This window comes from Hemitrygon akajei, chromosome 4, assembly GCF_048418815.1.
Source record: "Hemitrygon akajei chromosome 4, sHemAka1.3, whole genome shotgun sequence".
NCBI lineage: Eukaryota > Metazoa > Chordata > Chondrichthyes > Myliobatiformes > Dasyatidae > Hemitrygon > Hemitrygon akajei.
Window position 1 is genome coordinate 171,940,981 of NC_133127.1, and position 144,179 is coordinate 172,085,159.

The following is a 144,179-nucleotide window of genomic DNA, read 5'->3' on the forward strand; positions in this document are numbered from 1 at the left end:
CCATGTCAAGTAACAATGAGTCCTAAAGAGTTCCAAGTAATTTCTTTCTGGTTAAGTTGATTGTCAGGATATCATTGAATTGTCATCCTCTTTTAACAATAGTAATGTCAGAATCAGGATCAGGTTTATTATCACCGACATGTGACGTGAAATTTGTTAACTTAGCAGCAGCAGTTCAATGCAATACATAATCTAGAATAATAATAATAATAAATAAATAAGTACATCAATTACAGTATATGTACATTGAATAGATTTTAAATAGTGCAAAAAAACAGAAATAATATATATTTAGAAAGTGAGGTATTGTTCATGGGGTTCAATGTCCATTTAGGAATCAGATGGCAGAGGGGAAGAAGCAGTTCCTGAATCGCTGAGTGTGTGCCTTCAGGCTTCTTTACCTCCTACCTGATGGTAACAGTGAGAAAAGGGCATGCCCTGGGTGCAGGAGGTCCTTAATAGTGGACGCTGCCTTTCTGAGACACTGCTTTTTGAAGATGTCCTGGGTACTTTGTAGGCTTGTACCCAAATGGAGCTGACTAGATTTACAACCCTCTGCAGCTTCCCTTGGTCCTGTGCAGCAGCCCCTCCACACCAGACAGTGATGCAGCCTGTCAGAATGCTCTCCACGGTACATCTATAGAAGTCTTTGAGTGTATTTGTTGATATGCCAAATCTCTTCAAACCCCAATGAAGTATAGTCGCTGTAATGTCACTTTCCTGGTACTTAAACATCCCTATTCTTTATCCTTTTGCTTTTGCTTCTGGCAGGCAGCAGAACTCCAAGCATCACACTGTGGTAGATTAAACACTTCCCTTCTTCAGACACTGCATCCAGAATGTGATGTCTAATTTCCACAATTTTCCAACCTAGGAGACCCAAAGCTAAATCCGTCTTTCACTCTTACTGCTGGTCTGTTAAAACGACGGGCATTTGTATCACACTGTAATCGGTCAGAATGTTTGGCATCTATGGATGCAGCCAGCAGGGACACGGACAAACAACAGAGAAGCCTGAATAATGCCACTTGAAGCTTTGTGTGACATTCATTTGAATAATAACAACTGTTCCAGGTGCAATGACAATCCGATCATCTCAAGCCCCCACTCCCACCCACCGCCTGTGCAATGCAAGTGAGAGCTAACCAAATTTCTCCCCTTTTATCTTCTGCACAATGACGGGGACAGAGGAACAATGGGGGCACTACAGATGAAAATCAGTTCAGGAACCATCAAAAACTTCATGTTCTCAGTTACTCTCTGCTGTTTTGGTTATGGTTTCACTGCACCCTGGTGTATGTGAGAATAAATTAAACCGAACCTGGTATGTGGGTTGCTGGTTATCTTCCAGTATGCTTCTTAGTATGAGGTTTTTACTAACGTTGACAGATTACCATGTGATCTGGATGCTGCATGTGGGTAAAACTGGATTAAGCTACAATACTTTTAATTAGAAAAAAATGCTGGAGCTGTTGTAAGGATAAGAGGGTCAATGCTTTATTCCTCTGGAATATTAAGGTTCGTTTAGATAGGCACATACATGTGACGGAAAAGGGAAGTCATGGACATTGTGTAGGCAGAAGAGATTAGTTCAGCTGGCTACTTGATGACTAATTTCATTGGTTTGCCACAACATTGTGGGTTTAAGAGCCGTTTCCTGTGCTGTACTGTTCTATGTTCTATGTTTTGTGAACTGTTTGGGCCTGATCAGCTTGGCTAGTAAACTCTGCTATTTAAGCAATGTTAAATTGCGTCATTAAACACCAATGCTGCCCACTGTCTTTTATGGTTGTTTGTAAAATGGGAACAGTGTTTGACTGATAATGACTAATTAATCGATTGCCCAGACAACCAGAGCCTTTAACAAAAAGCACAGCTGTCTCAAGGACAGCAGAAGTAGGCACGATAAGCTGCGGAGCAGTTTTATTGGCTTTGCAGACAGAGTATCTCCTAACATGTTGCTGGGTTACACTGAGATAATCTCACCTAGGCACCAATTTAGGATGCTAAAATTAGATCTATTATCCCAAAGCAATGAGGGAAGAAACATGTCAAAATCCGTGAATAATATCATTGTCTGGTCATCCCTCTCCCAGCTCCCCACACTGGGGAAATTGGGTGGTATGCTAGCGCAGTGTGCAATTTTATTTGAACATTCTTTTGCAATCTACCTTTACAATTTCCACAGTTGAATTATGTTGCTTTACTTAGTATCTTTACTGCCATGGGTGACCCTACTAAGAGCTAAGCTCCAGACAGCATCACTCTTGGGATCTCGGAAAATCACAAGCTTCTCCTCTGTGACAAGGTAATGATACTCAAAGAATTTCATTATCCTCAGGGAGGTTCCAGACAAAGAGCAATCCAACCAGGACCTTAATGGTGAAGCTGGTGGAAGATGATTGCACATCACAACAGCAGTGAACGCAGAGGAAGGCCCCAGCAGTGAAGCATCCCAGTTGTCTTGCACGCCAGGCCACTGGACACTGACCCCGATCTGTCAAGGACCATGCATTGGCCTCCCCACATTAAACAAAGTCATGCAAGGTGTTCTCCATTAAGGGAATGATCCCTTGGGGGAACATCATACTCGACTCAAATGATCGGACTACTACTAATAATCACCTGGCAAAAGCCACTTGGTAAGATGGACTGCCCTCACTCAGGTTCTCTGGTCCAGCATCTAATCCACCCATCAACAATACGTTTCATTTATGTATATGGCTTTTAGTGTAGCATTTGAATGAAATCAAACAACAGTCGATCTAGAGCCATCATCCACATGATGAAATATTGAGGCTAATGACTAGAATCTTTGTGTAAGAGGTCATTTGAAAGACTGGGACTGAAAGATTTAGAAAAGCAACTGCAAATTCTTGGTCTTTGGCAATGAAAGGGGCAGCTGCCAGTGATGGACCGATTAAAGTTAGGGAGTTCTGCAATGTTGAGTTAGAGCAGACTGTACACGTAGCCGTATTTTCTGACTATACAGAAGATGGCCATTCGGCCTATCAAATCTATGCTGTCTCCCATTGTCTCACTAATTTTTCTTCTAACATTAATTCCCGTCAACACCCTGCAGATTCTACCACTTAACCCCACTCTGGGCATAATTTAGAGTGGCCATTTAACCAACTAATCTACATACCTTTAGGTGTGGGAGGGAACAAGGATGCCCAGAGAAAACCCAGGCATTCACTGAAAAAATAAGCGATACATGTGACAACAAAATTTTGCTCCCAGGTGAGCTCAATGCCTGTAATGCTAGCTTTCACTGACAAAACATGGAAGTACCTTCTCAAGCACCCACAGCCCCAGACAACACTGTGATTTCGGTCTCTCAGAACGAGGTGAGAGCATCTTTCAGGAGGGTGAACCCACGGAAAGCATCAGCCCAGACAGAGTACCTGGCTGAACACTGAAGACCTGTGTCCATTAACTGGCTGGAGTGCTCACTGATACCTTCAACTTCTTGCTTTGGCTGTCTGAGGTACCCACCTGCTTCAAGCAGGCTTCAAATTTTACCTCTTCTCAAAAAGAACATAGTAACCTGCTTCGATGATTATTGTCCAGTGGCACTTACATCCACTGTGACGAAGTGCTTTGAGAGGTTGCTGATGGAACTTAGCAACTCCTTCCTGAGGAGTGACTTCGATCTGCTCCTATTTGTCTTCTGCCACAAAAGGTCAACAGCAGATACCATTTCAGTGGCTCTTCATCCAACCCTGGAACATCTGACCAGAGAAGATGCAGAATGCCAGAATGCTCTTCATTGACCGCAGCTCTGCATTCAAAACTATCATCCCTTTAAAACTAATCAATAAGCTTCAACAGCCAGACCTCAAAACCTCCATGTGCAACTGGATCCTTGAATTTTTCACTTACAGACCCCAGTCAGTTTGGATTGACAACAACATCTCCTCCACAAGCTCCATCAGCACAGGTGCACCACAAGGCTGTGTGCTTAGGCCCCTGCTCTACTGGCTTTACATCTATGACTGAGGCTAAGCACAGCTCCAATGCCATATTTAAGTTTGCCGATGACACTCCTGTTGTTGGCCGAATCGAAGGTGGTGATGAATCAGCAAATAGGAAGCAGATTGAAAATCTGGCTGAGTGATACCACAACAACAACCTCTTACTCAATTTCATCAAGATTCACTACAAGCGTTCAGAAAGAAACTAGGCAGTTTTTTTTTGCAGAAGTATCTAAATTTCAAGGAATTATTGATTTGCGTTCCCAGGTCCCTCTGTTCTACCGCACTTCTCAATGCCCTCCCACTCACAGTGTAAGTCCTACCCAGGTTTGTCCTCCTCAAGTGCAGCTCCTCAAACTTAGCTGCGTTAAAATTCCATCTACCATTTTAGCCCATTTTTCCAGCTGGTCCAGATCATGCTGCAATCTTTGATACCCTTCCTTACTGTCCACTATGCCCCCAATCGCGGTGACATCAGCAAAGCTGTTGATCCAATTATAAGACCATAGACCAAAAGACCATAAGGTATAGGAGCATAATTAGGCCATTTGGCCCATCAAGTCTTCTCCAGCATTTCATCATGGCCAATCTGTTTTCTCTTTGAGCTCTAATCTCATGTCTTTTCCCCTTATCCCTTCATGCCCTGACTAATCAAGAATCTATCAACATCTGCCTTAAATATACCCACAGCTGCATGTTGCAATGAATTCCACAGATTCACCAACCATTCTCTGGCTAAAGGAATTCCTCTTCACTTCTGTTCTAAAATGACGGCCCTCTACTCTGAGGCTGTATCCTCTGGTCTTGGACTGCCCCACCAGAGAAAACATCCTCTTCACATCCACTTGTCGAGGTCCTTCAACATTCAATAGGTTTCAATTAGGTCACCCCTCTTTCTTCTAAATTCCAGTGTGCACAGGCTCAGAGCCATCAGATGTTCTTCAAATGACAAGCCTTTCAATCCCAGAATCATTTTGTAGATCTTCTTTGAACTCTCTCCAATGTCAGCATATCCTTTCTGAAACAGGGGGACCAAAATGCTCACAGTCCAAGCGAGGCCTCACCAGTGCTTTATATCACATCCTTGCTTTTATATTCTAGTCCTTTTGAAATGAATTGAATTGAATTGATTTTATTACTTACATATACACAAGGAGTAAAAATCTTTACATTACGTCTCTAAGTGTGCAATATGCAATTTATAGTAATTTATAATAAACAGTATGTACAACAAGATAGTCAATATAACACAGAAATACAGAAATGAATGCTATCATTACATTTGCCTTCCTCACCACTGACTCAACCCTCAAATTGACCTTTAGGGAATATTGCACAATAACTCACTTTTGCACTTCAGATGTTTCAATTTTCTGTCCACTTAGAAAATAGTCAACACTTTTTATTTCTTCCACCAAAGTGCATGACCATACACTTCCCGGCACTGTATTCCATCTGCTACTTCTTTGCCCATTCTCCTAATCCGTAAAGCCCTTCTGTAGCCTCTATTTCCTCAAAACTACCTGCCCCTTCACCTATCTTCATATCATCCACAAGCCCTGCCACAAGGCCATCAATTCCACCATCCACAACATTTACATATAAAGTAAAAAGAAGCGGTCCCAACACAGACTCCTGTAGATCACCACTACTCACCGGAAGCCAACCAGAAAAGGTTTCCTTTATTCCCACTCTTTGCCTCCCACCAATCAGCCACTGCTTTATCCATGATAGAATCTTTCCTGTAATACCATAGGCTTTTAACTTGTTAAGCAGCCTCATGTGTGGCACCTTGTCAAAGGCCTTCTGAAAATCCAAGTACACAACAACAACAACTGATTCTGCTTTGTCTATCCTGCTTATTATATCTTCAAAGCATTCCAACAGATTTGTCAGGACAAGATTTTCCCTTGAGGAAACCACACTGTCTACAGCCTATTTTATCATGTGCTTCCAAGTACCTCAAAATCACATCCTTGACCATCGACTCCAACATCTTCACACCCACTGAGGTCAGACTAAATAGCCTATGATTTCCTTTCTTCTGCCTCTCTCCTTTCCTGAAGACTGGAGTGACATTTATTATCCAAATTCTCTCTTCTCTTGTTTCTTTACTGCTCCCTTTATTTAAATAACATTCTCATTTCATAAGAATCACAGAATCATGGAGTGATACAGCAAGAAATAGGCCCTTCGACTCACTGTATCCCTGCTGATCATCAGTTGTTAATTTACCAGAGTTTCTTTTTACATCAGTGGTTTGTAAAGGATAACTTTACTTATTGCGTAAGAATTGCATATCCAAATTTCGATTTCTTGTCATAAAATTTAAAACTTGTGTCTTCTTGCTGCCTTCTAACCAATGACCAAAGCACACTTCTCTAAATTATTAGAAACATTCTGATATCCGTGTGGGTCTCTTTTCGGCCTCTCTGCTTACGTGACAATTCTCTAGTTGATGGTATGATTCAAATTCAATCTGCCAGTGGCCTAAGTGCTACACCTGCCCATTCACCTCCTCCCTCACCTCCATTCAGGGCTGCAAACAGGTGAGGCAACACTTCACCTGTGAATCTGTCAGGGTTGCCTATTGTGTCCAGTGCCCTCCTCTGCACTGGTGAGACTCGTCGTATTGTAAATTGTGGGATTGCTTCATTGAGCACCTCCCCTTTAGCTGCCAAAAGTGGAACTTCCCAGTGGCTAAACATTTTAATTCCGATTTATATTCGCGTTCCAACAAGTCAGTTGTTAGCCTCCTTTTGTGCCAAGATGAGCCATCCTCAGGGTGGAAGAGCAACACCTTGTATTCCATCCCGGTAGCTTCCAACCTGATGGCATGAATATCAATTTCTCCTTCTGGTAAAAAGTTCTTTTCCCTTCCAGAACTGCTAAAACGAAATACCTACAGCATAGCCTTAAAGATCTTAACCAGAGTGTTACATCAGTGAAAGAGATTTTACAACAGCTGGGATAGCTTTAACACCCAGTGACCAGAGATGTGCTGGAAATGCGGGAAGAAGCTAGTTCAAGATGGCGGCACGATGCAGCTTGCAGCGGCCTCTCTGGAGCTGATATATTATTTGTTAAGCAGGGGTGCCGTGTACAATCCTAATCTAATGAAAAATGGACGTGGGAAAATGGACATGGGAGAACGGAGCAAGAAGGAACATCTGGAAATCTCCAGGAAGGCCCTCTTCATTGCTGCTGCTGCTGTGAGGTCCGGGTCTCTGCTGAGAAGAACAGGCCCCCAGTCCTCGGGGTCGCGTTACCGGCGGCCATTGGTGGGGAAGTCTTAATACGCTCGGCAGAGGATGGTGCTCGGAGAAGCTGTGCCGGAGGGGATGGTCGGAGGCTCGGAGGTTCGATGGACTCGGAGTCCGCTGTGGTCAGGTCGCTTTCAGTGTGTGCTGCGTCTGCGAGGCTGAGTCGGGCTGCACCGTGGAAGTCCATAGCGGGGGTATTCCCTTCTGCCACCGGTGTGGCATACAAGTCTATCGGGACCTTGAGGACTTGTGGAAACTGTGTGGTGGTTTCTTTCAAACTTATAGTCTTTTAACATTTTTGGACTATTTTTTACCATGCCCATGGTTTGTTTTTTTAAATCAAATTATGGTATTGTTTGCACTGTTGTAATTATATGTTGTAACTATGTGGTTTTGTGCAGGTCTTGTAGCTTTAGTTTTGGTCTTGTTTTGTCTGGTGGGTTTGGAGCTCCTTTCCGGGCTGGGGAACACGCTAAGATGGTAGCGCGATATTAATACGTAGCAGCCTCTCCGGACTCTGGATTGGGGATTGCCAAACGTTATGTGGATTTTCTGGTGTAGTCTATTTTGTCATGTGCTTTGTTGATATCATTCTGGAGGAACATTTTCTCATTTTTTAACTGCATTGCATTTGTAGTTTTTAAATGACAATAAACTGAATCTGAATCTGAAACAACAGTGCCAAACATGACAGAGTTCAACATAAGAACAAAGTTCACAATCCCAAGTAAATTTATTATCAAAGTATATATATGTCACCATAACCACCCCGAGGTTCATTTTCTTGCAGGCATTCACAGTTGAAGGAAGAAATGCAATAGAATCAATGAAAAACTATACGCAAACAAAAACAAAAGCTGACAAACAATGAGTGTGCAAAAGAAGACAAACTGTACAAATACAAAAAAAAATTCATAGTAAGTAAATAATAAATATAAAGATGAATTGTAGAGTCCTTGAAAATGGGTTTGTAGGTTGTGGAATCAAGTCAGTGTTGAGGTGAGTACAGTTAGCCACTGTGGTTGTGGCTCTTGAAGGGTAATGACTGTTCCTGAACCTGGGGGAGCATGAGACCTATAAGTCTGTTGAACATCCTGCCTGATGGCAGTAATGAGAAGGGAGCATGGCAAATCTAAGCAAAGTTAAGAATATCTAGGACGACATCAAGCCCATTGGGACTGGCATTCAGTTTTCCACACCAGCAAACCTGGAAAATAGAAACACTATTGTAAAGCATTGTCTATGTCTAACTTCCTGTAGAGTTGAGTGGGGAACAGGACGACATACGCATTAGAACACTTCAATCAGAAATAATCAGCTTGCCTAAAAACTGAGCAAACTCAGCACGTTATTATTATTTACACTCAGATTTAAGGGTCACGAGTGTATAAAGTGATGGAAAGTTTGTTTACTATTTCATTAGCAAACGCATTCCACATGAATGACTAGATAAGTTTATTTATTAGTGTCGTGCCAAACATTGGAAAGAGTTTTCAAATAGATTTTTGAGAATTATATCTGAATTATGTGCATAAAATCAATCACAATCATTTACGACGGTGGGGTCACCTAGAATTACTGATGGGGGATTTAACCTATCAGGTCTCCTCCAGCTGGCAACAGTGTTGTCATTACACGCACCCTTTTATTGATGTTAACATCAGTAAATTAGGACAAAACAGTTATTTTTATCCATGCAAATATGTACATTATGATGTTACTTTGATTTAAATATGTATTTTAATATTAACTTGTTCACCTTTTCCCCCTAATTAAACTTTAGTTTGGGACGAAAGATATCTTGTTTTGAACTTTCTTCCAGAATCAAATGTACTGCTCAGAAGGTAAATGCACTTACCTGTTACCTGTTTTCATGGAGAGCGTTCTGACTGGCTTGCATCACCATCTGGTGAGGGAGGCGTTACGTAAAACAAGATCAAAATAAGTTAAAGAAACTTGTAAAATTAGTCAACTCCATCATGGGTGCTAGTCTCTGCAGCATCCAAGACATCTTCGAGGAGTTGTGCCTTAGGAAGGTGGCATCCATTATTAAGGACCCTCCACCACCCAGGACATGCCCACTTCACACTGTTACCATCTGGAAGGAGGTACAGAAGCCTGAAGGGACACACTCAGCAATTCAGGAACAGCTTCTCCCCCTCTGCCATCCAATTTCTAAATGGACATTGAACCTATGAACACTACCTCATTACTTTTTAATTTCTGTTTTTTTGCACTAATTGTTTTAACATACCGGTAACTATTTAATAGACATATAATAGTCTTAATGTAACTCTGTTTTTTTATCTTTCTGCATTTATCATGCATTTCATTGTACAGCTGCTGTTACGTAACAGATTTCACGACAGATGCCGATGATATTAAATCTGATTCTGATCTTAGGAGGCCCCAGATTCAATTCCTTATTAACCCAAGCTGTCTGATCCCTGGATGGTTTGCTCAAGAATATGTCAGTATCAGGGGAAGGAGAGTGGTTGGTCTTTATTACTGATCCCAGAGAGCATTAGAATAACTTGAATATAACATATGGAAGAGTGCTGAGACAAGAGCTTTGGAATTCAGCAGCAAATTTTAGTTTTCAACAAGTTAATGCTGCCTGCTCTTCATAATAATGTAAAACAAAAGATTAGATTCCCCTCATCTTCAGTTTGGAGATGCTGGCTGAACTGCAAGTTGAAAGTACAGCAAAATTTGGTATGAGGAGCACACATATGGAAATCAACCCATGCAAGTTTCCATTCACTAACTGGTTTCTTTGCATATTTCTCCCCTTTATTCGAATCCTGGAGGCCTACAGGAATGTACACTCAGTGGCCACTTTAATAGGTACACCTGTATACCTGCTTACTAATACGAATGTTTAATCAGCCAATCATGTGGCAGCAACTCAATGCATAAAAGCACACAGTCACGGTCAAGAGGTTCAGTTGCTGTTCAGCCCAAACATCAGAATGGGGAAGAAATGTGATCTAAGTGACTTTGACCATGGAATGATTGTTGGTGCCAGTCAGGGAGGTGTGTGTAACTCAGAAACTGCTGATCTTCTGGGATTTTCATACACAACAGTCTCTAGAGTTTACAAAGACAAAAAAAAAAATCCAGTGAGCGTCAGTTCTGTGGGTAAAAACACCTTCTTAATGAGAGAGGTCATCGCAGAATGGCCAGACTGGTTCAAGCTGAGAGGAGGTGACAGTAACTCAAGTAACCGTGTAGTGCAACAGTGATGTGGAGGGAGCATCTCTGAACCTTGAAGTGGATGGGCTACAGCAGCAGCAGACCACAAGCATGCACACATGGCACTTTTAAGTGTGGCAGCTCTTTGAGGTTCGGAAGGATTCCACAGAATACTGGGTGTGGGTGTGTGCAAGTGAAGTAAATGTCAAACGGGAAAAAAAGCACTTGCATTTATATGATGTGTTTTACAACCTCAGCATGTCTCAAAGTGTTTTACAACCAATGAAGAGCCGTTTCAATTGCAGTCACAGTTGTAAGGTTGTAAAATGAAAATTGACCTAGAAACACATGAAAACTACAGAGAATGTTTTTAGAAGCAGTCTGTAGGCACTTCAACAATCTAAATCTCCTGCTTCCCCAAAGGTGCACAGATCCAACTCTACAAGGCAATTCCCTCTTGTATTAATTGTGGTTATTACAACTGGTGGGTGAAGTTACAGCGCATATCCTCTGTGTTCAGTTCACTGATGTTGCTGGTTGACGAGAGGAAACCCCCTGCTTTTAATGTCACATTATAAATGTAATTGTTCTATGGTACACTATGATGGCTTGTGGGTCATTGACAACATTACAGCAAATCACTGGAAAGACTGTGGTTTTCAAGATTAAACTTTCAGATTGCAATAATCCACCAAACAATAACCATTTAATGAATTTTGGCGTTTCTGCAAAACACCATGTAAATGGTTTATTAATAGACTGTGAGACCATACAATATAGGAGTGGAATTAGACCATTTGGGTCATTGGGTCTGCTCCACCATTCAATCCTGGCTGATCCATTTTTCTCCCTCCTCAGCCCTACTCCCCGGCCTTCACCCTGTAACATTTGTGCTGTGGCCAATTAAGTACCTATGAATTGCTGCCTTAAATACACCCAACGCCCGGTCTCTGCAGCTGCCTGTGGTAACAAGTTCTACAAATTCACCCGCCTCTGGCTAAAGAAATTTCTCTGCATCTCTATTTTAAATGGATCTCCCTCTATCCTGAGGCTGTGCCCTCTTGTTCTAGACTCCCCCATCATGGGAAACATCCTTTCTAAATCTACCCTGTCTCGGCCTTTCAGCATTCGAAAGGATTCAATGAGATTCCCCCCTCATCCTTCTGAATTCCAGCGAGTACAGACCCAGAGCCAATAAACTTTCCTCATATGATAACCCTTTCATTCCTGGAATCATCTTTGTGAACCTCTTCTGAACTGTCTCCAATGCCAGCACATCTTTTCTTAGATAAGGAGCCCAAAAGTGTTCACAATATTATTGTTATGTGTACTGAGGTACTGTGGAAAAACTTTGTTTTGCATGCTCTATATACCTAGCGAATGGTGAAAAGCCTTGGTAGAGCGGATGTGGAGAGGATGTTTCCTATGATGGGAGAGTCCAAGATCATGGATACAGCCTCAGAATAGAGGGGTGTCCTTTTAGAATGGAGAAGAGGAGGAATTTCATTAGCCTCAGAGTGGTGAATCTGCGGAATTCATATATTTAAGGCAGAGGTTGATAGATTATAGATTGGTCAGGGCAAGAAGGGATACAAAGGGAAGGCAGGAGATTGGGGCTCAGAGGAAAATTGGATCAGCCATAATGAAATGGCAGAACAGACTCGATGGGCAAAATGGCCTAATTCTGCTCCTATGTCTTATGGTCTTAAATATACAGACCTTTTCATTACAACAATGCATTGAGGAACTATATTGGAAAAACAATAACAAATGGAAGAAAATGGCTCAATGGAAGAAGCCAGAGAGTGGTAGTGGAAGATTGCCACTCTGAGTGGAGGCCTGTGACTAGTGGTGTGCCACAGGGATCAGTGCTGGGTCCATTGTTATTTGTCATCTATATCAATGATCTGGATGATAATGTGGCAAATTGGATCAGCAAATTTGCTGATGATACAAAGATTGGAGGTGTAGTGGACAGTGTGGAAGGTTTTCAAAGCTTGCAGAAGGATTTGGACCAGTTGGAGGAATGGGCAGAAAAAGGGCAGATGGAGTTTAATGTGGACAAGTGTGAAGTATTGCACTTCGGAAGGTCAAACCAAGGTAGAGCATACAAGGTAAATGGTAGGACACTGAGGAGTGCAGTAGAACAGAGGGATCTGGGAGTACAGATACATAATTCCCTAAAAGTGGCGTCACAAGTAGATAGGGTTGTAAAGAGAGCTTTTGGTACATTGGCCTTTATAAATCAAAGTATTGAGTATAAGAGTTGGAATGTAATGGTGAGGTTGTATAAGACATTGGTGAGACCGAATTTGGAGTATTGTGTGCAGTTTTGGTCACCTAATTACAGGAAGGATATTAATAAGTTTGAAAGAGTGCATGAAGGTTTACAAGGATGTTGCCGGGACTTGGGAAACTGAGTTACAGAGAAAGGTTGAATAGGTTAGTACTTTATTCCCTGGAGCATAGGAGAATGAGGAGTGATTTGATAGAGGTGTATAAAATTATGATGGGTATAGATAAAGTGAATGCAAGCAGACTTTTTCCACTGAGGCCAAGGGAGAAAAAAAACAGAGGTCATGGGTTAAAGGTGAAGGGAAAAATTTTAAAGGGAACATTGGCGGGGGGCTTCTTCACGCAGAGAGTGTGGAATGAGCTGCCAGATGAAGTGGTGAATGCGGGTTCACTTTTGACATTTAAGAAAAACTTGGACAGGTATATGGATGAGAGGGGTTTGGAGGGATATGGCCCAGGTGCAGGTCCATGGGACTAGGCAGAAAAATGGTTCGGCACATCCAAGAAGGGGCAAAAGGCCTGTTTCTGTGCTGTAATGTTCTGTGGTTCAATGGTTCTAAAATGCAGAAAAAAGTGTTACAGTTATGGAGAAAGTGCACTGCAGGAAGTCAATTAGGTGCAAGGCTATAACAAGGTACATTGTGAGATCAAGTGTTCATTTTATCCTACTTGATTACTGTTGAGTTGTTTTATAACGTCAGAATAGAAGCAATCCTTGCGTCTGTTGGTACGTGCCTTCAGGCTATTCTATCTTCTGCCTGATGGAAGGTGGGAGAAAAGAGAATATCTGATGTGGATGAGACCTTTAATTATTCTGGCTGCTTTTCTGAGACAGCGAGAAGTGTAGAGAGAGTCCGTGGAGCGGAGGCAGGGTTCCATGATCTGCTGAGCTATGTCGTCAACCCTGTGCAGTTCCTTACGTTCCCAAGCAGAGTTATTTCCACACTGATCTGCGATGTATCTAGACAGGATGTTTTCCATGGTGCATCTGTAAAAATTGGTGAGCATCAAAAGAGGATATGCCAGTTATTCAGTTGATTAATCCACAGCTATCATTGCCTGGTGGCAGGGGCTTAATCTGAAAAATTCAATCTACAGTTTCCGTGCTGAAATTCTGCACTTCAACTGTGACACGGGTGTAGTTATTGTGAAAGCAATCATCGACTGATGAGACTGCTTGAAGCTTGTTAGCTGTTACCTATTATTTACCTATGTCATATTGGAAAATTGTTTTCTTTAGACTATGTTGCAGCTCCTACAGTTCCATACAATGAAAGAGGGTAGTTCCAAACTTGCTTTTTTTTTATTAAGTGCAATTGTGAACAATAGCCAGATCAAAAATGCTGATCAAGTCAACTAGTTCCCAAAGAGAACTCTGACAGGCCAATCAGATGGTTCACTGCTGCTCAGCAATAGAACATTAAAAAAATCATATGTACAATTAAGAAACATTAAAAAATAGTAGAAATACTGGAGTCAGGATGATCATGATGAAGTCTGCTGGAGGGAGACATTTATACACATGCTGTCCTCCATAATTCAGAGAGATTGAAGGATAAGGTTACAGGGTGACAAAATGTGACAGGAGCACTTGGAACTAAAAACTAATCCCTACCGGGAGAAAACAGCACCTGATCTTTCCGCACTGTTCTCCAGCATTTTAAGGACTAAGTTTAGCCGGATCATAACTCACAAGTGCTCTTGAAAGTCAGGTATTAACCCTACCTGCCGACAGCCAAGCATTGCCATCCTGATCTGCTTCATGATAGCTTATGAAGAAGCATGTGACTTCCCTCCCAGAGACGATAGGTGTTTGTGCACTCGACTCTTGAAGGCTTGGACCCCATCGTCGCGGATGTTTCCAACCACAGCATCTGATAGGCTGTTCCAAATTCCGATAGCACAGTGAAGGAAGCTTCTATCCAGTGCGTAGGTTCTCGCATCAGGCACAGAAACAGCATGAGCAGGCATGGATAAACTTGTGTGGTGCGCCGTCTCTCGTAAGATGAATGCAGCATGGTGCGAAGGTCTGCAGGGCTGTGGCTGGTGTGCATTTTGTATAGCACAGTAGCTGCAGCAACCTTTCTTCCCAGCAGTGTCTCCAGCTTGGACTATTGCTTTGCAGATTGACTGTTCACTGGAGTCACTATTTTACGTGGCTGCCTGGGGTTTAAAAATGAGGGATGAGATTTCCATGCATAATTTCTAGAAAAAGTACATGAGTGCTGTAGAGGTGATGACTCCATTATGAACAGCCAGGTTAGAGTGAAGTTATGAAGTGCATGAGTATGGGCATCAGGATTAGATTAGCTTTATCTGTCACGTGCACAGTACTTTGAAACATTAAAGCATACGTGTCATTTGTGTCAGATTAGATCAGTGAGGATTGTCCTGGGAAGCCTGGACGTGTTAGCACACCACAGCTCCCTGAGGTGAACCGTACATCTTTGGAACATGGGGAGAACTCGGAGCACCAGGAGACAACCAATGCGGTCACGGGGCAAACTTACAAGCTCCTTTCTGACAGCAGTGGGAGTCAAACCCTGATTGGTGATCACTGGTATTGAAATAGTGCTGGTTCCCCTCTTCTCTTCTTCTCAATTGACTATCACCTTCCCCTGGTGCCCTTCCTCCTATCCTTTCTCCCATTGTCCACTCTCCTCTCCTATCAGGTTCCTTCTTCTTCAGCCGTTTACCTTTCCCACCTATCACCTTCCAGTTTACCACTTTACTTACCAACCCCCACCCCCCTTTCCCTGTGTTCTCCAACCCATCAGGCTTCACCTTTCACCTTCCAGCTTGTACTCTTTCCCCTTCCCCCCACCTTCTTACTCTGGATCTTCCTCCCCCTTCCATCCTAGTCCCAATGAAGGGGCTGGGCTTGAAACGTCAGGTATTCCTTTTCATAGATTCTGCCTGACCTGCTGAATTCCTCCAGCATTCCAGCATTTTGTATGTGTTAAACTGGCAGCTACGCAGCTGTGACACCCTACTGATTTAGTTGAATAGATTGTTGACATAACAGGGCAAGAAATTATTTGAAAGCTTTGCTGCCTTGCTTCTATCACTCCATGGGTGTGTATAGGTGTCCTGTGCACATACCTGCATAGTTCAGAACAGCTTCCTAGCCGTAGACTGGAATCACAGCCGTTTTGCTGAGAAGGTGCAATACTAAACAAACCCAAAATAAATCGCAGCTAAAGAAGGGGATGAAATTGTTACGCCAGAGTGCAGTGCCAGACTGGAGGTTGCTTATAACTATACTCAACTTACATTTAATTCATTTGAGGGTGGTGACGTTTTGCCTCCAGTCCCACCATTGATGCTGTTTGTGACTGTTACCAGTGTTATTACTGTCTCCATTCTGGTGAGAATCACATTCAACTCCCCGCCTACAGAGTACATTTGATGTTCGAGAGGCCCCGGCACACATATTGGAACTCGAATATTAACCTTCCTGGGTTTATGCTCCACCAGCTGCTAATCTTATGCCCATAATTCATTGTGCAGCTGGCCATCCAGCTTTAGTACATTACCACCGTCCTATGCAATCTTTACAGCTAATACCCTACATTTTTTTACACTGATCACTGTTATGCTAATAAATATTGCAATTAATTTGTGCAGAGAGATTCCACATATAGGAATGATATTTTAATAAGTGTTCAGAAAGGTGAGACTGCCAAGGGAATTACCCCTATACCATTCTTAGAATAATACCACTAATTTTAACCCACTCACTCCAGACGTTCTCTCTTCTCACCCTGCCATCGGGTAGCAGGTACAAATAGTCTGGAAGCAGGTACCGCCAGGCTAAAGGACAGCCTCTGTCCCATTGTTATAAGGCTATTGAATGGCTCCCTAGTACAATAATACAGACGTTTGACCTCACAATCTATCTTGCTATGACCTTGCACATTACACATTCCGATGGAGACATAACGTAAAGATTGTTACTCCTCATGTATGTGAAGGATGTAAGAAATAAAGTCAACTCGATTCAGTTCTTCTACCTTGTTATCTAACGCCACTGCATTTTCTCTGTAACTGTAACAATTTATTCTGCATTCGGTTATTGTTTTACCCCATCCTGCCTCAGGGCACCATTGTGATGAATTGATCTGTAAGGATGGTATGCAAGACAAAATTTTCACTGTACCTCAGTACCTGCTGTTCACTCTGCTGACCCACGACTGTGCTGCAACACACAGCTCGAACCACATCATCAAGTTCGCAGATGACACGACCGTGGTGGGCCTCATCAGCAAGAATGACAAGTCAGCTTACAGAGAGGAGGTGCAGCGGCTAACGGACTGGTGCAGAGCCAACAACCTGTCCCTGAATGTGAACAAAACAAAAGAGATGGTTGTTGACTTCAGGAGGGCACGGAGCGACCACTCCCCGCTGAATATCGACGGCTCCTCAGTAGACATCGTAAAGAGCACCAAATTTCTTGGTGTTCACCTGATGGAGAATCTCACCTGGTCACTCAACACCAGCTCCATAGCAAAGAAAGCCCAGCAGCGTCTCTACTTTCTGCGAAGGCTGAGGAAAGTCCATCTCCCACCAACCCCCATCCTCATCACATTCTACAGCGGTTGTATTGAGAGCATCATGAGCAGCTGCATCACTGCCTGGTTTGGAAATTGCACCATCTCGGATCGCAAGACCCTGCAGCGGATAGTGAGGTCAGCTGAGAAGATCATTGGGGTCTCTCTTCGCGCCATCATGGACATTTACACTACACGCTGCATCCGCAAAGCAAACAGCATTTTGAAGGACTCCACACACCCCTCATACAATCTCTTCTCCCTCCTGCCGTCTGGGAAAAGGCTCCGAAGCATTCGGACTCTCACGACCAGACTATGTAACAGTTTCTTCCCCCAAGCTATCAGACTCCTCAATACCCAGAACCTGGACTGACACCTTGCCCTACTGTCCTGTTTATTATTTATTGTAATGCCTGCACTGTTTTTATGCACTTTATGCAGTCCAGTGTAGGTCTGTAGTCTAGTGTAGCTTTCTCTGTGTTGTTTTTTTTATTACGTAGTTCAGTCTAGTTTTTTGTACTGTGTCATGTAACACCATGGTCCTGAAAAACGTTGTCTCATTTTTACTATGTACTGTACCAGCAGTTATGGTCAAAATGATAATAAAAGTTGACTTGATTTGACTTGACATGAGGCAACAATGAACCAATTTACCCCTAAGTAAACAAATTATTAGGGCCTTTGTAAAATAACATTTAAAAATAATGCTTCAGACAGTGCAGCACTATGTTTGTCTCAACTAAGATAATCTCAAATTCTGGCAACGGCGCCAAGCCTTCTGACACATAGAAGACTGTGGTCTATTGGAAATACCAAAGGTATGGGTCATCTGACTACAGCCACTCTACCTGGAACAATTACCATTCAAGTATTGGGCTCCTAAACCAATGAGGATAGCTTCACTCACCGCAGCTCTGAACTCATTCCACAACCTACTGATTCCGCTTTCAAGGACTCCACAACTCATGTTCTCAGTATTATTTATTCCTTACTTGCACCATTTGTCTTCTTTTGCACCTTGGTTGTTTGTCAGCTTTGTGTATACTTTTCCATAAATCCATTTTATTTATTTCTCTGTAAATGCCCGCAACAAAATAAATCTCAATGTAGTATATAGTAGCATATATGGACGTTGATAATAAATTTCACTTTGACTTTACTTTGATTTTGACTTTTTTGTCTTGCAAGGAAAAAAAAATCCAAGTTGGGCAATGGCTGTGAAAGTGATAGTATGCGGAAAAAATAGGTCATAGTTGGCAGGTCAAAGAGCAGGATTTGAAGCCTTTCGGCAAGAGAAGGCTGCAGAGGCATTTCGGAGTGCGGATGGGAAAGGATTTGTCGATCCGTTCAAATTTCAAATTTGTGCTTGATTTTGAACAAAAGTGCCTAATTTGCAAACCACGTTACAAAAGATTCCTTGGTGCTGATTTTAGCCTGCGGCAGCATTTGGACAGATACTCACTTGCCTAAATGTCATTCCGATTATGTAATGGCTGCTGATCATCTGTTTATATGGTGGAGTAGATGCCTAGAGTGAAGTAACTCCATGTGGGAGTGTATGCATTAGCTGGCTCCAGTGTCAGCGAAGGATCTATGCAGGCCAGTCATGTAAAAGCTGCCTTGCTAACTTGAACAGACAGGTTGAACTTGGAGAGCATACAAACAGCTGCCGCTGCCTTAACTCCAGAAATAGAAATGAGCTGGAGTGAGTTAGACACTACTTTCAGTGTGTCTCCCAGCTGCCTTACACAGATGCGTGCCTTCTGAGTTAGCTCGTTCATCCAGCCTAATATTTTCCTATGATCTTTCAAGAAGGACACAAGTTGTCTGCAAAGACTTCATTTTACAGTTTTATCTTGCATTCAGTGGGAGTGGTTCTAGTTATTAATTGATAATTCCTTTTATGGAGGTCTTTGCCCAAGTACCAAGACAAGCAAAACATCAGTGTGTGAGTGGTTAAATCACCTGTAGTATAAGCAGAATATCACCGGGGAACAATGAGGATAGTCAGTGTTTTTCTCTTGCCACATTGTCTGAAAATAAATCAGTTTTTTCCCGTTGGCAGCGAATATTGTAAAGTTATACAGGGGTAGTATTTGGAGCTGAAATATGCAGTGTGAGCGCAGCTGTTGTTTCCTGATAACAGGGTCAGAGGGCACAAACACGAGAAAGTCTGCAGATGCTGGATATCCGAAGCGACACACTGGAGGAACTCAGCAGGCCAGGCGGCGTCAATGGAAATGAATACACAGTCGACTTTTCGGGCCAAAACCCTTCATCGGGACTGGACAGAGGGCAGTCACTGGAGATTGAACGGTCTGAGACACTGCTCTAAGGGCGGTTGGGAAGGCGACCCAACTGAGGAGAACAAACATGAAGCATTTTGACAGGGTAGTCAAGATGTTTTTACTTGCACCTGAATGTAACTAAAATACAAATGAAAAACACTTACTAATAAATCCAACATATGAATTCAAAAGACATCTGATTCGCCTGCACTCCAGATTCCTCCAGTTTTGACAACGGAGATGGCGATAGCTTGGAGTTCGATTAAGTGATCTGGTGCTCTGCAGTCCATGAAGAGGACCGTGGGCATGGGCTGCCTCATGGAGAAGACCAGAGATGGGGTGCGGGGCCATGATTGACTCCATTTCAAAGTGTAATCTCTATTTCTCATCTCATCCAGCATGCACATCTAATCCGTTCCATTAAAATCTTCAATGTCCAGAGCCAGTTCATTATAAATCCTCTACTTCCTCTTCTCCACCACCTGGATATTCACAAAGGAAATCTGTAAGTCAGGCTGCACCTATGAAGGAGAATGAACAGTTGACAATTTAGGCCAAGACCCTTCATCAGGGTCTTACTGAGTTTCTCCAACATTTTGTGCATGTTGCTCTATATTTACAACATCTGCAAAGTCTCTTGTGTTTATGAACCAGGTGTCGTGGCATGTTTTGTTTGAAAGGAGACTCCATAGTCACCTTCTACCACCAGCTTCTACTTTGACACGAGGCAACTTTACCAGGGCAATCAATAGCACTAAGTGAAAGATGTTGCTATGGTGACCCATGAGCCTGCTTTTTAAGGGAGTTGTGGACTATTCATTGTTCCATAGCAACAAAATATCTGCTGGAAGAACTCAGTGGCACAAAGAGCATCTGTGGGAGGAAATTAATTGACAACATTTTGGGTTGAAACCCTGCATTAGGAATCATTATGGATGGCTTCAACGCGAAACATTGACAATGTTGACTGCTTATAGCTGCAGGTTCCAGCATCTTCAGTCTCTTGTGTCTCCATTGTTTCAGACTCTCAGATTCCTACCACACCACAACGATGACGGCATCAGTGACATTTTGTGTTCTTGTCCTGAAATGGATAACGTCATCAAATTTTCTTTCCACTTCCATTCTCCTTTCGCATTCCCATGCCACACCTCCACCCTTCTTCAACTTATCTAATGCCGTTTTTGATTCACCAATGTCCACTAGAAACCCATTGACTCCAACAGACATCTGCCCTCTCTTCCTTGTGCCTGGCTTCCTGTAAGGACCACATTCTCTCAGTGAACCCAGCATACGAGGTCACTCTGCCATGAAACAAATACAATAAATCTATGTCCCCTCTATCCCTGCTCCTGTGAGTGGGATCTTTTGAAAATTTAGTGAATAATGTGGATAAGGAAGAAGATCAGACATAATTTTACTAGTCAAAAAGCTCCAAGAGTTCAGTAGCCTAGCCTTGTGAATGTACCTTACGTTTTTAAAACACTTAATTTATGTTTTTGCTTAAGCAGGTAGCTAATTTAGAGTTTCTTTTTCATTTGGCTGTAGCAAAGCGTTGTCAAATGGTATGCATAGCCTTAAATATTCTAAGATAATGAAAATCATGAAGTTTCAAATATATGGGCTGTGATTTTCCCTTAAATTGGTGCTAAGAATATTCAGAGTGCAGGAATGATGTAAACTTGATTTTCAACAAGAGAAAAAATGTGTAACTTTCCTTTTCAAATTAGAAGGTAATTACGTGACAGAGTGCTGTAATCAGTTTTAATTCAGCTTCTTTTTGCCATGTTCTGGTGCATTGAAAAAAACAGTAGAGGTGCCACCGTGAAAAATTAGCAACACACGCAAAATGCTGGAGGAACTCAGTGGGCCAGGCAGCATCCATGGAAAAGAGCACAGTCGACTTTTCGGGCCGAAACCCTTCAGCGGGACTGGAGGAAAGAAAGATACTTTCTTCATTCCATTACTTCTTTCCCCCAGCCCTCTGTCCGAAAGTCATTGACTTCTCAATTGGACCTCTGGCATCCTCTGTTACCATGTCCAATTGATCGCTCCTCAGGCAACCACAGCAGAGAAATATTATGGGAAGCGTAGGAGTGAGCTGCTGAGATAGCAAAGAGATGCATGCAGGGTGTGTGATATTGCAATTGAACCACAAAACCTCAAGGGAAAATGTTCTTTCTGAGCACGCTTCCAACAGTGACCCAGCTGAACAAAAAGAGAAATCAGAACGTTGCATTAATGTAGCCTCTATGCGGCCCTCAATACACTTCGTGCCCAATAGAGTATGCTTGATGTGTGTTCACTATCATATATAATATAAACACTCAGAGTCCACATTATTAGGCAGACCTGCTCGTTAATGCAAATATCTAATCATGTGCCAGCAACTCAGTGCAGAAAAGCACGCAGACATGGCCAGGAGGCTCAGTTGTTGTTCAGATCATTCATCAGAATGGGGAAGAAATGTGATCCAAGTGACTTTGACCATGGAATGATTGTTGATGCCAGGTGGGGTGGTTTGAGTATCTCCGAAACGGCATATCTCCGGGGATTTTCCGCACAAAACAGTTCCTGAAATTTACTGAGAATGGTGCAAGGATCAAAAAGCATCCAGTGAGCAGTAGTTTTGTGGCCATAAATGCTTTGTTAATGACAGAGGTCAGAGGAGAATGGCCAGACTGGTTCAAGCTGAGGGGATGGTGACAGTAACTCTAATCTATTATTTATTTACTTAGCCGTAAAACACAGAGTAGGCCTTCCAGCTCTTTGAGTCAGGCTGCCCCAACAAACCTGATTAACCAAAAGCTAATCACAGAACAATTTACAACAACCAATTAGCCTACCCGTACATCTTTGGACGCGGAAGAAAACTGGAGGACCTGGAGAAAAACCCATGCATTCCACAGGGAGGACGTACAGACACTCCTTCCAGAACCGGGCTGGAACTGAATTCCAAACTGCAGAATGCCCTGAGCTGTAATTGTGTTGCACTAACTGTTACGCTACCATGGCGCCATGCATTACAACAGCGGTGTTTAGAAGAGTGCCTCTGAATGCATAACATGGCGAACCTTGAAGTGGATGGGCTACAACAGCAGAAGAGCATGAACATACAGAAATACACTCAGTGGCCACTTTATTTGGTACTGATTAAAGCAGCCATTGAGTGTATTTTACATAGTGTCGTCTTGATTCAGGGTATTGACTCAAAATTCCTTTCATTTGACAAATATCATTTGACCCACCGGGTTCCTCCAGCAGGTTGCTTGTTGCTCTAGGAAGCAAAGCAGGTGGTTTGAGTTAACAAATTCCTTCAATCAGCGAAGTGTTAGTGTGCAGAAAATGATGTTGATTGAGGAATAAATGCTTTCTCAAACACCAAGAATAAATAAACAAGCTTTTCTTCAAAAAAGCACTATACAGTCCACTGAATGAGCAGAGAGCCTTGACTTGACACATCTTCTGAAAGACTGAGCCTCCCGAAGTGCGGTATTCCCTTCGAGATGCACTGGGGTGTCAGCCTTGGCTTTTATTTGAAGTGAAACAAACCAGCACCTTCTGCCTCAGACATTAGAAATCTACCCACTCAGCTACAGCTGGCAGAGGATAGAAATAAATGATTAACCTATGCAGTGTAAGTTTGTTTTAAATCTGATACATAAAATTAAAATATGATGAAGTAGTTCCGCTCTGTCATCACCCATACACTCCTCTCACTGGCTCTCCATTCCTCATATCTGTCCCCTCCACATACCTCCCTCAGTTCCATGGTCCACCTTCCACTCCTGTCATGTTCCATCTTCTTCAGCCGTCTGTCACCATCACCCATCACCTCCAAGCGTTTGGTGCTATTCCCACTTCCACTCCCCAATCTGCCTCTTATCCTTCCCCAGCCATGGCCTGCTAACTCTCCCTCCACCATTATTTTCATACTGGCTATCTCCGCTCTATCCTTCGTCCCAGACGGAGGGTCTTGACCCGAAGTATCGACTGCCCATATTCCTCTCCACAGATGCCTCCTAACCCACGGTGTTCCTCCAGGATATTGTGCGTTGCTCTCGATTCCAGCACCTGCAGTCCCCTTTGTCTCCAGCTGGAAATGCTGCTGCATTCAAACCTGATCTATGGTGCTGTCTGTGTGGAGTTTGCATGCTCTACCTGTGGGTTTCCTCTTGCTGCTCCAGCTTCCACACCCATTTCAAAAGACATGTAGGCTGCTGTGTTAATTGCCCGTTCTATATTACCCCTACTGTGTGGGTTAGTGGTTGAATCTAGGATGAGTTGGTGAGGGGAGGGGGAGGAAGGAGGGTTGATGGGAAAGACCATAAGACATTGGAGCAAAATGATGTCATTTGGCCCATCAACTGGCTCTGGAAATTCTATCGATTTATTATCTCTCTCAACTCCAGTCTCTTGCCTTTTCCTCTTAACATTTGACACCCTTTCAAATCAAGAACCTATCAACCTCTACTTTAAATATACCCAATGATTTGGCCTTCACAGCTGTCTGTGGCAATGCATTCCACAGTTTCACTACCTGCTGGCTAAATAAATTCCTCCTCATCTCTGTTCAGAATGGATGTCCCTCTATTCTGAGGCTGTGCCTTCTGGCCCTAGACTCCCCCACTATAGGAAAAATCCTCCCTACATCCACTCTGTCTAGGCTTTTCAATATCTGATAGGTTTCAATGAGATCCCTCCTCGTTGTTCTACACTCCAGCAGGTACAGACCCAGATCTAACAATTGCTCCCCTCATTTCATTCCTGGGATTATTCTCAGGAACCTCCGCTAGACCCACCTTGATGCCAGCACACCCCTTTTCAGATAAGGCCTCAAGGCACATCCTTTCTTAGATTCAAGATTCAAAGCTCATTTATTATCAAAGAATGTATAAATTATACATTTTGAGATTTGTCTGCTTATAGGCAGGCGCAAAGCAAGAAAACTGAAAAAAACAATAAAAAAAACCCCCAAAAACCGCTGTGCAGCCGAAGAGAGGAAAAAAGCCACAAGTCGTGAAAACCAGTAGAAGCAAACCAACCGCGTTCTGAACCAGAATGAGTCCCCAGATCCACTCCCAAGCCTCGGCCCAGTTCGTCACACCAGTGGGACAAAAATGCACAGCAGCCAGATGAGTTCACAGCCTTGGCAGCATGGAGAGAGGAATGAACAGTGGTGGGAGAGCAAGGAAAATCAGCCTGACACTCTCAATACTCAGGCTTCCAGTCTATCTGAGCCAGCATTTAAGTTGTCCAAGCACTGGGTAATGCCTTGCTCTAGGACCCAGACCCCGGCGCCACAATACACTTGCGCCGCCCACCTGAAGCCATTCTTGATCTCACCAAATCGGCTCGGTGCTTGGAGCGATCCAACCTAACGCCCAGGTTAGGTGGTCGGGCATTGAAACTCTTCCGCATCGACTCCTCTCCATATCCCTCATTCTGTCTCCAACAGCAATAACAACGCCGACTGCAACCCTGGCTCGAACAAGTTTGGCCTTGCAATGCCCCAGCACGGCTTCGTGAAATGGATGCCCCAAACCAGCCTCGCATCCTCCTGCAGCGATAGTTCACCACAATTTTCTTCAGAAAAGGTGTTATAAATAATGCGTTTGGTCGAATTTCTTGCCATTCAAACTACTGGTGAGCTGTTGCATGCCTTCAGTAGCACCATCTTAAACCAGAAGATAAGGGAAGTTGGAGAAAATAAAGTTAAATTGTGTATGATTAGCACACAAAGTTGATATGGGGCTGGCAAGCCAAAGGGCCTGTTTCCATGACACGTATCTCATTTACTTTATAAAAGATAGATAAGGGGAGCGAGAAATTAGCGACTGATAATCAGCCAGACTTAATTTTCTTATTATTAACCTTAATGAAAAGTACTTTCAGGAGGTATACACATTAGCAGCTGTACTAACCTCACCACCCATTCCACACCCCTCCCAATTCCACCCTTTTTTTTTAGCCACAGATTAAAACAAACATTTTCTTCTGCAGATGATCAATATTTTACCAGGCAGCATTTGCACACAAATCCTTTCAGCTGGAGTGAAATTAATTCAGTAACAAATAATAAATTCTGTTTTGCACAGCAAACAGATGGGCTCATTATTACCCAGGTCAACTGAAAACTGATCCTATCAATTTGCTTTATCTAACCTATTTACAGAGAAGCAGGGGAGAGAATCTGTAATGTGTGTAGTCAAACAGAACAGCGTGTATTAATCTTGATGATTATTTCTGATACTTTTTAATGAGATGTAATATTGTTTCTGGATATTATTCGACCAGGGTTTAAAGCTCAATGTAAAGATATATTAGCATAAGCATTAATAAATAAAAATAAATATTATACTGTAGGAGGTTTGAGCACAGGAGTCCCCAGTGGCTTGATGGTGAAGTGCACTGTGCTTCAGTATCCATCCCACAAGCCCTCTTCTCATTGCTACCAGCAGGGAGGAGGTACAGGAACCTGAAGACACACACTTAATGTTTTACAAACAGCGTCTTCCCCTCCACCATCAGATTTTTGAGCAGACAATGAACCAACCCATGAACGCTACCTCATTGCTTTTTGTTCTGTTTTTGCACTACTTATTTAATTTAATTACATATATATCAGATTCAGATTCAGTTTATTGTCATTTATAAACCACAATATACAATGCAGTTAAAAAATGAGACAACGTTCTCCAGAATGATATCACGAAAAAGCACAAAACAGACCACACAAGAAAAACCACATAACATTTGGTAATCTCCAATCCAGAGTCCGGAGAGGCTGCTGCGTATCGATATAGCGCTACCGTCTTAACACGTTCCCCGGAAAGGAACTACAAACCCATCAGACAAAACTAAAGCTACAAGACCTACACAAAACCACATACTTACATATGTAGTTAACATATAGTTTCAACAGTACAGATAATACCATAATTGATAAAAGACTAACTGACAAAGACCACATAGTTTCAACAGTGCAAAGCAATACCGTAATCTGATAAAGAGCAGTCCATGGCACGGTTTAAAAGAAAGTCTCAAAGTCCCGATAGCCCATCATCTCACGCAGACGGTAGAAGGAAGAAAAACTCTTCCTGCCATGAACCTCCAGCGCCGCAGCTTGCCGATACAGCACTTTGGGAGCCCCGACCACAGCCAACTCCGAGTTATTTATTATAATTTATAGTATTTAAAAAGTATTGCACTACACTGCTGCCGCAAAATAACAAATTTCACAACATATGCCAGCGATATTAAATGATTCTGATTAGAATAGTGAATTGGTAAGTTTGGTAGAAAATTGGTTTGGTCATAGAAGGTGAGCAGTCGTGGTGGAGGGGTGTTCATCACCAGCATACCCTCGCTACTTATCACCAAACTTCAAAATCTGAGCCTCCATACCTCCCTCTGCAATTGAATCCTTAATTTCTTTACTGGGAGACAAAAGTCACTGCAGATTGGTAATAACATCTCCTCCTTACAGACTACCAACGCAGCCACAGCTCAAGGATGTGTGCTCAGCCTGCCGCTCTATTCTCTCTACACTCGTGACTGCGTGGCTAAGCACAGCTCAGTCGTCTTCTATACATTTGCCGATGTTGTTGGTAGAATCTTGGAAGGTGTTGAGGGAGCACATAAATGAGATTGATTGGCTGGTTGAGTGGTGACACAACAACAATTTCAGCAGAACCAAGGAACTGATTGTGAACTTCAGGAAGACGAAGTCAGGAGATCACTCACCAGTTCTCATTGAGAGAGAAGCAAGAAAGGGTAAGCAGCTTCAAGTTCCTGGAGTCAATATATCAGAGGATCTACCCTGGCTCCAGCACATTGATACAACAGCAAAGAAGGCACGCTAGTAGCTCTACATCAGCAGAATAACATTTTGGCATGTGCTAGATGGGCTGAAGGGCCTGGTGTTGTGCTGTAGTGCTTTACAACTCTGGGACAAATTCATTAGGAGTTTGATGAGATACTGTACAGTAAATCACCAAAGGCTCTTACAAATTTCTCTAGATATACAGTAGAGAACATTCTGACTGGTTCCATCACTGCCTGGTATGGAGGCTCCAAAGCAAAGGATTGCAAGTGTCTGCAGAGGGCTGAAGACTTGACCAATTTCACCACAGGCACAACCCTCCCTGCCATCAAGACCATCTTCAAGAGTTGGTGACTCAAACCGTTGGCCTCCATTACAAAGGATCCTCACAATGCAGAACATGCTCTCTTTGCAGTAATGTCCTCAGGGAGGTGGAACAAGAGCCTGAAGATCTGAACTCAGTGATTCAGAAACAGCTTCTTCATCTCCACCATCAGATTTCGGAATGGTCCATGAATCTATGTGTCATCGTTCCTTGTTTGCACTATTCATTTGCTATCGTAATTTTATGTCACTGCGCTGTGCAGCTGCAACACAACAAAACATTTCATGTCAAGTGAGTGACAATACATCTGACTCTGATTCCAGTAAATGTGAAGACAACCCAAAATTTACCGGAACTCCGGATGGTGAGGAAGATTGTCAAAGGACAACAGCAGAACAACAGCTGAGTTGGACAAGATACATCAGGGGGGTGTTAAAAAGAGCTACTTTTTGACCAGGATGGTGATTGAGATTTTAAAGGGAGAGCTTTGCAGCAGATTCTCTGAGTTGAAGATCGACCAATCAGCAAGCGGCAGTGCATAAAAAGAGCTAATTTTCAGTCAGGTCCACGTTCGAGATTTAAAAAGCAGCATTTCGCAGCAGTTTCTCTGAGTTGAGATGCAACCAATCAGCAAGAGGGATTCATTAGAAAGGGGCAATAAAATAGCTCAATTGCAAGTGGAGCAGCCATTGGTTTTGAGTGTGCCAGTGTTTAGAGTAGCTCTGGCTAATCAGGCTTAGGTGAGATCAAGCTTGGGTGAGGTAAATGATCTTATAAGGTACTCTCTGTCTGTTCTTATTTGTTCACTCAATTCAGAAGAATGAGGGGTGACTTAATTGAAACCCATTGAATGCTGAAAGGTCTTAATAGAATGGATGTGGAGAGGATATTTTCTATGGTGGGAGAGTCTAAGACCAGAGGACACAGCCTCAGAATAGGGGGTATCCTTTTAGAACAAAGATGCGGAGGAATTTCTTTAGCCAGAGAATGGTGAATCCATGGAAATTGTTGCTACAGGCAGCTGTGGAGACCAAGTCATATGTCTATTTAAGGTAGAGGTTGATAGATTCTTTATTGGTCAGGGTATGAAGGGACATGGGGGGGAAGACAGGAGATTGGGGCTGAGAGGGAAAATGGATTTCACCATGATGAAATGCTGGAGCAGACTCGATGTGCCAAATGATCTAATTCTGCTCCTATATCTTGTGGTCTACTGGTCCCATGGAAATAGATTGGATGGAAATTTGTGTTTAATCTAGACAAGTGACATCAAATCCATGATGAAAGTTTCCAATAAATGGTAGGCTCTTCAGAGCATTGATATACAAAGAGATCTACAAGTCCATAGCTCCATGAAAGTAGCAATGCAAATGGATAGGTGGTAGAGAAGGCATACAGCATACTTCTCTTCATCAGCCAGGACGCTGAGTTTAAAAGTTGGAGAGTCACATTGCAGCTGTATAAAACTTTGGTCAGGCCACATTTGGAGTATTGAGTGCAGTTTTGGTCACTGCATTACAGAAAGGATGTGGAGGCTTTGGAGAGGGTACAGAAGAGTTTCACCAGGATGTGTCCTGGATTGGAGAGGATCTTCATGTGTACCCCTGCAGCAGTGGTGGTGAAGGATAAACTACAGATGACAGATATAACACAAGGCCTGACTTGTATATTCCTGACACTGTATGGGAGAGGCACTGTATAATTGTGCAAACAGGTTGCAGGGGTTGATCGGAGAGGCTGTACACTCATTTTGGGGGACTTTGGGATTCATGTTATATGATGGTTACACTTTTTTTGCTGTTTGTTATCGGGGCGACTGATGTGGTCTGTGGCACCTCAGTAAAGAATGCTTTGCCCTGCAGCTGGTGATATGATGCTGAACTGAACTAAACTGAATACTACTGGACTCCCGATCTGATGTTTGATATACTATATATCCTCCGCTTGCTTTTTGCAGTTTGAGCAATTTGTTCCTTCTTTTGGCGTTGGGTGTTTGATGTTTTCTTGAACGGGTTCCATCGTGTTTCTTTGTTTTGTGGCAGCCTGCAGGAGCTTAAATCTCAGATGTATTCCATATACATACTTTAATATTAAATGTACTTTGAGTCATATACACACACATCTTGCAATAAAAACTGACATTCAACCTGCCTTGCTAACTGCTGACTGAATGGCATGCTAACTTTCATTCAGCTGTGTATAAGACCATCCAGGTCCTTCTGAACACCAACATTACTGGAGTAGGCCATTCAGTCCTTCATACGTTTTCTGTCATTGAATGACCATTACAATCCATTTAGTATTTAGTGAAGGAGTATAGGATTGCCAGTGATCTTCAGGTCAGGGTGGTGGTGGAGGATAAACTACAGATAGAAAATGTAACACGCACAAAATACTGGAGGAACCGAGCAGGCCAGGCTGTATCTACGGCGAGGAATAAGATATTGATGTTTCAGACCGGGACCTTTCATCAAGACTGGAAATGAAGGGGTAAGAAGGCAGAGAAAGAAGGTGGAGGGAGGGGAAGGAGTACAAGCAGGAAGTTGATAGGTGAAGCCAGGTGAGTGGGAAGGTGGGTGCATGTGGGGGGGGGGGGTGAAGTGAGAGGTAGGGAGTTGATAGGTGGTAAAGGTAAATGGCTGAAGAAGAAGGAATCTGATAGGAGAGGACAGAGAAGGGGGTAGGGCACCAGAGAGAGGTGATACACAGGTGAGAAGAGGAACTAAGAAAGGAGACAGAATGGGGAATTCAAAAGAAGGAAAAAGGAGAAACGTTGTCAGGTTGGGTAGATATTGTACTTTTCAAAGATGAGGGAGAGGCCCTTGAATCATTGACTCTGGAAGATATGCTCAGATTTGATCTTTGCCCTCTCCATTCCCTGGCATTTCTTCAAATTGTATTTTTTTCTGCCTCCAGCTGTCAGGCTCCACAGATTTTACAGAGCAAAAGTGAGAAGGAGCCAGAAATAGTTTTGCAGATGGAGTGGATTGACGGCAACAGCTGTGTTACCTGGAGTTCAATTGGTTCTGTTGTGTTGGGACTTCAGTGATAGGAAGGCGTTATCTGAGACTGAATGATGGAAATCTGTATTGCTTTAGTAAAGAGTTCCAGTAACAAGAACTACAGCAGCAACATGAACATCGCAAAGTGCTTCAACTAAAAGAGCACTGAGAAGGAGATGAGGGATTAGTTCGGGCAACTGAACACATGGTCAAAGAGCTAGGTTTTAATGTAAGGGCGTCGCTTACGTAGGGAAGCCTATACCTGAGGCAGCTGAAGGCTCGGATGGTATTTTTGGTATGTACATGCCTGCTGTCATTTCTCCAGTGGGTAAATTTTGATTGTGTACCACAGAGGAGAAACAGAACACCATCACGTACTTAATTTAGACCTTTTCAGTGCAGTTGTGAGTTTTGTTTAAATTTAGCAGTTGCTGGTCAGGCTTCCTGGGAAGTCAGAGGGACGGCCCAGCTGCCAACCTCACGACACTCACTGGAGGTTATCGGGTGCAGGTATGCCCCCACTAGTCTCCCACAAGCAACCCTTCTACTCTGTCCTCATCATAGCAGTGGTAGTGCGAATATTTGAGTCAAGTATGATATTCTCCAAAGGGGTTGTCTACTTCTGGGTCTTCAGGGAGCTGTAGAGGCCCATCCCAGATCCACATATTCTTAGGGGCTTCCAGAATGCCACAATCCTGCCCTCTGTGCCACTTGCTGATCGCCACAGTAATTAATCCAGGTTGTTAGGGAGGGTTCCCTTAATGGAGAACTGTTCTGGTCACCTCACTACAGGAAGGACGTGGAAACCATAGAAAGGACGCAGAGGAGACTTACAAGGATGTTGCCTAGATTGGGGAGCATGCCTTATGAGAATCAGTTGTGTGAACTTGGCCTTTTCTCCTTGGAGTGACGGAAGATGAGAGGTGACTTGATAGAGGTGGAAAGATGATGAGAGGCATTTATCATGTGGATAGCCAGAGGCTTTTACCCAGGACTGAAATGGTTCACACAAGGGGCCATAGTTTTAAGGTGCTTGGAAGTAGGTACAGATGGGATGTCAGGGGTAAGTTTTTCACACAGAGAGTGCTGAGTGCGTAGAACGCACTGCTGGCGACGGTGGTGGAGACAGATACAATCGGGTCTTTTAAGAGACTCTTCGATAGCTACGTGGAGTTTAGAGAAATAGAGGGCTATGCGCTAGGGAAATTCTAGGTAGTTTCTTGAGTAGGTTACATGGTTAACACAACATTGTGGGCCGAAGGGCCTGCAATGTGCTGTAAAAGTCTATGTTCCATGTTCTGTGCGTGACTTTGTTTAACGCGGGGAAGCTGATGCACGGGTAGCCACCACAAGATCCTTGACAGATCGGGTTCAGGGTCCAGTGGCGTGAAACTGAGGATCCTGTTGTGATGAGTCACCATCTTCCGCCAGCCCCAATACTGAGGTGCTGGCTGGATGGCTCTTTGACTGGAAACTCCCACCTGACCTTACTGCTGTCGGACACCCTACCAGCAGCTAAGCACCAAACGGCTGACCCAAGACACTATCAGTCTCAGGATCTCGGGAGCTCGTACATCTCTCCACCACGACGAGGAGGTGGAGACGGTGAGAATGCTTCCCCTCACTCACCCACTGGCAGTACTCTCCAGCCAAAGGTGTCAGAGAGGCCTCTGTCCACTCCCATTACCATCCTGCTCGACCTCCTCATCTGGCAGGTGAACACACCAATCGGCCTAGCTGCCGATTCAAGTCGGACATACGAGTGGTATCACGGTCCCGTTTTAAAGCTGTCAACAGTGCCACCGGCCTACGTCCACTGCCCTGCTGCGTCCGCCATTCTCGCTCCTGCCGCGGATCGGCTGCTGGAACAACCAGGCGAGAGATGAGTCTGTCCAAAGTGATTGAACTTCCCCACTCTTTGGGCCGTCTGATCTTTAACACAGTGTCCAGCTGTTGTAAGTGATTTGCCACTGTACCCCGAGGCGGCGAGGGGCTGAAATAGGGATCAGCCGGATCTCTGACCTCACCAGTTTTCTCTCTCACAAATCTCTTGTGACTGGACAAATTTCAAATCACTTGCAGGAGTGCAAATGTCAAGCGCCTGAAATTCGAAAATCGTCCTGGCAACTCGCATAATCTGCTTTCAAGGTAATGTTCCGAATGCAGCCTTTCAATCCTACAATGATTTCCCCCTCCTAATGGTCAGAGCTCATTACCATAACTTCTGTTGCAGTGCCGACCAGCTGCAAACCTGCTGGCGGGTGGGATCACAAGATTACAGGCATCGTGTACAGCCCCACACCCCTAGGCACTGTTCTCAGCAGCCACTTACCATGGGGGTGGGGTCGGGGATGAAAGTGGTCAGGGGAAGTGGCGAGGTTTCCTGTACAGCAGCATGTTCTTGCGTCTCCAGTATACGTTACAATGTCAAGTACTTGTATTTCACTCTTTTGCCTCCTAGTCCACAAAATATTCTAAATGTAAGAGAGAGAAGGGGAGGGGGAAGAAATTACCGGAATTTAGAGTAAATTCCAGGTCGAAGGATACCCAGACTGAAAACGGGGTGTTGCTCTTCCAAGATGAGAGTGGCCTCTGGAATGGAGTTAAAATGGTTGGCCACTGGGAAATCTTGCTTGGATTTTGAATATTTCAAAATATGATCGACTGGCAAACTCTAAGGCACTCCATAATTTACAGTGACTTGGGAGCACTTTCACCTGCATTTGAAGAGAACGGTTCATTGTATCACCATTGAATCATACCGCCTGGCAAAGGCTATTTGGCCCATCTTGCCCATGCTGACCGACAGGAAGCATCTCACCTTCCAATACTTGGCCTGCTGCCTTCTGACCCTGGGTGATTTAATAGACACTTTTTAAATGCTTCCACCACCCTGTCTGGCAGTCCATTCCAGGGAAAAGAGGTCCCCCTCAAATCCCCTCTAAATCTCTTTCCCCTTACCCTCCTTGATGGTGTTCTTGAAAGTGAGTGTATAGGTTGTCACCTCAACCTTGAACTGATTCCACAATCTCGTATCACTTTCAGGAACTCAGTGTTATATATTTACTTTTTCAAATCATTTGCATGATTTGCCTTCTTTTGCACATAGTTTGTTGGTCTTTGTTGTCTATAGCTTTTCATATATTCTGTTGTATTTCTTTACTGTAAATGCTTGCAAGAAAATGGATCCCAAGGTAGTGTATGATATATATAAATTGATTCTGAGCTTTGAACTATAAATCTATTTCCTCTAGCTTTATTCACCTCTGATAAGGGTTCAAAGATTCAAAATACATTTATTATGAAAAAATGTATAAGTTTTACAAATTACAGGCAGCCGCAAAGCAAGAAATCCGAAAGAACAGAATTCAAGAGAAAAAATAAAAAATAAAAGACCAATGCCCACTGCACGAGAGAAAGGGGGAAAAAACCGAATCACGTAAACAATTGAAGCGAACAACATTCTGAACCAAATAAAGTCTTTGGACCCGAGGCCCAAATCCTCGCTTATCAGTTTATCGTATTAGTGGGTATGGAGCACAGCAGCTGGGGTGGTCTTTATTGCCTCAGCGTCAAGGAGACAGGCGTGACCATCGCAGAGAGCGAGCGATATCAGCTCTCACCTTGGATCCCGACACTTTGTGTTTTCTGTCTGTCTGGGCCAGCGTTTAATTGACCAAACAATGAATCAATGAAAGGCTCTGACGCCCTGTATACAGGAGTGAACATCGTGGAGAGCAAGTGAAGTCTGGGCCGGCATTTAAATTGTCTAATCAGCAGATCATACCTTGCACTAGGACCCGGCTGCTGCGAAGGGCACAGAGCCTACACCTTGCCGCCCAGTGACTCGCTACGGGCCCAGATTTCGCCGCCCAACCCAAAGCCACTCTCAAGCTCTTCAAATCAGCTTGGTGCCCAGAGCGATCCAACCTTGCACCTGGGCCAGTTGTACAGGTATCGAATCTCCTTTGCCCCAACATTCCCTCTTGGGGCCCAGAGTGATCCAACCTTGCATCCGGGCCAGTTGTATGGAAGTCGAAATTCCTCTGCCCTGGCTTTGACCTCCAAATGGCTCACTCCACCTGCATCGATTCTGCAACACGACATCTTGGCAGTTCCCTTGAACTCACCTCATTATTGCCCCCCCCCCCAACTGTCTGCAGCAATAATTTAACACAATTTACCTCAGAAAAGATGTTTTTAGTAATTTCCTAACCTTTTAACTCCAATGAGCTGTTGCATGTGTTTGGTAGCACCATCTTAACTGGAACCAGAAGACAGTTTCCTATCTACCTTATCTGCAGCCCTCATGCGGTGCTACACGCAGCGCTGAAATAACGACACGTAGTCGATGAGCTGCAGTTGCAAAAGAGATTTATTCAAACTTCGCGGCCTCGCTTTAAAGCCTTCCTGATCCCGGCCTCCCCGGGCGGGAATGCTGTAGGGGGCACGTATTCACAGTCCCGTCCCGCACGCGGGCTTGTCCCCTTGCTGGTGAAGCAGACTTGGCACCCTCTTTGGAACCGGCCTCTATGCCGGGCGCGCGCCACTTTGTGAGCCGGTTCGAGTGCGCTAGGAAGTGGGTCGCCACATAACCCCCCCCCCCCCCAGAACCGGTGATACACCCCCCCAATGTCCACAGTCTGGGTCGGACTCTGTTTGGGAGGTCTGCCTCTGCACCACGGTGCCGGAATCTCGACCGGCTGCGCCACATCCACATGGGCTGGTTTGAGTCGGTCCACCGTGAAAACCTCCTCTTTCCCCCAAATGTCCAGTACAAATATGGAATTGGGCTTCTGCTTGTTGGAACCATAGCTGAGATCGCAGCGTCCAGAAGCTTGGCAGTTTTAACGAAACTGCATGAACAGATGCGGCGTCATTCATCTTCGGCCCAAATATCGTTTGGGCCATCGGGGTCACCAATTGTAGTGGTGCTACACGCAGCGCTGAAATAACGACACGTAGTCGATGAGCTGCAGTTGCAAAAGAGATTTATTCAAACTTCGCGGCCTCGCTTTAAAGCCTTCCTGATCCCGGCCTCCCCGGGCTGGAATACTGTAGGGGGCACGTATTCACAGTCCCGTCCCGTGCGCGGGCTTTTCCCCTTGCTGGTGAAGCAGACTTGGCGCCCTCTTTGGAACCGGCCTCTATGCCGGCACACGCCACTTTGTGAGCCGGTTCGAGTGCGCTGGGAAGTGGGTCGCCACAGTTACACGTATATACCTCAGTCATGCCCCCTCTTAATCTCTTCCACTCCATGGAAAACAGGATCTCCAGTCACTGCTTATAACTGATAGCTTCTTTCCAGGCAACATCCTGGCGAATCTCTTCTGCACTCCCTTCCAGTGCTATCACATCTTTCCTTTAATGTGCTGACCAGAACGGTATGCATTTGAGGTATGACCAGTGTTTTACAACGTTAAAGTATAACATCCCAGATGTCTGACTGATCTAAGAGAAGGCTCTGAGAAAGTCGGCAAAGCTGGGGGATGGGGGCATGACGTTGGAAACTTCTGTATACTTCCTCTAAAAGCTGCTTATTGAACAACAGTGACAGAATATTGGGAACATTCTCTTGACAATCTCCTCAGGCAGAGTGGTGCATATTGATTACAAGGACAGGGAGAAAGAACAGATCAATTAAGATATTAAAATTAGCAGCAGACGTAAGCCACACATCAGAAATCTATGGAATAGCTGGCAATAAAAAATCAATTTGAAAGGGCCTCGCAAGCCAGCAACGGTAGGTACAGCTTGAAGGTCAAAGACAGCACTTATGCTTGCATTAGCCTTGTCAGTGCAAAGGCCTGGTAACGTCACTCAGAATCTCATGTAAATTAACATGCCAGAAATAAAAGCCTGGGAATTAGATTAGAGAAGATCCATCTGTGGTTGTTTTTATGAGTAAATAATGCATAACATATAATTTTGAGCATGTTTTGCAGGGTTTACACACGTTTCCTGCCGAAATTCTAGCTGTCTAGAAATTGTACTAGGCATTCCATGCTATGATTCAATATAATTGCCCTGGAGTAATTTGCACATGTAATAACATCATTCATACTCACAGCTTATATTAGTTACCTAAGAACAGAAAAAGGACAACATGTTTATTATGGGGCCAGGTCCTATCAATGCACAGTACTGTAAAGGTGCTTCATGTTGAAGGCAGTGAAGTGTATACATTTGGAGTTGATCTCCAGCATGCTACTTGTCTGTGCTGAAACTCATCCCCTGTGACTCTTACCTCTTTAAGACTTGCTCAAGGCTTTAGTTAATTGATGACTTCAATTTACAGGCCCAAGGCTCCTGATCACAGGGACCTGGGACTCTCTTCACTACTGCGGGGAACCGTTGAAGTGGTTTCTGCTCAAAAGGTCACCCCATGGGACCCATGCACTGTAACTCCACCCCTTTCGCATCCTTGATTTCCCTGAGACTGCTCTGCTCTCCACCCCAGATTCTAACCTGATCTCTATGGCACTTTAAGATACCATGGGGAGATCTCTTCAATAGCACAAACTCATCCCCAGTGTGAATGAAAGCCATTGTTGCTGCCTGCCCAGCTAAAACAGTGTGTTTGTGTAAAAGATAGTAAACAGATTTGAATCACTCATAAATGGAAAAAGCACAATAACAATTTTATAAAGCAAGAATGTCCCAATTTTAGTGCTGACGAAGGGTCCCGGCCCAAAACGTCAACAGTGCTTCCTCCTATAGATGCTGCCTGGCCTGCTGCGTTCCACCACCATTTTGTGTATGTCCCAATTTTGCTTTTGTTCGGGCCACTTATGAGTGGTGTTGAGGTAAAATATAGAACCCATTCTGCACTGCAAATTTTAAATTCAAACTACATTTATTATCAAAGTATGTGTATATTATATACAACCTTGAGATTCATCTCCTAAAAGGCAGCCACAAAACAGAAACCCAAAAGAACCCATAGAAAGAAAGAAGACTGTTGAACACTCAATGTGCAGAGAGAAAAAACAAATCATACAAACAACAAGCACAAGCAAATAGCGCTCTGTACTGAAGTCCACAAAGAGAGTCCCTCAGTTCAGCATAGATCAGCACAGAGCCAAGTCATGGGGCAGCAATCTGAACCAGCCCGTTCCTCACCTTGGGCCCTGATACCCTGACCTTTTCAATCTGGCCCAGCGCCTAAATCAACATCCACACATTGGGTTCAGTTGCCTTAACGCACTTGGGGCCAGGACTCCACTGCCTCAATCCGGCCTGTACCCGACCTTTCTGATTCGGCCCCGTGCTTAAACCTCTGTCCAAACATAGGTTCAGTTGTCTCAATCTGCTCTGGTACTTGGAACCCACTGCTTCGATTTGGCTTGTAACCCAACTTTTCCAAATTGGCCCTGTGTTTAAGTCTCTGTCCAAACATTGGGTTCAGTCACTTTGGTATGCTCTGGTGCCTGGACTCAGGCTATAAACAGATCTTTCCAATTTGGCACGGGGCTTAAATTGATCAGACCTCAGTTCTCCCGTGCTCTCGGCAACAAACCCACCATCTCACCTCGCCTCGGTTCTGCCACATCAAATTGCTTTCAAGTCCAAAGGGATGTTACAGAATATTACTTGCGACGATTGTTTGCCAGCAAAGTGTTTAGTTGTTTTCCTTGTTTCATTAGCAACCAGCAGAAGTCGCTGAAGTTCACCAGTGCCACCATCTTAAATGGGATTATGGATAAAATCCAATTTCTAGGCCAATGGTTCCTGAATACATTTTGTGATATAATATTTCTTTGTTCATGGCTTAATGAGTAAACACACAACACAGAAGTTTAGCGATACGTTGGTCAGGGCTGTTGGGTGCATGCTTTAATAGTTTTGAATTATTTGTACTCAGTAAACGTCAAGATCCAATAATGGTTAACTAACCTAGGCAAAGCGAGAAGGTTGAATTCTGGTGTGTTAATACGCTCATTCTGCATGATTTCAGTTGGATTTTATCACGATTGTTTTAAACTTTCTAATGATCCCCCACATTGAAATCGACAAAGTGGAAGTTCTACACTAAAGGCTGGTAAAAGACAAACCATTCTCCTTGAAATATTTTGCACACTCCTTAGTTGAGTTCACTGTCTTTTTACCCCACTGAGTTATTTATTTTACTAAGAGCTTTTATGAATTAACAGTATCTGACAGTGTTCGCACAATCCAGTAATAGCTAATGACAAGAGATCGATGGCATCAGGCTTTTGGTTTATCACAATAAACGTCACCACAACAGCAATCATTAGGCACCATGTCAATGTCATTTTAGCGAACATGCAGATCCAGACATCACATGGCTTTGTGATAAGGTGAGAGACAATTCCTTTCCTTTCTGGTTAAGCATAAAGAGCCAAATATTACCAAGGCCACGTGTAATCTGTATTTTGAGCTTCTGCCTGACTTACATTACTAATCATGTTGTTGTGGGTTTCTCATTATCCTTACCCACAGTAAAATAAATATGCTACATAAAGATATTAGTTGAGCAAGACATTGTCATTAGATGACTTCTTTTACACAAGGTTCTCAGCTATTGAAAGATCATTAAAATAGTACTTTTTCATTAAGGTCTCCTGGTGCCAAAATGAAACCTTTATCACTGTTATCCTCAGTTCTGCACATACACCTTTCCTATTTTAGAATAATTGCTGCAGTCAGCATATTAATGTCTCCTTGGAATTATAAATACCCAGTGACCTAATTTAAATAATGCTGAGAAAACTCGAACTGGATTGTCTAAACTTGTCTTTGTTCTCTCAATGCTGACAAAACCTAGCAAGGCTAAGTTACTGGAAGGCTTGCAGTCTGCCAAGATCAAACTAATGTCTAGTTCCAGGGTTGGGCCACATTATGTGACACAATCTGGCTCAGGTCTAGAGGAATGTACAGCCATTAAAGAGAGCTGTCTCTGTGTATTTTAGAGACAGAGAGCTCCCGATGGATTTGTGGTTGGATACACTCTTTGGTGCAGTCCTGAACCAGAAAGAGCAGAAGGCTGCTGGTGATCCAACAGGAAGGAAGCAATGACCTCTGCAGCAGTGAACTGAACACAAATAAAATACAGGCACCCGCAGATTTGCAGTCCAGCATATTATGGAGTTCCAGAGAAAAGAAAACTGAATAGATTAAAGTGTCATAAAATTTAATGTCCCATTGCTACCACTGATGTGCTGCAGAAAAGTATGGAATACATATTGGTGCAAAACAGCTCATCTCAAAAAAAGGAGATGAAAGAATCAGGAAATAATTGTCTTGATGCAGACATTTCTGCCTTTAAGACTGGGTGCATTGGAAAACCTGAATGCACTCTCCGGGGAATTTAGATGGGAAAGTCATGTAAACTATAATCCTGAGCAGATCTCTGTCCATTTAACTTAGTTGATGTTAAATCATGTTTCCCGCACATTCCTCAATGTATTGCAGCCTCGAATCTAATTATGGCATTTGTTGCAAAAATGACAGTCTTACCCATTGCTATTTCACTTTTCTCTATTTTAGTAGGGTTTTAAAGGAAATTAATGCATGAGGTGAGTGTATTGCTGAAGGGTGGTACAATGACACAGCAGCAAGTGTAATGCTTTACTGTGCCAGTGATGGGGGTTCAATTCCTGCTGCTGTGTGTAAGGAGTTTGTACCTTCTCCCCACGACCACATGGGTTTCCCCCAGGTGCTCCAGTTCCCTCCCACGTTCCACGGACACGCGGGTTAGAAAGGATTAGCAAGTTGTGGGCGTGCTACGTTGGCATCAGAAGCCTGGCAGCACATGCAGGCAGCCACCAGCATACATTCCGACTGTGATGCTCATTGATGCAAGTGACGCATTTCATTGCACGGTTGAATGTCTTGATGAACAAGCAACAAATAAAAGCTAATCTTTCATCTTTAATCTTATTACTCATCCCTAATCCTCCTTGACAAGCAGGGACCAACTGCCTTCCAGAACCCCATACACCCTTTCTGTTGAAGGCACCACCCACAACGTTTTTTGGGAACTGAGTCCAGGATTTGGATCTGACAACCACAAATAAAACATCTTTATTTGAGGCGGTACAGGACTGGACTTGCTAGGGTTAGTGTTCCATTGGTTTTCTTGTTGGGACAACTTGGGAGGTTGATTTTGGTGTAGCCCTGGTGAGTAACTGCAATGCATTCTGTAGGTGGAACACACCTCATCCATGGTGTACGGTAGGAGGATCCCATTCAGGATCAACTGCCTTCCAGAACCCCTACACCCTTTCTGTTGAAGGCACCACCCACAACGTTTTTTGGGAACTGAGTCCAGGATTTGGATCTGACAACCACAAATAAAACATCTTCATTTGAGGCGGTACAGGACTGGACTTGCTAGGGTTAGTGTTCCATTGGTTTTCTTGTTGGGACAACTTGGGAGGTTGATTTTGGTGTAGCCTTGGTGAGTAACTGCAATGCATTCTGTAGGTGGAACACACCTCAGCCATGTTGATGACCCTGGTGGTTTTGAACTGTTGCAACGTTATTGAAGCAGGACGCACCCAGTATTTAGGGAGTCCGCTGAGTCACTTGCCGCAGGAACCACAGCTTCTGATCTGCTCTTAATCTCCTTTGTGTTATGCATCATCGTGGCCATGATGTCGAACAAAGAACTTTATAACTGCCTCTGCTCCACTGGTCTGTTACTGGTCGGGGGAAAAGCAATCATGGATCTTGCTTTGATTTATAGTTAGATTTACCTCCTGTTGTTCAAGTCCAAAGGTTTAATTCCAGATGTTCATTCATTATGGTTGCTAGTGATATCCACATCAAGTGAATAAATAAAATGAGACTTTGCGGAAACCTTTTAGTTTTGCAATCACTTCTTAATTACCATTTCTTCTTTATTTCTAGATAATTTAAAACAATTCAAATTCCTAAACTACCCTGGAAGATTTGTATCCCTGTGCATTAGATTATTACCTTAGCTCTCAAGAATCAAAAACATGCTCGTACTGTTAAAGCATTATCTTCAGTATAACTGGAGAAAGTCAAAAGGTGCTTCTTACACCCAAGGTAAAACTTAAACACAATGGCCTCCTGTACCACTGAGTGTATGTCCGTGGTCGTCTGCTATTGTAATCCATCCACTTCAAACACGTGTTGTGTGTTCAGAGATGCTCTTCTGTACACCAGTATTGTAACGCATGTTTTTTTGAGTTACTGTCAAGAGCCAGTCTGGCCATTCTCCTTTGACCTCTCTCATTAACGAGGCATTTTCATCCACAGGGCTGCTGCGCACTGCATGCTTTTTGTTTTTTGCACCATTTTGTGTCATCTCTAGACTGTTGTGTGTGAAAATCTCAGGAGATCAGCAGATTCTGTTTAGTCAAGCCACGCCATCTGACACCAACAATCATTCCATGGTCAAAATCACTTAGATCACATTTCTTCCACATTCTGATGTTTGGTCTGAACAACAACTGAACCTCTTGACCATGTCTGTATGCTTTTATGCATTGAGTTGCTGCCGCATGATTGGCTGGTTAGATAACTACATTAACAAGTAGGTGTACCGGTGTACCTAGTAAAGTGGCCACTGGGTCTATGTATTTGTACAGGTGCTATCAGTATTCAGCTGTACATTACTGGCCACTTCTGAGAAGCCCGCAGGTAACCAAAGTCCTAAATCATGTGAATTTACGAGTCTGAATTTAACCAAAGTAAATAACACCTTCCATTTTATATGACATTCAGGAAAGAGCTACTGCTGCTGAATTGTTTCTATCAGCCCGAATCAATTTTCCTCCTGTTACGTGTTGTTTTGTGATAATCGTTTTTACAGTCAAGTCAGTTTGCCTTTGTGAAAGCTGGAATATCAGTGGGCGGAATACTGACTATTCCTGATGGGCAATTATTGCACATCGTAAATAGAATCCTTCATCTCGCTCACCTTTCACATTCTATCCAGCAGGAGATTACAGAAGCATATATGCTACCACACTCTACTAAGGACATATCATTATGCAGAGTATTTTACCAGCCCACAGACATTCATGCAATTTTGGCCAGTTTTGAAACTTCGCCTGCTGGTGACTCACTTTGGGCATGGTGCAACAGGTAACTGTAATGCGTTGCAATGAACAGTTACAATCAGTGATTACTTTATTAGGTACAGGAGATACCTAATAAATAGACACTGAGTGTATGTTCATGGTCTTCTGCTGCTGTAGCCCATCCACTTCAAGTTTCAGCATGTTGTACTCTTCCGTACGTCACTGTTGTAACGCATGGTTATTTAAGTTACCTGTCTGCTCATTTCCCTCTGACCTTTCATTAACGAGGCAATTTTCACCCACACAGCTGCTGCCCACTGGATGTGCTTATTTTTGGGGGTTTTTTGTGCCATTCTTTGTAAACTCTCGAGACAGTTGTGCATGAAGACTCCAGGATATCAGCAGTTTCTGAGGTACTCAAACCTCCCTGTCTAGCTCCAACAATTATTTCACAGTCAGAGTTACTTAGATCACATTTTTTCCTCATTCTGATATTTGGTTTGAACCTCTTGACCATGTCTGCTGCCACTTGATTGGCTGATTCAAAATTTGTATTAAAGCCTCTGTTGTATGGGGGGAGTTGGGAGTGGACCCAGAAGCAAGACACTGAATTACCAGGAACAGGACTAGGCGTGAGAAGGAAGCAAGGGAAGTGAGGAAGAAAGGGCGCTGGACATGACACAGGCCCCGGTCGAGACAAGGAATCCAGGCCTGGGCTAGGACTTGACAAGGATAGCGGAACCAGGACATAGAACTGGGAACTAGGAGCCTGGGCTTGGACTCCAAGCCAGAGACTGGACAAGGACCCAGAACCTGGGTCTTGACTCGGGCTCGGACTCCAGAACCTGGCGAAGACAAGACGTGGCTATAGGACGAGGAGAGGCACAGGACTGGACGTGAGATTCCTGGACAGGACAAGGGAACTCCAGCACTGGGCTGGGCAAGGCACATCGACAAGACGAGAACACAGAGCCTTGGTGGAGGGAGAACAGGAATGCAGAACACAGAGCCTTGGTGGAGGGAGAACAGGAATGCAGAACACAGAGCCTTGGTGGAGGGAGAACAGGAACATGGAACACCGAGCCGGGACCCCTCCTTGGGTACAGGACGTAGGGCCGTGACTCATTACACAGAACACTGAACATGACAAGACAGTTCCCAACACTAGGTAGTGGCAAAACGGCCAGACCTACCTAGTGAAGGCATGGACACGGACAGACAGTTCCAAACAGGGCAAGGCTCCAGGCAGAGGCAGGGCAAGACCCCAGGCACAGGTTGCAGGGTAGGGCGGGGCCCCAGGCATAGGTTGCAGGGTAGGGCTTCAGAGGGAAGGAAAGGAATAGTCCAGCCCCAGGGTAACAGCAATGACAGCCTGACTTACTCAATGGAGGCAAGGACCAGGAGGGACAGATCCCACCATAGGGTAACAGCAAGGACAGCCTGACTCCCCCCACAGAGGCGAGGACAGGATACCAACAAGATGAACCCCCACAGAGGCAAGGACAGGATACTGACAAGACAAACCTACATGCGAACCTGGGGCCACTTATATTCCCTGCTTCAAGACGAGAATCAGGTGCTGACGATTAAGCCCCAAATGAGACAGGGACAGCCAGAAGAACTGGAGTCTGGAGTCCACGGACCGGACTGTGACAGCCTCCGTGCTTGTCTACCTAATAAAATGGCCACTGAGTGTATTTAAACAGCTCTTTTACATAACTTTAGGGTGAGTCAAAGTACTGCACAGCCAATAAATTGTATTTGAGATGGAGCCTTTGTTGAGTAAGAATCAGAATCAGGTTTATTATCACTGGCATGTGTCGTGAAATTTGTTAATTTAGCAGCAGCAGTACAGTGCAAGACACGATAACATAGAAAGGGAAAACATAAATAAGGAAATCAATTACAGTAGTGTATATTAAATATTTTAGCTTAAAAATAGTGCAAAACAGAAATAACATTTAAAAATTGAGGTAGTGTTCATGGGTTCAATGTCCATTTAGGAATTGGATGGCAGAGGGGAAGAAGCTGTTCCTGAATCACTGAGTGTGTGCCTTCAGGCTCCTGTACCTCCTCCCTGATGGTAACAGTGAGAAGAGGGCACGTCCTGCTCATAGGACTCCTTAATGATGGATGTCACCTTTCTGAGGCACCTCTATTATGAATGTTACTATTGTCTTGGATACCACGGAAGGAGCGGACTAATTTTACAACTTTCTGTAGCTACTTTCGATCTGTGCTATAGCCAGTCCCATACCAGACAGTAATGCAGCCTGTCAGAATACCCTCCATTGTACAACTATAGACATTTTCGAGTGTTTTAGCAGACAAACCAAATCCTTCGTATTCCTAACTAAGTATAACCCCTTTCTTGCCTTCTTGCCTTCTTTATAACTGCATCGATATATTGAAACCGGATTAGATGCTCAGAGATCTTGACACCCAGGAAATTGAAATTGCTCACTCTCTCCTCTTCTGATCTCCCTGTGAGGATTCGCTCATGTTCCCTCGTCTTACCTAGAGAGTGGTGAGTGCGTGGAATGGGCTGCCGGTGGTGGTGGCAGAAATGGAAATGATAGGGTCTTTTAAGAGACTTCTGGGTGGGTACATGGAGCTTAGAAAAATAGAGGGCTATGGGTTAGCCTAGGTAGTTCTAAGGTAAGGACATGTTCGGCACAGCTTTGTGGGCCAAAGTGCCTGTATTGTGTTGTAGGTTTTCTATATTTCTATGTTTTACCCTTTCTGAAGTCCACAATCAGCTCTTTTTATCTTACTGACATTGAGTGCAAGGTTTTGCTGTGACATCACTCAGGAGCTGTTATATGTCACTCCTGTATGCCCTCTCATCTCCATCTGAGATCCTACCAACAATAGTTGCATTATCAGCAAACCTATAGCTGGCATTTGAGCTCTGCCTAGCCACCCAGTCATAGGTATAGAAAGAGTAGAGTAGTGGGCTAAGCACACACCCTTGAGGTGCACGGTCCCTTCAGAGGTGAGGAAGAAGTTCTTCAGCCAGAGGGTGGTGAATCTGTGGAATTTATTGTCAAGGAGGGCTGTGGAGGCTGCCACTGGGCATATTTAAGGCAGACATTGATAAGTTCTTGATTGGTAAGGGTTATGGGGTAATGCAGTTGAGACAAAAATAAGCAGACATAATTCGAAGTTCAGAAGTTCAAAGTAGATATATTTCAAAGTATGTATACTTCTTATGGCCTTGAAATTCATCTCCTTACAGGCAGCCACAAATCGAAGAAATCCTATAGAACTAAAACGAAAGAAGCCCCTCGAACACCCAATATGCGGAGAGAGAAAAAACAAATCATGCACCATTAAAGCGAGCATTGAATGTTGGAGCAGACTTAATGAGCCAAATACTCTAATCATGCTCTTATTACATATGGTCGTATGGTCTTTTTAGCAAACTGTATTGAGGCCAATTACATTGAAGCCTCTACTTCAGCCTCTGATGAAGTGAATGAGGTTGATACGGGCTATCACTTTTTGATCATCCATTTACTACATTAACCAGCTGAGTTGTGTAGAACTCATGTGCAAATACTTGATGATATCCTTTTATCATTCAGTTTTTATTGTATCATTAGAAGTATCTAAATCAAATTGAAGAAAAATTATAATATCTTGTGAAATGAAACCAAGAATGACCTGCATTTATAGTTTTTAGTAATTTCACCGTATTCCAAGTGATTGGCTCTGTGGAGAGTAGCTACTTGGGCAAGTATCATGTGCACAAAAATATTTTGGAAAGAATGATAACAGTCAAATTTAAGCCTGTGCCATGGTTCGGCCTAATTTCTGGAACTGGCAAAGTAATTGTCCCTGCAACAGCAACTTTATGAATTTACATATGAGTAATGGCTTCAAGTGGTTCCTCTATTGTAAACCTCCTTTGGAAGCTGCCAACTCCAGTCCTGGCAGATGACCACTGCACTGTTGTACTCTGCTCTTCCCATCTGCTTTTGGTCCTCCAGTACGATTACAACTGCTCAGAAACTTGCTTTCCCCAAAGAGGCTTCAAGCCTGGGCTCAAAACTGTTCCAAAAGAAAATTTGAGAATGGTCACCTAACTGCCTAGCTCTCTCAGCCTTTGGGTGATTCACACCCAAGAGGAATGAAGCCAACTACCCCAGGACCCAACGCAACTATTAAGCCAAACCAGAGAGCAACTAGTCCTCACATAGTAATTCTTTGAACGTCATTCAACCCAAACTAATCTTTGTCCTCAAGATACAAACTTGTCCCCGATGATCTTCCAGGCTTGCTTCCAGAACCAGTTAAACTGCTGTTCAAAGTCTTGCTTGAAGAATTTGGATTAGGATTTTGATTAACCTGCTTGACATTGTATGCTGCTTGACCTGCTGAGATGTGCAAGCATTCTGTGTGTGTTATACTCTATACAGCTGCTTGGGCTCTACCACTGAAGCACTGCATTATTTATAGCAAAGTCGGGGAAACTAATGACACTGGGGTACAGCTTCCGTGAAGAACTCTTTTCACATTTGCACTTGCTAACTGTTCTGGGCCATTTCTCAGCCTGCTGGGCTCTGAGGGGCTTTCCAGAGTCATTTATAATTCTATAATCATCTCTTCAGTATTGATTCTGGGATTAGATTATTTTCTCTGGATCATCAGGGGCTGAGGGATACCTGGAAGAAGTTTATAAAATTATGAGAGACATAAATAGGGTGGATAATCAGACTCATAGTCCCAGGTAGAAATATCAAAAACCAGAGAGCATTGCTTTAAGGTGAGAGGAGAAAAGGTGAAGGGAGATGTACACAGCAATAAGAGACAGACAGATAGACAGAGGGGGTGGTGTTGCTCTGTTAACAAAAAATGAAATCAAATCCTTAGAAAGAGCTGACATAGGATCAGAAGATGTAGAATTCTTGTGGGTAGAGTTAAGAAACTGCAAGGGTAAAAAGACCCTGATGTGAGTTCAACACAGGCCTTCGAATAGTAGCTAGGATGTGGGCTACAAATGACAATGGGAGATTGAAAAGGCTTGTCAAATCAAATCGAATCAAGTTTAATTATCGTTCAAACCATACTTGGATACAGTCAAATGAGACGGCGTTTCTCTGGGGCCAGGGTGCATAACATACATTCAAAAAAGTGAGACCGAGAGAAGAAAAACAAATATCATTACGCAAGAAAACAAATGTATAGTCCAAGACCCTGAGCGACATGTTTATTTATGGTTCAGCTCTCAGCAATCCAGCCTTTCATTTCACTGGAGGAGAGCGCCGACGAAAAAGGCCAGTCCCCAAATGAACTGTTACAACATGTGACAGTGAGGATAGGAATAGAATGATGAGGCAAATAAATGTGTGGCTGAAGAATTGGAGCAGGGGGCAGGGATTCAGATTTCTGAATCATTGGGACCTCTTCCGGGGCAGATGTGACTTGTACAAAAGGGACAGATTGCACTTGAATCTGACGGGAACCAATATCCTTGCAGGCAGGAGAGCTGTTGGGAGTGGGTTAAACTAATATGGCAGGGGTATGGGAACCAGGATGATAGATTTGAGGATGAGCCAGCCGGTTTACAAGTAGATGATGTAACATGTAACACGAATATAAGGAAGGACAAGCCAATGATTGGGTACAAGTGCAGGCAGGGCAAAGAGTTAAGTGGTACCACAGAGGCAAAATTCATAAGGGTGAAGAATGCAGGACTGAAGGTGCTGAAATTAAATGTGTGTAGAATTTGGAACAAAATGGACAAAATCGTGGCGCAGATAGAGATTGGTTGGTATGACATTGTGGGCATCACTGAGTCGTGGCTGAAAGGTCATAGCTGGGAGTTTAAAATCAAAGGATATACTTTGTACTAAAAGGACAGGCATGAAGACATAGGTAGTGGTGTGGCTCTGTTGGTAAGGGATGGAATTACATCTTTAGAAAGAGGTGATATAGGGTCAGAGGATGTCGAATCTTTGTGGGTGGAGTTAAGAAACTGCAAGGGTAATAAAAACATTACAGAAATCATATATAGGCCTCCAAATAGTAGCCAAGATGTAGGGTTGAGATTACAAAGGGAGCTGGAAAGGGTATGTCACAAGGTAAGGGTAATGTCACAATTGTAATGGGGGATTTCAAAATGCAAGGGGATTAGGAAAATCAGGTTGGCGTCGGATTGCAAGAGAGGAAATTTGTTGAATGCCTACGAGATGGCTTTTAAGAGCTGCTTGTGCTCAAGCCTACTCAAGGAAAGGTTATCTTAGAGTGGGTGTTGTGTAATAACCCAGATCTTGTTAGGAAGCTTAACGTAAAGGAAACCTTAGGGGACAGTGATCATAATATGATTGAATTCATGCTGCAGTTTGAGAGGGAGAAGCTTAAGTCACATGTATCAATATCACAATGGAATAAAGGGAATTACAGAGGCACGAGAGAGAAGCTTGCCCAGGTGCATTGGAGAAAAATACTGGCGGGTATGACAGCAGAACAGAGATGACTGAAGTTTCTGGGAATAGTTCACAAGGCGTAGGATAGATATGTCCCACAGAAGAAGTTGTTCTCAAATAGCAGGTGTAGGCAACTGTGGCTGACATGGGAAGTTAAAGACTGCATAAAAGCCAAGGAAATGGCATATAATGTAGCAAAAGTGAGTGGGAAGTTGGATGATCGGGAAGCTTTTAAAATCCAACAAAAAACAACTAAAAAGCAATAAGAAGGGAAAAGATGAAATTTGAGGGCAAACTAGCTAATAATATAAAGCTGGATACTAAAAGTTTTTCAGTTATATAAAGAATAAAAGGGAGGCGAGATTTGATATTGGACCACTGGAAAATGATGCAGATGAGGTAGTAATGGGGGAACAAAAAATGGCAGATGAACTTATTAAGTACTTTTCTTCAGTCTTTACTGTGGAAGACACTAGCTGTATGCCAGGGGTCCATGAGGGTCAGGAAGCAGGAATGAGTGCCATTGCTATTACAAAGGAAAAAGTGCTAGGCAAACTGAAAGGTCTTAAGGTGGATAAGTCACCTGGACCAGATGGACTACATCCCAGAGTCCTGAAAGAGGTTGCTGAAGAGATAACAGATACACTGGTCATGATCCTTCCAGAATCACTTGATTCTGGCATGGTCCTGGAGGACTGGAGGATTGCAAATGTCATTCTACTCTTTATGAAGGGAGGAAGACAAAAGAAAGGAAATTATAGGCCAGTTAGCCTAACCTCAGTAGTTGGGAAGGTGTTGGAGTCTATTATTAAGGATGAGATTTCGGGGTACTTGAAGACTAATGATAAAATAAGTCAATTCAGCGTGGTTTCTGTAAAGAGCAATCATTCCGGACATCCCAGGAATTAACCTTGTGAATCTACGCTGCACTTCCTCTACAGCCAGGATGTCCTTCCTTAACCCTGGAGACCAAAACTGTACACAGCACTCCAGGTGTGGTCTCACCAGGGCCCTGTACAAATGCAAAAGGATTTCCTTGCTCTTGTACTCAATTCCCTTTGTAATAAAGGCCAACATTCCATTAGCCTTCTTCACTGCCTGTTGCACTTGCTCATTCACCTTCAGTGACTGATGAACAAGTACTCCTAGATCTCCTTGTATTTCTCCCTTACCTAACTCTACACCGTTCAGATAATAATCTGCCTTCCTGTTCTTACTCCCAAAGTGGATAACAAAGTGTAGTAATTTAGAAGGATGTGTGAGGATCTCATTGAAACCTACTGAATATAGAAAGGACTGGATAAGTTGGATGTGGAGAGGATGTTGCCTATGGTGGGGGAGCCTAGGACCAGAAGGCAAAGCATCAGAATAGAGGGATGTCACTTTAGAATGGAGATGAGGATAAATTTCTTCAGCCAGAGGGTGGTGAATCTGTGGATTTCTTTGCCACAGGTGGCTGTGGAGACCAGGCCATTGGCTCGAGAAGTTGATAGGTTCTTGATCAGTCAGAGCATGAAAGGTTATGGGAAGAAGGCAGGAGAATGAGGTTGAGAGGGAAATGGATAAGCCATGATGAAATGGCATAGGAGACTTGATGGGCTGAATGGCCCAATTCTGCTCCCATGTCTTATGGTCTTCTGGTAAGTTTTTTACACAGAGAGTGATAAATGTCTGAACACATTGCCAGGGTTTCTGGTGGAAGAAGAAACATTAGTGGCAATGATGAGGTATTGAGCCTGGTGTATGAGTAGGCAGGGAATGAAGGGATCGTGTGCAGGCAGATGGACTAGGTTTTAGCTCGCACCATGGTCAGCACCAGCATTGTAGGCTGAAGGGCCTGTCCCTGAACTGTATAGTTCTATGTTCAATGTTTTAGGAGTAGTGCACTGTTTATTTATGATTGTTACATTAATTAAAATGTGACATCACTCAAAATACCTTAATTACTTTACAGATAATAATGTGGAGCAAATACTTCCAAGTTTGTAGCCAGTAGACTTCTTTTTGAAAATAATTCAAATTGATTTGATTTGAGGCACCACACACATAATGTTGGAGGAACTCAGCAGGTTGGGCAGCATCTATGGAAAAGAGTAAACAGGCGACGTTTCGGGCTGAGACCCTTCTTCAGGACGGGTCCCGTGTTATTGATTTGATTTGCGTTTAGTTCTCCTGCAACACCTCAAACCCACCATATCCAACATCCAAAGTTCAAAGTAAATGTATTATCAAAGTGCATATCCTACCCTGAGTTTCATTTTCCATCGCCTGCTGGACTCCATTGGGCCTCGCAACATGTGAGTCTGCGTCTGACCTTACCCAGTATCCAGACCTGAGTTGCCACAAGCTGCTCATCAGCAATGAGAACCCAAAGATGTGGGTTGAAGAAGCCTTAGTTCTCTGTCCTGGCTGTAAACAGCTCATTTAACATGGACCAGAGAATAAAGCTGTGATCTTCCGAGCATCTTTGGTGGGCAGTGAGTCCCAGCTGTAACGTTTGCATGCATATCCATTGGGAAACATAGGTGAAAGTTCAAACACCTACCTCACCTGTACACCTGTGCATTCATGCAAATATCTAATCAGCCAATCAAATGGCAGCAACTCAATGCATAAAAGCATACAGACGTGGTCAAGAGGTTCAGCTATTGTTCAGAGCAAACATCAGAGTGGGGAGGAAATATGATCTAAGTGACTTTGACTGTGGAATTATTTTTGATACCAGATGGGGTGGTTTGAGTATTTCAGACTGCCTGGGATCTTCACACACAACAGTCTCAAGAGTTTACAGCGAATCTTGCGAGAAACAAATAACATCCAATGAACAACAGTTCTGTGAACGAAAATGCCTTGTTAATGAGAAAGATCAGAGGAGAATGGCCAGACCGGTTTACGCTGGCAGGAAGGTGATAGTTACTCAAATAACTATGCATTACAATAGTGGTGTGCAGAAGAGCATCTCTGGGAGTGGGTAGGCTACAGCAGCAGAAGACCATGAACATACACTTAGTGGCCACGTAGGTACAGGAGTACTATACCTAATAAAGTGGCCACTGTATGTATATTTATGTTGTTTCTCCTGTGAAGCAATGGCATGCATGGGTCTGTTGGTGTGTTAAGTTCCCCAGTTTCCTAACTCTGGGAAGTATTGCTGTCTGTGATTATCCAGCACACTTTTAAAAGTCAGACTTTGCCATATTTTATGTTATTTCTGTGGTCTATTTGAAGTAGATCATTTAACAAAAACACACTGCGGCCAGGGTTTCTGTTAACGTCTGTTTTTCAGACTTGGCAAAAGACAAGTAACCCTATTCTAGAGAACGACTTCTGCTTACTTGCCAAGTACTAAAGGCTCATGTTAAAACTTCTACCTTTCTAAAGTCAGAGGTCTGGCTAATTCCAGCTCAAACTAACCACAAAAATTTGCTTGTTTAGAGGAAGGGACTCCACCTTGGCAAAATAGTCTGCACATTAATGTTATTCCATAAAAGGAGGGAGCGATTCTGTTACCATGACTACGACTGGGAAAACTTTGCACTACTGGAACTTCTAAGGGGTTACTTTAGGCCAACAAGCCAGCTTTCTTCCGAGTTGGTAATGCTGCTTCATAAACCCTTTACTATCGGAGTGGAAGCAACTTCATTAAATAGAAGAGAAATAATAAATTCAAACAGCTTTAAATGAACATAAAGTTAGTTTTCATCCCTGGATAACAGTAATCTGTTAAGAAAGAAAAGCTTGGGGCCTGTAAGAACTCTTTTTAACAAAAGAGCTGGTGTTTACAATATCAGTTGACATGCTCTCAGCTGCAGTTACTCTCTCTGACAGTGGTTCCCAACGCCGCAAACTCTTTGTAGAACAACATATCACCAGGTGTCTTTCCTAAATCTCTTGCTGTACTCCTATAACCATGGTCTGCTCCTTGTTGCCTCCCCCTTACTGGTTTGATAATCATTCTGCTGGACTCAGGAACTAGATGAGTGGATCAATAATCCACAGATATGAATTCAAATACCATAACGCAGCCTGCGGATAAAAATAATCTATTATTTAATTTAAAATGGAATATAAAGTTTGTGTTATGAACAATGACCACAACATGCAAATTACTGTAAATTCCTACTTGATTCACTAATGCCATTTGTGGAAGAAAATCTACACAATTTAGGAACAAAGGGATGTGGGAATACAGGTCCATAATTCATTGAAAGTGGTGTCACAGGTAAGTAGTGTCATAAAGAAAGCTTTTGGCACATTGACCTTCATAAATCATTGTATTGAGTACAGGAGACAGAATGTTATGTTGAAGTTGTGTAAGACGTTTTTTTTTATTTATTCATTGACAGGATGTGGGTATCACCAGCATTTATTGCCCATCCCTTGTTGCCCTTGAGAAGGTGGTGATGATGCAGTCTTGAACCGCTGTAGTACCCGAGGTGTAGGTACTCCCATAGTGCTTTTAGGGAGGAAATTCCATGATTTTGACCCAGCGACAGTTGGTGAGGCCTAATTTGGAACATTGTGTGCAGTTTTGGTCACCTACCTGCAGGAAAGATGTAAACAAGGTCGAAAGAAGCAGAGAAAATTTACAAGGATGTTGCTGGATCTGGAGGACTTGAGTAATAAGGAAAAATTTAATAGGTTAGGACTGTATCTTCCTTCTAGAACATGAGAGGAGATTTGATAGAGGTATACAAAATTATGAGGGGTATAGATAGGGTAAATGCAAGCAGGCTCTTTCCACTGAGATTGGGTGGGACTACAACCAGAGGTCATGGGTTAAGGGTGAAAGGTGAGAAGTTTCAGGGGAACATGAGGGGAAACTTCTTCACTCAGAGGGTCGTGTGAGTGTGGAATGAGCTGCCAGCACAAGTGGTGCATGCGAGCTCAACTTCCACACTCAAGAGAAGCTTGGATGGGATGTGGTCCCAGTGCAGTTGGATGGGAGTAGGCAGTTTAAATGGTTTGCCATGGACTAGATGGGCCAAAGGGCCATTTTCTGTGCTGTACTTCTCTATGACTCTAATTTCTTCTTTGTAGAAGGAAGTTTCAAGTTCCTGGGTGTCAACATCTCTGAAGATCTATCCTGGGCTCAACATATTGATGCAATTGCAAAGAAGGTACAACAATGCCTATATTTAATTAGGAGTTTGAGGTAAATTGGTATGTCACTAAAGACACTCACAAATTTCTACACATGTGTTATTCTAACTGGTTGCATCACCATCTGGTATGGAGGGGCCATTGCTCAGGTTCAGAAAGAGCTGCAGGAAGCTGCAAATTCAGCATGCTCCGTCGTGGACACTAGCCTCCCCAGCATCGAGTGCTGAGTTCTGTTCATTTGGGCTATGCAAGCATTTAGCTGGGATGCACACTTTCCCTGTTTTGGGCATGTGTTCGTAGGGTGGAGGTGAATTGTGGGTAAGAAGATGGTGTCCTTATGTACTGAACGTGAACATATAAAGTGAAGTTGTTTAAACGAAAGAAAAGCTTGTCTTCGTTGTTTGAGTGTTAACGGTGGTTGTTTAAGTGTTAGCAGTGGTAGCAGAGGGTGGTTTCCAATTGTAGGATTTCGCTGGCATTCAATGAGAGCAAACCTTACAACAGCTGGAAATATAAAATTGGAATGTGGACTCGAGTTACGGAGCTTGAGAAGAAGAAGCAGGCCCTTGCAGTTGTCTGTCGCTTTCGGGAAGAGCAAGAGAGACCGCGATGGGAATCTTGGTGGAAGACTTGAACAAAGATGATGGTCAATAAATGCACTTGACCCAGTTTTTCTGAAGGAAGAAAAGGATTGGATTTATGAGATATATTCAGACTTAGACAAAATTTCCAGAGACAGTCCTAGATTATATTATTGATTCTGAGCAAAAGTACAGATTGGAAAAAAGTTGAATTTCCCCATGGGGATGAATAAAGTATCTATCTATCTATCTATCTAAAATGGAACTTCCTGAAGCAGTATTGGCTTTTAAATTGTTGGATACCATGTGTCTAGACATGAAGGACAGACAGTTAGCATTAAGTGCATGATTTGTATCTATGAGGTCGGCACTGAAGAGGATTTTTGGAGAAAGGGCAGCCAAGACAACAGTTGGAATTAGTCTGAGCCAGGAAATGGCATTCTTCCCTGAGCAGAAATGAGAGTGTAGCAAGCCTAGGTCCCAGAGTGACCAGATGAGGGTACCATTGCTTGGCACAAATTCATTAAACAAGCACGGCTGGAGATTGAAATGTGCGGTTTGTCAAAGTACTTATCTCTCAACAAAAAACTATCCGCACAGAACTAAACTAGTTAAACTAACTGAGGAAAATAACAAACCTGAAGATATAGAAGAGTGCCATGTCACATTGTTTGAAAAGGAGTCACTTACTAATGCAGAGATTTTGATGATAGAGTCTTTAGGATCTGATGTTATTGATACAGCATGCACGTGCAGTGTGTGGAGAAAAATGGCTTGAAAGCGATGTAAGCGAATGAAACCAGAATGACGTGCAGAAAACGGTGAACACAGATACACCCACTTACAAGGCGTTCAAATTTGCAGATGGAAAGATAGTACATTCTAGCAAAAGAGTAAAAATTCGGTTAGTATCTCCACTGCTGATCTCTGCTCTTTACTCTGAGGTCCTGCCTTGATGCTTGCTGAAACTGTATAATAATGTGTCGATGATGTGAACGCAAGACAAAGGCTGAAAATATGAACAGCAGGACCTAGTGCAAAGTGGTACACAACACAACATGGTGTATGTTATGTTTTGTAACTCCAGAAACGAATTGAAATAACAACATGGGAGCCCAGATATGTGTCTACTTAGCTTCTTTTCTTTAGTGAGGTGTGCACATATGACGTGATGGTCTAATGCATATGCCATTCATGTATATAACCAATAACGAATTATGTAAATAAAGAAAGAATACTTTATCAAACAAAATATTTACAATATCACTCAAATATTAAATACACTACACTCCTCCCTGCTTAGCTATAAACTTCAACTCAATGTAGAATGCATCTCAAATCAAATACCGTATGTAACATATTGCTCTCTAGTTATATTATATCTATCTATATATACTGTACAGAGATATATATATATCCACAGAATAGTAGATTTCAAATTGTTCCATTCAGGCCTAAAGATTTAACCACACTGGAAGCTTTCTGACTCTTGTGGGATAACGTCTTTCTTGACAGGGAGGTGGGGGGGGGTGGGGGGTCACTCTGCTTGGCAGGTGAGAGTTGTGTCTATGAAACAATCTCATGTTCTGGGGCCCCCTCCATGGTGATTGATGTGTCGTCTCCGGATGACATCAGGCACGATCTCCATTGTGTAGGAGAATGATTCAGTTCTGTCCTTAATCTTTTGAAGTACCTTCTTTTGATCACCTCTGAAGTCCTGCTTGGACTGCTTGTCCAGGAGTGCAACATCAAACCTCCTTGCTTGAGGAGTCCTGAACTTGTCTCAGCTGTTTGTCTTACATCTCCTGTTTGAGGAGATCCAAGCATGAGCACAAGGGTTGACCCAGGAACGGCAAGGCTAGTGAGTTGTTGCTTGTGGAGTGTGCTGCATTGCGCAATGCAAGGAGGAAATTGGTGAGCTTCTGATTCAGTGTCAGTGTAATATGTTCTGCTGCTGTTGCTTACAGTGCATTCCGTAAACTGTGGACAAACCCTTTCCACCAAGCCGTTTGTAGCTGAGTGGTACGGTACAGAAGTAAAATGTCTTATTCATTTTCAGGAATGATTGAATGGGTTCCACAAGAAACTGTGACTAAGTGTTCTGAAACACCAGTCCTAGAGAAAGGGAGTAAAAATCTTTGCATTATGACTCTGTTGTGATGTACAGACATGTGAATTTGTAAGTCTAATGGTTTTTGGGAAGAAGCTGTTCTGTACCCTGCTGGTCCTGGCTTTAATGCTGCAGTAACGTTTGCCAGACAGAAGCAGCTGAAGCAGTTTATGGTCGGGGTGACTGGTGTCCCCGATGATCTTCCAGGCCTTCCTTGCACAGCTGCTGCTGTAAGTGTCCTCAATGGAGGGAAGTTCACATCCACAGATGTGCTGGGCTGTCCGTACCACTCTCTGCAGTGTCCAGTGGTCAAAGTTGGTGCAGTTCCCATACCAGGCAGTGACACAGCCAGTCAGGATGCTCTCAATGGTGCCCATGTAGAAAGTCTTGAGGATCTGGGGGCTCATGCCAAACTTCTTCAGTCACCTGAGGTGGAAGAGACGATGTTGTGATTTTTTTGCCACAAAGCCAGAGTGTACAGTCCAGGTGAGATTGCGGTGACGTTTATACCGAGGAACTTGAAACTGTTCACTCACTCAACTGCAGTCAATATGATGCCGAGGCTATGGGATGTTTACTTCCATGGCTCATAACATGTGACATGACTGTACCTAGAACATAAGGTTAGGCTTCACAGCCAAGCTTCACTGGACAAAACAGATCGTAATGTCTGACATCACCACTTCCTTTGTCTTTTGGAAAGCCATTTCACATCGCTTTGTCCATTGCCATTTCTTCCCAATCTGTAGTAGTGAGTTCAAGGGATGGAGAATGCTTGGCAGGAAACTGTTATAGTAAATGAAAAATCCTAAAAAAGGACTGCAACTGTGACACAACCTTTGGCCTTGGGGTGTTAACCAGCGCTTGAAGTTTCTCAGCACACTTGTGTAATGCGTTGCGTCAATGGTGTGACCACAGTAATTGATGCTTGGCTTAAAGAATTCACACCTGTTGTGTCATACTCTAAACCCATAATTTTCTGATCTTTTTAACATTGTCTTGAGATTCTGAATCTTGTGTTGACATCCAGTTAACACTGAGTGCCTGGGAGCCTTGCAGCACCTGGTTCATAGCTTTCTGCCAGGGTGCATAAGGATATGCTTCTCCAAGAATTAAGCCTATTACAGCAGTAAAACCCTTTGTGAGTATTTATGGTGAGAAATACCTTGGACGCAGGTGGAAGCAATTATGTTAGCAACACTTAAGAGATATTTAGACAGGCACATGAACGAGGAAGAGGACGGAAGGAAATAGACCATATGTGGGCAGGTTGGATTAGTTTTAATTGGTACAATGGTATAATGCCAAGGACCATGAACATCCTTTCTTCTCCCTGGGCTTCACACATCACTCAAAGGACAAACATTACTAGATCCAGTTTTGTTTCTATTTGAATGTAGCATTTGCCAAGGTTCACCAAGTTGTGCTAAGCTCAAGGACATCTTCTATTCCACTGTTATAAGAATATCGAATGTTCCCCTAGTACAAGAAGATACCTCAGCCTGACAATCTACCCTCACTGTGATCTTGCACCTTCTGTCTATCTGGCTGCACTGCACTTTCTCTGTAGAGTAACACTTTATTACATCATTTTTTCCCTTGTATTACCTCAGTTGTAATAAATTGATCTGTATGACGGTGTGTAAGACAACCTTTTCACTCTACTAATAATGAACCAAATACCCAATTTGTCAATTAGGCCTTCAAAGGACTTGTTAATGGCATATGCACCTTGTCCATTAGGTATATTGCTACAGGAATGTACACTCAGTGGCCACTTTATTAGGGACCTCTTGTACCTAATAAAATAGCCACTGAAGGTATGTTCAGGGTCTCCTGCTGCAGGAGCAAATCCATTTCAAGGTTCGCCGTGTTGTGCATTCAGAGATGCTCTTCTGCACGCCACTGTTGTAACGCATGGCTGTTTGAGTTCCTGTCAGCTTGAACCAGTCTGGCCATTCTCCTCTGACCTCTTCCATTTCAAGGCATTGTAATGTTATTTGTTTTCCCCACCATTCTCTGTGGGACTGCTGTTCATGAAAATCTCAGGAGATCAGCAGTCTGAGATTTTCAAGCCACCCTGCCTGGGACCGCAATCATTCTACCGTTAAAGTCACTTAGACCATGTTTCTCCCCCGTTCTGACATTTGATCTGAATATCAACTGAACCTCCTGAACATGCTTTTATGCATTGAGTTGCTGCCACATGATTGGCTGATTAGATGGTAGGGTAATATACTTGGTGGAATTGTACATAATTCACAAACAAATTCATTTCCTTTGATTATAGTAAATGAGTTACTATGGTTTTTCTTAAACATAAAATGCCTCACATTGTTTTATTTGTGAAAACCTACAAGATATTTGCAGCAACAAGTGTACCTAATCAAATGGCCGCTGAGTGTAGTCCTTTTCCAGTGAGAATGGGAAACACAAAACAAGCCAATCAGCCGGTTAGGAGAATCTCGCCTAACCAGCAGGTACTGCTACACAGCATGCATTTGTAAGAGGAGCACTAATGTGTTTAAAATGCATCCTTTGTTCCCCTCCTGAAAGTGCTGTGTCACGCACAGACACAGCTGCACAGTTGGCAGCCTCGGCCTCTGCTAATCATCACAGCACATCCCTTGTTACCCTAAAGGTATAATCTTTCAGACATTGAAATTATCCTATCAACCAGTTACATATCACCATTCGTCCTCCCCCACCAAAGGAAATCGAGCCTCGGACCTGATCACAACACCCCTGCCTTTGGCCAGTTGCAGCCCTTGAACTGTCACCAACAAGAACTGCAGTTGAGTGCTTTACAGAGGCCTTTAGTTTCAGGATGAGATCAACACCCGGGCATTGTATTGTATAGCCTCACATTTCAGAATCTGTGTAGAAAATGAGGCTGCTGTATGTCTGCAATATGCTGACCACTGCACAACACTTTCCATAATAGGAAATCAGAGGGAAACGTCAGAAGTAATTTTTTAACACAGAGAATGGTGGATGCATGGAACACACTGCTAGCAGAAGTGGGAGATGCAGATATATTAGAGGTATTTAAGAGTGTCTTTGATAGGCACACGGATGATTGTAAAATGGAGGACTATGCGGGAGGGAAGCATTTGACTGAACTTGGAGTAGTTAAAAGGTTAGCCCCTCATCATGGGCCAAAGGACCTGTACAATGTATTATGTACAAATGTGGTGAACTACATATACCTGTCTGGACACACCCCCACTGCTGACTGCTCCTGTGGCTCCTCCCACAGACCCTGGTATAAAGGCGATTGGAGACACAGCCCCGGCCTCAGTCTCCAGGATGCAGTGTGGTAGTCATTTGCTGCTTGTTCTTTCTTCCAGCCAATAAAAGCCTATATCTCGCCTCACGTCTCCGAGAGTTATTGATGGTGCATCAACAATATAATCACCATGTCCATTTTCAGTTTCAAGTTCAAGTCTAAGTTCTAGTTTATTGTCATTCAATCGTACACACCAAAGGAAACAGCGTACCTCCAGACCGTGTACAACTCAGTACATATAACTCACACACTTAACACATAAAGTATTATCATCACAAATCAATTAACAAATAATAAGTGCACTTACGACACAAGTTAAAAAGTAAGCAGTGTAAGCTAGAAGTGCATCACACACGATGATACCCGGGTGGTGACAGGGAGTTCAGTAGTCTTATGACCTGGGGGGTAGAAGCTGACTCCCATCCTAACAGTTCTAATGCTAGGGCACTTCCCCTGATGGTTAGGGGTCAAAGAGATCGTTGGATGGATGGGAGGGATCATTGACAATGCTAAGGGCCCTGCATATACAGCACTCCTAATAAATATCTCTGATGGGAGGAAGAGAGACACCAACGATCCTTTTAGTAGTCCTCGAATTCCTTTGTAGGGGCTTGCAGTCTGATGCTTTGCAATTCCTGTACCAGAAAGAGATACAGCTGGTCAGGACACTCTCAATCGTGCTCCTTTAAAAATTGGTTAGAATGTTGGGGGGGAGTGTGGGGAGAACTTCACTCGCCTCTATCTCCTCAGGAACTGGAGACGCTGCTGTGATTTCTTACCTAGAGGACCAGGTGAGATCATCCATTACGTGCACTCATAGAAACTTGGAGCTCCTAACTCTCTCTGTGGAGGAGCCGTGTATGTGTAGTGAGGAGTGGTCAGTCTGCAACTTCCTGAAGTCCACAGTCATTCCCTTGGCCTTGTCCATGTTGAAACACAGGTTGTTGTGTTAGCACCGTTCTACCAGTTGCTCTACCTCCTCTCTGAATGCCGGCTTGTCATCGTTGATGAGGTTATGTCATCATGACTTTGTTTCATCTGGAACTAACAGCATCAGCAGTGTGAACAGCAGCAGGTTGAGCACGCAGCCCCGGGGAGCGCCAGTACTCAGTATGTTGGAGCTAGAGAGGTCTCTGCCATCTGTGGCCTTCTTGTCAAGAAGGACAGGATCCAGTTACAACGAGACGTGTTGAGAGCCAACGAGGACAGTTTACCCACCAGCTTCTGAGGGATGATTGCATTGAATGCTGAGCTGGTCAATAGACAGCATCCTGGCATATGAAGCGCCATTTTCCAGGTGGGACAGGACGGACTGGAGTGCAGAGGCTATGGCATCATCACTAGAACAATTTGAGTGATACACGAACTGGAAAGGGTCCAATGTAGCAGGAAGATGGGACTTAATGTGATCCATTACCGGCCACTCAAAGCACTTTATAGTTGTTGAGGTCAGTATCATTGGACGGGGTCGTTGAGGCACCTTACTGAGCTGTAGGGAATATAGTCCCCAGAGTCTCCAAAGCGAGGTAAAGTCAGTGAATATTACAGCACGGCATCCCAGCCTCTGACTCTGTACCAATGATCATACACCTATTTACACCAACACTTATCCACTTTATTGCCCTCACCTACACACTGGCGACAATTTAAAGTGAGTGATAACCTGGTTACCCATGTGTCTTTGGGATATAGGAGGAAACCAGAGCAGCCAGAGGAAACCCATGGGATCATGTGAAGGATGTGCAAATTCCACCCACTTAGCAGTGAAGGTCAGAATTGAACACGGATTGCTGAAGGTGTAAAACCTTTCACCTTTAACCCTTAGTCCATGACCTCTAGTTCTAGTCTCAGCCAATCTCAGTGGTTAAAACCCTGCCTCCCTTTAGCCTATCTAAAACCATCATAATTTTACCTCTATGAAATTTCCCCTCATTCTCCTACACTACAGGGATTTTCATCAATCATTTTGTTTTGGCACTATTTACAAAAACCTGTGTTGATATAATCATGACAGTCACTTTTAATTCCTCTCCCTGGGTTTAAGGGTGGGCTTAATTTGGAGGGTATTTGTTGTTGTGTAGAAAGATAGTGTGATGGAGAGAAATGACTTACTCCCTGGGATCCTGCTGCCTTCCTGCTGGGCCTTAATCTTTAACCTGCAAGGGATTCAGGTAAACGAAGGAACAGGAATTGTTAGAAACATTCAGCAGGTCAAGCAACATCTGCGGGAAGAGATTTGATTGTTGATTTAAGTCTGAGGTATGGAATAGAATCTGGCCCTGTGAGGCCAAATCTGTCTGAAACCGAGTTGCGGGTTATGAACATTTTAAATTCAGATTTTATTTTGGGAATAGATGAGCACCAGGGCACAGAAAGGGAACAGCGATTAAAAGATTAGCTTTATTTGCCACAGGCACATCGAAACGTACAGTCCTGACGCAGGGTTTTGGACCTAAACGTTGACTGCTAATTGCACTCCATAGATGCTGCCTGACCTGCTGAGTTCCCCCAGCATTTTGTGTGTGAAGCATTCATACTGTAAAATAAAATGTGTTGTTTACGTCAAAGGCGAACATAGTCCCAGAACGTGCCGGGGGCAACTTGCAAGTGTCACCACACTTCCAATGTCACAACAGCTTGCCCACAACTTAATAACCGTACGTGTTTGGAATGTGGGAGGAAACTGGAGCACTTGTAGGAAACCCACACAGTCACGGGGAGAACATGCAAACTCCTTAATTGGAATTGTCAGCTTTTAACATTTGAAAATGGCTCTTAAATAAGATGGGAGTCATCAATTTTACTTGACTTGCAGCTGTGACTCTTTCCTTCAGAGTACAAGATGCTGCAGCCCAGTCCATCACAAGCTTAGCCTTCCCCGCCAGAGCAGTGGGAATTCAACGCCAGTCACTAGCTCTGTAAAACATCACACAAACTGCTGTGCTACTGTGGCACCTTCAGTTGCAAGTTCCAGTTGATTGTCCTGGGGATAATTGCCCAGGGTTTAAATGTCATGCAAATTAGCTTTTTGCAGCAGCAACACAGTACATTACAAACACAACAGATATACTATAAACAATGCATGAAAATATAAATGAAAGTAAACATAATGACATTTTTGTAAATTGGGCGTATTTTCTGAGGTAGAATTAGGATTTTTCAGGTTTATTCAAAAGCCTGATGGCAGTGGGAGAGCAACTGTTATTGTACCTTAAGGTATGGGCCTTCAGGCCCCTGTAGCTTTTGTCTGATGTCGAGAAGTGTCGAGAAGAAGGATGATGGATATCAGTTTCCTGAGACATCGCCCCTTGCAGATGCCCCTCTGTGGTCTCGAGCACCCGACCCTGCACGTCACCCCACTTCCACGGGGAAGTCGGAGGCCTGATGTCTGCGAGTCCACAAGACCACTGGACACAAGACACACTGTGTGTGTGAGAGAGAGGTTGGGTGGACGGCAAGGAGCAAAGGGACTTGTTTTGCTGCAGTTGTTTTATTGAATGAACAATTTTGGGGATGTTATTTCAGCACCAGAATATGTGACTGTAAGACCATAAGACATAGGAGCAGAATTATGCCATTCGGCCTATTAAGTCTGCTCCACCATTTACTCATGGCTGATTTATTATTCCTCTCAACCCTATTCTCTTGCCATAACCATTGACTCCCTTACTGATCGAGAACCTATTAACCTCTGCTTTAAATACACCCAGCGACTTGACCTCCGCTGCCTTTCACAGCAATGATTTCCACCCTTTGGCTAAAGAAATTCCTCCCTATCGCTGTTCTAAAGGGATGTCCTTGTACTCTGAGGCCCTGCTCCCTGGCGACAGTTGCAGGCTGCCCCAGCACATCGTTAGGTTGCGTTGGTTGTTAACACAAATGATTGCATTTCACTCTGTTTTTTTTAACGTACATGTGATCGGTAAATGAATCTGAAGCCGAATCTCGTTGGGAACGTTCGTTGGCAACACCACCTTCTCAGTGGTGGTTGCTCTTGTTCAACATGGGTTGCAGCTGAAATTACAATGAGCCATGGATGCTGTGCACCAGAGATAACGGAGCTATCTGAAGGATGGAGTTACTATTAATGACATCTGATTATCTGCAAATTATATTATACATTTGTTCAGAGATACAGCATGATAGCAGGCCCTACCTGCCCAAGGAGCCCATGCCAGCCAATTATATGCCATGTGATCAATTACGTCTTCGAAATGTGGGACGAAACCAGAGGACCAGAAGGAAACCCACATGGTCACAAGGAGAACGCACAAGACAGCGGTGGCAATTGAACCCAGGTCAGTGGTGTTGTAATAGCGTTATGCTAATCGCTGTCAAATACAGTAGTGAGGTGATGCCTATAATTCTTCCTCTGGATTATTTGGTCTTTGACAGTTTAAAAATGCTTTTGGTGCTTCCTTTGCGTTGTTTCAATGATATATTTTGCAGAAGTACTTATCAATGATTATCTTCCTTAGTTGTATGGTTCATTTTCAGTCTGGGCAGCAGATCTATCAATTTAGTTATCAGGAGGGCCTTTGGAACATGTTTAAAAGGATAAAGAATCAATGAGGGCAGTGCAAAGCTTCACATGATAAAAGGATAATTTACTGCAAGGCAAATCTTTTCCTAACCTGAGATGTGATTCATGGTGGGATAGGTCTCGGTGCTCCAAAAATCTTAATTATTCACACTTTATCCAAATAAGATTTTAAATATGTATGCATTGAATGCACGTGTGCTCGTGGTCAAATACTCGAAACCTCTGATTTTAGTTGTCTATCTTTCAAATTGTGTGATTTTACTGAAAGCTGTTCTTGCTCAGCTGCATTAAAGCACAGGTATATTAGCTTCACAAAGTAATTGGCCACAAGGGACCATTGAGCTTTACCATTTAATGTGGGTTGTCCTGAATTCTAGGCATTACATCCCTAAAGGGGAATACATGCTTGGAATTCTTCTGCACGATCCTGCAGGCAAAATGTGATAGAAACCGAATGATCTGATCCCTGGGTGAGGAATGAGAGGCAATGAAATGTATTTTTATAACAGCCTAATTCTTATATGCTTCAGCTGTCATTATTCATCATTCCAACCAATTAAGGCAATTAATTTGCAAAAGAAGGTTATCTCACTGCCAACAGGAAATAGTTTTGTCGGTCACTCTCAAAAACAGCAACTTCCTTTTATGGATCGCTTTTCATGTAGGAAAATTACAGCAGCATTATTCAGCAAAACTTGACTGCAGCTTCTCTAAGACATAGGAAGAGGGGTGACCAAAGGCTTGGTAACACAAGAAGGTTTCAAGGTGTCTCACAGGAGGAAAGAGAGTGGGTAGGTGGTGAGTGCCTTCCAAAGCTCAAGGAACTGGTCACTGAAGATATGGTCACCACCGGAAGACTGAAGAAAATTGGGGGTATGCAGGCAAGGTGCAGAGATCTCAGAGCTGCCAAAACAAGGAGAGGTTTGCTCATGGGGGATTTTGCAAACAAAAGGGATGTAAGGAAAATGTACAAAATGCTGGAGGAACTCAGCAAGTCAGGCAAAGTCTATGGATGGGAGTAAACAGCCAATGTTTTGCTCCACGATCCTTCATCAGGTCTTAGCCTGAAACGTTGACTGTTGACTCCTCTCCATAGGTGCTGCCTGAGTTGCAGTGTTCACTAGCATTTTGTGCATGTTGCTTAAGAATTCCAGCCTCTGCTGAATCTCCTTTGTTTGGGACGTATAGAAAATGTTGTTTATGATGCCTGCAAATGAATTGAGGGCAATAGGGAACTGGCACAGAAGAGGTGATGAAAGGTGGGAGAGGTCAGCCATGATCATACTTCAACAGTGGGGCTGGCTTGAAAAGCTCAGAGGCCTACTCCTGCTCCTAATATGTTTTTATATTCTTATATTATAATTTCACTTCATTCATGGAATAACTTTACATTTTATGTCTGATTAAATATTCAATGTAATAGATTTTCAGGAGTTGTAAGAATTAAGAATTGTAAATTATAAATTGCAATCTCTTAGATTCATTTGGATTGCGTAGATGGGTCACAGAGGAACTTTAAATTTTTATTTAAGTAATCTTTATTTTATCATTTTTTTCACCAGTCCTAGGTTCAGCCTGGTATGGAGAGTAACCTAGTGTGTGGAACAGACGGGGAGTTAGAGAAAGTCTTTATCAATCCAGTAGTGTTTATTTTCCACATTGTATTAATTATAAGACTGATATAATATTCACTCAGTGATGCTGGTGTAATCTTGTGGTAATCACAGGGAAAATGCTCCAGGCATAAAAATAATATTTGATTTTAAGTTTATCTTAAGTTTATTTGAATCTAAGAGATTCGTATTGGCAGTACATAGCATAGTGGTTAGTACAATGCTCAACATTGTCAGCTGTAAGATTGGGGTTCAATTCCTGCTGCTGTCTCTAAGGAATTTGATCATGTGGGTGTCCTCTGGATGTCCGGTTTCCTTTCATAATCCAAAGATTTCTGGGTTAGGGTTAGTAAATTGTGGTCATGTGATATTGGCACAGGAAGTAAGACAACACTTGTGGGCTGCCTCCAGCACACCATTGGACTGTGTTGGTCATTGATGCAAAATGATATATTTCACTGTGTGCTTTGATCTATATGTGACAAGTAAAGCTGATCATCATTCTTTAAAATCTAAACTAATAAAGCTGCAATTTATCCGACACACTGGGAGAAATGACTGGGATTAACACTATTAAAATGAATACAAATAAAGGGTTAATGACAATCCTTATCAGTAAACCAGATTATTTAGGCCTTTATTGCAATATTAGAATCAGAATCAGAGCATTAATGACCCAAAGTATTATTTTTATTTTATAGCAGCAGCATAGTGCAAAGACATAAAATTACAATAAAATTACAAAATTATTTAAGTAGTGGAAAAAGGAATAATGAGGCAGTGTTCATAAACTGTTCAGAAATCTGATGAAGGAATGGTAGAAGCTGTTTCTGAATCACAGAGTGTGGACCTTCAGACTCCTGTGCATCGTCCAATTACCTTCATTGTGATTGCATCAATTTGTTGGGCCCAGGATAAATCTTCTGAGGTGTTGATGCCAGGATCTTGAAACTGCTCAGCCTTTCAACCTTCCTCCAGCTGAGGAAAGTCCTCAGCCTTTCCTCACTGAGGACAGGTGTGTGTTCTCACAACTTCCCCTTCCTGATGTCCACAATCAAAATTTCAAAGTAAATTTATTATCTAAGTACATGTATGTCACCATATATCAACCTGAGATTCATTTTCTTGCGAGTACTCACAGTAAACACAAAAGAATCGATGAAAAACTGCACACGAAGATGGACAAATAACTAGTAAACACGAAGTACACTGTAGATGCTGTGGTCAAAAAGATCATAAAGGATCTCCCGTTTTCCACCCACTCTGCTTCACATTTCCATTCGGATATGTCCCTACATGGCCTCCTCTACTGCCATGATGAGGCCAAACTCAGGTTGGAGGAACAACACCTCATATACCGTCTGGGTAGTCTCCAGCCCCTTGGTATGAACATTGAATTCTTCAACTTCCGGTAATTCCCTCCCTCTCCCTTCCCCCATCCCACTTTCACGCTGCCTCCTCTTCCAGCCGCCTATCACCTCCCACATGATTCTGTCTTCTTCTACTACTCTTAGTGCTTTCCCCTTACATTCCTTCTTCACCTTTGCTGCCTATCCCCTCCCTGCTTCCCCTCCCCCACCCCTTGATCTTTCCTCTGATTGGTTTTTCACCTGGCACCTACCAGCCTTCTCCTTCCCCCCCTCCCCCCCACCTTCTTTATAGGGCCCCTGCCCCCTCCCTCTTCAGTCCTGACGAAGGGTCTGTGCCTGAAACGTTGACTGCTGGTTTCCATGGATGCTGCCCGACCTGCTGAGTTCCCCCAGCGTGTTTGGACAAACAACTAATGTGCAAAGGACAATAAATTATGCAAATACAAAAAAAGAAAAAAAAACAAAAATAATACTGATAAATAACAAATATTGATAACATGTCCTTGATAGTGAGTCCGTTGGTTGTAGAATCAGTTCCATGCTGGGTGATTGAAGGTAGTTCACTCCAGTTCAAGGTCCTGATGTTTGAGGCATAATTCCTTGGTCTTGCTAACATTTCATTGCTGTTTGTGAGATTTCACTATGAACAAATTGGCTCTGATTTTTTTTGTTGTAATTGAGATTGTGCTTGGAAAATAATTTATTGGCCACAAAGTTCTTGTGGGATTTCCTTAGATCACAAAGGCTCTGTATTTACGTCCTTGACTTGAATATAAGTCAGCTTATTCCTTGTGCATCTGACTAAGCCAAGCTGTAGCACTAGAATAGGTTGACTGCCCACCCATTTTGGCTCAGGAAAACCAATTTATGTTCAGGAGACCTGAATAACAAACATGGAATTTATTTATGGAAGTAACTGGTAGAAAAAGATAACAAACACAGTGCTATGAGCTGAAGTCGTCGGGCTTATTCTGAATATGAGGTAGGAGTTTGTTCATTTATTGAATTTTATTAAATTTTGCCAAAGTAATTCAGCATCTTAATTGGATCTTTACTAAATTTTATGGATTAGGTTTCTGGACAACTCCCTTTTTACTGAGGCTTGGCCAGCTCTGATAAATATTAAAACCTCAGCACATGCATATTCTGTGAGAAGTGGAGCACAAGCTGATTGCTAATGTGTGTTCGAGGTGGTTGGGAGGCCTCTGGTGGACAAGAGCTTTGTAACCATGGAGAGGAAGAGAATTAAAGGGCGTGAGATTGACCTTCTGAAATCCTATCAGCACTGCAATCAAAAATTGCTGCATAAAATTCAGAAAATCCATTCTACTTGTTTGTAAACTGAAGCTGTATCACTGTATCAATTATTTTCAGAAATGAATTTCATGTCTTGTTTTTTTTTTCATTTTTCCCTACCCCCATTACCCTGTTTTCAGCTGGAAAATGGCTTCTCAGTTTTTAATTCAAGCTTGCTTCTTACTTTTCTAGTTTTGGTGGCCTTTTAAAATATTTAAGTATAGGTAATTTCATCTCCCATCACCACAGCCTCAATGCCAGAAAGAGATAGTCAGACCGTTTCATGTCAATTGATAATTTGGGATCAATTCTAAAATACAAAAATAAATAAGTAAAGATATCCCCACCCATTGTAGCAACATGAAAGCAAAGAACTTCAAAAGGTGAAAAAGCAAGATTTTGACGATACTCTGCAGGTTAGGTGGTGAGAGTATCAGGGTGAAGCCTTCAGGGCAATGGCATTCCTTCAGGCCTGATTCTTCAGGCTAACTCTGTTTTTCACTCTCCGCCGATGCTGCCTGCGTTCCCAGTGAGTTCTGTTTCCTTCCCTCTGCACTGGTAACTCTACACAGCTGAGGCTGCTGTCTGCTCTGGGCTTTGTATCTGAGGGCTCACTTTTCATCTAAATCAGGGGTGTCAAACTCATTTTAGGTCACGGGCCGGATTGAGCAAAATGCAGCTTCATGCGGGCCGGATCAGTCGGACACATGCGAACGCAGCTTTCGTTGCCTCCGTTTTTTCAGCCTGCTCTCATGTGTCTCAGTCTCTGCTATAACTACAAAGTGTTTCACTTTACAAATTCCGTTTCTTATGAAGAAGACTGCCGAGCAAGACTGCTGAATAAACACTAAAAACCCTGAAAACCTGGTACCTGAATAAACTCAGCATTAGCCATATCATACGCCATAGGCGCTTCGATTACTGGGGCCAGCTTTAATAGTAATTAGATATTATCTCGCGGGCCAAAGATAATTCCTCCGCGGGCCTTGAGTTTGACATATATGATCTAAATGTTACTTGCTAACTTTTATTGTTTGCACAATATTTTTTTCCTTCTCTCTCTGCACATTGTGTGTTTGGCGGTCTCTTTTTCAATGGGTTCTTTTGGATTTCTTTGCTTTGTGGTTGCCGGTAGGGAGATGAATCTCAAGGTTGCGTAATGTATACAATCTTCGATAATAAAAGTTCTGTAGTTTGAACTTTGGTAACTCATTTAGATTTGGATAACAGATTGTATCTCTTTCCATTAATATAATCATATACTGATTCAGCTAATTCAGGGGTGGCATGGTAACATAGTGTTTAATGAAATGCTATTACTAAGTGCCAGCGACCTGGGTTCAATTCCTGCTGCTGTCTGTAAGGAGTCTGTACTTTCTCCCTGTGACTGTGCGGGTGTCATCTGGGTGCTCTGATTTCCTCCCACTATGGGTTAGTAGGTTAATTAGTCACTTGGGTGTAATTGGGTAGAGAGGGCTCCTTGGACCAGAAGTCAAGTCGAGCGAAGGTTATTGTCACTTAACTACATACATGTATATAATGTGTATGGAAACAAGACAACGTTTCTTCGAACCACATAACACACATACCACACGGTAACTTATGATGGTAAGGATAAAATCTACAGATCAATCATACATAAGTAACAAACTAAAATGTGTTATTAGTAAATATTGTAAGGTACGGAACAGATTGACCGGTGATACTTTGAATATGATGTGGCCGGGAGTTCAGAAGCTTAAAGGCCTGGGGAAAGAAGTTGTTTCTTATTCTGACCGTTCTTGTTTTTATGCATCAGAGTCTCCTGCCTGATGGCAGAAAGTCAAAGTGGATGTTGGATGGATGGGTGGGAACCCTAACAATATTAAGACCCCTGTGTATGCAGTGCCCCTGATAAATGTCCCTGATGGATGGTAGGGAGGAAACCAAGCTGAAAACAGAAGGGAAAGGCCATTTACCATGCCGTATCTCTAAGTAAATAAAAATAAAATAACTCATTGGTCTCTCTCACCATGTCTCATCAGACCAGATTATCCTTACCAGTTTTTAACATGGACATTACAAGGAGTTAGAGCAATAGGAACAGTAATCTTTATGAACTCTTTTGCCAATATACTGTATGAAATCATAAATTACATGCAGTCTTTTGAAAGTTCATCTGCTTCCCTTCCGCTTCGCTAAGCATCCACTGTCCTTCTGCCAGAAAAAACAGGATCTCTCAGTGTCCACCCATTTTAATTCTACTTCCCATTCCTATTCCAATATATCTATCCAGGGCCTCCTCTACTGCTGTGATGAGGATACACTCAGGGTGGAGGAGCAATACTTTATATTCCCTCTGGGTAACCTCCAACCTGATGGCATGAACATCGATTTCTCGAACTTCTGGTAATGGCCCCTCCCTTCACCATTCCCCATTCCCATTTCCCTCTCTCACCTCATCTCCTCACCTGCCCATCACCTCCCTCTGGTGCTCCTCCCCCTTCCCTTCTTCCATGGCCTTCTGTCCTCTCCAATCAGATCCCCCCTTCTCCAGACCTTCCCCTTTTTCACCAATCAGCTTCCCAGCTCTTTACTTCACCCTGCCCCCTTTCCCAGTTTCACCTATTACCTACCACCTTGTATTTCTTCCTTCCCCACCCCCCCCCACCCCACCTTCTTATTCTGACCTCTCATCTTTTTTCTCCCGTCTTGATGAATTGTCTCGGCCTAAAACTTCGACTGTTTACTCTTTTCCGTAGATGCTACCCAGCCTGCTGAGTTCCTCCAGCATTTTGTGTGTGATTTCTAGGCTCAGTTCATGATTGGCGAATCATGGGTGACCATTTAAGAATTAATCACCCTACCATAATGTTAATGTGCTAAATACAGTTACAGATTCTACAACAAAAAAAAACACAGAAGCTTAAACTGAATACTGGTGTTATTTTCAAGGCCAGCTTCCTTTCCCATTCTCAAACACACTCGAGATGGTAGTGATGCATTGGCTTTTTGAATTACAGCAGTCCCCTTGTAAAGATGTTCCCAATTTGATACTGGTGGAGAGTTCCATAGTCTCCTCTGTGTAATGATAAGGGACAATGTGCAACTTTTACTGGTGTTTTCCCATGTACTTACTACTTCAACATTATGAGAAGTGAAAGCAAACAGACAATTGGTATAGAATAGGTGTGAGATAAAATACCACAAGGGGCAGGGATGACAGTAGGAATAGAGCAGATTCAGATGATGGCCTGCTACAAATTGCTACCAGCCTGTGAATGTTAAGATGGGATAAATATTCCTAGAAATATGCACACAGCTAAGTGGCATTAATATTTTCTCATCTGGGTCAGGAAGTGATTCTGTTGATTTCAATGAGAGTTTCAGGGGTTCAGTATGCCACACAACTGTGACAACACAGCAAGTTAATCACTACCCACAGGAGATGAATTTCTCAGTGACAGTTTCTATCCTTCGACGTGCAATCAGACCGAACAGAATTAAGGTGTGAGCACGGAGTCAGAATAACATTTATTGACACGTGCACCCTCTAGTCATAAGGAAAGGTCACTGGTTGCCTTTGCACAGTCAAGGCCCACTGGTCACAATGTCTTGTGTTCTGCTGGGCTTTAGGACCTTGTAGTCTTGCCCAAAATGGCAGCAGTAAGGCCATAAGAATAGGAGCAGAATTAGGCCACATGGCCCATCAAGTCTGCTCCACCATTCCTTAAACAAGAGAAAGTCTGCAGATGCTGGAAATCCGAGCAACAGACTCAAAATGCTGGAGGAACTCAGCAGGCCAGGCAGCATCCATGGAAAAACATTCAGTCAATATTCCCAGCTGAAACCCTTCGGCGTGACTGGAGAAAAATAGCCGAGGAGTAGATTTGAAAGGTGGGGGGAGGGGAGAGAGAAACACCAGGTGATAGGTGAAACTTAGAGGGGGAGGGATGAAGCAAAGAGCTAGGAAGTTGATTGGTGAAAGAGATAGAAGGCTGTGGTAGATAGAAGAAAGGGTGGGGGGTGGAGGAGCACCGGATGGAGGTGATGGGCGGGCAAGGAGATAACATGAGAGAGGGTTGAGATGGGAGATGATGGGGGTGGGGGGGGAGGTTGTGGGTGGAGGCATTACTGGAAATTATGTACTCCGCGTCCAGTACATAATTCTCCGAAACTTCCGCCACCACCAACAGGATCCCACCACCAAGCACATCTTTTTCTCCAACCCCCACTTTCTGCTTAGCACTGGGATTGCTTCCTACACAACTCCCTAGTCCATTCATCCCTCCCCTACTGATCTCCCTCCTGGCAATTATCCTTGCAAGTGGAACAAGTACTACATCGGTACACCTCCTCCCCTCACTACCATTCAGGGTACCAAACAGTCCTTCCTGGTGAGGCAACACTTCACCCGTGAGTCTGTTGGGGATCATATACTGTGTTCGGTGCTCCCGGTGTGGCCTCTTTATATTCTAGTCGCCATGATATAAAGTCATAGAGTCATAGAAAACTTCAGCACGGAAACAGCCAGTTTGGATAATCTAGTCCACGTCGAACCATTTAAACCTCTTATTCCCATTGACCTGCACTGGCCAACAGTGTTCTTTACGACCCTATCTACCTGGAACACCACTTCCAATGAATCATGGACCTGTATTTCCAGATCCCTTTGATTCACTGTACTCTTCAGTGCTCTACTGTTCACTATGTAAGATCTGTCTTAGTTCTACCAAAGTGCATCATTTTGCATTTGTCTGCATTAAGTTCCATCTGCCATTTTTCAACCCGTTTTTCCAGCTGGTCCAGATCCTGCTGCAAGTTCTGATAGTTCTTCTTGCTGTCTGCTACACCCCAACCTTGGTGCCATCTGCAAATTTACTGATAGAGTTAACAACATTATCATCCAGATTATTGATGTAGATGACAAACAACCCAACCCAGCACCAGTCTCTTGTGGGCTCCACTAGCCACGGGACTCCATTCAGAGAGACAACCATCTCGTACCACTCTCTGGCTTCTCCCACAAAGCCAATGTCTAATCCATTTTACTACCTCATCCTGAATGCTGAGTGACTGAACCTTCTTGTCCAACCTCCCTTTGGGATCTTGTCAAGTGTTTTACTAAAGTCCATGTAGAAAACATCCACTGCCTTGATTTGATCGACTTTCCGATAACTTCCTTGAAAAACTCTATAAGTTTGGTTTGGCATGACCTACCACAAAGCTATAGTGACTATCCCTAATCAGACCATGTCTATCCAAATATTCATATATCTGATCCCTTACAATACCATCCAATAACTTTCCCACTGATGTCAGGCTCATTGGCCTATAAGTTCATGGTTTACTTTTAGAGCCTTTCTTAAACAGCAAAACAAATTTAACTATCTACCAATCCTCCAGTATCTCACCTGTCACTAAGAACAATTTAAATATCACTACTAGGGCCCCTGTAATTTCTGCACTTGTCTCCCATGGAACACCTTATCAGGCCCTAGTGATTATCCACCCTAATTTGCCTCAAGACAGATAACACCTCCTCCTCTGTAATCAGTGCAGGGTCATGCTGCTTTGCCTCACTTCTATAGTCTCTGTGCCCATCTCCTGAGTAAATATAGATGCAAAGAAGATCTCTTTCATCTCTTTTGGTTCCACACATGGATTAACATCTTGATCTTCTGCTTTGCCCCTTGCAATTTTGCCGTTTGCAATCCGTTTGCTCTTAAGATATCTGTAGAATCCCTTGGGATTCTTCTTCTCCTTGTCTGCTCGCGCAACCTCTGTCTTCTTTTAGCCCTCCGGATTTATTTCTTAAGTGTTCTCTTGCATTTCTTATACTCCATAAACACCTCATTTGCTCCCACTTGCCTACATCTGCTATACACCTTTTTTTTTTTCCTTGACCAGGGCCTCAGTATCTCTCAAAAACCAAGGCTCCCTACACTTGTTATCTTTTCCTTTTATTCTGACTGGCACATACAAACTTTGTGCTCTCAAAATTTTGTTTCTGAAGGCTTCCCATTTAACAAGTGCACTTGCCAGAAAACAGCCTGTCCCAATCCACACTTTCCAGATCCTTTATGATACCATTAAAATTGTCCTGTTTAGAATCTGAATCAGTGGACCAGACCTATATTTAACTATATTTACCTTGAAACTAAGTGTACCCCTTTACAAACTTCTGTCACCTGGCCTGTCTCGTTCCCTAATGGGAGATCAAGTATCACACACTCTTTCATTGGAACTCCTACGTTCTGATTAAGAAAACTTCCCTGAACATATTTGACAAGCTGTCCCATCTGATCCTTTTACAGTTTGGGAGTCCCAGTCAATATGTGGAAAGCTAAAATCACCTGCTATAACAACCTTATGTTTCTTGCAATGGTCTGCGATCTCTCTACCAATGTGTTCCTCTATATTCTTCAGACTGTTGGGTGGCCTGTAATATAGCCCCATTAACATGGTCATACCTTTCTCTTTCTCAGTTCCACCCATAATGCCTCACTAGATGAGTTCTCTGGTCTGTCCTGAGTGAGCACTGCTGTGATACTTCCCCTTAACACTACCCCTCCTCCTTTAATCTCTCCTGCTCTGTGGTGTCTAAAACAACAGAGCGCTGGAACACTGAGCTGCCAGTCCTGCCCCTCCTGCAACCAAGTCTCACTAATGGCTACAATATCATAATTCCATGTGTTGATCCATGTCCTGAGCTCATCTGCTTTTACTTCTTGCAGATCATATATGTAGCTCAGGACACTAGTTGTACCATGCTCACCCTTTCAATTCCTGACATTGTCTGAGGTCTGAACAACATCTGTCTCCACAACCTCTCCACTATCTGTCCTTGCACTCTGGTTCCCTTCCCATTGCAAATCTATGTTAAATCCCCACCCCCATGCAAACCTTCCTGCAGTTCAGGTGCAAACTATTTCTTCTGTATAGGTCCCACTGTCCCTGGAAGGGAGCCCAATGATTCAAAAATCTTATGCCCTCCCTCCTATACCAACTCCTTTGCCAAGTATTAAACTGTATAATCTTTCTATTTTTGGCCTCGTTAGCATGTGGCATGGGTAGCAATCCTGAGATTGCAACCCTGGAGGTCCTGCATGGATTCACACCTAACTCCCTGAACTCAATTTGCAGAAGCTCGCCACTCTTCCTACTTATGCCATTGGTACCTAACTGGACCACAGTCTTTGGCTGTTCACCCTTCCACTTAAGAACGCTGAGGACTCAAGCCAAGATGTTCTGAAGCCTGCCAACTGGGAAATAGAATGAGGGCTAACATTGCATTCATCTTCCTCACCAGCAATTTGACCTGCAAATTAACCTTTAGATGACTCCCAAGTCCCTTTGCATCTTAGATTTTTGAATTTCTCCCTGTTCAGAAAATAGTTTATGCCTGTACTTCTTCTACTGAAGTGCACTTCCCGACACTGTATTCCATCTGCCACTACTTTGCCCATTCTCCTAATCGTCTAAGTCCTTCTGCAGTCTCCCTGCTTCCTCAACACTACCTGCCCTCCACCTATCTTCGTATCATTTGCAAACTTGTCCACAAAGCCATTAATTTCATCATCCAAATTGTTGACATACAACATAAAAAGAAGCGGTCCTAACCATGACCACTAATCGCTGGCAGCCAATCTGAAAAGCCACCCTTATTCCCACTCAGCATCCTGCCAGTCAGCCAATCTTCTATCCAAGCTTTCTGAAATACCATGGGCACTATCTTTTTAAGCAGCCTAATGTACTGCACCTTTTCAAAGGTTTTCTGAAATTCCAAGTAAACAAAATCCACTGACTCTCCTTTGTCTATCTTGCCTGTTATTTTCTCAAAGAATTCCAACAGTTTTGTCAGGCAAGAATACCCTTTAAGGAAGCTATGCTGACTTTGGCCTATTTTATCTTTATCATTGTGGTGAACTACATATACCTGTCTGGACAAGCCCCCCCCCCCCCCCCCCCCCCGCTGATTGCTCCTGTGGCTTCTGCCACGGACCCCGGTATAAAGGCGATTGGAGACACAGCCCCGGCCTCAGTCTCCAGGATGTTGTGTGGTGGACACTTGCCACTTGTTCTTTCTTCCAGCCAATAAAAGCCCATATCTCGCCTCACGTCTCCGAGAGTTATTGATGGTGCATCAATCATATACTACCGGCCAACCATTTCCTGGCACTCATCCAAGCAAGGCAGTATTTACAACAACCCTTCTTTCACTTTCCCAGGTGAGGCAGTAGATCATTTGCACTTTTTCTGATCAATTTCTGTGCATTTGGTAGTGCAATATGTTCTCCTCAACATCAGTGAAGTCAAATGCAGACTGTGTGATTTTTAACAATTTCTAACTACCACAGAGCATAGAACAATACCACATAGGAACAGGCCCTATGGCCCATAATGTTCTGCCAAAATAATTTAATTAAGTGCCTAACTAAACTACTCCCTTCTGCCAACACAATGTTCGTATCACTTCATCCTCTACACATTCAAGTGCTATCTGAGAACCTCTTAAATGTCTTTATTGTATTTGTCTCCACTAATACCCCTGGCAGTGCATGTTGGGCACCCACCATCCTATGTGTGAAAAAACCTTGCCCTGTACATTTCCTTTTCTCCTTTGAACTTACCTGCTCTTGTTCTAAGTGCATGCTCTCTAGTACTTATTGTACGATTTTTGAAATAAATGGAGCATTTTCATTTATTTGTTTTTCCATCGTCACCAATGTTAATGCCCTTTGGAACCACAGAGTAAGAAGAAAGGAAAGGAAGTTCTGCCATTCACAAGATAATAAAGAAACTGCAAATGTTGCTGACACATAGTAATTAGGTCTCTGTTGTTGGGAGAGGGCTGCTTTGATTCAAAGCTGGCTCCAGTGGAACCCTAAGGAATTTCAGAAGCTCTTGCTGATAAATATGTATGGCTAATTTTTTTTATCCTAAGAAGAAAAGCAGTGTGTGGGGGATGCAAATTTCATTCATTGAGAAGAGGCTGTACAATATACACTCAATAACCACTTTATTGGGTTCACCTGTACACTTGCTTGCAAATACAAATATCTAATCAGCCAATCATGTGGCAGCAATTGAATTGAACTGAATTTACTTTATTTCTTACATCCTTCACATACATGTGAAGTAAAAATCTTTACATTATGTCTTCGTCTAAATGTGCAATGTGCAATTTATAGTAATTTGTATTAAATAGTATGTACAACAGGACAGTCAATATAGCAATATAGTGCATCAGTGTGAATTAATCAGTCTGATGGCTTGGTGGAAGAAGCTGTCCTGGAGCCTGTTGGTCCAGGCTTTTATGGTATGGTACCGTTTCCCAGATGGTGGCAGCTGGAACAGTTTGTGGTTGGGGTGACTCGGGTCCTCAATGATCCTTCGGGCCCTTTTTATGCACCTGTCTCTGTAAGTATCCTGAACAGTGGGAAGTTCACATCTACAGATGCGCTGGGCTGTCCACAACACTCTCTGCAGAGTCCGGCGATTGAGGGAGGCGCAGTTCCCATACCAGGCAGTGATGCAGCCAGTCAGGATGCTCTCAATCGTGTCCCTGTAGAAAGTTCTTATGATTTGGGGACTCATGCCAAACATCATGCACCTCAACACACGAAGGCATACAGACGTGGTCAAAAAGTTCAGTTGTTGTTCAGACCAAACATCAGAATGGAGAAGAAATATGATCGAAATGACTTTGTCCATGGGCTGATTGTTTCTGCCAGAAGGGGTGGTTTGAGTATCTCAAAAACTGCTGATCTTTGAAATTTTCACACACAGCAATCTCTAGAGTTTACAGAGAATTGGGCAAAAAACAAAAAAAATCTAGTGAGCAGCAGTTCTGTGGCTAAAAATGCCTTGTTAATTATAAAGGTCAGAAGAGAATGGCCAGACTAGTTCAAGCTGACAGGAAGGCAATAGTAACTCAAATAACTACATAGAAACATAGAAAATAGGTGCAGGAGAAGGCCATTTGGCCCTTCGAGTTCAAAAGGCCGAGTTCACTTAACTTGTTGTCATAAGGCATGCTCCCCAATCCAGGCAACATCCTTGTAAATCTCCTCTGCACCCTTTCTATGGTTTTCACATCCTTCCTGTAGTGAGGCGACCAGAACTGAGCACAGTACTCCAAGTGGGGTCTGACCAGGGTCCTATATAGCTGCAGCATTATCTCTCGGTTCTTAAATTCAATTCCACTATTGATGAAAGCCAATACACGGTACACCTTCTTAACCACAGTCACACCACAGTCCTGACGAAGGGTCTTGGCCCAAAACGTCAACAGTGCTTCTCCTTATAGATGCTGCCTGGCCTGCTGCGTTCTACCAGCATTATGTGTGTGTTGTGTCAACCTGCGCAGCTGCTTTGAGTGTCCTATGGACTTGGACCCCAAGATCCCTCTGATCCTCCACACTACCAAGAGCCTTGCCATTAATACAATATTCTGCCATCATATTTGACCTACCAAAATGAACCACTTCACACTTGAACCATTGTAGGAAGGATATGAATGCAGATATCTATATGATTCACATGGCAATATATGTATCTGAAGAAGATGTGGTCATATATGCCTCAAGAAATCAGTTGTTAAATCTGTTGTTAAATTCCCTCACCATCTGAGACAATCCCCCTTCTCGTTATTACCATCAGCAAGGAGGTACAGGACCCGGAGACCCACGCCTAACAATTCTGAAATAACTTCTTCCTGTCTGTGACCAGATTACTGAATAGAAACATAGAAACATAGAAAATAGGTGCAGGAGTAGGCCATTCGGCCCTTCGAGCCTGCACCACCATTCAGTATGATCATGGCTGATCATCCAACTCAGAACCCTGTACCTGCTTTCTCTCCATACCCCCTGATCCTTTTAGCCACAAGGGCCATATCTAACTTCCTCTTAAATATAGCCAATGAACTGGCCTCAACTGTTCCCTGTGGCAGAGAATTCCACAGATTCACCACTCTCTGTGTGAAGAAGTTTTTCCTCATCTCAGTCCTAAAAGGCTTCCCCTTTATCCTTAAACTGTGACCCCTCGTTCTGGACTTCCCCAACATCAGAAACAATCTTCCTGCATCTAGCCTGTCCAATCCCTTTAGAATTTTATACGTTTCAATAAGATCCCCCCTCTATCTTCTAAATTCCAGTCAGTATAAGCCTAGTCGATCCAGTCTTTCTTCATATGAAAGTCCTGCCATCCCAGGAATCAATCTGGTGAACCTTCTCTGTACTCCCTCTATGGCAAGAATGTCTTTCCTCAGATTAGGGGACCAAAACTGCACACAATATTCTAGGTGCGGTCTCACCAAGGCCTTGTACAACTGCAGTAGAACCTCCCTGCTCCTGTACTCAAATCCTTTTGCTATGAATGCCAACATACCATTTGCCTTTTTCACCGCCTGCTGTACCTGCATGCCCACCTTCAATGACTGGTGTACAATGACACCCAGGTCTCGTTGCATCTCCCCTTTTCCTAATCGGCCACCGTTCAGATAATAATCTGTTTTCCTGTTCTTGCAACCAAAGTGGATAACCTCAAATTTATCCACATGAAATTGCATCTGCCATGAATTTGCCCACTCACCTAACCTATCCAAGTCACCCTGCATCCTCTTTAGCATCCTCCTCACAGCTAACACCGCCGCCCAGCTTCGTGTCATCCGCAAACTTGGAGATGCTGCATTTAATTCCCTCGTCTAAATCATGAATATATATTGTAAACAACTGGGGTCCCAGCACTGAACTTTGCGGTACCCCACTAGTCACTGCCTGCCATTCTGAAAAGGTCCCGTTTACTCCCACTCTTTGCTTCCTGTCTGCCAACCAATTCTCTATCCACATCAATACCATACCCCCAATACCGTGTGCTTTAAGTTTGCACACTAATCTCCTGTGTGGGACCTTGTCAAAAGCCTTTTGAAAATCTAAATATACCACATCCACTGGCTCTCCCCTATCCACTCTACTAGTTACATCTTCAAAAAATTCTATAAGATTCGTCAGACATGATTTTCCTTTCACAAATCCATGCTGACTTTGTCCGATGATTTCACCTCTTTCCAAATGTGCTGTTATCACATCTTTGATAACCGACTCTAGCATTTTCCCCACCACCGATGTCAGACTAACCGGTCTATAATTCCCCGGTTTCTCTCTCCCTCCTTTTTTAAAAAGTGGGGTTACATTAGCCACCCTCCAATCCTCAGGAACTAATCCAGAATCTAAGGAGTTTTGAAAAATAGTGGATCACTAATGCATCCACTATTTCTTGGGCTACTTCCTTAAGCACTCTGGGATGCAGACCATCTGGCCCTGGGGATTTATCTGCCTTTAATCCCTTCAATTTACCTAACACCACTTCTCTCCTAACATGTATTTCCCTCAGTTCCTCCATCTCACTAGACCCTCGGCCCCTTACTATTTCCGGAAGATTATTTATGTCCTCCTTAGTAAAGATAGAACCAAAGTAGTTATTCAATTGGTCTGCCATGTCTTTGTTCCCTATGATCAATTCACCTGTTTCTGACTGTAAGGGACCTACAAAGGACTGTAAAGGACCCACACTTTACAACAATGGTGTGCAGAAGAGCATCTCTGAATATACCACATGTTGATCCTTGAAATGGACGGGCAACAGCAGCAGAAGACCCCGAACATATACTCAGCAGCCATTTTGCTAGGTACAGGAGGTACAGTAAGTACCTAATAAAGTGGCCCTGACTTTATGTGTGGCTAAGTCTTTCACCTAAAAAGGAAAATAGCCTTCAGCGGATGCAAGGTTCATTCATTGAGAAAAGATTGTACAATATATAGAGTGGGCTGAATTTTCACACTTCTTTTCTTTCCAGACAAGCTTTAGATCTGATTTTCTGCATTTTGATCAGATGGAACTTGGGAGGAACAGGATGGAATATGTCGAATAAAATTAATTGTCAAAGCCCAGGTCTGATATAACAGCATCACGTACATCATAGTGGAATGAGACTTCCATGGAGCACTCATGCTTATTTAATCACACCTAAATTTAACAGCATTAACTGAATCTTCTAAAGGCAAATTATATCTTTGTCTTTTAAATCTGTCTCTGTAATAGAAATAAAGATTTGGAATAGAACTTTGCAAAGTGGAATGAAGCCAATGCAAATATCAATCAAGTCAGAAAAAAAACGACTCAAAAATGTAACTCCACTGCAAAATGGGCACAAGTCTGTCATGTATCTTATCACCAGCACTTGCTTAAATGTCAAAGATTTATAGTTACCATGGTGATGCTTTTGCCATTTAGTACGCGTAGGCATATTTGCACCTCCGCACACCAGGTAAATTATGGCAGTTAAATTATATTTCTACCTTTTCCACTTTCATTACAACTGCCACAGCTGTTTGCTCAAATATTATTTGCAGAAAATACCTGCTGATGCAGTTACTTTCAGAATAATAAACCGCTGCAATTCTGTACAAATATGGCCTGCTTCTGAGATCTGCAGTGCTAAAAATGCAAAGCACCCTGAGTGTTTACTTCCAAGATTCCTATTGAACTCAGTTTACTCAGATATTGTCAGCTCTTCAACACAGAATAGACTTGTATTTTGAGACGATTTACATAGCTGGTTGAGGTGCAAGGAAAAATGTTCTTGCAAGTAAGGAAGACAGTTCAACAGCAGTGTAGAGTGGAAGTAAATAACAGCAGACTCTTCAAAATACACTGCGAGTCAGACCCAAGTCTCTAAAGTACCCGGGTATTTAATATCTTGTGGGGGCTACATTTGCAAATTGAACACTTAGTACCACTATCTTATTGTGATCTAAATTAGGCACATATTTAATATAAATATTGTGATCTACATTAGGCACATAAATAAGATCACAAGACATAGGAACAGATTAAGGCCATCCAGCTCATTGAGTCTGCTTCACCATTTGATTGTGTCTGATTTCAACCCCATTCTCCTGCCTTCTCCCCGTGATCTTTAACACTGTTACTAATCTAGAATTAATCAATCTCCACTTTAAATATACACAGCGACTTGGCCTCCACCATCTAAGCACCATAGGAGCTTCACAATGATCATTCCTTTTTAATAAGGATTTTGGATTTTCTCCATGTCTCCGCCCAATGTCAAAAAGAAATGTCTTACACTGTTGTTACTTCCATATACCTTCTTCCATCACCAATATTATTCCTCTACAGCTCTATCAATTTAATTTATTTTTGCTGGAGCCTGTGCTTAACCTCTTATGAGTTGCTCAATGAAGATGGTTTTCTATCTTGTCACCATTAATCTTATTTTAAAGATTAGAAGGTCATTTTTGCTATAGTGGATATTTACAAGAATCCAATCTATAATCCCCTTTCATTTCAGAGCCTCATTAATGTCACTATAAGACTATAAAACCATGAGATACAGGAGTCGAATTAAGCCATTCAGCCCCTTGAATGTGCTCTTCCATTCCAGTATGGCTGACTTATTATCCCTCTTAACCCCGTTCTCCTGCTTTCTCCCCATAACCTTTGATACTCTGACTAATCAAGAACCTATCAATCTCTGTTTTAAATATACCCAATGGTCTGGCCTCCACAGTCATCTGTGGCAATTGATCCCACAGATTCACCATTCTCTGGCTAAAAAAGTTCCTCCTCATCTCTATTCTAAAGGGATGTCCTTGTCTTCTGAAGCTGAGCCCTCTAGTCCTAGGATCTGGTCGTCATCGGAAACATCCACTCTATCCAGGCCTTTCAATATTCAACAGGTTTCAATTAGAGCCCATGCCCCCACCTCATTCTTTTGAGCTTCTGCAGGTACAGGCCCAGAGTGGACAAACACTCCTCATATGTTAACCCTTTTATTCCCAGGATGAAACTTACCTCCTAGATATACAAACGTTGTATGTTGAATCTGTAACTCCTTTGAATTGCTTCAATCCATCATTCACTTTCTTGCCAGACTAATTGGACCAAGTCAGAGACATTCATGCCCTTTGTCACTGACAGTGAATCGAGAGAATCGGGCTTCCTCAGACAGTACTGTGCAAAAGTGTTAGGCACATATATGAGGGTGCCTAGGACTTATGGTAATTTTAAATGTTGCACTGTACTGCAGCCACACAAAAAAAAACCCAATTTCATGACATATGTGAGTGATTATAAACCTGACTCTGATATGGGTCTCTATTATGGACTGACAGAGGGAAGGGGGCAGGGAGAGGGGAATCATGGTTGGAGAAGGGGAAGGGAAGGGGGAGGGAGCAGGAAGCACCAGAGACATTCTGTAATAATCCATAAAACAGTTTTTGGAATCAAATGACCTTGCCTGGTGTCTCAGGGCTGGGTGTGTCTGCACACAAGCCACTCCCCACCCCAGGCACTCCTACTCTGCCACTTGTCTCACACACCTCCCACGGTGCTCCACCCTCGCCATTCCCAACATCCTTTGCTCCCGCCGGATTTACTAACTTGTTATCTGCTCCACGTTGACAAATACAATGTGCAAAAGTCTTAGGCACTCTAGCTATATATATATACCAATGATTTGGATGATGGAATTGTTGGCTTTGTTGCAAAGTTTGCAGATGATAGGAAGGTAGATGGAGGGGCAGGTAGTTTTGCGGGGCAGAAGGCTACAGAAGGATTTAGGATTAGGAGAATGGGCAAAGCAGTGGCAAATGGAATACAGTGTGGGAAGCGTATGGTCATGCACTTTGGAAGAACAAATGAAAGGGTTGACTGTTTTCTGAATGGAGAGAAAATACAAAAATCTGAGGCACAAAGGGATGTGGGAATGCTTGTGCAGGATTCCCTAAATACTAATTTTCAGGTTGAGTCTGTGGTGAGGAAGGCAAACGTGATGTTATCATTAATTTTAAGAGGACTAGAATATAAAAAATGAGGATGTAATGTTGAGATTGCCTAAAGCCCTGGTGAGGCCTCACTTGGAGTACTGTGAGCAGTTTTGGGCCCCTTATCTTAGAAAGGATGTGCTGAAACTGGAGAGGGTTCAAAGAGGTTCACAAAAGTGATTTCAGGATTGAATGGCTTGTCATATGAAGAGTGTTTGATGGCTCTGGGCCTGTATTCACTAAAATTCAGAAGAATGAGGGGTGACCTCATTGAAACCTATTGTATGGTGAAATGCCTTGATAGAGTGGATGTGGAGAGGATGTTTCCTGTGATGGGAGAATCAGAAACCAGAGGACACTCCTCAAAATAGAAGGACAGGTCTTTTGGGATGGAGAGGAGGAATTTCTTTAGACAGCATGATAAAATAGAGGAACAGACTTGATTGGCCAAATGGCCTAATCCTGCTCCTATATCTTGTGGTCTTATGCTTCTCTGGTAACAGGGGTGACTACATTCTCCTATCCCTGTACTCCTTCTCCATGATCAACCATTATCGATTTGTCTTCACTTAATTTCTCATTTGCTCATGCGGGCACTGCTGAATAATATATGACAATGATGTCTCTTCCCACTATTATGTCATGAAAGGAAAATCTGAGGGCTGTTAGGATATGTGAAAATGCTAGATTCTGAAAGAAAGAAGTTGTTTGAGGTGACGTGAAGCGATTGTGGAATTTTTTTATTTCTGGAAATTTCAGTTAAGTCTCACCTTCTCTTTCACTCTTCTCACCTCCACTCACATCACTACAAGGGACTTACCCCGCATTATATAGCTCCTGCGTGCATCCCATTGCCATCACGGTCAGCCCCCACTTTCCATTTTGCCTAAAAGGCTGCAGTTGTAAATAGAGTGTGTGTATTTTTTCACATCGTCCTCATTATTTGTAGCAACATATTGGAAGAAAGTTCTCACCAATTGTTGTTTTGACTGTTCCTCTCCAGATGTCCAGATGAAGGGGGCAGCCCGAAACACCAACTGACCACTTCCCACCTTAGATGCTGACTGACACACTGAGCTCCGCCAGTGCTTTGGGTGTTTCTCCTGTTACGTACCCCGTAACTGGGTCACTTACCAGCAAAGATAGAGAGGTCCGTTGAAGTCTGATGGTACTATTTTTAACAGTATTTATTGATAAAAATGCACAAAAATAATATCAATGCAACCATACAGATAATATACGTCGTCAATACTAAATCTAAAAGCGTGCGTATAATAATAATCAATAAGAAATAACTCTATCGTTGTCTAGGGGATAATGTATTGTCCGACGGAAATATAAAAGTCACTCAAGTTCATTCAAACTGCAGCTTTTGGTTGGAGAGAGAGAGGGATTAAAACTTGCCCATTCCTTTTATGATGTCAATCCTTCGAGAGTCGTTGGGGGCTGATTTCTCCTTTGTTGTTAGCTAAAGCCGTTCTTCTGAGGCAAATGGAAAAGGACGCACGTGGCTTTCCACCGGCTTTCGCTATTATGCTGTTACAGGATTTCTAGCGTTTCTTCTGGTGCGTCTGAGGGGCTGTTCCCACAGACCCTCTTTTATCCCCACTCACGGGGTCTCAGATGTCAATCAGGGTGGAATGATGCCATCCCCCAACCAGCCCACTTTGCCTGAGGGCTTCCATGAAGCACAGTACTCAATACACAATTCCGTCTCCAAGAGACAATGGCCGTTTCCCGTAGCTTTGTATCGCCGAGGGGCCAAACATTCCAAACGTCTCTCTCTCATTTCCTGGGTCTCCTGACCTGAATTAATAGCGATCTTGCGATTCTCAAAAAGGAGGGGGCACAGGCGTAACACTCCAGATTCCAACCTCTGCAACCTCTGTCTCCCTCTTGAATATTCCTTCAACAGGAGCTGTGCATTGTGTTCAGAAATCTAGCGTGAAAACAGTCACCTTTCTGCCCTGTGACTATATCCACACGTCCACTTTCAGGGTGTGACAGAGACATTTTACTGGAATTGTTACTTTTTCTGACAATATTCTCTGAAGTAATTGTTGAACATTGCCTGAGAAGTTATGTTTGATGGGAAGAGGGGTTAGTCAAGAATGAGCAAGCAAAATAAACAATAACTGACCTCTTCTTTGATATGCCTACATCTTCTAAGAAATGAGGTAACTGCAACATTTAATTAGATATATTAAAAAAAATTCTACTGAATGAAGACATTACAGATTGAATTATCCATTTAATCGCAGTGCCACCCATCTACTTGGCTTTAATATCTCCAGCAGCCAGCTCCACAGTACTGACGTTCTGTAAAAAAGAAAATGTTTATTTCTCTTTTGTTCTTTCTGCTATTTTTGTTTGCACCACTTTTGACAAAAGAGAAGCATAAAACTAAAACTTGCTGAAACAAGCCTATTTTTGTGTCGTTAAATTTGTTTCCAAAATAGTGAGGAGAATGTTGGCCAACAGGAAACCTGGGAGGAACAGAAATAAAACTTAATCTTTTTTTTGTTTGTGACCTCTGTGAACTACCTTTTGATGTTTGATGATCAATCTGGTGGATTTTTGGAACACAGCAGGGAGCAGAATTACTGGAAATGGGCAGGAAAGTGGAAAGGCCCAAGTTAAGATCAACCATAATCTTATCGAAGAGTTGGGGAGTCCATTGGGACTATTTGACTTACTCCTGTATTTCTTCCTAATTCTCTTCTGGCAAATGCATCAGCACTCTATAAAATTAGCAAGATTCAAAGTGTATTTTTATCAAAGGATTTATAAATTATACAACCTTGAGATTTGTATGCAAAGCAAGGAACCTGAAAGAAACCAATTATAAAAAAGACCAACCCCCAGTGCCCACAGAGAAAAGGAAACAACTCATGCAAACGACAGAAGCGGGCAACGACAGCAGCTGCATTCCAAACCAAACTGAGCACTTAGATCCAAATCCCTGGAGCATCCCGGTGTAGGCTCAAAGATTCGATATTCAGTTCACCTTTATCATATTCGTGGGGCAAATGGATGCAAAGTTTGCAGACATGAAACGCAGCAGCCAGAGTCTCATAGACTTAGCATTGTGGAGAGAGGAGACCCCAGTCTATCTGGGCCAGTGTTTAAATTGGCCGAAACTTGCACTAGGACCTGGGCCCCACCGCAATGAATCATTCTGGGCCTAGATTTTGCTGCCAAAGAAGCCATCTTTGACTCTCCAAATCGGCTTTGCACCCAGTGTGATCCAACCTCGCTCAACTCTTGACACCCTGCTTTCCAGTCCATTTGGGCTGGTGTTTAAATTGTCCAAAGAGCGTATTGTCCTTTGCAGTAGGACCCAGGCCTCGCTGCGGGGAATCACTCCGGGCCTAGAACACGCCACCCAGCAATTTGCTTCAGACCTGGATTTCGCTGCTGGGGAAGCTGTGTGCAACCTCTCTAAATTGGCTTGGTGCTGAGAACGATTCACCCTCACACCCAGGATAGTTGGTCGGGCATCAGAACTCTGTCTTGTCTTCTCTCTGAATCGTCCACTGCAACCACCGTGGCCCCATTCCAAGTGCGTCAAATTTGCAGCACAGCAGCAGGGCACACCTCTTGAGTTTGTTTTGCCCTCACTGGCCTCTTCATTGTTTGTGGTGATAGTTTACCCTAACTTACTTCAATAAGTGTTATTAATAATGTTTTTAATTGAATTCTTTTGCTTTTGAGCTACTAGTAAGCTGTCGCGTGCCTTTGGTAACACCATCTATGGGGTCATATATGAGAAAGGGGATCAGAGTGATTCAGCACAGGCAGGCCTTGCAGACCACAACCTCTAACCACTTATTTACATAGCAAAATTCAAAGCTCAAAGTAAATTTATTATCGAAGTATGTATATGTCACCATATATAAATATATGATTCATTTTCTTAGAGGCATTCACAGTAGAACAAAGAAGTACAATAGAATCAATGAAAAGTTACACAAAATGGCTGACAAGCAAACAATGTACAACTTAAGATAAACTGTGCAAATACAAAAATAAGTAATAATGAATATGTGAGTGAGTAAATAATACTGAGAACGGGAGTTGTAGAGACCTTATGCGTGAATACATAGGTTGTGTTCAGTAATCAGTTCAGTGTTGGGGTGAGTGGGGTTATCCATGCTGGTTCAGGGGTCTGATGGTTGAAGGGCAATAACTGTTCCTGAACCTGGTGGTGTGGTACCTGGGGTTTCTGTATCTGCTATCTGATGGCAGCATCAAGAGGAGAGTATAGCCCAGATGGTGGATGCTGCATTTAGATGTGCTCATGGTGGGGAGGACTTTTTCTGTGATCGACTGGGCCGTATCTACCACTTTTTGTAGACATTTCTGTTCAAGGGATTACATATATCTTACATTAGTCCTACATTTTTTTCTTCTCCCCATACTCTCATTCTGGAGAAACTATCATTAATTTACGCTCTAGGTGCAATCTACAGTGGCCAATTAACCTATGAACCTGCATGACTTTGGGATGTCGGAGGCAACTGGAACACCGAGAAGAAACCTGTGTAACCACAGCGGGAATGTGCAAACGGTACACAACACCCGGGATCGGGACTGAACCCTGGTCTTTGGCACTATGAGACAGCAACTCTACTAGCTGTGCCACCATGATGACCCTTGGTGGTAGTACCATAGTGAAGGAAAGAAAGAAGAAAGATATAGTCATGAATTGGCTGATGTTGTTTATTCCAATGTACGTCATACACACTGAAGAGCTTGTCTGAATCCATTCACATGAATTGTTTAAAAATTCAGAAACAAGAGAATTATTAAACTAATCAAAAACAGACACATTTTCCAATGTCCTTCCAAGATGCTGTCTGGCCTGCTGAGTTCTGCCAGCATTTTGTGTTTTTATTGACACGTTTTACAACTTTCTTTCATGGAATAGATATGGGTGCAATTAAATAGGAAAGAAAACTCCTATTATGAGAAAAGATGGCAGATAAAGGCCTTGAATTTTCAAACAAGCAACACGCAATAGGATCATCATTAACTTTGGAGAATCTCTTCAAAAAGGGTTCATGATCTCTGCTTTTCCAGCAGCTGTTGCTATCAAGGGGCAGTTCAAAGGAATCCTGGCGTCTGATGGCTATGATGTCAGTCGGGTGACTGAGCAGACAATCACTGAACAACAAAGATTTTGCTTCCTGAATACTTTTGTGTATATATCATGGATTTTGGGCTGCTGATCATGAAAATCACCATGAAATTTCCCTGTCACACACCGTTTTTTTTTGTAATTGCCTATATTCCTTATTCCAATCATTATTCAAGTCAATTAAACTGTTGCCCACAATGTAAGCTGAAAAGTTTTCTATCTTGTCCAAGCATGCCTGGACGTGCTCGGGCAGGGCGGATGCTGCATGGCAGGACAGGTTGTAGAAAGGCTATAAAAGCATCACGCACACATCGTTCTGTGTATTGTGTTTACATGTATATCGGTTTGGATCACGTTGATGTGCATGCCCTATGCACATAGCATATTGCGTGTACTCATTATTAAAAAAATTGTATATTCAGGAGTATTTGGGATCGCAAAGTACCTTGCCAACGTTGCCACAGCCATGGTACTTCTTGTTATATTTGTGGTGAATGTATATTTAAATTTCAAAGAAAAAGCATGATTCCTCTTATTAAAAAAGCCTATGAGCTGTAATTTGGGTGTAAAATTAGTAATAAGGACAAAGCTTGGGCTCCTCATGTTTGTTGCATTCCCATTTAGACTTCTTCCCAGCAAATCTTGACGCTGTCAGTGACGAGCATGGTGAAAAGTTTCACCAGGACATTGCGGTCACAGAGAAACGCTATCAGGGCAACTGGAATCCATCAATGCTGGCTGATTATTGTTGGACACTTAAGTGAGAAGCCTCAGACACTGAGTACAAAGCAAAATCATCAATAAAATATTTTTAGTTTAGTTGAACTATTGCAAATTGTCGGCACTGTTACGCAATTAAGTGCATGATATTCAATTAAAGTTTATTTCTAGTTTCTCCAAATTCCTTTATATACAAGTAGTCTGAAATTTGTGCTCAGTTTCAAGTGGTCAATGGTATCCAAAAAAAAAATTCTGAGGAAGCAGCACTTTGCAAAAAGTTTGTTGTCTGGTGTTACTTCAAAGAATTTTTGCAGGCAGCAAATAGCAGAATCTTAATTGGCTTTTTCAACATTATATATACCTATGCACATTAGTTTCAAGATCCATATATATATATATATATATCTTCAAATGAGATCACCATGAACATGCTAACAGTTAAACAGCTATATTTAGATACAGTACTGTGCAAACATCTTATGCAGCCTTGGTTTTTGATATGGTTTCAGATGGTATGGCCTCCACAGAGCCCTAAACTTGAGGCTGTCTGGGATGACCTGGAGAGAAAGAAGCAAGCGAGACAGCCGAAGTCTGCAGAAGAACTGTGGCAAGTTCTCTGAGATCAACAACCTACCAGCTGATTTTCTTACAAAGCTACACAACAGTGTACCTAAGAGAATTAATGCAGTTTTAAAGGCAAAGGATGGTCACATCAAATTTTGATTTGATTTTGCTTTTTTACTGTTTATGCTCTTTAAGTTTTCAAAAATATTTGCAAACTTTCCATTTCATTATTTTTGAAAGCATCTTCACTTTACAGAATTTTTTTTTACGTGCCCAAAACTTTTGCACAGTACTGTAGTTGCCAAATATCAATTAAATTTCTCTTCAGTTTTGAGGTACTTTTAATATTGCGAAGTATGTATAGGCTGAGAGTTTTCACGATAGGTATCTCTGCCCTGTAGGCATCATTTTGGCTGAAGCTTGCCAATGACAAATGGTTTTGGAAATAGCTGGGTTTTCTGTGTAATTCCCACCAAGTCTGCAAAATTGACACTTGGCAGTGAGGTTCATTGTCAATTAATCTTCCAATACATTCTAACACTTTCCTTCACTCAGCTATGGCACCTTTCTTTCAAACATTTGGTTTTGCTCTAATTACTTAGTGTCTATCAGCAGAAATCAGATGTATTCATCTCTATTTTAGACAACACAAATAACAGTGAAATTCAGAAATCTGTGGGAGATTTATTATCACACTGGTACCCCACCTAGCATTATTGTGCTGAGAGCTCATTTGTTATGTTACTCCTGGTCTCCAGGCTGAACACTCACAGATAATTTTTTAAAAAGCATACACTTGGCCTGAACAACATATTGTTTCAAAATAAGGAGAAGGAAAAATCTGGTTTTAAACCTTGGCTTCCTTGCAGCCATACCCACCCATGGGAGAGGCTTCGGGAGTAAACCCCGAGGAAGAAATCCGGAGCTGGGGTCCCCAAGGCAGTTTGATGTTGTTTATAACTTCACTCTGGCAGTCTCTGCGACAACACTGGTGCCAAGCTGTATTGGCACTTGCCCTTCCTTTGGACAACATCAGTGACGTGGAGAGGGGGAACCCGCTGCATGGGTAACATCCGGTTCTTCAAATCTTCCCACCCAGGCTTGCGCCTTGGAGAGGACAAAGTCCACCAGAGGCACAAACTCATGATTCCCTGGAATCGACTGCCTACTACTCAAAATAAAATCCAGCACCGGGCACATTCCAGGCTACAGAAATATGTGCTAAGGAATGCACTGGAGCTTGGGTAGTCAACAGAAGGGCTTTGTGGTGAAGGACTACAGACTAAAGTCTTGCTGCCAGTGGAGACTGAGGCACTGGGACCTGTATCACAGCTCTGCGAGTACTTGAGGGACAGATGACTAAAAAGGCCACATGACTGATATTGGTGACTCAGGGGACAGCAACCACTGGAGTCTGGCCAACAGACAAACAGACTGAGAAGCATCTGTGGTGGGGGGGGGGGGGGGGTGGAAATAAAAGAATTATCGACTGTCAGGATCTAAACCATTCAGGACCCTGACGCAGGGTTTCAACCTGAAACGCCAACATTCCCTTCCCTTCTCTGATGCTGCGAGGCCCACTGCATTCCTCCAGCACAGGGGTGTCAAACTCATTTTAGGTCACGGGCCGGATTGAGCAAAATGCAGCTTCATGCGGGCTGGATCAGTCAGACGCGTGCGAACGCAGCTTTCGTTGCCTCCGTTTTTTCAGCCTGCTCTCATGTGTCTCAGTCTCTGCTATAACTACAAAGTGTTTCACTTTACAAATTCCGTTTCTTATGAAGAAGACTGCCGAGCAAGACTGCCGAATAAACACTAAAAACCCTGAAAACCTGGTACCTGAATAAACTCAGCATTAGCCATATCATACGCCATAGGCGCTTCGATTACTGGAGCCAGCTTTAATAGTAATTAGATATTATCTCGCGGGCCAAAGATAATTCCACCGCGAGCCTTGAGTTTGACATATATGCATTGGTGCTTTGCAAATAGAATTTTTGCAGCACTACAAAGGTATAGTCTTTACAGCAATATGAATGCATAGACTGGATGACTCCACAGGTGTAAAGAAAGCGTTGTATTTCTTTCCCGAAATCACGCACCCAGCCATTGTCCAGACTGTGGGCTGGATGCATGGTTCGTGTCGTGTATTTAATATTTCAGTAACATTTGAGTAATCTTGTATATCTATATATTGATTGATTACACATTCTTGTTCATTTAAGTCATTCATTATGGGCAAAATGCATACGTACATGAATTGAATACGTCATCACGCTACCACTTGATAAGTACATGCCTCGTTTAAAGAACAAACTTAAGACTCACATCTCCTGGCCTTCTTGTTTTCCTTTGGTTCAGTTTAATACTTTGAAGCTGCAAGATGTAGCAGTATGGAATACTGAATGCTAATATCAGTGTGTTGGTACGCCTGTGACTGGACCCAGGGACTGGAGTGCTTGGAGTCCTGTTCCTTTTGAACTCACTGATTTTACTGATAAAAAAATTATATTACAGTATAACATCTTTAAAAAATGTGAGCTAATAGTGTGTTTGGTTTCTTATCCAATAGTCTGGAAAATCTGCTAGTCTAGCACCACAAAAGTCCCAGGAGTGCCAGATATCGTAGTTTAAGTGGTATTTTACAGCTGCAGCTATTTCAAAATCGATACTTCATTGAGAGCAAAAGCTCACAATCATATCATATCTTGTTGCAGTCTCTGTAGGCTCTCTTGTGTTGCTGCTTGCATAAGCAAGTAATAGAGGTCAAACTATCAACGTTATATCCTTTTCTGAAGTAAGCTGAAACGTATCGAGTCGTACCATTTGGTATACTGATCTTCAAAGCTATTCACTTACTTTCATGTATATCACTTAAATGTGCTTTGGATGCAACAAAGTGCTTCACCATTAATGACCAGTTAAGGTAAGCAAATGTAGTGATCAATAATCACAAGTGGGATCCCACAATTTGGACATAAAAATCGCACATTCTTTTTGGTGCTGATCAAAGGAAATACATTGAGCTGGAACATGGGGGACACCCTGCTCTCTTCTGAATAGCAATATTGCTAGCTTTGTTCCCAGCAGAACAGAAAGCGGAATCTTCATAATGTAAACACGAGGAAATCTGCAGATGCTGGAAATTCAAGCAACACACACAAAATGCTGGTGGAGCACAGCAGGCCAGGCAGCATCTATAGGAAGAAGCACTGTTGACGTTTTGGGCCGAGACCCTTCGTCAGGACTAACTGAAAGGAAAGATAGTAAGAGATTTGAAAGTAGGAGGGGGAGGGGAAAATACAAAATGATAGGAGAAGACCGGAGGGGGTGGGTTGGAGCTGAGAGTCAGAAAGGTGATTAGCAAAAGGGATACAGAGCTGGAGAAGGGAAAGGACCATGGGACGGGAGGCCTAGGGAGAAAGAAAGGGGGAGGGGAGCACCAGAGGGAGATGGAGAACAGGCAGAGTGATGGGCAGAGAGAGAGAGAAAAAAAGGGGAGGGGGGTAAAAAACTAAATATATCAGGGATGGGTAAGAAGGGGAGGAGGGGCATTAACGGAAGTTAGAGAAGTCAATGTTCATGCCATCAGGTTGGAGGCTACCCAGACGGTATATAAGGTGTTGTTCCTCCAACCTGAGTGTAGCTTCATCTTGACAGTAGAGGAGGCCATGGATAGACATATCAGAATGGGAATGGGACGTGGAATTAAAATGTGTATCTTCATGATGTATTATCTTTAACAAAATGGTGTTCTTGGGCTTCTGCTTTGAAGTCCTCAAACAAATTCACACCCACCTTTCTCTGGTCAGCGGAGATATGATGAGCTGAAAAGGCATGTTGTACAGCTCTCTGATTTTGCCTGGATCCCTTCAGTCACAGTACTAATAGTTGTTAGCAAAGTCTCTAATGATATCCTATAGCATTCTGACAAAGTAATTCATTTGCCCTCATTCTTCCTGATCTTTGACTTGAATACTTCATTCTCCTCCATCGCCTTACTGGATATGATTGCACTCACCCAGTTCCATTCTTAGTTCTCCATTCGCAGCCAGGGAATCACCGAGCCATCCACTTCTCCAGATGCCAACTGCTATCGTCCGGATCTTCACCTCCCCCAGCTCCCACCAACTCCCCAGTCATCATGGACTCACCCTCACTGCTGAGCAGGTGAGGAGGTCTCTGGGGAAACTCAGACACGGCAAAGCGTTGGGACTGGATGCTGTGAACCCCAGGGTCCTGAAGGAGTGTGCTGAGCAGCTGCGTGGAGTTCTCCAGCCCATTTTCAATCTGAGTCTCAGACTGGAAAGAGTCCCGACTGTGTGGAAAACATCATGTGTGGTCCCAGAATCCAAGAAGGGCTAACTGAAAGTCTTACATGACTACCATCCAGTGTTCCTGACCTCACACATCATGAAGACCCTAGAGAGGCTGGTCCTGGCTCACCTCCAACCCCTGGTTCGATCAGCCCTCAATTCCCTGCAGTTTGCCTACCAGGAGACATTAGAGTTGACGATGCTGTCATCTGCCTGCTGAACAGAGGCTACTCCCTTTTCGATAAGCAGGGCAGCACTGTGAGGATCATGGTTTTTGATTTAAATACCAACCAGCCCTCATTGCGGGGGGAAAAGCTCTGTTCAATACGGGTTGACACTTCCATTGTGTCCTGGGTAATGGACAACCTGACTGGCAGACACAGTTTGTGCAGCTTCAGAGTTGCGTGTCACACATTGCTATAAGCAGCACTGGGCCCCACAGGGGACTGTATCGGCCCCCTTCCTGTTGACCCTGTATACCTCAGACTTTAGATACAACACTGAGTCAAGTCATCTGCAGAAACTCTCTGATGACTCAGCAAAAGTTGAGTTATAAAGGGAGGACAGGAGGATGAATACAGGGCCCTGGTGGAGGACTTCGTCAAATGATGCAAGCTGAATCATCTCCAGCTCAACATCAGTAAGACAAAGGAGATGGTGAATGACTTTAGGAAGACCAAGCTTGCATTGCTCCCTGTTGGACCTACAAGTACCTGGAGGTGCACCTGGATGACAGACTTGAGTGGAGCACCAACACAGAGGCTGTGCACAAGAAGGGCCAGAGTCGCCTCTACTTCCTGAGGAGACTGAGGTCCTTTGGAGTATGCAGGCCTTTCCTTCACATGTTCACCATTCTGTTGTGGCCACCACAATCTTCTATGCGGTGGTGTGCTGGGACAATGGCATCAACACAGGTGATGGCAACAGGCTCAATAAACTGGTTAGAAAGGCTTGCTCTGTTATAGGAGAAAAACTGGATACACTGGAGGCTGTGGTAGAACAAAGGACCCTCCAGAAAATCCTGGCAATTCTGGACAATGTTTCTCACCCTTTGCATGCCACCTTTGTTGAACAGAGGAGCATTTTCCGTAATAGATTAAGACAAATGTGCTGCTCCAAAGAGCACGATATGAGGTCATTCATACTGTAATGTATGGATCTATTTCTTTTAGAACAATGATCTCCCCCCACTTAGCACTACGTATTGATCTGTTGTCCATGTATGCACTGTTGTCTATGACCATGCATTGTTCTCTCTCTCTCTCTCACACAGCAATGTCAATACACCAGTTAAAGCAATCTCCCATGTGCGTGCTTTTATTTTATCAATATGCAGATGTGCACAGACACAACAAATTGGCGACGATCATGAACCTGAATGTCAGCAAGTATCACCAACTGCACCGATAGTTATGGGACAAACAGCAAGAGTTAAATGGCACGAGAAGGTTGCCACAGGTGCTAACAAACACATGAGTACAATGCATAGTAACATTGTACTATGTTCAGTTACTGTGAACTTACAGTGAAATTTACAGTGAAAATAAAGTGGAGAGGGCTTCAGTTGGGAAAGTTGTTGAATTTGATTGTGCTAATGAAGGCATATATTGAAAGGGTTGAACTGTATTATAATGTGAACTACGTGGAGGAGCAAAAGAAAGCCCCAATACTTCTTAGCTTAATGGGCCCAAGAATGTACAGTCTCGTATGCAACCTATTAACCTCTGAAAAGCCAGCAAGCAAGACGGTCAATGAAATTGTTACAATTTTACCACATTACTTGAGCTCTAAACTGTTGGTAATAGCTGAGAGATTTAGATTTTACAAAAGGAACCAATCAAAAGATGAAAGCCTTTCTGATACATTGCAGAACGGTGCAAACTTTCCCAGTACTGGGACTTTAGAGATGAGCTTTCTGATGCATTAAAAGCCAGGCTTTTATGTGCCATGCATAGTCAATGCTCTCAAAAGAGGCTGTTATCTGAAAGAAACCTAACCTTAGAATGGGCATTGACCATTGCAATATCGTTAGAGAGAGCAGCAAAGGATGTATCAGAACTACAGAAGAGTAGGTTAGAATGTGAAATGCACAAAATGTCCCTTTATGGTGCAAAAAGCCAAAAATGTTATTGATGTGGCAAATCCTCCCATGATGCAAATGACTGTTGGTTCAAGGAAAAAATCTGCAGAGAGTGTCACAGACAAGGTCACATAGAGAGGGTGTACAAGGCAGACAAAAAGCACAACTGAGTGAAAAGTCGCCAACACAAAGCTAAACAAATGCATAAAGTTACTGAATGTAAAACAGATCCAGACAACATAGAGTCTGACAAAGATGAACTGTCATACCTAGAACTGCATAGTATAACTGAAGTAGATCACAAAATCTTTGGATCACAATAGATGTGTCTGGTGTAAAACTGAAAATGGAGCTGGATACAGGGTCAGTTTTGTCCATAGTTCCAGAGGCTGACTAAAACAGAGTATTTTCCAACTAGCTGGCGTGTGGCCAAGTGGGTAAGGTGTTCGTCTAGTTATCTGAAGGTCGCTAGTTCGAGCCTTGGATGAGGCTGCATGTGTGTCCTTGAGCAAGGCAATGTGTCCTTAACCACACATTGCTCTGCGACAACACCAGTGCCAAACTGTATGAGTCCTAATGCCCTTCTCTTGGACAACATCGGTGCATGGAGAGGGGAGACTGCTAGTTTTCCATAAAAAAAAACCTTGCCTAGGCTTGCACCCTGGAAACTTTCCAAGGCACAAATCCATGGTCTATGGAGAATAACGGAGGCCTACACTACATTTTCCAAGGTACCTCAGAAGAAGTACCTTAGAGAAGACCTCAGCAGGTGAAAAGGTGTCTCCCAAAGGCAAGCTGAATGTAGATGTGACATACGGAGGCCAAACACAACAGTTAGATCTTTATGTGTTGAAAAGTGGAGGGCCAGCACTTTTCAAACGTGAAAGGTTGAGAAAAATCCAACTTGACTGGCACTCAGTCAAAGCTCTTGGTATGGCATCAAAAAGCAATGGCAGACCAAATGGTAGCACTAACCAGAGACTGGCACAGCTGCTTAATGCTAATGAGAAGGTGTTTGAGAAGGAAATAGATAAATAGATTGAAAACGTGGCCAAAAGCTGTTTGGGATGCCAAAAAGTTCAAAATGCACCCCCACAGGGACAGTTACACCCATGGGAATGGCTGTCGTCACCATGGCAAAGAGTACATATTGACTTTGCTGCATGCTTCATCAACTCTATGTTTCCTTTTGCTGCGGATGCACATTCAAAGCGGCCGGAGGTTATACCAGTGAAGTCAACCACCTCAGCAAAGACTGTCTCCACTCTGAGGACTATCTTTGCCAGAAACGGCTTACCAGAACAAATAGTGAGTGACAACAGTTCACAATACATGTCGGAAGAATTCCAACTGTTCATGAAGGAAAATAGCACGTGACATTCCAAGTCAGCTCCTCACCACCCAGCAACGAATGGTTAGCTGAAAGGTTTATCCAAACCCTCAAGAAGTCCATTAAAGCAATGGACAAGGAGTACATTTCTCTACAGCACAAGGTGGACAACTTCCTTCCTGTGCATCAGAACCCTCTTCATGCAACAACAAATCAAACACCTGCAATGCTGCTCATGAGCATGAATCTGAGATCTCACATAGACCTCCTGAAACCAGATCTATGGAGGGAAGTGCAGAATAAACGATTCAGCCAGTTGCCAAGTGAAGCAACAAGGAGATCTGAGATTAGACAGGAAGTCCTAGCGCGAGATTACCGACAAGACAGGTGGACCCAGGAGGATAGCGACAAGAATTGGACAACTGATGTACACAGTGGATGTTGGAGATCAGACATGAAGATGTCATGCGGACCAGATACTGGATACTCAACCCAAAAACATACCTTGGTTGATTGCATCCAACATGATGGACTCATTACAGTCTCTGAACTTACCTCTCAGTGATGATCATGTCACTGACACCAACATGACACCGGAAACCGAGAACGTTGTCTTAAATGTGTTACGTACCCCGTAACTGGGTCACTTACCAGCAAAGATAGAGAGGTCCGTTGAAGTCTGATGGTACTATTTCTAACAGTATTTATTGATAAAATACACAAAAATAATATCAATGCAAACATACAGATAATATATGTCGTCAATACTAAATCTAAAAATGCGGGTATAATAATAATCAATAAGAAATAGCTCTATCGTTGTCTAGGGGATAATGTATTGTCTGATGGAAATATAAAAGTCACTTTAGTTCAGTCAAGCTGTAGGCTGCAGCCTTTTTGGTTGGAGAGAAAGACGGAGGTTTAACTTGCCCATTCCTTTTATGATGTCAATCCTTCGAGAGTCGTTGGGGGACTGATTTCCCCTTCGAGGTTAGCTAAAGCCGTGCTTCCGTGGCAAGACCCACCAATTCTGAGGCAAATGGAAAAGGACGCACGTGGGCTGGTTCCACTGGCTTTCACTGTTACGCTGTTACAGGAGTTCTAGCATTTCTTCTGGTGCGTCTGAAGGGGCTGTGCCCACAGACCCTCTTTTATCCTGACTCACAGGGTCTCAGATGTCAATCAGGTTGGGATGATGCAATCCCTCCACCAACCCCCCCTTGGTTCATTGCCTGGGGGCTTCGATGCAACGTACAGGATTCAATACACAATCCCGTCTCCAAGAGACAATAGCCGTTATCCATGGTTCCGCCTTTCGGAGGCCAGGACACATTCCAAACTCTTTGTGGATTCTGCATGTCTTTCTCTCATTTCCTGGGTCTCCTGAACTGACTTAATAGTGATCTTGCGATTCTCAAAAAGGAGGGGGCCACGGACGTAACAAACGAAATACCTACCAGACATGATGACACTCAGCAGGCCCAGAGGCGCAACAAATACGTTATCATTGACAAAACACCTGCCAAACCTGACACCACTCCACAGGTCCAGATGCGCCATCCTGAAAGAAACAGAGTGCCACCCAAAAGACAGCCTTCAGAACTGTGAAGTTAGTTACGGGTTGTTATTGTGAGAAGCATGTTTATTGGGAATATGGGTCTATGAAAGGGAAATTGAATGTTTTGTACATATACAGTTTTATGTTGCATTAATCTGAAGGGGTTGGAGGTGTAATTAATGGATCTATTTCTTTAGGAGCAATGACCCCCCCCCCACACCCCAGATTTCCTTTGATTTGTTGTCTACACATGCACATCGTTCTCCCTCTCCCTCTCGCTGCAATGTGAATACACAGGTTAAAGCCATCTCCAGCATCCTTGCTTTTACTTAATCGATATGTAGTTGTGCGCAGACACAACACTTACCCTTGGCCATGAGTCAACCTATAGCCAGGGAATTGATGACCCCTTCCAGTTTGACTATTATTAACCTCTGTTTAGCTCTCTTTACCACACCCTGCCTTCACAGATACCCTGTGCAACACTGTGCATTACTAACATCACTTCTTCAGTGGAGGATGTGAAGGTGCACCCATTAATGTATAATATTACAGTAATTACAGTATTACAGTTATTCTTGCACTACCTTCTTATTAGTGTGAACATGGAAATCTTGTACATATTGTAATCTTTGACTTGTAAATCTTGTACATTTTATTTTTAAGGGAACTTAAAAAAAAATTCTACTTCTCTTAATATTTGTATACCTGTGCACTTGTAATGGTTCTGTGACACTGTAATTTCCTTGGAGATCCATCTAGAAAGGTCATCTCACTGTTATCTGTAGTGCCCTTTGTGCATCTGCTAGACACACTCTTATTTTCCAAAATATGTTGGTTTTCACCCCTCCACTCCCTAGATTATTGTTTTGCTTGCTCAGCGTACACTCATATCTCCTGTACCTAACAAGGTGGACAATGAGTGTACGATTATGATCTTCTGTGGCTGTAGCCTTCCACTTCAAGGTTCATTGTGTTGTGCAATCAAAGATGCTCTTCTGTGCACCACTATTGTAACGCATGGTTATCTGAGTTACTGTCACCTTCCTGTCAGATTGAACCAATCTGGCTTCTCTCATTAACAGGGTGGTTTTTGCCCACAGAAAAGTTTCTGAGACAGTCAAACCGTCCCATCCGGCACCAACAATCATTCCACGGTCAAAGTCACTTAGATCACATTTCTTCCCCATTCTGGTGTTTGGTCTGTACAACTACTAAACCTCTTGACCATATTTAAGAACTCCACTCTTTAAGAAGGTCAAAAGATTCAGTTGTTGTTCAGACCAAACATCAGAATGGGGAAGAAATGTGATCTAAGTGACTTTGACCGTGGAATGGTTGTTGGTGCCAGATAGGATCAGAAACTGCTGATCTCCTGGGTCTTTCATGCACAACAGTCTCTAGAGTTTACAGACAATGATGTGAAGAACAAAAAAAATCCAGTGACTGTCAGGGAGCAGGAGTGAGTGCCATTGCTATTACAAATGAAAAGGTGCTAGGCAAACTGAAAGGTCTTAAGGTAGATAAGTCACCTGGGCCAGATGGACTGCATCCCAGAATCCTGAGAGAGGTTGCTGAAGAGATAATGGATCCATTGGTCATGATCTATCAAGAGTTGCTTGATTCTGGCATGGTCCCAGAGGACTGGAAGCTTGCAAATGTCACTCCACAGTTTAAGAAGGGAGGAAGGCAAAAAAAAAGAGGAAATTATAGGCTAGTTGGTCTAACCTCAGTGGTTGGGAAAGTGTTGGAGTCTATTATTAGGGATGAGGTTTCGAGGTATTTTGGAGATTAATGATAAAATAAGTCAAAGTCAGCATGGTTTCTGTAAAGGCCAGTCTTGCCTGACAAATCTGTTAGAGTTCTTTGAGGAAGTAACAAGCAGGGTGGACAAAGGAGAGGCAGTGGATGTCATTTGGATTTTCAGAAGGTGTTTGATAGGAAGCCACACATAAGGCTGCTTACCAAGATAAAATGCTATGGCATTACAGGAGAGATACTAGCATGGATAGAGGAATGGCTGACAGGCAGGAGGCAGTGAATGGGAATAAAGAGGACTTTTTCTGGTTGGCTGCTGGTGACTAGCGGTGTTTCTCAGGGGTCGGTATTGGGACCGCTGCTTTTTACATTGTTTGCCAATGATTTAGGTAATGGAATTGATGGCCTTGTGGCAAAGTTTGTGAAGATACGAAGATAAGTGGAGGGATAGGTAGTACTGACAAAGCAATATGATTGTAGCAGGACTTAAACAAATTGGAAGAATGGGCAAAAAAGTGGCAGATGGAATACAGCTTTGGGAAATGTATGATAATACATTTTGGTAAAAGCAACAATAGTGCTGGCTATTATCTGAATGGGGGGAAGGTTCAAACATCAGAGGTGCAGAGTGACTTAGGAGTCTTTATGCCAGACTCTCAGAATGCTAATTTACAGGTTAAGTCTGTGGTAAAGAAGACAAATCTAATGTTGGCATTTATTTCAAGGGAAATAGAATGTAAAAGCGAGTAGATAATGCTGAGACTTTATAAGGCACTAGTCAGGTTGCACTTGGAGTATTGTCAACAGTTTTGGGCCCCATGTCTCAGAAAGGATGTGTTGTCATTAGAGAGAGTCCAGAGGAGGTTCACAAGGATAATTCTGGGAATGGAGAGGTTAACATATGAGGAGTGTTTGGGAGCTTTGCACTTGTACTCACTGGAATTTAGAGGAATGCGTGAGGATCTCACTGATGCCTACTGAACTTTGAAAGGACAGACGTGGATGTGGAGAGGATGTTTCCTATGGTGGGGGCATCCAGAACTAGGGGCGACCCTTTAGAACAGAGGTAAGGAGGAATTTTTTTAGTCAGAGAGTAGTAAATCTGTGGAATGCTCTACCACAGACTGCAGTGGAGGCCAAGTCTGTGCGTATATTTAAGGAAGGAGTTGATTGTTTCCTGATCGGTCTGGGCATCACAGGAAATGGCGAGAAGGCAGGTGTATGGGGTTGAGTGGGATCTGGTATCAGCCGTGATGGAATGGCAGAGCAGGCTTGATGGACCGAATGGCCTAATTCTGCTCCTGTGTCTTATGTTCTCAGGTTTTCATGCTTTTAAGCTTTGAGTTTCTGTGACATGATTGATTGATTAGATATTTGCATAAACAAGCAGGAGTACAGATATACGTAATAAAATGACCATTGCATGTGTAACCCTTGATGCTGGAGAAAATTTCTGCTCTAAAGATGAATGTTGTTATCTCCAAACCCACCAAACTCCATCAACTATATTTATTAGTTTTATCTCCCCATCTTAGCCGTAAGAGACTGCACTAGACTGCTTGTACCCTTATTAGTCTGTTTGATCTTCTGGCTACAAACGTCTGCCAACACATTTAATGCCACCCTGCAAAAACTCTCATCCATGATCTTGAAACTTCTAGTCTTGACTCTTCCAATGCATTCCTGGTGAGACTCCTTCATTCAGTGTCACATGTCACATCTGTTCAAATCCCCTCTGTTCTTATTACAGTTTAGTTTGCAGAAGACATGACTAACATATCAGTCAATAGCTACCACATGACCAGATCACAAACAGATGCCGACCTGCACAGTGCTCTGGCCTGAAGTTATCCAAATAAACAAAATCCTGGCGTACATAGGGTCAAGAGTGATGCAACTCTGCTGTTAAATATTAATCAGATTTTAGAGGCTCTTTTGGACATTGCACAATCTGATGATTTAGTATAACATTAAACAGGAATGACTAGCATATGTTAAACAACCAAGGACAAGCGGTCACATTCCAGCACAATAATGCACTGTTTAAACTTTCAGAATAATATATAGGAAAGTTTGGGTGGTCTAAGCCCAGAAAACCTAGCATTTTGGCCAAAGGTCCCTCCTTGTGCAGTCAAAAAATCAAACCTATAAAATTTTTAAAAAGTTGTTAATATTTGATTCCTGGAAGTCAAAGTTCTCAAATCTAATCCATTTCTCAATGACAGACAATCCATCAGTCATACAGTTTCTTGGATTAGTGCAGTTTAATTGAACATTAATTGATTATCACTGCTATTACTCTGAGTGTAAGTAGTGATTCAACAGCTCACATATTGGGCGGTAAAATATTCTGTAGAATCTGTATTAGCATCTTGACTTAAAATTGTTTCTCTAATGGTCTGTCTCACTAACCCAGGAAGCATCAATTTGTTCAGCAACACGTACAAAAGCTGGATGAACTCAGCAGGTCGGGCAGCTCAACGGATGCTGCCCGACCTGCTGAGTTCATCCAGCTTGTTTGTACGTGTTGATTTGACCACAGCATTTGCAGTGTACTTTGTGTTTACAATTTGTTCAGCATTTCTGCAACATTAGATTGCTATTGAGAAGTAATTATTTGACATCACATCATTGTGGAGTGGCAGAGCAGGAATGTTCTTCTGGTCTTCAGGGCCGCTGCTGGTCTTTGATTGGCCTCCACATTCCATCCCAGCCTCACCCCCACCTCTAATCCCACTAACCCACAACTAACTCTCCTGCCACTTGCCTCCTTTGGTGTGATCACGAGGATTAGATTCTGATTTGGGTGCATTTCCTAGACCAATACATTGAGAACATAAAACGTAGAACATCATGGTACCGTAAGGCCCTTTGGCCCACAATGTTGTGTCGAATTTTTACCCTGTTCTAAGATCAATCCATGTGTGTATCTAAGAGCCTTTTACACGCCTCTAATGTATCTGGGAAATTGGGATTGCTGGCAATCGTTTATTGGGGTCTGCAGATGGTCTTTGAACTTCAAAATGATATATGTGTTACTTTTCTGGGGAGAATCACACAGGATGCTGCATTGATGAGGGTACAGTGAACGTCAGCTGGCAGTGTGCGGAGCAGACAGATTATAAAGTCAATCAAGGCACAATACTGATTTGTCACCAGCCCTGCCACTTAGGAGAGCATAACTCTTCATAATTGCCTTCTGTTGACTTTCGTTGTATGCTAACATTTAACTGCAAGAAGGAACCCACTACAGTTGTATGTAAAAGAATAAGCAACCGCAGAGGATTTTTGTTATGATTCTACAAGTGTTGCAAGTTGCAAAAGTCTCCAGAGAGCAGTGTGGCAGCTGGTCACAGTCTTCCAGCTGCCTGCACAAACCACCTCCTCCTCGGCATACAGTGTGACTGGGGAATGATTGCAAACAAAGCAGGGCAAGTTTTAGGGCAATGGAGCAGAGGAGGGAGCAAGGGTCTGAGCAGGAAGATGTAATCCACCCAAAGGGAACTGGGCAACAGTTTTCTTACTTGAAACTTGTTAAGGAACAAGGCACAGGAGATCAATGGCTCACTCAGTTCATACTCACTAAAATCTGCCTCCTCCTGTAGATACACCTCAAGCAATACTAAGTGCATTCTATGTCAACATAAGTGGCAAAGAAAGTTTAGAGTCTTCTTCTTTACAGGCCATTGCTGATCAACCTGACATCCGCTGAGCACAACGCAAAAACATACGTTGCCGAATAAATATTCCAAGCTAATTTTTTTTCTAAAATGACTGCATGCCACATCATAAACAAAAGGAACTTATTAACAGGGGATGCAGTGGGTTACAGACAAGCTGATGGACAGTGTCCATTAGCAGGTAGGTGGTAGGATTATAGAAAACTGAGCACCACCGGGGATACTGATTAGTTGATCAGACATTTGTCTATGTATCACTGAACCTTGATCACTCTAGTGTTAACATTGAACTTCCTGCAGCTCCTAATTCTAGTCCTTAGAAGATTGAGTCCTTGGGGTGACATTTGTATTCTCCTCATATTCCATCAAAGTAGCCTCCAACCTGATGGCATGAAAATTGATTTCTCCTTCTGGTATTTTTTTCTCTTATTTTATTTTCCCCTCCCCTTTCCCTCTTCTTCTATTCCCTACTCTTACCTCTTTTCTTCAACTGCCTGTCGTCTTCCCCCAGCACTCTTCTTCTTCCTCCCATGGTCCACTCTCCTCTCTTATCAGATTCTTTCTCCAGCCCTTTACCTTTCCCACTCACTTGGCTTCACGATCTCCTTCTAGCTTGTCCTCCTTTCTCTCCTACCCCCCCACCTTTCTGTTCTGGTGCCTCCCCCACCTTCTTTTCCAATCCTGACGAAGGCTCTTGATCTGAAATGTCGACTGTTTATTCACTTTCATAGATGCTGCCCGACCCACTGAGCTCCTCCAGCACTTTGTGTGTGCTGTCTGCGTCCCGACCAATGGAGTCAGATGACTGTGACTATTTTTAGTGTGAGACCTTTGCCCACCCTCTCAAGTATCTAAGACAAATAAATAGAATAGAGGTATATTTCACCCTCCCTGAATGGATATAAAAATAACCAGAGCAATTTACCTTTGAAAAATAATATAGATTAACATAATATTTATTATATAACTGTGAGTATTCAAATGTTTAAAAATTCTGTTGAAGCTTCAGCACTGTGCAGGAAACAAATGGATGCATTTTCAAAATTCAAAGTTCAAAGTAAATTTATTAACAAAATATGTATACTGCATGTCACTATGTACTACTCGGAGATTCATTGTCTTACAGGATTTCACAGCAGAACGAAGAGTTACAACAGAATAATGAAAAACGACACACAAAGACTGACAAACAACCAATGTGCAAAAGAAGACAAGCAGTGCAAATGCAAAAAAAAAACCCTCCTAATAACAAACAAACAAACAAACAAATAAATAAATAAATAATACCAACGACATGAGATGAAGAGTTCTTGACAGTGATTGCATGGGTTGTGGAGTCAGTTCAGTGTTCAGGTGAGTGAGGTTCAGGAGCCTGATGGTTGAAGGGTAATAACTCTTTCTGTGCCTGGTGGTGTGGGACCTAAGGCTCCTGCACCTTCTCCCCGATGGCAGAGGTTAGATGAGAGCTTGACCTGGGTGGTGGGGGTCCTTGATGATGGATGTGCTTTTTTGTAACAACGCTCCTTGTAGATGTGCTCAGTGGTGGGGAGGGCTTTTCCCGTGTTGGACTGGGCTGTATCCATCACTCTTTGTAGGATTTTCCATTCTTGGGCATTGGCGTTCCCATACCAGTCTGTGTACAACCAGTCAGGGTACTCTCCACCACACATCTACAGAAGTTTGGCAGCATTTTAGGTGACATGCTGAATCTGGCAAACTTCTAAACAAGTAGAGGTGAAGCCCCGCCTTCATTATAATGGCTCCTCCAAAATGATTAACGCCAAGGAATTTACAGTTACCAACCTTTCGATGCATCACAACATGCATTAAAATGGTGTACAGCAAGGAGAACCTCAGCAATTAATTTCAGAACAAAACAGAAAAAGGCTAAAGCATTTAGTTGATCGGGCAACATTGGAAACAGATTTAATTACTTCACTTCAGGATTTGAGCATGGGTTTTATCAGTAGTTTTTGTTTCAGATTTCCAGCATTTGCAGTTTCTTTTATTTTCACAGCCACACTGGTGTTTTGAAATGTTGGACTTGAATTTGCAGACTATTGGATAAGGCATTAAACACCAATGATTTGCTTTCAGGATCAGAATTAAAATCAGGATTATTGCCACCGATATTGGTTGTAATTTTTTTTGTTCTGTGGCACAGTATGGTGCATGCATAATGAATCACTGTAAGTTACAATAAAATAAATACGGTAAATAATGCAGAAAAGGAAGAGTGAGAAGAGTGCATGGCTTCATGAACCATTCAGAAATCGAACGGCAGAGGGGAAGAACTTGTTTCTAAAATGTTGAATGTGTGGCTTTGGGCTTCTGTACCTTAGATGGTGAAGGTCCTTAATGATGCATCCTCTATTGAATGTAGCAAAGCCCACAATTTTTGCAGAAAAGTTAAAAAGTTGTCAAGGTATCATGATCAACATTTATCTCTCAGCTCTCGAGACACAAGAGACTGCAGATGCTCTCTCCCCTACCTGACTTGTTCACTCATTATCCTTCAGTCTTTATCAGTTACCCACTGGCCTTCTCTTGATACTGGCTATGTTCTCTCTCTATTGACAGTCCTGATGCAGATTTCTGATCTGAAATATCAGCAATTCCTTTCCATCCACAGATGCTGCTTGACTTGCTGAGTTCCTCCAGCAGTTTGTTTGTAACCCCCAGAACAGATGCTCAGCTACCCCTCAGCATTCAACACCATCATACTCTCAGATCGAATCAACAAGCTCCAAAACCTGGGCCTTGGTACCTCCCTCTGCAACTGGATCCTTGGCTTCCTCACCAAGAGATACAATCTGTGCGGATCAGAAATAACATCTCCTCCTCACTGACAATCAACATTGGCGCAGCTCAGGGATGCGTGATTAGCCAACGACTCTCGCTGCATCCATGACTGTGTGGTTAGGCGCAGCTTAAGTGCCATCTATGAATTTGCTGGTGACACAACCGTTATCGGTAGAATTTCTGATGGTGATGAGGAGGCGTACAGGAGTGAGATAGATAAAGGCAGCACGGTAGCGTAGGGGCTAGAGTAACATTTTACAGATGGGGTTCAATTCCCACCTCTGTCAGTAAGGAGTTGGTATGTTTACGTGGCTGTGACCACGTGGGTTTCCTCCAGCTGCTCTGGTTTCCTCCCAGATCCCAAACGACATATAGTTTAGAAAGGGTTAGTAAGTTGTGGACATGCTACGTTGGTGCCAGAACCGTGGCAACATACGGGGGCTGCCCACCGCACATGACCATTGATGCAAATGATGCATTTCTTTGTATGTTTCGATGTACATATGACAAGTAAAGTTAATCTTTAATGTTTAATAAAATTAATCTGGCCATTCTCTTCATTACTGTTCTTGGAAACTTGCTAAGTGAAATTTGGTTGCAGTGCTTCCAATATTAAGTAGAAATAGTGTTTAATTAATAATTGGCAGTAAAACATTTTGGCATTTGTGAAATACTATAAAAATGCAATTCTCTTCATTTATTCTGATTTTGACATTCATGCATTACTGCCAAGGTCAGAATTTATTGTCCATCCCTAATTTACTTGAGAAGGTGCCTTCTCAAAACACTGCAGTCTTCTGATGCAGTAATTGCCATTTGGGTGTTTGGTTCTGTTGCTCCATGATTTAGACACAGGGAAGCTGAAATACTTTTCCAAATTAGGTTGGCTTGAGACTTGGAGAGCAACCTGTGCAGCTAAATAAATTTGGATGCCAAAACAAATACTGTACTGTATATTACTGATTGGGACATATGAATTATTACGGAGTAAGATTAAGCTGCATGGATTTGCTCAGTTAAAGCACTAAACAACTAAATGATTAGGGTTGAAGTGAGTTTGACACTGGCTGTTCTTGAGTCCATTTGAGGTGCTGCATCTGAACAATGTGTGCATTAGAAAGACACAGCTACAGTATAGTTGTTTTAAAATAAGTGACGTGATCTTATGTTGGTTTCAAAGGACTACATGTGTTCTGAAAGTTCAGAAAGCAGCATTTTAGGTATTTCACTGATTTGTCATGAAATGACAATTAATCAGAAACAGTTCCAGACAAAAGGGGTCTGAACAATCACTTTTTGGACAAAAGAATGAATGGGTTTGAACAGGTCAATGTCAGTATACTGTGAGAAGCAATTCAGCTGCCTGGGGGCATTTAGAATTGAACGCAGCCCTTGGATGTCACCATTAAATTTAATATGTTAGATTCATGCTGCCGCTTTCCTGTAGAACCATTTCTACCTTAGAGTAACTCCATAAGCTGCTTTTGGATGCAAGGCAACTATCTGTCATCTGGTCATCTAACACCACCTACCTTGGTCCTCTGTCGCCCTCTCCCCTCCTTCTCCAACAAAGATAAACTGTCAATTGCAACACACACAAAATGTTGGACAAACTCCACAAGTTAGGCAGCATTCATGGAGAGGAATGAACAGTCGACATTTCAGGGTGGGGCCTCTCAGCAGGACTGGAAAGGAAGGGGGTAGGGGAGAAACCAGAATAAGGAGAGCTCTCATTTGTGAGCTCTACTGCTTGCTGTCGGTTGAGCTTTGCCATCTGTGCTTCTTTAGCTGTGCCCCCTGATTTGGACATGATCCATTTTCTACACTAGCTGGGCTAGGAATTGCTCAGCATCATAGCACAGCACGAAGAGTTTTTTTAGCCTCACATATCCTGCAGCACGCGTTCCATCCTGAACTCTAATGATGTCTGTGTGGAATCTGAATGTCCTCCCTGCGTGATCACTGTATTGTATGTTTTGACCAGGAATAAATCTCTAAGCAAAGTCACTCAATGGTCTCTTTCAATGTCATAAAAATAGACATCAAGAATAAAAATCGGGATCAATAGTTAAAGAAAGAGAGACAGAGTCAGCCATATCCCAGTTCAAGTTCAAGATTATTGTTGTCATAAGTATACATACACAAGGTATAAATGCTATGACTATTAGCTTCTAGTAGCTGCACAGTACAAGATGAGGACAAACATAACTTAAACTTAAATTATTCATAATTTATATTTTATTTCCACATAGAACATAGAACAATACAATACAGGAACAAGCCCTTCAGCTACAATGTTCTGCTGATCCAATTAAATTAGTAATCAAATGGACAATCCAACTAATGCCCTCTCCCTGCACAATGTCATTTTTTTCACATTCACATGCCTACCTAAACGTTTCTCAAAAGTCTCTAATGTATCTGCCTTTACCATTACTACAGGCAGTGCATTCCAGACACCCACCACTCCCTCTGTGGGAATGAAACTTGCCCTCACACCTCCTTTGAAATTCCCCCTCTCATATTGGATGTTTCAACCCTGGGAAAAAGATACTGTCTGTTTACTATATACCTCTCATAATCTTATAAACGTCTATTGGATCTCCCGTCAGCTGTAACATAGGAAACAACCCAGATTTGTCCAACCTCTCATTATGGCACATGGCCTCTAATACAGTTAGCATCCTTGTAAACCTCTTCCGCACCCTCTCCAGAGTCTCAACACCCTTCCTATAATGAGGCGACCAGGACTGTATGTAATAATCCAGATGCAGCCTAACTAGAGTTTTATAAAACTACAACATAACTTCCTGACCTTTGAACTCAGTGCCTCGAATAATAAAGGCAAGCATTCCATATATCTTCGTAGCCACCCTATCAACCTGTGTAGCCACTTTCAGGGAGCTGTGAACTTGGATCTCAACATCGCTCTGCTCATCAACACTATTAAAGGTCTTGCTCTTTACTGTGAACTGTCTTTTTATATTCGACCTACCAACATTCAACATTTAAAGTACATTTATTATCACATTTGTCTGGGTTAAACTCCATCTGCCATTTCTCTGCCCATATCCTGCAACTGATCTATATCATACTGTATACTTTGGTCAGTCTTCTACACTATCCATAACACCACCAACCTTCATATCACTTGAAAACTTACTAACCCACTCATCTACATTTTCATCCAGGTCATTTATATACGTCACAAACAGTAGAGATCTCAGTACAGATCCCTGCAGAACTGCAGCCGCTAATGACAGACCTCTAACTAGAATAAGTCTCTTCGATCACTCCCCCTTTGTCTTCTGTGGGCAAACCAAAAGGCCAATTCACCATGGATCCCATGCATCTTAATCTTCTGGATGAGCCTCCCATGAGAGATCTTGTCAGCACCTTACTAAAAACCACATTCTGTAGACAACATCCACAGCTCCACCTTCATCAATCGCCCTCATCACCTTGTCAAAAAATTTAATTGAGTTTATTTTACGCCTGTGCAAAATAAACAATAAAATAACCATAAAGCGACTAGTGCAAGGTCAAGAAAGAAAGAAAGAAAGTATAGTTCAAAGTAGTGTTAAGGTTTTTTATGGCAGTTTAACTATCTCCCAGTCCAGATGAAGGGTCTCAACCCAAAACATTGACTGTGCATTTCCCTGTATTGCTGCTGCTTGACCTGCTGAGTTTCTTCAGATTCCAACATCTGCAGTCTCATGTGTCTTGGCTTAAGAACCTGATGGCAGTAGGAAAGAAGCTTGCAAACCTTGAGGTGTGGTTCTTCAGGGTCCTGTATCTCCTCTCTCAATGACATCATCGAGAAGAGGGCATAGCTTGGATTGCGAGGTCCCTGATGGTGAGTGCTGCTTTGCTGAGACATTGCCTCTTACAGCTTCCCTCTATAGTGGGGTGAGCTGTCTGTGAAGGAACTGGCCAAATTCACCAGCATGTTGCACTCCCGTGCATTGGAGTTTCCATACCAGGTCACGTCACCAGTCCATAAAACATGCTTGGTAATGGGGCGGAAGGAAAAAAAAAACCTGAGAGTTGACTGGGTGCAGTGGCTATCGGCCCATTCAGAAGGTGAAGGTGAGGACATCCTCTGCTTTGTGACTCGCTGTCTGCTGAATTTCTGAAGTGATGCCAGTCTCAGTCCAGTAGGTTGGTAAACATTTTTGATGAGGCTTATGTAGCTCCCGATGAAAAGGCTGAATTTTCTGAGGCCTAGTTGCTGTAACTGAGGTTTGTCCTTTCTTTGCATTATGGGTAGTTTGAGTATATATTGAACCTGTAGCATTGACTCTGTTTCTCCTCCCTCCATTGCAGCGTGTCCTGCCGAATACTTACAGAATTTCCTGTATTTATTTTAGTTTACCAACATCTGCAGTTCCCTTGATTTTAACCTTTGCATTAAAAATGATGGCTTGATATAGGAACTTGGTATCTCTTTGCCAAAGAGGCCATTGTAATACTCTTATCAAATTCCCCATCAATGTCAATTGAGCTGGGGGCTGGGTTGAGCTGAAAGGGATGGAACAATCAATAAATTTACTCTAAATGGACCCAGAATGAACTTAGAATGGAACTCAAGTCTGTCAATTCTGACGTGTCAGTTCAATATGCTGGTCATTAACTGCCAATTATTTGGACAGTATTAAATTTAAGGCCCATTTGCCTAAAGGTTCATTCTTAGCCAAAAGCATTGAATGGATCATGTAGTAGTGGCGGCGTATTTTACCCTGTCTCTGTAATTCATGACACAATCAAATTGAATTTTGGAGATAGAGTACCTTGAGTTAATGTTACTCTGTGTACGTTTGGCATCCTGTACTGGTTTGCTTTTGTGAGCTGGAATATTAGATCTACAGTAAGTGCCAATTGTACATAACTGCCACCCTACCCCTTCGCTCCTCGCTCCCTGTACTTAACACCCACCATTGGTCCATGAACTCTGGCACAGTTAAAATTTCCATTCTTACCTCTTGAAAACTGTGCCCCTCCACTGGGCCAGCCACCTGTAACTGTAGGGCTTCAAGTCAGCACACTTATTTGGTTATGGCTGTTGGGTAAAATAAGTTATTTTTAGCTCTTAACAAAAGCTTCACAACAAAATGCATGAACTTTCAGTTTCTATAACAAACTACAACTGAGTTGGCAAAGACAGGGAAAACACCTGCAGGTTCCATTGCCACCCATGTTTCCTTTGTTCTCTCTCTTCATATGAATTCCCCAGCCGTGTCACCACTGAGTAAAACCCATTATGTCTCCAAACTGATTGTTTAATATTTTTCACAAAATACAGCATTTTGAAAGCTGAATTCTAAAAGAAAAGTACATGGTTGACATTGCATTAAAAATTGCAAATATAGAATACTGTTAGTAAAAGAATTGCTTTAAGAAGTGTAGTCCAGCCATCAACAATTAAATCCGAAAAACCACAAACCCTCAGCTTCCAGCCATATTTCACTGAAGTGTCAGAGATTTATTTTGTCCAACTCCCTTCTTCCCCTTTATCATTCTATGAATGTTCTTCAATATTAACTCATTTGAGGTTAGGAATCACTTGTTCGAACACATAGAATTCCTCCCTCAAATATTGTCTCCCTCAAATATTGTCACCCTCAGGAAGCTGATGCACTTTGGTCAGAAACAGTCTATACTCAGACGTGACAAAGATTAAGCAGAATACATGATTAAAGTTGAATTTATGAAGGTGCACAATAAAAGATCTTTCACCATGTGGCGCCAGTCTTACATTGGAAGTGAAGAGAACAGAGACCAAGCCAAAATATTATTGTCGGCCAATCTGGCCAAAGGCTATTGGCATTCAGACAAGAATGAGAAATACCAGTCTGCTGAGCTGTGAACCAGAGTTTTCAGACAATAAAAACAGAGTACTTTGCCAACTGGAACAAAATTGTTTCATATTTTCTGTGGACCAAATCAATAAAAGTAATTTGGGAAACACATCACTGAAAGTTTCCAATAGTTTTTATTTTGTCTATCCTTCTGCACCTCTGCACTTTAACTGGTGATACTTGAATCCTGAATAAAATAATAAGATTCTTAAAATTTAAGGTGAATTATTGAACTTCTGGTGATCTGCCGGAGAATTCCTTTACCCGTGTGAGCTGGATGTTTTCCCGTTGCTCAGTATTAGCCTTGGCTGCTGGTTTCTAAGGGCAAAAAAAAAACAACGTGCCGGAGGAACTTGGCAGGTCAGGCAGCCTCTGTGGAAGCAACTGGACTGTTGACATTTTGGGTTGAGGTCCTTCATCTGGACTGAAGGAATAGAGGGGATGTAGGCCGCGTAAAGAGGTGATGAGGAAGGATGGGACTAAGAACTGGCAAGTGATAGGTGGATGCAGTGATTGGCAGATGGAGCAGTGGAAATAGTGACAGAGGCCAGGAGGTGATAGGTAGATGCAACAAAGTGCTGTAGATGATGGAAGTGCAGCGTATAACCAAATGGGGGAGGTGAAGGGTGGGAACAGTGAGCAGGAGGGAGGGGGCCCAGTGGGATGATTGTGTGGGTGATGAGCAAATGGGGTCAGTGAAAGGGGGAAAGAAACTGGGTGATAAGGGATTGGGGGTGGTTTAGGGTGTATCTAGGCGGATTTCCACTGGGCCTTCTGTTACCGTCTTCTCACCTCACTTCCCTATTTTGGGTTCACTGCCAAACATGAAGTTTCACTTAAATGAAAATCAGAGACTATTCTGTGTAATGCCAGATTAATGAATAATAAGTCCTGTACCTAATAACGTGGCTGCTAGTGGGTGTTTGTGGTCTGCTGCTGCTGTCACACCTCCACTTCAAGGTTTAACGTGTTGTGAATTCAGAGAAGCTCTTCTGGACACCACTGTTGTAACGTGAAGTTATTAGAGTTACTGTTGCATTCCTGTCGGCTTGAACCAGTCCGGCCATTCTCCTCTGACCTCTCTCATTAACAAGGTGTTCCCACCCACAGCACTGCCATTCGTTGGATAGTTTCTGTTAATTGCACCATTCATTGTAAGCTTTATAGACTGTTGTGCGTGAAAGTCCCAGAAGATCAGCAGTTTCTGAAGTAGTCAAACCGCACCAACAATCACTCCACAGTCACCGTCTCTTAGGTCACCTTTCTTCCCCATTCTGGTGTTAGAACCGCGGGGCCAAATAACTACCTGGTCAAGTACCGAGGGACTGCATGGCCCAGCTAAGAGGTCTAAATGGACTTCTTTAATATCTTTTTGAAACAGGCCGCTACTCTTGCAGGCTTCAAGCCGTCACCATCATTCTGGTGCCCAAGAGAGCAACAGCAACAGGCCTAAATGATTACTGCCCAGTGGCTCTAACTTCAACAATCATGAAGTTCTCTGAGTAGCCAGTATAAAATTGTATAAAATCCCATCTTCCAGCTACAATGCACACTTATCAAGTTCACCTATCGATTAAACCAGTCCATTGATGATGCCGTAGCCTTGGCCCTTCACTCTGTCTTGTCCCACCTAGAAAATGATGCCTCATATGCCAAGATATTGTTAATTGACTTCAGCTTGCCATTTAAAACCAGCTCTCGTCCTCAATCCTTATTCACTCATTCGAACCAGCCAGCCTCAATCAGTTGCTCCTAACCTTCAATTACCTCGTTGCCTTGTCGTGTGAAGTATCTGTTCTCTCTTGTTTTGTGGCCCATCGTGCCTTGTTATTTTGCAGTTTCTGAGTAAAATACTGTTTATTGCTAAATTGTCTTCGCTGCTCTGTGCTTGGGATCAAGCCTCCTCTACGTTTCCTGACTTGGCACCAATATCACAAGCTCCACCACGTTGAGCATTGGTGCCTACCAGGGCTGTGTGCTCAGCCCACTGCTGCTCGTGATGCTGACCCACGACTGCATTGCCATATCCATCCCAAACAGCATTAACAGGTACGCTGATGGTACAACAGTGGTTGTCCCCATCAGCAACAATGATGAGTCAACAAACGGAAAAGAGGTAGAAAGGCTCGTCAGATCGTGTGGGAACAACAACCTGAGTCTCAATATGGACAAGACGAAAGAAGTGGATTTCAGGAAGGTGCAAATCATCCACTCTCCATTGCACATCAATGACTGTGTTGTGGAGAGAGTGAAGAGCACATAGTTCCTTGGTGTGCACATACGAGTGATTTTACCTCTTCATTCAAGAAAAGCAGAGCAGCATCTATACCTTCTGAGGAGAGTGAAGTGTGCAAGGGTCCCCAACCTATTCGCCAGACCTGATGAAGGGTCTTGGCCTGAAACATTGACTGTTTACTCTTTTCCACAGATGCTTCCTGGCCTGCCGGGTTCCTCCAGCATTTTGTGTGTGTTGCTTGGATTTCCAGCATCTGCAGATTTTCTTGTGTTTGTGGTTCCCCAAACTATTCAAACAACTTTCTACAGAACACAATCAAGAGGGTTTTATCTGGCTGCAGCATTGTGTGGTACGGAAGCTGCAAGGTAATCAGACCGCAAGACCTTACAGAGGATAGTAAAAACCACTGAGATGATCACTGGGTCTCTTCCACACCCCTCCCCTGCCCCATCTTTGACATTTACCGCCAGCGTTGTAGACAAAAGGCCCAAAGCATTGTTAGGGATCCATAAGTTATAGAAGCAGAAATAGGCCATTCAGCCCATTAAGTCTGCTCTGATCATGGGCTGATCCAATTCTTCCAGTCATCCCCACTCCCCTGCCTTCTCCCCATACCCTTTGATGCCCTGGCTAATCAAGAATCTATCTATTTCTGCCTTAAATACACCCAATGACTTGGCCTCCACAGACACTCATGGCAACAAATTCCACAGATTTACCACCCTCTGACTAAAGTAATTTCTCCGCACCTCTGTTCTAAATGGACATACTTCAATCCTGAAGTTGTGCCCTCTTGTCCTAGACTTCTTTACCATGGGAAATAACTTTGCCATATCTAATCTGTTCAGACCTTTTAACATTCGAAATGTTTCTATGAGATCCCCCCCTCATTCTCCTGAACTCCAGGAAATACAGCCCAAGAGCTGCCAGACATTCCTCATACAGTAACCACCCATCCCACAATCTCTTTGACCCATTACTGTCAAGAAGAAGGTACAGAAGCATCAAGACTAGGACTGCCAGACTGGGTAAAAGCTTCTTTACCCCAGGCGGTGAGACAAATGAACACAATTCCACCATAAAGGTCTTGTCACAAGGAGAGTGAGCTGTTTACTGTTTACCTGTGCTACACACTACATGCCTTTTAAATTATATTTTATTAACTTATTTATGGTACTATTTTGGTTTATGTGCTGTATGTAATGTATGTTTTGTGGATGAACCATGGTCCAGAGGAACAATATTTCGGTTAGTTGCATATACACGTATGTACAGTTGAATGACAATAAATTTGAACTTGAACTTGTCTGAACAACAGCCGAATCTCTTGACCATGTCTGCATGCTTTTATGTATTGAGTTGCTGCCACATGATTGGCTGAATAGATATTTGCATTAACGAGCAGGTGTACAGGTGTAGCTAACAAAGTGAACACAGAGTATGTTTCACTTGAAGCAAACACGAGGAAATCTGCAGATGCTGGAAATTCAAGCAACACACACAAAATGCTGGTGGAACGCAGCAGGTCAGGCAGCATCTATAGGGAGAAGTGCTGTTGACGTTTCGGGCCGAGACCCTTCGTCAGGACTGTTGTGATTATGTTTCACTTGAAACTTTTTTTCCACACAACGTTTGTAACTATTAGATTATTTCAACAGTATATTCTATCTCTATTCCTCGTTGTCTCCTAAAATGGCCACTGCATGTGATTGCAATGGTTCAGCAGCCTGATTCCTCTGGCATGTTTAGATAAGTGAAGCTGGGCACCAAACCAGCAAGTTTGTTGTGAGAAGCACGTCCTACCTACTCCCTTCCCATCGCCTTTCCTCCCAGCACAAGATCAGTGACACAGCCTTGTCTCTATTATTACCCCAATTATTTTTAATCAGCAGACTTGTTAAAAAAACTATTTTTTTTGTCTCTGTTACCATTACTCTTGGATTGAGTTCTCTCTCTGTTATTGCAGAATGTCTGTTTAAATAATCTAGTCAGGAATTTTGCAAATACATTGAAGGGTAGGCTAAAAATAGCAAACAGAAGCACTTAAAACCACTTCTGTCTGGGGATTTGTAGGGAATCTGGAATGAGTCAGTTTATCATAAAACAATACTTGCAAAGGGCACAGCAATGTCTTGAATATACACTAGCTTGAAAATCAGAAAATCAGATGCAGCCAGCACATTATGTATTGAAGGGAAGAAGGCAGACATAATGTTCCCAGGTTATTATTTTACAATGGGACGAGGATGTTTTCCCTGCTTTCTGACCTATGTTTGTCCCTCAGTTTAGCCCAAGTACCTGTTTAGCATTTCAATGTAAGTCTCCTTCCTCAAGCGGTGTCCAAGTTGCCTGTTTTTCAAGTGTTATTGCTGAGGTTGATCAAAAGGATTTCATGGCCTGTAAGCAGCCACTCTCCTCTCCTAACAAATTACTTCTCCTTAACCCCTTTATTTTACCACCTAGCACCTCCCATCTTCTCGCTTCATCCCCCTCCCCCACCCGATTACTTTGCCTCTACCTGGTTTCACCTATCACCTGCCAGCCTGTACTCCTTCTTATTCTGGTTCCTTGTCCCTCCCTTTCCAATTCTGATGAAGGGTGCTGGTAGGAAATACCAGCTGTTTATTTCCCTCCATAGAGGCTGCCTGGTTGCTGAGCTCCTCCAGCTCTTTGTGTATTGCACAAGAGCGTGCGGATGTTGGAACCTGAAGGAGTTTTGGGGGTCGAGCAGCATCTGTGGGAGGAAGGAGATGTGCTGATGCAAGGTTTACAGCTGGGAATGCAGAGTGGCAGTTTCTGTCCTCCCACAGATGCTGCTTGACCTACTCAGTTCCTCCAGCAGATTTTAGTTGCTTCATGGTCTTTGCAGTGAGCTGGGATCTCACATGCAATTACAGATGCTTTAGAGATGTACGTTGTTTTTGTAGATAGTTTTATTGTGGTTAATTGGGTTACATTTTACGTTCATTCTCTGCCATCCTAGAGGAGTTAATCTGTCTTGTTGCATCTAATCAGAGCGCAGAGTGGAGGTATTACTTTGGAACGTGAAGCCATCCAATCACAATACAGACTGGAGATTGGGGTTGGTGGAGGGGTGGGGGTTCAAGCTTTGGTAGCAGTGAGGAAAAGTCACAATCTGTTGTTTTGAAGCTCAAGACTCCCTTAGGGGGTTGGGGACTCAACTTCCTGTTATTTGGCTGACAAGGAATCCATTAAAAGCCATGACGGTTCTCTGTTTTACTTCCCTGTCTGGTTTGCCCCAGCAGAGAAACCCACACAACAACAGTGAAATAAACACCAGACACGTAGCAGCTTGACTGAAATGTTATAAATGAAGATTCAGACATGACTGTGATATCACCTTGCCATAAAGTTACTGCCACGAAAATGAAAATTGGTAATGAAACATAGAAAACCTACAGCACAATACAGGCCCTTCGGCCCACAAAGCTGTGCCGAACATGACCTTACCTTAGAAATTACCTGGGGTTACCCATAGTCCTCTATTTTTCTAAGCTCCATGTACCTATCCAGGAGTCTCTTAAAAGACCTTTTGTATCTGCCTCTACCACAGTCGCCGGCAGCCCAATTCCACACACTCACCACTCTCTGCGTAAAAAACTCACCCCTGACATCTCCAATTGATAATGAGTCCATTGGGGAATTGCTTGTGGTTGCGGTTAATTACTGTATAATCTGTGCAGTGCAGTGTGAGGGGTGCTACACTGTCTCATGCCATCAGAGTTATTAAACTCTTAAACTCACAGACTCTTCAACAACTATCCATTTGCACTAATCTGTAACTTATCTCATTTTTTATTTCTCCCACATTCTCATCAGCATCTCCCCCCCCCCCCACCCCCAGATTCTATCACTCACCTACACCCCGGGGGCGACTTACTAAGTAACCTAGTAACCCACATATCTTTGTGAGATAGGAGGAACTTGGAACTCCTGGAGACCCATGCAAGTCACAGAGAGACCTAACTTACAGACTCCTCAGAGTCAGCATTAGAGGTTAGGAAAGAACACAGTTCCCTGCTGCTGTGAGGCAATTTTTCAACAAGCTGAGCCACAGTTGCTTCAATGAAACATCAGATATTCCAAATAGGCAAAATTTACACACCGCTATTTTAAAAGGTTTCTCTTTGCCTTAGACAAACCTTGTAATCTGCTGATCTGTCTCCGAGGATTGTTAACTAGTCATGTGGTGGAGAGGCTTTGAGTTCCTGAGATGCCAAGAGCAATGCTGTGTGGTGTTTAGCTCCTGGTAGGGTCACCCATGATGGTAAGGTCAAGGGGGAGGATCTAGGTGTTTATATTTAGGTCCTCATGGCTGATTGGGTTTTGTCTTAATTTCATATGGTCTCCATTGCTATCCAGACTTCCCTGTGGCAACAGAGGCAGAAGGTCAGGGTACTGCACCAATGCTCAAAGCAAATTTATTATCAAAGTTCATATATGTCACCATGTACAACCTTGAGATTCATTTTCTTGCGAGCATTCACAGTAGAACAAAGAGACACAGTCGTATCAATGAAAACTGCACCCCAAGACTGACAAATGACCAATGTTCAAAAGAAGACAAACTGTGCAAATAGAAAAAAATCAAATAATAATAATATTAAATAAATGAGTAATATTGAGAACATGAGTTGCAGAGTCTTTGAAAATGAGTCCATAGGTTGTGGACTCATTTCAGAGTTGTGGTCAGTGAAGTTATCCTCCCAGTTCAGGAGCATAATGGCTGAAGGATAGCTCCCGTTCCTCCTTCCTGATGGCAGCAGTGAGAAGTGAGAGCAAGGGTGGGATGGTGGGGCTCCTTGACGATGGAGGCTGCTTTCTTGTGGCAGTGCGCCTTGTAGGTGCGCTCAAATTTGAGGAGGGTTTTTTCTGTGATGGACTGGGGTGTATCCACCACTTTTAGGAGGCTTTTCTGCATTTCCATACTGGGCTGCAATGCAACCATTCAGGATGCTCTTCACTTCACTAGCCATGTAACAAAGTACTGAACAATCTTCTACTGTAGGAACATTGCAAATGGGCGTATTTGGGGAAATTCCCTAGCCTCCCTCATTCTGGATGTTTTCCACAACCGAGGAAGTTGTGGAAAAAAGCAACAGCAGAAGAAAGGGAGGGCATCAACCTCCTTCAAGAGGACCTAAAACAGAGGCTCTCGAATTTGCGCAGAGCAGAGAATTTAAGGAAACGACGCAAAAAGGGAAAAGCTAGAACAGACTTCTACAAAGACCCCTTTAAATATGTGAAAGGCATTTTCACAAAAGAGAAAAGCGGATCCCTGAAAGCATCAACAGAGCAGGTTGAAAGATATCTCGGAACCAGCCACACTGATGAGCTAAAAGATGAACCGATACTTGTCCCAGCTGACATCCCACCGATCTCACCCCCACAACATCTATTCAACATCAGCCCTCCCAAGCTCAGTGAGGTAAAAAAGACAGTGAAGAAGGCAAGATCAGCATCAGTGCCAGGCCCTAGCGATGTTCTGTATTGTGTTAACAAGAACACCCCTGATGTTCTGAAATTCCTCTGGAGAAACATGAGGGTTGCATGGGAAAAGCAAGTTATCCCCAAAGCCTGGAGAAGAGCGGGGGGAGTTCTGATCCCAAAAGAAAAGAATTCATCCACCATTGAACAGGTTCACCAAATAAACCTTCTGAACATAAAAGGCAAGATCTTTTTCAGCGTGTTGGTGCAAAGGCTTACAAAATATCTGAAACAAAACCATTTCATTGATACGTCAATCCAAAAGGCTGGCGTACCAGGCTTCTCGGGATGCCTCGAACATACCAGCGTCATATGACATCAAATCCAGAAAGAAGGAAAGGATCTGCATGTCTTGTTCCTCGACCTGGCCAACGCCTATGGAGCAGTTCCTCATTCCCTGCTGTGGACTGCTTTTGAATTCTTTCAGGTGCCTGCAACAATAACAAATCTGGTAAAACACTACTTCCAGGATCTGCGAGTTTGTCTCACAACATCAGACTTCACCACAGCTTGGCAACCACTGGAAGTAGGCATCATGGCGGGGTGCACCATCTCCCCATTGGCCTTCACTATGGCAATGGAGCTCATTATCAGAGCCTCAAAATGGGTTGCAGGAGGAAAACAGCTACAGTTTGGTCAAAGGTTACCACCGATACGAGTCTATACGGACGACATAACAATACTGACGACAACTGTCCCCTGCATCAAGAGTCTTCTGCAAAAACTTCATCAAAACATCACATGGGCAAGGATGAAGATCAAGCCCAGCAAGTGCAGAAGCATCTCCATTGTCAAAGGTATCATATTGATGGAACACCTGTCCCAACTGTTTCAGAAATGCCAGTGAAGAGCTTGGGTCGATGGTATGATGCTAAGCTCAAGGACACCGAGCAGTTTAAACAACTCAAAAAGGATACCATCACGTACATAGCTCACATCAACAAGACCTTGCTGCCAGGAAAACTCAAGCTGTGGTGCTTCCAGTTCGGCATATTCCCAAGATTCATGTGGCCCTTAACGGTGTATGAAATCCCCATCAACAAGGTGGAAAAGCTCGGAAGAGCGATCAGCACACATGTGAAACAGTGGCTTGGACTTCCACGCTGCTTAAGTCCTGTTGGACTGTACGGGAACGGCAAATTGGAATTACCAATTACAAGTCTTGTGGAAGAATACAAATGCACCAAAGCAAGGTTGGTCATGACCCTCACTGAATCTGAAGATACTGTTATTCGAACAGCGGGCCCCCATGTGGCAACGGGGAGGAAGTGGACCCCATCTGAAGCCATTCAGAGTGTTAGGTCTGCTCTTCACTTCAGGGATGTGGTTGCCCAAGTCCAACATGGGAGAGCCGGTCTTGGGCTCATCCCAAAGGCTCCTCAATGGCACAAGGCAACATCAGTGCAGAAGAGATGGCTCGTGGTGGAGGAGGTGAGGAGACAGGAGGAGGCAGAGCGACACGCCAGAACTGTTTCAATGGCCAAGCAGGGCCCATGGACTAATTGGGAGAGCCTGGAAAAGTGGAAGCTCAGTTGGCGTGACAACTGTGAGATGGAGGGATCTCGGCTAAGTTTTGTCATCAGAGCCACCTATGACTTCCTACCAACACCTCAAAACCTGAACCAGTGGAGGGGAGAAGACCCCATTTGCTCTCTTTGTCAAGCACCTGGATCACTAAGGCACATTTTAACAGGATGCACCATGAGCTTCAGCCAGGGGCGGTATACTTGGCGGCATAACCAAGTTCTCAGACAGCTGGCATCAATCTTGGAACAGAGGCAAACCACCGTAAACGCTCTCCCACAAACATCAGCAGGAAATGTCCACATTACACGATTTGTACCAGCAGGCCAACCTCCAGAGCACCAAGTAACATCAAAGGATATAAGCATTCTGCATGTTGCTCGGGATTGGAAAATGGACGTGGACTTGGAGGAAAAGCTTGTGTTTCCCTCAGACATTGCAGCTACAACACTCCGGCCAGACAGAGTCCTGCGGTCCACAACAGCCAAGCTGGCATATGTTGTGGAATTGACAGTACCATGGGAAGATGGTGTTGAAGAAGCTGATGAGAGGAAAAAGACCAAGTGCTCTGAACTGGCAACTGAAGCTGCTCAGAACGGCCGGAAGACCAAGATTTTCCTTGTAGAAGTGGGATGCAGGGGATTCGTTGCTATATCTACGACCAGTCTATTGAAGAAGGTGGGGTTGAGGGGTGTCTCCCTCCAACAAGCAATCAAGTCCTTGTCAAATGCAGCAGAAGAAAGCAGCAATTAGATTTGGATTAAAAGGAAAGACAACAACTGGGCTGCAAGATGAAGACAGGAGGGTACGGAACTGAGGGGGGTGTATCTGGGACGCCAGGTAGCACTGTTGAGCCCTCTGGAGACATCGTGGGCTTATCAACGAAACGTCAAAGAAGGAGGGTGCCCACCTGATGACCCCGATGACGTAGCTACCCTTCTCGTCACCACTCCAAGCCTACTGCCAATATCGAGAGTGCCAACTTTATCATTGGGATTGAAACATCAAGTCCTAGTAGCTCTACTAATCACTGCACTAGCCATGTAACAAAGTACTGAACAATCCTCTACTGCAGGGGCATTGCAAATGGGGCTATTTGTGGAAATTCCCTAGCCTCCCTCATTCTGGATGTTTTAACAGGAAATACTGGAATACTATTGAGAATCATATCATCGGTTATTTTCACTGGAGTTGTAAAATAATAATGTTGAAAAATCATATTATGTGTAGATTTTTCCCAACATTAAGTAGCTAAGAAGGTGTTGTAACATTGCAGTTCAGAGGCACTTCTAAAATTATTATTCATAGACTACTATATAATCTGAATTTAATTCATCATATGCCTCTGAACACCTGTTTGTTGCTTCTATGTGCCTCCCTTTGGAGAGAAGCAATTTTAATACTTTGATCCTTCAAAGATAGAGGAATTGAACAATCCGCCAGCAATTTTATTCTGCGTCTGTAGTCTGCCTGCCAGGCATGTGTCAGGCTGGTCACATGTAATCAAGCAGAGACGTGTCGTCAAGGGAGAGCATACAAAATGTCCACACAAAGGAAATTGAATCTATTTAATCAAATGACACTGATCCAGGTCGCAAACAGAGGCTTGTCAGTCTCAAAACAGCTTCTCTCACTGTACTGCTACAGATTCAGAAATAGATGGACAACCATTTTGAATCAAAATGTTCTATTGTACTTCATAGTTCAGCCTTTTTTTCCTTGAGAAAGCACAGAAATATTGTAAAATCATAGGTAAAGGTAAAAGAAAACTACAGTAATATACTGTCTCTCTCTCTCTCAAACACACACACACTGCATGTGTGCAGTAGATGATGCCTGGTACTTGAGTATTTATCCTATGTAACCAAGCAACAATTAATAAAATAAGGGCAACTCATGACCAGGATAGAATCATTCCACAGGAGATCAGTAAATCATTACATAAATCCCTGATCCATTTATTGCAGTTTACCCAGTAATAATGCAGCAAGGAGAAGAATCACTTGATTGTTGAGTAGGTAGCGATACTACGAACCCTGAGTTTCTCCTGCTTTGTCTTGTGGTGTTCCAGAGAGGGAAGCAGGAGGCTTTGCTCATAGCCTGCTAAAATGAGTGGTTTGTGCCAGTTTGACTCCTTTCCCTCTTTGAGGAGGAAGATGGACTTCAATGGTTGGGAAGACGTTAAGAGTCCATTATTAAGGATGAGGTTTCAGGGTACATGGAGGTGCCTGATAAAGTGGCCAAAGTCAGCATGTTTTAAGGGGAAATCTTGCCTAACAAATCTTTTATAAGTCTTTGAGGAACTAACAGGATAGTGGATGTTATTAACCTGGATTTTCTGAAGGCCTTGGACAAGGTGTAGCACATGAGACTGTCTAACAAGATAAGAGCCTGGGGTATTACAGGAAAGATAATAGCATGGATAGAAGATTGGCTGACTGGCAGGAGCCAAAGAGTGGGAGTAAAGGGAGCTTTTTCTATTTGGCTGTCGGTGACAAATGGTGTTCCACAGGGGTCAGTATTGGGTCCACTTCTTTTCACATTATATGTCAATGATTTGGATGACGGAATTGATGACTTTGTGACCAACTTTGTGGAAAATACGAAGATAGGTGGAGGGACAGCTAGTGTTGTGGAAGAAAAGAGATTGCAGAAGGACTTGGACAGATAAGGAGAATGGGTAAAGAAGCAGCAGATGGAATATAGTGTAGGGAAGTGTATGGCCATGTACTTCGGTAGAAGGAATACAGGCCTAGACTATTTTCTAAATATGGAGAAAGTTCAAAGTTAGCATTCATTTTGAGATGACTAGAATACAAAAGCAAGGGTGTAATGCTGAGGCTTTATAAGGCATTGGTCAAACTGCACTCGGAGTATTGTGAGCAACTTGGGCCCCTTATCTAAGAAAAGATGCACTGGCATGGGAGAGGGTCCAGAGGACGTTCGCAAGAATGATTCTGGGAATGAAAGGTTTAATGTATGAGGAACGTTTGGTGACTCTGGGCCTGTATTCACTGAAATTTAGAAGAATGAGGGTGTATCTCATTGAAACCTATTGCATATTGAAAGGCTTAGACAGAGTAGATGTGGAGAGAATGTTTCCTATAGTATGCAAGTCTAGGATCAGAGGGCACAGCCTCAGAATAGAGTGATGTCCATTTAGAATGGAGATAAGAAGGAATTCCTTTAGCCAGAGGGTGATGAAACTGTGGAACTCATTGCCATAGAGACAAAGTCATTGAGTTTACGTAAAATGGAGCTTGATAAGTTCACAATTTGTCAGGGCATCTAAAGTTAAGGGGAGAAGGCAGGAGAATGGGATTGAGAGTGATAATAAATCAGCCATGATGGAATGGTGAAACAGGCTTGATGGGCCAAATGGCCTAATTAAACTCCTATGTCTTATAGTCCTTACTTAACGTGGAGGAAATGATGGACATTGAGTGACCGTGAAAGTCAACATTATGATTGGGGTGAAGAAGGATAGGAGGGGGAGTTGTGTGAGCATATGGTGGAGAGAGATGGGCGAAATGAATGGTAATGCAATGAACTTTAGGTAAAATCAGTTTTTGAAGGTAAAACCAGCTTTATTTATCACAGGTACATCGAAACATTGAAGCACATGGTGAAAAGTATCACTTTTGCATCAATGACCAACATAGTCCAAGTATGTGCTGGAGGCACCCCACAATTATCACCAAGCTTCCCATGCCAACATAGAATATGCATAACTAATCTGCACGTCTTTGGAATGTGGGAGGAAACCCACGTGGTCATGTGGAAAACATACAAATTTCTTACAGACGGTGGCAGGAATTGAACCTAATTGCTGGTGCTATGACTCATTATGCTGAACGCTATGCTACCATGCCGCCCACAATTTTGGATTGCATCTGACATGAAAAGAAACCTGCATGAGATTGAGTTTCTTCACTTGAAGGGGAAAAATCCTGGTCTCAGCTGTGATGTGAACTGCTTGCTTGAAGGCAAAGCTGGAAGGCTGCTGGCAGCTGAAAAGCTACATCCCAGCATGTTGTCTGAACAGAGGAGAAAAGGAAGAAAGTTAGTCACATACTTACAAAAGAGACATATTTACCCAATTTTGTCTAACTTCTCAGGCCCAAATTCTTTCTTGCCACGTGTAATATAAACAGCTTTACCATGAAGAAAACAGGGCCAATTTTGTTCTGAAACATTTCAGAATCTGATGTGCACATACAATATGTTGTTAGTAATTTATCCCTTTTCACCTAATATTTCTTTTTGATATTACACCCTTTGGCTTATTCCATCCATGTAATGCACTCTTCCGCACGAGCTATTACAGATAGCTTTGCATGTCTGGCAACTTGAAATCTGAGCCAACACTGAAAAGCACCAAAGGAATTGTGACCTTGTATTAAGGTAATATTTTGCTACAGCTAAAGCATTAGGTCACATTGAAACCACTGTGAGTGTTAATGTCACTTTGAAGGCAATCAAATTGCTTAACCTTTCAATTAAGCAGAAAGATTTTTTTCGCAGGACTTTCCCCTTTTACTCAGCATCCTCTGCTTTTGGATATACATGATAAGCATGTCCAGACACTTCTGACAGGCATACTACTGAAGACATCAGAGCAAGCAAATTTGCCTTCTATTGCTGGAGACCGACCACACGCAAATTCTTCTATCTCACAGGAGCAATGTTTCGTCAAACAAAATAAAATAACATAGTCCATTCAATGATCTGAAGACACTTTCTTGCTCACTCCCAACTTGGAAAGTCATCAAAGGTAACCTAGCAACTTTGTAATTCCTTTAAATAATGTTTACCAGGAGTTAGTCTTCACTGCTCACTGAGCTGAAGCGTAAAAGGAGATTGAACTTTAATTCTTCCATGCAGAAAGTTATCAGAGGATTGCTGAACTCCTTGCCATTAAACATAATCTTTCTTGGATGTCCTGGAAGTTAGGTGTCAATTCAAACATAGTTGGTTTGTCTGCCATCCTGAGGTTTCCTTTGCATTCCTATGATGTGCAAGATAATAGGGTTGTTAGGAACGCGTACGGTGTGTTGGCCTTCAGTACTTGGGAGACTCAGTTCAAGAGCTGCGAGGTAATGTTGCAGCCCTATAAAACCCCAGTAAAACCATACTTGGAATATTGTGTTCAGTTCAGTTCACCTCTTTATAGGAGGGATGCTGACGTTTTAGAGTGGTTGCAGGTAGACTTACCAGGATGATGCCTGGATTAGAGAGCATATCTTATGATGACAGGATGAGAAGTGACTTGATATATGTGTATAAGATGTTAAGAGTCATAGATAGAGCAGACAGTCAGAGACTTTTTCCCCGAGCAGAAATGACTCATACAAGGGGACATCATTTTAAGATGATTGGAGGAAAGTATAGGTGGATATCAGAGGTAAATTCCTTACATAGAGAGTGGTGGGTGTGTGGCACACCCTGCCAGAGATGGTGGTAGAGGCGGATACATTAGAGGCATTTAAGAAACTTTTAGATAGGAACAAGGATGATAGAAAAATGGAGGGCCGTGTAGAAGGGAAGAGTTAGATTTTCTTAGAGTAGTTTCAATGATGGGTACAACATTGTGGGCCAAAGGGCCTGTAGAAAGCTGTAATGTTCTATCTTCTGTGTTCTGTGAAATCCATGGAAAGAACCAATATTAAAAATGGTTGGATGGATGACAAATCTAATGGAGGAACGCTGGAGCAATATCACAAATTTGGAAATTTTGGAAGAGAAGACTAAGAAATGCGAGGATATTCATATCAGTGAGTTGGAGCTGGAGATAGTGTAATTCGTTTTTGGTTTCAGCCAGGAGAGGAGGGAGAGAATTTTGAAGAATAGATCTCCAAATAGATGTAACAAAAGAAGAAGGTTTACAAGGACAGTAGTATTTGATAGACTGGGGAACATGGTAGGATAAGAACTTGGCAGTAACTATAGGGTGATGGGCGGGGTGGGGTTGCCAACAATATGCATGGATATGTGGTGTTCAAAATTGAAAGCAGGTTGAAGAGCTTCACCAGTCATCTAAAAAGTTTAAATGCAGGCTTTAGCAAAATAAACACAGATAAATTGGAATTTAAATCTTATAAAGGAACTTTTCTCTTTTTTAGGTAGCTCCCCAGGACTGAGAATGACTCACTTGCTTTCCAGCTTTCCATTCCCTGGTGACTAGTGAGACCAACTGGGAACTCCACACTTTAACAAAGATGGGATAGAGATACCTGAAGTGATGGATAGGAGACTATTTGTGAGCTGGTGTGCTGTTCCCACCATTAATATAGGCTTCTGTGTTCTACTGAAGCACAGACTGGAAGTTCTCAAATGTTGAGTGGTGATGCACCAAAAGTCCCTGGAACATTATTGCAGGTTTCAAGGATACTTTCCTTCAGTTTGCCTAGAAATTTCTACCCCGTGATGGACCTCAGATAATAATATTTCTTACTGGATTCTGGCGTCAGACAGGTGTTCAATATGCTTTGCTCACTGAGGCAAACTGATGTCCATTCGAGTCAAATGTTGGCCTGGGAGAGGGCTCTGGCGTATTTTAAAGCATTTTGTAGAGAAAGCATTGGTGGTATCTTTCAAGGGCCTTGAGGTTCCTGTTGCATTCGAAATCTCAGAAACACTTAGGAGATTAGGGGTCACTGCAGCGTGGTAGACTGCATTTTGTGCCAGGTTTGAGCTCTTCAAGTAGCCTTGCTTTAGTCAGCTGAAGGCTGAATTTCTTCATTAATATCTGTCTTTGGTTAGAGATGGCTCTTGTGGGTCCACTTCTTGTTCAATGGCATGTAAAGTACAAAAGCATGTAAAATAAAAGAAATACAAAAACAAAGTGGTAATGATGAATCAGTGTAAACTTTCTATTGGACCTGAGTTATATTGTTTCAGATTACAAAAATGGCTGAATTATAAACCATTACAATAATGCCATATGGGTGTTTCTAAATTTGTATTTCTGCTATTTTTATCTTCTTGTTTTCATAACCTTGCCAAACACTTGGGTCTAAGGATTTCCCAAAGGAGTGGGTGTGATGTGTTAATCAGTAGCTAAGGCAACTAATGAATTGTTTATTGTCTTCAGCCTTCAGGGAAACCAAAGCTTATTTGTATTTATCACCTTTCACCTCAATGCTGTCTCAAAGTACTTCGCTTGCAAATTTAATGTTTAAACAGAATACTTTCCAAATCTCCGGTGTCAAAAAAGAATTCTAAAACATGGAACAATTGGAAATAAAATGGGAGATTATCACTCATAGAAGAAAATTAAAATATAACATTGGAAAAACTGAAGTGGAAAAGCTGAAATAAATATAATTATAGGGAAATGGGACCTGATTGGAAAGCTTTACTGAGCAGCCATTCATGGGCTAGGAATGTTCCCCTTCTCATCCTTAAATCCTGAAGAATTGAAAGTCCTGCTCAGTTCCAAATCAGAATGCTAGACTTTCTTAAATTAGAACTGCAGTCATAGCAAAGACAGTAAGTTCAAGCCTCACATGATTTTATGAGAGAGCTATTAGGTAAGTGGCCTCTTTCAATTTCTGGGCAAAGTACTTGCCAAAGGCAATGTTACTGACCTGTTCTTGATCACAAGTGAAGCACTAAACTTGTTTAGACATTCCTTCAAGCCATTCTTAAGATAATAACTGTTCAATCAGACATAAAAGTCTGCGTTCTGGTTAGAACAGATGACAGGCTGTTTAACGTCAAGTGATTTGGGATTAACAGCAAGGCCTACCTAGCCCTTAAAATCCATCATCCTTTTGCTCAGTGACCTACACTAACTCCTGATCTCTCAACAGCTCGGATTCACCGGCAAATCTCTACATTGTCCTGTTTTCTCTTCTGTCTCTGTAATGTCCTCCAGACTAATAACCTTCCCTCAACTCTGACCTCTACCTCACTAATGATGACTTTTTGGTCCCTAGCTCTGGAATTCCCTTCCTGAACCTCTCTGTTTCTTCATTCAATAAGGGCCATCTCTTTAACTGAAATATTGCCCTCTTGCCCTACTGCCTTCTTATACCTTGGTGTCAACCTTTTCTGGGCGTACCCTATAGCACATCATTGTACGATCTTTGAGAGACTATATAATACACAATATTGTGAGGGTAAAAGCAGCAATTATTGTTGTTAATTGTAGCATTCTGATTTGCCAGGACAAGATCTTCAAGCTGTCTTTTGTTAACTTTGTAAAAATGTAAAACATATTAACTCCCTGTAATAGTGTTGAGATGTGATGGCTGAGGTGTGGAGGTGACACTGCACTATTTCAGGAGTCAGAAGATGAAATGAACCAAGAGCTAACATTTCAATTGCATCTAGTAAACTGAAGAAAAGCATAATAACATGAAACATGGAGCTTAGAAAAATAGAGGGCTATGCAGTAGGGAAATCCTAGGCAGTTTTTAGGGTAGGTTACACGGTCAGCAAAACATTGTGGGTCAAAGGGCCTGGAATGTGCTGTAGATTTCTATGTTATGTATGTTTCTCTCTGTGACAAAGAACTGCATTTCACCTACTTTTGTGATTACTTCAGTTTCAGATAGATATCATTATCATTACATGCCGTGGTCAAGGAGCATGATTGTTTTTGGCAAATTTTTTTACAGAAATGGTTTACCATTGCCTTCTTCTGGGCAGTGTCTTCATAAGATGGTTGACCCCAGCCGTTATCAATACTCTTCGGAGATTGTCTGCCTGGCACCAGTGGTCACTTGTATGCTGCTCATACAACCTCCAGTACCTGCTCCCCTGGCTCCACGTGACCCTGATCAGGGGGCTAAGCAAGTGCTACACCTGGCCAAGGCTGACCTGCAGGCTAGCAGAGAGAAGTAACACACCTTACACCACCTTTGGCAGAGACGTATCTGCACCCCGCCACCCACAGGCGGATATAGACATCACATAAACCTCTTGATATATCCTATGAATCAGTAGGCATGATCAATGATGAAGCTGGAATGGAAGTGGACACTTGGTGGTTACATTACTGAGCTAATGCTACAGAGTCCTGAAGTAATGATCCGGAAACAGGAGTTCAAGTCCCAGCATAGCAGGGGGCATTTAGATTAAATAACCTGAAATATCAGTCTAATATCTGTAATAGAGCTACAACCATTTGGTGGTGAAAACCCATATGGCTGATTGATGCCTTCAGGGAAGGAAAGCTATTGCTTTCCAGTATCTACAGACTTCCTCGTGTTTATGAATTACTCTTTCCTGGTCTGGTCTACGTGGGACTCCAGACGGCAGAAATGGCCATGTATGTTACTCAGTCAATTCCTTTTAAGTATGAGCAATAAATATCTTGCCATTCCTCTTTTGCACTATTCATTTTATATGTTTTATTGCGACTCATAGTAACATTTTATGCCTTGCACCATGCTGCCGCCACAAGCTAATAAATGTCATGACATGGATTAGAAAACATGTCTTATAAAGATAGGTTGAGTAAGCTAATGATTTTCTCTTAGGAAAGGAGGAGGATGAGCAGTGCCTTGATAGAGGCATAGAGGTATCGATAGAGTGGATAGCCAGATAATTTTTCCCAAAGTGGAAAAAGCTAATACTAGGGGGCATAACTTCAGAGGTTTGGGAGAAAATTGTAGTTGGGAATAATGTGTCACCTGTAGGTCTTTTACATAAAGAGTGGTTGGAGTGTGAAATGTGCTATTAGGGGTGTTAGTAGAGACAGATACATTATGGACATTTAAGAGACTCTTAGATAGGCACATGGATGATAAAAATGGAGGACTATCTGGGAGGAACGGGTTAGATTGATCTTGGAGAAAATTAATGGGTTGGCAGAACATTGTAGGCTGAAGGGCCTATACTGGGCTGGTCTTTTTCCGAGGATTGTCGCTTGTCGTGCTGGAGAGGCTTGTGGGTTCATAAGATCCCAAGAGGGATATTGTTTGGAGCTTAGCTGCTGATAGGGTCTCCCATGGTGGTAAGGGCAAGGGGGAAGATCCAGACAAAGAAAGGTCCAGTTTCGGAGCTGGTGGAAGATGATGGCACATCACAATGGCTGCAGCAGTGAAGGGTCACCAGTCGTCTTGGAGGCCAAGCTACTGAATCCTAACCCTGGTTTGTCAAGGACCATAAGACTGCCCATGCATCAGTCTCCTCATGTTAAAAAAAATTATGCACAGGCATTGTCCATGAAGGAATAACTCCTTGCGACTGCATCATACTCAATTCAAGTGACTGCACTACTACTGCTGTTCTGTACTGTTCCAGCTTCTGTGTTTTCCATGTCAGTGATAATAAACCTGATTCTAATTCTGATTCCTGTAAATGATAACTCAACAAAATTCTGTGTAAGACAAAATTACCAGAATTAAAATTCATGATCCTGATGGCCTGCACGTAGTATATACCACATAAAGCAACGACTCATAAAGAAACTGAAAGTTCCGTACATAAGTTTGCAGATGGTGCTCTTGCTGGGTGTGGAACTCTGTGTGGATGCCTCGAGAAGTGACAGAGGGTGTCAGGCAGTGAGGATGCAAAACGATAGCTTTTGAAGTTTGATGTTCAAAGTTGAAAGTGAATTTATTATCAAAGTGTATATATATAATCAGGTTCCAAGGTTGTCAAGCTAAGGAGTGGTGGTGGGGACAAGCTCCCACTACCTAAAAGTGCTCCTCACGGCATGCGCCTCAAATAGCCTCTGACAACCAAGTCCAACTCCTGGCCTTCTCGTGCGGCTTAGCCTCTAAGCCCAGCGGAACTGTTTCTACTGATAGAAGAAGGGGGCGAAAGCAGGTCCTGGCGCCTTAAAACCACTGCTTCGAGTAGATGGAGCTTGTCAGCCTGGGAAGTCAGTCCATCTAAGAGAGGGAAAACTCTGATTTCAAACCTCCTCTGCCTTGCGGCCATTCCCACTCATGGGAAAGGCTTCGGGAGTAAACCCTGAGGACAAATCCCGGAGCTCGAGTCCCTAAGGCAGTCCGACGTTGCCTTCAACCTCGTTCTGGGAACTCCTGCGACGACACTGGTGACAAGCTGTATCGGCCCTTGCCCTTCCCTTGGACAACATCAGTGCCGTGGAGAGGGGAGACTTGCTGTATGGGCAACTGCCGGTCTTCCGTACAACCTTGCCCAGGCCTGCACCCTTTCCAGGCGCAGATCCATGGTCTCATGAGACTAACGGATGCCACACACACACCTATATATATATCAGCTTATACTACACGGAGATTCATTTTCCTGCAGGCATTCACAATAGAACAAAGAAATACACCAGAACCACTAAAAAGCCACAGACAAGACTGACAAACAATCACTATGCAAGAGAAGACAAACTATGCAATTACAAAATACATAGTTCAATAGCTCCATGTCATATCAGAGAGATGTGCATCCTGAAATTCCTTTTTTTTCTGGCCATCCATGAAAACAGAAGAATGTCCCAAAGAAAGAGTGACAGTTAAAACATTAGAACCCCAGAGACCCCCACTCCCTTCTCCCCTCTCCAAACACAAGCAGCAGCAAAGCAACAAACCTACCCCACCACCTCCCACTTCTGCAAAGAAGCATTAATACCCTCCACCCACCAAGCATGCCATAACAAGGCCCCCAATAAAGACCGTGATCTGCAGTACACCAAAATCTAATCGTTCACCCAATTCAAAATGCACAGACTCTCTCTCTCTCCAATAAAGGGAAAAAGAGGTGTCCCCTTTAACAGCGAGAGGAGACACATAACTATATATATATATATATATATATATAGTGTTACGCGAATGTGAATCCATAGGTTGTGTTCAGTGATCATTTCAGTGTTTTGGTGAGTGAAGTTATCCATGCTGGGTCAGGAGCCTGATGTTTGAACAGAAGCCATAGAACACTACAGCATAGAAACAGGCCATTTGGTCCATCTAGTTCAGGCCAGACTATTAATCTGCCTAGTTCCATCAACCTGCACACAGACCAGAGTCCTCTATACCCTTCCCATCCATGTACCAATCTGAATTGCAAAGGGGATATGGGATGTTCACTTCTGACATAACGTGTGACATAAGTGTCCCTATCCCACAAGGCGAGGAGTTACAGGCAAGCTTCACTGGATCATAACGTGTGATTGCCATGTCTGGCATCATCATTTCCTTCATCTTTTTGAAAGCCACCTCACATTGCGTTGTTCATTTCCATTAATAATGAATTCATGGGGTGGAGCACAGTAGCAAGTTTGGCAGGAACCTGTTATAGTAACTGACAAATCCTAATGTCCTACAACTGTGACACATCCTTTGGCCTTGGGGCATCCACCACAGCTTGAATTTTCTCAGCACACTTGTGTAATCCTTATGCGTCATCACTGTTGGTGATGCTTGGTTTAAAGAATTCACCCTTGTTGCATTGTGTCTGAGCCCATAATCTTCTAATCTTTTTAACATCACTTGAGATTTTGGCGATGTTTCTTGTCATCCTTATTGTTAACATGATCTTATCCAGGAACACTGGGTGGCTGGACAGCTTTGCAGCGCCTGGTCCATAGTGTGCAAGTGCAGATGCTCCTACAAAGATAAGCCTGTTATAGCAATAAAGCCCTTTGTGAGTGTTTATGGTGAGGAACATTTTGGACTCTTTTTCCATCTCCATTTGTAGGTAGACCACAGCTAAGTCCGTTTTGCTGAAGTGTTTCCCTCTGCAAAGCATTGCAAATATGTCATCTATCCTGGGCAGAGTGTATTGATCTACTTTCAGTACTGGGTTGATGGTGACCCTAAAATCAGCACAGACCTATCGGACCACCAGCATTGTCCGTGGGGTCCACCCAACATTGGAAAGAATTCCTTCAGCTTTCATGTGATCTAACTCACCGACTACTTTATCACAAATGGTATAGGAAACTGGATGGGCTTTGTAAAACTTGGGTGTGGCATTTTTATTTAACTCTATTTTACCTTTGATGTGTTTAAGTATTCCAGTGCCATGGCATCATCCAGTACCTTTTGTAACTTGCTTTCAATTGATGATGTTGCTGGTGATGTGGCATACAAATGGTGGAAGGATTTGTAGTTGTCTCAGCTGATCATGGCCTCACAAAGCTGGCCCTCCTGTTTGTACCACATACAAACCCAACGTTGTATTTCACTTGAAACTAATTTAGTTCCCACTAGAGTTATCTTTTCTCCAGTATAAGTTCTTAGTTGGATATATGTAGGCTCCAGTTCAGTATCTTTTAACTGCCATTTAGACTCATTTTGTGGATTGACTGAAATAGCTGAGCCAACGTCCAATTCCATTTAAATTAATTTGCCGTTCACTTCTGTTGTAAGTCATATTGCTTGTCTATTGTTAGTTTTCACATTTTGAATCTAAAGGCCACCCAGATCTGTGTCCGTCTCCGATTTCACAGTTTCTCATTATCAGAATTTTCATCAACAACCTGCAGATTAGTGCTGGTTTTTGAAACAACCATTTGAATTTTATCTTTTTCTCCTCCCTGTGCAGTCCATTTATTTTTGTCTGCCCAGCATGTATGTGTCTTACTTGGTTGCATTTCCTGCAAGTTTTGCCTTTAAGCTTGCATTGATCTGGCCCCTCCCATCACTGTCACATAAGTTATTCAGATGGCTGGCTTCTGATTGGACGTAGCAATTTTGTTTCATTACTGACTACAATTCAATTGCAATTGCGTCTCTGGCCGCTGTTTCCATTGATACAGCAATTTCAACTGCTCTTTTAAATGTGAGTTGTGCTTCAATTAGAGGCAGTTTTTGAAAGTTTTATTATAAGATTCCACAAACAAAACCATCTCTCAGTGCATCATTAAGTCTATTACTGAAATTACAACACTCAATTTCTTCAATTCAGCTACATACGTTGAAATGGACTCCCCTTCATTTTGATTCCGCTTATGAAACCTAAAGCATCCTACAATCAATAATAGTTTCAGTTCTAAGTGTTCCTGCATTATTTTCACAATGATAGCAAAGCTCATTTCGGGTGGCTTGGTTGGGGCAGTCAAACTTCTAAATAAACTGTGTGCTCTTCCACCCAATGCACTCAGCAAAACTCAGTAAATGGCAGGATACTTGGTAGTGTGGAGGAGCAGAGGGATCTGGGGGTACGTGTCCACGGATCCATGAAAATTGCATCACAGGTAGATAGGGTAGTTAAGAAAGCTTATGGGGTGTTAGCTTTCATAAGTCGAGGGATAGAGTTTAAGAGACATGATGTAATGATGCAGCTCTATAAAACTCTGGTTAGGCCACACTTGGAGTACTGTGTCCAGTTCTGGTTGCCTCACTATAGGAAGGATGTGGAAGCATTGGAAAGGGTACAGAGGAGATTTACCAGGATACTGCCTGGTTTAGAGAGTATGGATTATGATCAGAGATTAAGGGAGCTAGGGCTTTACTCTTTGGAGAGAAGGAGGATGAGAAGAGACATGATAGAGGTGTACAAGATATTAAGAGGAATAGAGAGAGTGGACAGCCAGCGCCTCTTCCCCAGGTCACCACTGCTCAATACAAGAGGACATAGCTTTAAGGTAAGGGGTGGGAAGTTCAAGGGGGATATTAGAGGAAGGTTTTTTTACTCAGAGAGTGGTTGGTGCGTGCAATGCACTGTCTGAGTCAGTGGTGGAGGCAGACACACTAGTGAAGTTTAAGAGACTACTAGACAAGTATATGGAGGAATTTAAGGTGGGGAGTTATATGGGAGGTAGGGTTTGAAGGTCAGCACAACATTGTGGGCTGAAGGGCCTGTAATGTGCTGTACTATTCTATGTTCTATAAAACGGGCACTTGCCTTTCATTGGCTATTTCATTTGCTTCAAAACATTGTTCAATTCACTCAGTATATGATATCCAGTTTTTTGTGCAATTGAATGTTCCTATCTTTCTGATGTAGCCAGCCATCTCAGCTTTTTTAAAATTTATGATAACTGTCATGCAGTTATCACTGCTTATGAACCTTTGAACTTGTCCGTTTTCTGCTTTTTACATGTAACTCCAAAACATAAAAATAATTGATAGAAAAAACAAGGACCAGGGAAATATGTGTCTTAGTTTCATTTTTACGTTTGCGAGCTTCACACATATGATGTGGTGGCGTACGCCATTCATGTACTTTTGCATATAACCCATATGCACAAAAATACTGAATCAAATAATATATTTTCAACATTACTCAAACATTATTGAAATATTAAATAAACAAGAATCATAGCTTAACTCAGTGTAATGTTATTATTTGATTGGTTGACAGGGAGCTGCTTTAAGGATGAATGACATCACTTTGTTCGGTGCAATTTGTTAAGGAATTTGTTTTGTTGCCATTGTTTGGAATTCAAATTCAGCTTTATTCTAGTTATTATATCAGGATTATTTATTTCACAGATACTTTTGAAACATTATCTAATGTTCAATGAGGGGTTACCTGTTTGGAGCTTCAAAAATGAACAAAATAAGCCGGCCAACTTCTGGAGTTGAGTTCAAGAGAAAAGAAAACTATGTTAAGCAACGTTATTTTAAAATTGGTTGTAAATGGTTTACTATTTTCCACAATGTGAAGAATTAACATGCAGTGGTGCTAGGAAGTTTGTGAACCCTGTAGAATTTTCTCTATTTCTGCATAAATATGACCTAAAATGTGATCAGATCTTCATGCAAGTCCTAAAACTAGACAAAGAGAAACCAATTAAATAAATAATACAAAAAACATTATACTGGTTCATTATACTTGCTTATGTTTCTAATAATAGATTGTTCTGGTCAATGAGTTCGGCGGGGAGTTGAAGTTGAAGTTGGGTGTGGTATTGTTCCACCTCTTTTTAAATCAAGAAATTTAGAAGAGGTAATTGAGTCATCAATAGTAAAACAATGCTCTGTTTGTTGTCCTGATGTGTTATGACACTTACACAAGCCTGGAAGTGGGTGTGAGAAAATACTGAAAGAGTATTATGAAACACCAAAATTCAAAGCCATAAAAATGGTCTGATCATCTGAAGTGAATTCTCAGAGGATAGCCAGCAATAAAAACGTGGTTACCAATCTAAAAAACTGACTTTCTGTTCATTCAAACCTGTCTAACACTGTGAAAACCGCAGCGTCACTATGCTGTGTCCAGTTGAGGGATGATTCTGGTATGACTTCTAATCCCATCATAGCAATTTGGAAATTAAATTCAATTAATTTCACCACTCTTGTGCTGCAGTCAGAAAGGATCAACGCATTGCTGGATTATTACAAACATCCAACTAGATCCTTCAGGACGGGGGACCTGCCACCCCTTTATAGCCTATAGCTTGTGGCAGATGCCACACTGCATGAGTGGGACAACACTCTCTGAAGTGGCTAAATAAGATATTTGTATCAAGGCAGCTAGGCCTTTGCCAGAGTCACTCACATCCAAAGGGCTAATCAAAATCCTGCAAACTCATTGAGAAGAGAGAAAAAATAAAGCCCAAATCTATTCAAAAGCCCAATCTAATCAGGATCAGGATGGCATGGTAGTATGGTAGCATTACTTCTGGCAAGCTAGCGTCTTACAAGGTTAGAGAAATTGTCAGAGTTATATTCTATTAAGGCTGTGGAGAATTAATGTAGAGGTAAATAGGAAGCTACAACAGCAGGTCAAGGGAAAAGTGATTAGAAACCAGTACATGATGAAATACAAGCTGTGGCATTTTAGTTATATTCGGTATAAACTGACAGGAAGTGAATAAAAACACTAAGTGAAGTAGCTGAGAGGATCCCTTTCAAACAGAAGTCTGCTCAAGTAATTGTGTTGAAGCACAATAGATATATTGCAGAAATGGTTTCAATTTAAATACATAATGTAAAAGAAATTCAAAGCAAATTGTCTGCAGAAATAACAATACAAATGTTCTATTAAATATATTGATGGAATATACAACAGGCTTAACAAATGGCCTGGAGTTTTGTAACTTCATCATAAATAGTCCTTCCAGCTGAGGTGACATTTCACCTGCTCACCTGTTGAGATCACCTACTGTATCCTGTGCTTCTGGTGTGGCCTCCTCTACATTGGGGAGAGTTGATGTAGATTTGTTGAGTGCAGAAGGCAGAATGTCCCGGTGGCCACCCATTTCAATTCCAAGTCCCATTCCCATTCTGACAAGTGGGCCCATGGCCGCCTCTATGGTTATACAGAGGCCACCCTCAGGCTGGAGGATCAACACCTCATATTCCGACTGGGTAGCCTCCAACCTCTCCTATCAGCTTGCTTCATCTTAGCCCTTGCCTCTTCTACCTAACGCCTCACAGCCTCTCACTTCCTATCCCTCCCCCACCCACCTTCCCCCTCACCTGGTTTCACTTATCACCTGCTTCCCCTCCTTCTCCTCTTCTCACCTTTTTATTTCAGCTTCTTCCCCCTTCCGTTCAAGTCCTGATGAAGAGCCTCAGCCATAAACATTAACTGTTCGTTTCTCTCCATAGATGCTGCCTGACCTGCTGAGTTCCTCTAGCATTTTGTGTCTGTTACTTTTGATTTTTGGTGTGGCCTCATTGGTGTCGTGTATAGTTGGCTCCAGACTTCCCTATTTTTATACTCTAACTGGTTGATATAAGAATCAACATTGCTTTAGTTTGTTGTATTAGAGATACAGCTTGGAACAGGCCACACCAGCCAGCAACTAACTAACTAACTCACTTATATACTGAGATATAATGCGGAATAGGGCCTTCTGGCCTGTTGAGCCTCTTTGCCCAGCAACTCCCGACTTAACCCTAGCCTAATCACGGGACCATTTACAGTGACCAATTAACCCACTCACTGGTACTTCTTTGGACTGTGGGCAGCAGCCAGAGCACCCAGAGGAAATGCATGCATTCCACAGAGAGGATGTACAAACGGCATTGGAACGGAACTCCAAAATTCCGATGCTCCACGCTGTAATAGTTACACTAACTGCTACGCTATCGTGTTTCAGCTGTCTCAATTACTTGCTGCACCTGTTTGCTGGGTTTCATGGACCAGGAACCCTTCCCTACCAAATCCCTTGTGCTGCAGCTTTCTGCAGTCTTAGTCCGTTTAAATAATAATCTATTTTACTGTTTTCTCTTCCAAAGTGAACAACTTCTCATTTTACCGCACAGTACTTCCTTTGCTTATTCCTCACCCACTCACTGAACCTGCCAATATCTCTGTGTAAACTATCTCCTGTGTAGCTTGCTTCCTCTCTCGGTTTTGTATCATCTGTAAATCTGGTCAGAGCACACTTGCCGCCCTCTCCTGGATCATGAATAAAAATAAAAAGCTAAGGCCCCAGCACTGCATGTTGTTAGCCCAAAAACTAACCCTTGTCCCTATTCATTACTGTACTTCCTCTATCTTTTCCGAGGATTGTTAACTCGTCCTGTTGGAAAGGCTTGTGCGTTCCGAAGTTCCCGAGAGCGATGCTATCTGGGGCTTAACCATGTGGTGCTTAGCTCCTGGTATGGTCACCCATGGTGGTGATCCTGAGGCGGAGCTTCCAGACAAAGAGTGATCGGACCAAGACCTGAAAGGTGCGGCTGGCGGAAGATAACGACACATTTCATTAGCAGTGAAGGCAGTGGAAGGCTAAAGCAGTGAAGCGTCCCCAGTCATCTTGGATGCCACTGAACACCTGATCTTTCAAGGGCCATGTGGTGGCATCCGCCTCCCCACATTAAACAAACTCACACACAGGTGTTCTCCATTAAGGGAATCTGCACCAGAATACGTGGATCTTAGACTGGCCTCTACAGCCGTCTGAAGACTAATGAATAGACAACCTGAGGAGGTCATATTTGACTTGACTGATTGCACTACCACTATCACTACTATTACCACTACTAATACCACTACACTACTACTACTACTACTACTACTACTACCACCAGTACTACTATTACTACTACTCCTACTACTTCTATCACTACTACTACCCATACTTCTACTAACACTACTACTACTATCACCACCACTACTATTATTTCTATTACTGCTACTACTACCAGCTCTACTACTGTTCGTACTTCCTCTAACCCTGCTGACCTATCAACTCTAACACCATGAGCTCTCAATTTCCAAAGTGACTGTTTATGTGGCAACTTGCCAAATTTCCTTTTTGAAAATCTGAACATGTTTTCCAATGTAATTAAATAGCACTGGGGTGACCTTGTCAAGGGGCAGAGATATGGTGAATGAACACAGAACAAGGAATCAAAAATTAGAAAGTAGTGGTTTAAGGATAAAGATTTAAAAGGGACCTGAGGGTAGTGTTGGAGCTACCAGAGGAAGTGGCTGACACAGGTACAGTAACAGTATTTGGACAGGTACATGAACAGGAAAGGTTTAGAAGGACGTGGATAAAATGCAGTGAACTGGGATTCGCCTTGATGGGTATTATGGACCAATTGTGCCAAAAGTTCCTGTTTGTATGTATCTAAATTGCATCCGTTGTGTGACTTCCATCTACTCTGGTGGATCCTTTGAGCTCTGATACAGTTAACAGACATGATTTCCCCTTTGTGAAGATACACTGACTTCCCTTGATCAGATTATGAATTTTCAATTGATTCTAGAATCTTTTCAATGGCAGACATTAGGCTATCTGATCTGTAGGTAGCACATTTTGACTCCTGACTTGTGAAGTCGAAGAGCGCCTCTCCTCCACGTCTCTTCCTCCAAGCTCTCTGGGATCCGAAAACTTAGGAGATTGGTGTCTTTCACGGTCAGGCACCATTGTGGGCTGAATAACGTTGAGTTGAAGCACAGGAAAGGGACCGAGAGCCTAGTGACATGTGTTGTGACTGCAAACCTTCCATCAATGACAGCAAAACAAAAGAGCTAGTCATTGACTTCAAGAAATGGAATGAAGCACACACGCTCTGATTACATCAATGGTGCTGAGGTCCAGATGGTTGAGAGCTTCAAAAATATTACCAATGGCTAACCTGGTCCAACCACGTAGACACCACTGCTAAGAAAGTGCACTGCACTTCTACTTACGCAGGACAACTAACAACCCAATGGTGTGAACACTGAAGTTTTGAATTTCAGATAATCCACACCTCGTGTTCAGAACACACAATCCCTTACTCTCTCTAACACACACACACGCGCACACACACACACACACACACACACACACACACACACACACACACACACACACACACACACACACACACACACACACACACACACACACACACACACACACACACACACACACACTCT

At 42.9% G+C, this 144,179-nt stretch overlaps 2 long non-coding RNA genes across 4 annotated transcripts; one reads left to right on the plus strand and one right to left on the minus strand.

Moving 5' to 3' along the window:
* Window positions 1-5,157: 5,157 nt before the first annotated feature.
* Window positions 5,158-14,990, minus strand: LOC140726953 (uncharacterized). 2 transcript variants are annotated; one of them, XR_012098767.1, is made up of 3 exons: window positions 14,456-14,990; window positions 9,099-13,718; window positions 5,158-8,447 (listed from the first exon to the last, which is right to left on the minus strand). It is a non-coding gene; the product is annotated as an uncharacterized lncRNA (long non-coding RNA). The 2 variants fall into 2 exon arrangements; XR_012098766.1 differs by having other exon boundaries at window positions 5,158-13,718.
* A 17,054-nt stretch (window positions 14,991-32,044) lies between these two features.
* On the plus strand, window positions 32,045-107,300 carry LOC140726954 (uncharacterized). Of its 2 annotated transcripts, XR_012098769.1 has the most exons (4): window positions 32,757-32,868; window positions 54,209-54,288; window positions 64,382-64,549; window positions 107,176-107,300. It is a non-coding gene; the product is annotated as an uncharacterized lncRNA (long non-coding RNA). The 2 variants fall into 2 exon arrangements; XR_012098768.1 differs by lacking the exon at window positions 64,382-64,549 and having other exon boundaries at window positions 32,045-32,868.
* Window positions 107,301-144,179: the final 36,879 nt, after the last annotated feature.